The sequence below is a fragment of the Falco peregrinus genome, chromosome 6 (assembly GCF_023634155.1).
Source record: "Falco peregrinus isolate bFalPer1 chromosome 6, bFalPer1.pri, whole genome shotgun sequence".
NCBI classification, from domain to species: domain Eukaryota; kingdom Metazoa; phylum Chordata; class Aves; order Falconiformes; family Falconidae; genus Falco; species Falco peregrinus.
The window spans coordinates 78,679,700-78,809,738 of record NC_073726.1 but is presented as its reverse complement, the minus strand read 5'-3'; the positions used below and the strand labels follow the sequence as shown (position 1 = coordinate 78,809,738).

Genomic DNA, 130,039 nt, shown 5'->3' with positions numbered 1-130,039 from the left:
TCTTTTTCAGTCTCTTTGAAAATCTCAACTTAAAGTCTGATCTTATGTGCATAGCTTTGAGTTCACAGTGTGTTCCTACTCCAAGGCTTTCACATGCCTTACTTCCACTTGATATTCTGTCCCTTTTTGCATTTCTGATATCTGGCTGCACAAAGTTTATCAAAGGGAGTGCAATTTGATGTTCCTGCTATGCTTTCCTTGAAAGGTCATGGACTAAACACCGCAGTCCTTGTTTGTTACAAGCCCTTTTCTCTAGTTCACAAGGTTAAAGAAATCCCATCACATCGCTCAAGCTATTAATTAATCCAGCATACAGCAAGGTCTTGTAATTAGAAGTATTTTTCTAAGTGCTTTCTAGAAAAACCCTGTAGCAAATTCCCTTGGAAGTACAAAGTAAAGTGGCTTTTGTGGGACCACAGGATTCCACACAGCCTAATGCCAGTCCATCGTATGACCAGATCATTTAACCACAAAAATACAGTCTGGGTCAAGCATCGATCACATTTCTATCAGGTTCACCAACACACATGATGCAGAGACTTATGCTAGGTGTAAAAAGATGAACAACCCCGGCTTCACCTTGCTATTGCTTATTGGTTTATAATTACTTTAAAAACAAATGTGACCAGTAGAGGAATTTTATGTTAGTTCAGCAATTTGCATCCTGTGGCTGTGGCAGTTTTCATCTGGCCCTACAGACCTCACAACTGGACATGCTGCACTGTTGAACTACAGAGGGCTGAAAACAGGTAAAGCAAGTCTGATAAATCCTGCTATGATTATTTTAGGAAGTTGTTAAAACAGTGGTCTGTTTTCCCCCTCTTCCACCTCGTTCTCCCCATGCCCGTGTCTTTTAGCAGGGAATGTATTCACAGCTCAGTTGCTTGAGCCTATTTAATTTAGAACAAGCTCTGGACTGACTACAACAAGAGCGTATGTTCCTTCATATTACTGACTACAGGCCTGAGAAGAAGAACAGGAGACCCGTATTGCCTTTGCTGAATATCTTGGAGGGTTCTGAGATCAGCAGAGAGGTAAGGAGGAGAGCAGGATGGGGCAATGCCTTAAACTGCCATACGGTGACAATGCTAGGGCATGGGGATCCTAACAGAAAAATTTCCAGTATATGTGTGTGTGCAAACATGGGAGAAATGCAATAAAAAATAAAAAAAAAAAATCATGCAGAACGAGAAGACTGTAAGTTACTGGGCAACAAGAAATGGCCATTACCTTGGAAAAGACTTTATAACCTTTTCATATACCATTATTTTTGCTGACATGGGAGGCTGCCCCATGCCTGTCTCCTTGACTTTGTTACTAACTGAGAAAATCCCAACTCAGCTGTGACTGTGCAGGCACAGTGAACTCCCTCTTCTGCTGGATTCCTCCTGGCTGATTTGGTTGCAGCACTGGGCTCGAGAGAAGAGAGATACAAGAATGAGAAACGCCTGTGGAGAGTTATAATGTTTTCATGGGGGGGTAGGGGTGGGGGCGGGGTGGACATGGACACGACACATGCTGATGCCAACGATGACACCAAACTATCCCCCAGATAAAAGCCAGCCTTGTTCTAGTAACTTTGTCTTCATAGCACCTCTACCCAAGAACTGGGTGCATTTCCCAGACCACAGTCTGAAGGCACACAAAACAAACCAGGGATTTGGTTCTCCAGAAGAAACAAATGGAAGTTCAACTAAAACAGAGCCATGTCTTTTGAAAGTGTAGGAGATGCACCATGGTTCACTTTCTTTTTAAGTGTAGATGGTGGGAAATTCCAACCAAATGGACTGTCCATGGGCCTCTTTGACAACGCTTCTTTCAGGGATGGTCCTCCTCAAGGGCCCATCCACAACAGAGGGTAGACATGGTGTTCAAGAGCTAAGGAACCTGCTTCTGAGAGGAACCTTTGAGGCAAAGAGAAACCTATTGACCAGAGACTCCCATTTATGCCTAAGAAGTGCCCAAGAGCTCTTTCTTACAACCACAACCCCCAAACTGATGACATGCTGAAGAATCAACCAGTTCTTATGTCCTGGCTTGTTCCTGCACCCATGCAGGAACCCTCTGCTGCTTTTTTAGCTTGGTGTATTGGCAAAGACCTCTCTTCCTCCCAGGACATTGTCACTGTTGCCACCCTTCTTTGGCCAGCACTGCCTTTGTGCCCATACTGAGCAGGGCTCTCTGGGTAGCCTGGCACAGGAGACTGATGATCACTGGAGCTTTGAAAGGAGCTGGGCAGAAGATAATCTGGAGCCTTGGCTGGACTGTCTTCTCTGTAGCTTGGTTAGGCCTCTGAAGGAAGCAGCAGGCAGGGACCAAGTGGAAGCTGTGGTCTGTATGCTTAGCAAGGGCTGATTCCCTTTTATGCAGCTTGAGTGCACCCACACAAGAAAGTTCTGGATCAACCAGAGACATTTGGGTCAAGCTGAACTAGACGTGACTGAGTGGTCCTTCAAAGAACCAAGGGTAGAGGCCCTTGCATGACCTCCAAGGCCACTCTGCAGAGGGCTGCTAGGCTGCACTGAGCCAAGAGCCCCAGCTGGGTGGCAGACATGGGGTGAACTGGCCTGCTTTTGCTCTTTCAAGGAAAAGCAACCCCTGTAAAGCTCTTCTGTCAGCAGTGGTCCTTGCCATGGGCCTTGGCCAACAGCCAGAGTTTGGGAGGCATTTTGTCACAGGGCTCAAGATCCTGCTCCTCATATTCTTCTCCCAGACACCCAGGATTCCAAAGCGTTGGCTTTGCTTACCTCTTCACCAAGCGTCTTTCCAAGTGGTGATATCACTGCATCTCCTTGGGACTGGGCTCCATCCTTTTCAAAAAGGGCTGTGTTCAGTCTCCCAGACAAGCAAAAACCTGCAGTCCTGTGCCCTGACTCCAATGCTTCTTCTCCAGGAGGACTCAGAGCCACCTCTGTATCCTCCAAAGAGAGAAAACCTTGCCCTGAGATGCCATGGGGCATTGTCACTTATGGTTGCAAGAGGTCAGTCTGTCCTCCTGGCAGAGGAAGGCCTTCATTGGGAAGAACTGTGATGTCCCCTCCTGAAATGAGAACTGTGTTGAGCTCTGTCACTCCACCTGGTGAAAGCGATTTGTGAAAGCTTCTTATTGTGCTCTTCCTACTTGTCCTTGTGTGGCACAGAGCAGAAAAGAGCCTGAAAAGGCTGTATGCCAAGTGAATGTGCCACTTAAAGATTGGACCATTTTGCTTGGTACCGAGGGCAGAAACTGTGCAAGCAATGCTCAGCGTGGGCTCTGTCAGCCTGCCAGCCAAGGTGCCTGGGCACCACAAACCTGTGGAGCTCTCAGAAGCATCTTCTGGTACTGCCTGATGCAGCTGCCTTGTGCTACTTTGATGTGAGCCTTCAGCACAGCTAGAAAAATGAAGTTCTTCCAAAGGAGTAGAGGATCAGTCTATGGTTTTCTAGGAATTAGGCTTTCTCCACTGATGGGAGCTCCTTGCAGTACCCTTACAAGAGCCCTCAGGTTTTCACCGCAGGGTCTCATTCATGTCCCCCAGCTCCCCGCTTCGTGCCTGAGCCTGGAGGACTGTGTGTTCGCTGGACTATGAAACAATCTGTTCAATCATCAATTTAGATAGGTTCTTTTTATGGCCTTGGACAAGCCCTTGATCTTCTGGGTCATTTTTGCTGGTTACTTAAGAGGAATAACAGAAAATCCCAAAGGACACTGTTAATATGACAGTGTGCCTAGGTTGCAAGAATGCTGTCCCAGGTTATCTCTAAATACTGTAAAATGGAAGCAGAGAGCTACACCTGCCCTTGCCTTTACCTATACCTTCCTTCTCCTCATACCTAAAGATTTTAAAAAAACTGAGCACAATATTCACCTTCCTGGTATAAAAAATACGTTGATCCAACAACATCAGCCAGTTAACTGTAGCTTTGGTTTTAAGCTAAGTGTGCAAAACAAAGCAGCTACTATGCACTTTAATATGTTACTACACTAATGGCATATAAATAAAACCACAAAACCCGTTATCTCATCCTGTAAGATATATATTAAATTCAGTCATTCATCAGACAAATATTGTAGACATTTTTTTTGTATCATAGTCAGGAATAGCAGCATAGAGCTTTTATCAAAACCAAACTGTTAAGCCTTCTTGCAAGCCCAATTGAATCATCCAAAGCATCCCTGAAAATGACCGAGTAGTTATATCAAATAGTCTCAAACAATCACAAATATTTGGCAACATTCAAAGCTAGGGTACTTCCTCCCTACACTGAGGATTTGTTTTGAAGATATAGATTCTTTTTGAACTCACCATTTCCTAAGGGCACCTTAAATTACAACTCAACAATGACCGCAAAGCTTAACTTTCACATTTGCACAATATATCTGGTTTTCAGCAAAATAAATGCACATTACTTCTTAAAATGCTGGAGTATATTGTACAGATAACCCTTCTTGGATTCTCTGTACATACTAGTATCCTGCTAACTTTCATTAGAGTTCTTTTTTAATTTATTTGAGATCTTGGGGCACAGTGATGAAGCAATTAATATGTCTTGCTAGACATGAGTTAAGCACCTCAGTCTGAATTTGTTTTGAAGTCTGCCTTGCCTTAAGACCAGCTATACACGAGCTAAACAACCAGATGCAATGATAGTCACTCCCCTTCTTGCATGCTCTGGGAATGGGTGTCCCTTAGCTGTGTTGGCCCACTGCACCACCCGAGGCAAACCAAAGCTCTTCTGTTTTCAGTGCCACCTCTTCTGCTCCCACAGCTGTACTGATTGTGTGCAAGCAGCCTTATATCTTTCTCACTTCTCAGAAAAGTCAGCAAGGTGGTTCATCAATCACAGATCATAGAATTGTTTAAGTTAGAAAAGACCATTAAGATCGTTGAGTCCAACCGTTAACCCAGCATTGCCAATTCCACCACTAAACCGTGTCCCTAAACATCACATTTGCACCTCTTTTAACTACCTCCAGCAATGGTGACTCAACCATTTCCCCGGGCAGCCTGTTCCAATGCTTGACAACCCTTTCGGTGAAGAATTTTTTCCTATAGTGCTAAGGTTTTCCTCAGCATTAAAGTTTTGGTCAGCATAACAGAGTCTTTGATGGTGATCTCATTGTCAAAAAGGTTCACAGAGTTAATACCACAGGTTTAGATACAAGCAATCAAGTTAATACTCATGAGAGGAGCAGTGTCACCAGAGGAAACGGATAATATTCTGTGTTGAGCTGTGAGGTGAAAGCGGGCACAGGTGAGATGGGAAGATACAAAAAGTCCAGCCCAGACATCCAGAAGCACAGAGGGCACAGCTGTGGCACAGGCAACAGAAAGGAACAGGACTAAGCACTTGGCTGAAATGCTTCTCCAGGCAGAAAGCACAATAAAGCCCAGGGGTCTCACATACACAATTAGTAGATAAAGAACTACGTGTTTCACGTAAAGATGCATGAAATGGAGAAGTCGACTATCTCATCGCTGAAAGCCAAACCTACCTTTTTGCTTTACCACTTTAGAGGAAAAGTGTGCCATTTGAACCCAGGGAGATCAGGGGAGGCTGCCTCTCAGATGAAAGGTGCCCGGGAGCTTATTAACAGTATTTTGCATCCTGAAAACCTCTCACATGGGAAGGAACAAGGGACTGCCTTGCTGGGGAGACCCTGGCCCTCAGCCCTCAACCCCCTGCCAGCCCCTCTGTGCCTCTCTGTAACCTGCCCATTGGCTCTGCTGGGGACCTGTGCAGGAGCCTGCAGGGCCTTCCCTGGTCACCTGGCACATGCTGGAGAAATGCCTAAACCCTGGCTTTGAGGTGATGGGCAGCACATGCAACAACTATAGCTGCCAGTCACAACAGAGTCATGGTCCACTAGAGACTTATGACAACTGAATACCAAGCCAAGACTAAAGAGGGTCTAACTGGATGACCAGAAACCCCCAACACAAGCACAAGCTGTGGCAGGTCAGGTTTGGGGAAGGGGGAAGCCCCTCAATGGGAGACCCACTGGTGGACCTAAACATCAACGATAGAGGTCCCAGCCTTGCAGAGTGCCTGAGGCAGAGGAGCTACACATGAAGGCCCTGGTCCAAATCTGTAGAGGGTCATCTGATCTCTCTGTAGAAATGGATGTTTTAGTTACGGAGCCTCAGCAGCCCTGTGGCGGTGCCTGTGTCTCAGACTGCTGGCTCCGGGGCTGTGGTATGGGGAAGGCATTGGCAACTCCAGGCATGCCTGGGGTTAGAGAGGTGACATGCAGGGTGGAAGCAAGACGGATATTGCAAGAACTGTTTTATGCAGTTCATCAAAAGGGCCTTCCACATCCCAGCTCTCCGTGTCTCTGGGGATGGCCCTGCTGTGACGGCTGTGTTGGGCAGCCTGGACTCTACCTTTCTGTCCTGACCCCTGCTGTTCCTTCCTCTCATCAGGGTCTTTCAAAAGAGCAGTTAGTTCTCCAAGTTGATCAGTCTTCTCACCTTCATCACAAGATGTGTTCCTCTAAATCACCGTGCAGCAGCTCTTGCCCAGTGCTTCGCCAGCCTGTGCATGGCCAAGTACGCCGCGGGAGCCAGGGCCCGAGGTGATCAAAGGGTGCTGAGGCTGTTGTGTTTCCCAGCCTTTGCTGTGTCAGCCTGCAAATGAAGACACAAGTTTGATCTGAGGCTGATTTTCTTGTAGCAAGCTCGTAATTTGCTGCTCGTCTCTCAGAGGGACTTTGGAAAGTGAGAACAGAAAAGGCGTTTTATATACAGAGCTGGCTCCTCTGCTCTCAGATGCTGCATTGCTTTCAGATTTATTTGGAGCAATGGTGCAATCCAGTGGCCAGTTTGGATAGTAACACAGTAATACTGTACAAATTCTGATCTACTGCAAAACCAGGAAGCACCTAAAGGGAGCTGCGATACCTCTGAGCCTGCAGAGAAGCGGTGATGCCTATTGATAAGTGATCTTAAGAGTTGCACAGAAGATCCATGTTTCTTGATAAGCGAGGCTCAGGACTGAGCTGATGGAATCAATAACGGGGGCAGCTCTTCTTTAGGGGCAGTAGGACCCATCCTCACAAAACTGTACAACCCCCCCTAACATTTTTGTGAGTATTTTCCCCCTGTGGTGCTAAGCACAGGTGCTGGCATCAAACCCAGCACCACACCACTCTGCAGCGGAAAAGACATCCCAGAAGAGGACCTGCACCCCGGACCAGGGAGCACACAACTTCCACCACAAACCTCCAGCAAGGAAGGGGCCCACTGCCTAGAAGGCATTAGCACTGCCGCTGTCAGTAATAAATTAACATTTTGAATATGTTCATTTTCTGAGGGCCAGCATCTGGAGGCAGGAATGCGGATTTATTTGATCTGTATGCTATAAACTAGGCATTTTGGCCTGGAGAGCACATGGAGAGAGGCAAAGAAGTGGACCTGCAGGACCCTTTCATCCCAATAGGAAATGGTGTAAGCTTGATATCACTGCTCACCCGAGGAATCACAGACGTGAGGCCATAGAAACCCTGCAGAAATAGACTGTAGGAAACCTTAGTCTGAAGACTGACTGCTACCCAGCCAGTTGTGAGGCAGGATCTCCCATCTGGGAACTGCCTTTGGACTCCTGCACCGGGAAAACATTGGCTTGTGGCAGTGACTTGAGCAAACCTTGCACTGCAGGGCCCTCCTGAAAAGCCTCTGCTGGAAGGGGAAGCATTTATGCTGAGTAGACTCCTTACTCCGTGTAGTTTTACACATGCTGTAGTCTGGAGAAGAGGATGTGGTGTTGCTGAAGGAAGTTCTTCACCACTTTTGACCATATGAGATGTGAAATTGTCTTCTGCAAGCCAGGCTGCAACAGAAGTACCTCCAAGGAGATGCTCAGCTCTGGGTGCATCTCCTTGCCATCTTCATCTCCCTCATCCACAGGCTTCTTGCCCATGCAAAAAGGAGCCCAAGAAACAGATCCTGATCCCCAACCACGTTATTGTGGTGTCTTTGTAGCTTGTAGCATCAACAGGATTGGTCAGAACGGCAACAGCAGCTAGATTAATGACGGAAAAAAGGAATTCCAGCGGAAAGAGCAAGCAGCATAGGCATTGTGAGTCAGGCCTGTTTACAGTTATGTCTCCCTTCTTAAACAAGCAGCCCAGCCACAGGCACACTGCTGAGGGAGCAGCTCCTCACATGGAACCAGTCATCAGCTTTTGTCACAGTGTCCCAATGAGCTAGCTGGCATGGTTACTGTGCAACAAAGGAAATAAGAACAGTATAGTCATCTGCATTAGAAAAGACGGAGGGATAACCCTAGCGTGTACCAAGAGCAGAAAGGCAGGGCTTTGGGTTTGATTTAAAGCGTCCTCTGGGTAAAAACAAACAAGTAAAAAAATCCACCCACCACACACATAAATCCATGAACTCTACTTAACCAGTAAGAGGAAAATATACGACAGTTTCAGGAGTAAGGAAAAAGAAAACTCCTATCTTTGTATACATGAGACTGTTTAGCATATTTGAATACTACTACAACCTGAACCAAGATGGATACATCCGCTGTGAAGCATTTCAACCACAGCATTACCAGCCAAGAACCCCCGCCTACACATAGCATTTAAGGAACAACTTTTGGAAGATGCAAAAGGTAGAATACCAAATTATGTCTTCGGTGTGAGCAAATCATTAAGTGATTCATGCTGACGGGAAGTTGGATTCACTTGAATCTGCACAGTAACCACGTGCATGGTCCTTTGAGCCTGCACATGCAAACAGGAGGGACCAATGTGCAGTCTCTTTCCCTGCAAAGTGTAGCATCAGTTTTACTGTTTCTTTATCATTTGCTAATTCCAGACTGACAGGGCCAGATTCTGTGCTGGATGCTTGCAGTCTCTGATTACAGAAGGCTCCCTGATGCTCCGTGGACAACCTCAGTGGAAGTATCTGGATGCATCCATGCACTGTGGATGCACCTACAGTACCTTCCAGGGCTTGACCCATGCAAGACCAATTTAAAAATATTAGAGCTGTTTGTAAATAATCAGCAATTACTCATTTATAGGAAGTCAAAGAAAAAGAGGAGGCAGGGGGACTAGCACTGCCACAGATATGTTTGGCTGTGTCTGGATCTGACAGAGAAAAACTTCAAATGCTGTGTTGGGTCTTGGCACCCAAGTGCCACTTTGTGCCCGGAGTCCTTAGTGTTTGACCCAAGGAAGAAAGAAGTGAATCCAGAAAATCACTAACGTACCAACCTTGTTTTTCTCGACAGTGTTCATCATATCCTGGAGAGTGCAGCTGATCACCTTCCCCCTCGTGGTGCACAGCAGCAGCTGGGGACTTGCAGGAATGTTTGTGCAACACAGTCCTTTCTTCCTCCTCTCAGTCAAGTGCCGTGGAAATTCGGAGTTTTCTTCAGAAAGCTTTTATCCACTTGAGTACTGGTTTGCTAGCAGTACAATGTACTTGACTGTCACCACTCTTCACTCCAGTGGGTGACACAAAAAGCAGGTAAAAATAATTTTAAAAGCCCATTTTGCCAAAAATTGGGAACATTTGTATGACAAATCAGTATTTCAATTGAACCAGTGAAACTGAAAATATTTTCCACCCTTACTCTGACAAATTCATCCCCTCACAAGCCTTACATAATTCTCTATTCAGAGCTGTGTACCATTTTTTCTTCTAAACAATTTCTGTTCACCCTCCTCCCCCAGGTAGGCTTGAACAAGGTTTAAGAACAGGGTCATTCCTAAGCAGATGTGGGGCAAGATCCTGGCTGCATTTGAAGTCAGTTCAGTTTTGCCTTTAAATTTTTTTGCACCTTTTGTCCGCTTTAGCACCCACTTGACACTCTGCTTCCAATTTTTAGGTGCAGCATTTCCATTTCTACTTTTACTGCTCTTACTGTGTAAAGAGGTTGCCTGTGTATACCCCAAGAGGTTGCCAGCTTCGCCAGCTTCCTGCAGCGTGTTACCATCCCAGATGACTGCATACCCATGGGGTTTAAGAATGAAGTAGCTTAGTAATTGACAGCAAACTGAGTATTTATGAAAGACAGACACTGTTGTAGAGAACTGGAGAGCACAAGTACCACACCTGTATTTTAACGTAAGCCTGAGGGTATGATCCAAACGCTTACAAACTCGCAACCTTTACATCTGTATCTGGGAAAAAACAGTTTGAGTGATCATGAACAGAACATTATGATCTCAATTTTCCACAAAACTACTGCAAGTGGGAAGATAAATCTTCCTCTCTGAAAATCAAGCCTAATGCTTTCCAGTTTTTTGATTGGAAAAGATGGATGAAGCATGAAGCAGATATTTGCTCCTGAGGTTTACTGAGTATATTCAGGACAAAACACGAGGAATTTCAGAGGGACCTAAACTATTTAGAGTAATGAGCAACAGGAAGCTTGACATTGATAAGAACAAAGTAACATGGACTGAAGGAAAAAAACCCTTGAAGTGCTTAAAGCACACAGAGTATAAAAGAGGTAACGTCAGCTAAAGAAACAGAGCCTGGTGTCATTGAAAACGTATCTGTGAAGATTGTTGTTGAGGAAGAAAGCCAAACAAGGCATGAGGATAGATAGGGAATGGAACATAAACAAGAATTAATTAGCATGTATAGGCCTAAATCAGTGATGCAGCTACATTAAAAAAATATGATGGCAACAAAGTTACATACACAAAAATTATGGTTGCATTGCTAATTTACATTCAGTCGTTCTCCGGTACACTGTCCTCTCCTCTTGTTGTGCATGCTTTACCATGAAACCTTCACACGACAGACAATCCACTCCACAATTTAAAATGTGAGAAAGACAGGTAAGAACATTATCCCCATGTTCTGAAGAGGTGTGGAGCTATTAAGTGATGTAAACCTATGCAAAATGCCTGTGGGGGACATGGAATTAAGCCATTCCCGTCTCTTAGTTCCAGCCCAGCAATCTGTTCCCAAGACTTCACTGTAAAGACAACAGTGCCCTAAGAATTCCCTTCAAATCCTGATTTTCAAATGCAGGGTTCAGAGGGCTAGGATTTATAAAGGGAATGTATTTTGAAATCTAGCTAAAACTCTGCCTAAGACTATTTGCTTTTGCAAGGGAAAAAAATATTTCATCCTAAAATAATTAGAAAATAAATACATTCTGGAAGAGTTAGCAATCTTAAGGTGAAAATGCTGATGCAGACCCTTAGTAATAGAAATGCAAGCTTAGCCTCTGACACCTCATTTTACAAAGGCAACTAACAATAAACTTCTGGCAGGGTTATTAGCCCAGCAGTTCCACGGGTCTTCACACACCCAGTTTTCCCTTCCCTCTCTCCCCGGGCTTTGGCAGAGCATCCTGGCAGCTCCTCAGGTAGGCAATCCTGCTATAGGCAGGGCAGCAGCCAATTTGCTAATCCAATTATGCAACACAAGACCTGAGGGGTGCACCATTTGTGAAAGAATAGGCCATTTTCATTATTTAATTACTAGTCAAGTTACCTGCCTGAAGAATATTAAAATGCCAGCGTAATTGTGGCATTGAGATACTAGGTCAAAGCTAGTTCCTTTCTGCTGATCACCCCAAAACGCAACTTCTGAGGGCGACACAGAGGAGTAAGCAGCAACTGCAAGCCAGGTAGAGCATTTCAGGGATAAAACACATCAGCCTGATTCTAAGTCTGATGAAACCAGTCACATCTAACCATTGGTTTTGATGAAGCAGTTAGGCCAACACATAGCATGCGGGGAACTTGGTGTCTGCTTGTTTGCAGTATCCTGGGACCACACAAAATATTCTGACTACTTCTCTCGATAGCTTGGGAGGTTCGATTATTTGGTGTAATCTCCATCCCTCAGAAATCCCTAATCTGTTGCTAATGTCAGAAAACAGGCAGAAGCCTGAGGTCCTTCAGGGTGTACAGAGGGAGCTGGAGTCACCTTGGATGCCCCAGCAGCTATTCCCTGGCAGTTCGCCTCTGCATCACCCTCCTGGGAAGGGTGGGCTGGCAACTGAGCCACGGCAGCCCAAAACCCATCAGGTGGTCTGAAGCCTGCTGCCAGTTAAGACACTCTGCCTTGAGCAGCTCTAACCTGAGTTGGATTTTAGGGGCACAATGGCCCAGCTCCTTTCTTGGCACCTTTCACTCTACACCCAGCTTGAGATGCTGTCCTGCTTTTCCAGCCCCAGGCACCGTCTCCTCTCTTTGCACAGGAAGGAGTTTAGGAACTTGCAAACCACTGAGCACAGCAATCTGCTGCTGTTACTACCACACCATGTGAAAAGAAAGTGATGTGAGAAGGCTCTTCAAGGCAAATATATATTTATTCCCCTTAGAAGAGTATTTCTTCCTTTGTGGAAAGGTACGAACGAGACTTCAATTGTAAACCAAGCATTTTATTCTCCCGGAGAGCATGGTGGCAAGGATTTATGTATTATTAAAATGGCTGCATATGTTATTTGCAGCACTGCGAGCTCCATTGATATTTGGGTTTCTGCTCCCTGCCTCCAAATTTTGATACTTTGAGAAAAGCTCTGGAACGACAGTCACACCGCTGCAGACCAGAGCTCAAAAATCACACTAAGAGCTTCCTGACATCTTTATTTCCAAGATGTTCTTACAGCATATTATCCTAGTAAAGGGGCAATCCATACACCTCTAACCAGAACTTCAGAGAGAGCGCAGGCATTTTCATATACTCTCATGTCTGTGTGGTGGCCTTAGAAGAAGGTGGCCCATAGCTCTTCTATCACCACAGCTTAGTGGTTCAGATGATATCAGCAAGCATGTTTATTTTAGTCAAAAGCACTATCAAAACAAGCTTGCCAGGAGCTAATTGAATAATGGAAAGTAATTTTCCCCACTTCTATGAAAAAAAACCCTCTATTTGGGCAGCATTATTTGCAGCCAATTATTCCGTTGTTTCCAGTTGTGCTCCAGGGAGCTGTATTTCTTCTCCACAGAGCTCAGCAGCTGTTCATTAGGTTAGTCTCCCAGTTCCTTTTGCTTGCATAACGTTCACCCTGCAGTGCCAGATGATAGGAGATTTAAGTGTTATCTGTTGCTCTGTATTATCCCTCATAGGGTTTTGGAACCCGTCCCAACCAGGGAAAGAGCAGAGAGCTTTTGATTTTTGGATGAGGATACACTCTAATGCCACAGTTTATCATAACAAAGGAAGGGTGGAGTGGAATAACTGGCGTACTGAGAATGTCCCCTTAAGGACAAAGCTTTAGTAACACTGGTGCACTGGGACACTACCATATAGCAGCACTTGAAAGCAGAAAGCCATCGCTTCCTAAATGTATTTTGGCAAGGACTTGCACTAGTCTTTTTGATATAAAATTTTCGTTTGTAATGACTCTGTGATTTGTCTCTAAGACCACTGCATCCCTGACTTGTCTGCATTGGGATTACTAGGAGAAGGGTCACAAATTAGGGTAGTCTCACATCTGTGCAGCATTTAAAGTCACCGGACACTTGGCTTCGATTGCCTGCACACACCTGGCTCAGCATCACTCACATGATCTGTCCTCCCAGGGCCACCTCTTACTATGCCCCTCTGCACCTTGCACACTCACACACGTGACAGTGCGGCTACAAACCAGACCTGCCCAGAAGCTCAAAGCTAGAGCCCAGCTCCACCTGCATCTTCCCGCAGAGAACGTAGTGCCCCCAGCCATGCCACTTCTTGGGGAATGAGTTGGTGAGAAACTTCATCTCTGAGGACAAAGGACATGCTGGGTTTCACAGGAATCAGGGAAAACACTACACACGGTTTTTCAATTTACAGTCTTATCTGCCTGTGTACTTTAATACAAACTTCGAGGGGGAGACAAGATGCTACCCTATCACCATTGCAGTAGGGAACTTAAATGTGACTTCAGGGTTTCAGGCTCTTCATAGCCAGCCTGCTGAGTTTATAAAGTTTTCTTTAATTAAAAAATAGCCCTGAAACTGCAGCTTGAAGCCTTACAGTCAGAATGCATTTGCTCCTCCTTCAGTCCTTACCCCAGTAGCAGAGCTTTAGCATAGCAGACAGAACACTTTTGTGAATACCACATTTGCTAGCAGAGGCAAGTTTAGTTCAGCAAGCCCTAAACCACAGCAAGAGCAGAGATCAGTTTGTCCCCCTGCAGCATCACCTTTAAATAATAAATTTATTTTTATCATCTAAAAAAAACTTACTTTAACTGAAGCCAGTTGAGAGCCTCTTCATCCTACAGAGAGTAAGTAGAAGCCTTTTACTTCAGCTCAGCAGCACTCACAGAACATCCAATACCTAACAAGTCGCAATGAATCCCAACAGGTCTGAACCCAATTTTCTTAACAACTCATTCAACCCTATCACAGCTGGTAATCACAGTTTTGGTGATAGGGCTGGGCTGGGCTTTGCTTTTCTGCCTTTTTCCAAAGCGGTCCTGGTGAATGTGCCTTGGTCTGTATCTTCTGAAGAGTCTGCGCTGCTGAGAAAAGCCTACAGAAGATCTTTCTGCTGCTAGAGCTCTGACCCCAAAGAGCCCACTTGAAGAATTAGGTATGTAAAGGCTAGATCAGGAGTGCTGGGCTGCAGTGCTACAATGCTCCAGGGTAGCTGCTTTCCCCCGCAGTGCATGTGAGAAGGCAAAGCATCCAAGAACCAGCCATTACACCAGGCTGCCTGCCTTGGGCAAGAGGAAGCACTAAAGACAAGACTATTTCCTAAACCCTGCTCCTCTTTGAGGTTATCTGAGGTGCCTGTTAGGAGTACTCCTCTTCAGCAGTCAGAGTCTTGAACCCAGTCCTCAAATAACCTTCTAAACCAGCTACAGGAGGATTTTCATTCACTAGCTCTATCCGTGCCAGGTGGGAGAGGTTAGTTCATTGCCAGCATACCAGGGGATCCAAGGTCTCCTAATATAGGAGAGGGCACTGACCGTGCAAAAGCTCAGGTGGGGAGGGTCCTAGCAGTGCCTTTCTACTCTCACTTGAAAGTGTGCTTGAATATTCCCCAGTAATTAAGTAAGCTTATGACGCTTATAATATTCCCTAAGGGAAGAAAGTGTGCTGAGGCCTTGATCCACTGTATTTTTTAAATTTTCTTGTAGGGGTTTCGATCTATCTCCCTCTTCCCTGCACTGTGTCCTTAGAACAAAACTGCAGATATTCTTTTTCTCCAACCTAAGTAATAATTGGGCAAACAGTGGCAGTCAGAAGGAACAAGGTCGGAGACTGAGGGTGCCAGCAATGGGGGCTTGTACGACTTTAGGACACTTTTGGAAATCACCGATCCTGTCATATATCAGAGCCTGTTTCAGTGAGACCTCCTCCCTCTCCTGTGCTTTGCACAGGGCCAAATGTGGCACCAAACCTGCCTTGAGACTACAGGTTCATCATGTCCCCAGCTAGGAGAGGGTGGGCAAACACCCACTGGTAGCACCAACCAGTTGGTAGGAACCTGCTGCACCTCAGACGTGAGCAGGCTGCCAACCCACTCAGCTCCACCAGGAGTGAAGCACTCCTGAGCGCGCCTCAGTGCGATCCTGCAGGATGGTACAGGCAGTGCCACGGCCAGGGAGCGGCCAAACGGGTGGCCTGATAATCTGCAACTCTTAGCTGCACATCCAGAGGGCTAGTTAGGTACCTGCATCCTAAGCAGTTCCATTCATTGGACCTCAAAGATCCCATTCCCTCCCCCAGGCACCGGAGTTTCTCTCACTGAGGGTATGTTTTGCTGCACCTGCGTTTCTGCCAACTGGTGTGAAGTCGCTCCGTGCTGACTGTGCCCTGCATCAGATGGTCCCATCCAGGTGCACTCCCTGGCTGTTAGGTTTGAGACTGGTGGCACATAGAAGCAATTATGTATCTCTCTGTAAAAGAAACTTTTAAGTATGACCTAACGTAAGTGCTCACCTGTAGGGAAGGCTGCACAGCTGAACATGCCAAATACAAAGAAGCAAAACAGACACCAAACACCTGCTTCACTTATGGGTCTCCTTCTTCAGCTTGCTTCTGAGGTTCTCAAACCTCTGTGTTATGGGGAGCCTGCACATCCATCCAGAAGCTGAAATACCTAGCAGTGAAGTAAGGCAGTAGCAAAAGATAGAGCTAACACTTTCCAAAAGATCAAGTAGTGAGGCCAAAAGAAATAACGCATCAGAAGTGGGGCTTTGAGCCTAGAAATGTAATCAAAGCCTGGGGAAGTTCGGCAAATGTTTGGGTCAGCAGTGCCAGCGCAGAGCAAAGCTACAAACTCCTTGAGCATCTGAGCTAAGTGCCAGGCACTGCCAAACTGAACTGACAACCTGTCTGCTGAGCGGCTCAGGAGTTACCAACTCATTCCTCCAGAGGAGACGCTTAGAATGGAGTGACCTGAAGTAGCTCTTTCTTCACCGTAAAACCATCTGGTCAAAAATCTAGCATGCATCAAGATTTCTACTTCACCTTAATATCTATGTGCATCAATCCTCTATAAAATCACTGAGACAGCTCTTACACCACCATGTTACTGAGAGAGAATCAAAGAGCTGGGAGCGCTCAGGATGAGAAGAGCTGCAAGGTTCACACTCCCTAAGTATCAGTACATAAATGACAGTATATGCATTATTGTATTTCTTTAATAACATAAATATACAATGAAGATTTCCACCAAGAAGCCATATTTTTATTTATTTAGGAAACAAGTAAGTTGAATTCTGCTGGAGTTTCTCCATACAATGGATACTCCAGGAGTCAATAGTGCACAGATTTCTTGGAATTGCCACTTTCAGAGCAAATGAACTTGGCCTCAAAAGCCAGTTTCAAGACAACTCTCTCACAGACGCAAGGTATTGGCTGTGAAACAGAACATGAGACATGAGGCATCGCGTGACATCAGGTAGCACATTTCTGTTTATTTGCCTTTCTTCAAGAACCCTAACTCACCATTAGGCAAAGGAGTGCATACAAGATGTACAAGAAAAAGATTAGAAGAGACTTCTTTACCACTGTATTCTGTGGCATGAAGGCCCACAGTCTCTGGGTTTTTTTCATTTTTTAAAAGGATATGATTTTACTCTGGCTGCGGTGTTACAGTTCAGAGAACAACCTGCTGTCAACAGGAAACCTCTTGAGAAAATTAAAAGTGAACACGGCTATTTGCTAGGCTGTTTTCCTGAACAAACACTGCCAGCTGCACTAACAGCATTTTACCAGACACTTGTCAGCTTGTGAACGCCTAAGTTTATAAAGACAATAGCAAATCTGACTGCAGAGTGACAGGGAAAGGGAGAAGTGGTCGGAGTTTCTTCCCACTTGCAGCAGATTCCCAGCTGCTATAAACTTGCGTTTGTGTACTTCAGTACAGCTGTGATGACCTACAACAGAGGTTCTGCCCTAGACATACATAGCTTGCCCACAGTCTCAGTGCGTTAGTAACTTTCATATATAATGTTAAAACTCAAGGTTTGTCTCCCAACGTCCTTCACATGATGCTCTGTCTGTTCACATCCACATTGTATGTTGATGAATTGGAACAGCCTCGGCCAAAATCAATAAAAATACCTTCAGAATCAGAGTCGATCGACTCCAAAATCTGATCCACTATGTTCTCAGGGCTGGAAGAGGGAACTGGAATCAAGGAAGGGTCCCTGTCCAGCTCAAAAGACCTATGTGGGTCATCCATTGCGTGGAAGAGTCCTTTCTGTTGCTCAACTGTACTGAGTTTGCTAGAGCATTGCACTGACCCAGTGCTGGGCCTCTCCTGGTCTCCTGACAGTGAGCTTTTTGTGGCTGTCATGGAGCTCTTGGAACCGTTGTCCATGATGGTGGTGAGGTTGGAGTACCCCTGGAGCTCCAGGCAGGAGGTCATTTCTGAAACAGAGTGCCTTCGGATGCCTGTTCCATTGGCAGCCATGCCCTCGGTTTCATACTCGGCCACTGGCGTCAGCAGTGGATTGTTGTAGCTTTTTGATCGCACCACGGGGTTCTTGGCAAGGATGTCACCTGATTTTGAACGCCTGAAGAATCGCTTCTCTGTAAATAGAGAAAAATCCAGAGTAATATCTACAAACTCACCTATTTTCATACAACTAATAATTACGAGCGTTTAAAAGAAAAGTCAAGGCCTGAATATTCATGAGCTTCTCTTGAATAACAGAAACTTCTATAAAAGAACACATTTTACTGGTTTTGTAGATCCGTAGGCCTCAGACTTCCTAGATTTCTTTAGCATACTGAAACCCCCAAACCTATCTTTACAAGTAATAGCTGAGATTCCCTTATATTCAAACAACTTCAGCAGCTGGAGTAAAACAGTAAATATTTTGGAAGACCTGACACAATTGCAAATACTCTCTTTAGACAGGAATGGAAAGTGCAGTTCTGTTCTTGATCAGGCTATAAAGGTCATCACTAATTTCTAGTAGTTCAAATTTAAATTTTCCACCCACCCTGGGAAAATCGGGTCTCTTCAGATTTGGGGCACAAGGATTAAGACAGGCAGTCTTACTAATAATTTGGGGAAAACTCAGATGCAAAGCATCGTTCAGAGACCACACAAGGAGAAAACCCCAAGAGTGTTTGGAAACATGAACTGGAAGGTAGTGCCCACAGCAACCTTTTTGGGGAACAAACCTGCGCTCAGTCCGGCCGGGATTGCTGGCCGTTAGCCAAGCGGGCTCCTTCCAAGGAACGAGCAGCAGGTGGCAGCAAGTCAGCACGGAGACCCGCCACCAGCGGCCTGGGGCTGGCGCGCTCGCCCGCAGCTACAGCAAAGTCATCATCATGCAAACTTTCTGCAGACCTCAGTGCTTCAGACGCATTTGTGCTTGAAAAATAAGTGGTGTGATTAATAGGTCTCACTTCTGAAGCTTTCTCCCTCCTACGTTCACTTTGCCATCCCCATGAAAGGGGCACGGCTGGAGAAGGGAATCAAATTATGCTCTGGAAGTCAACCGTAGCCACTGCATATAAATTCTCTGCTTTAAATCAGGATGCTGGTATATGTTTGTTCCTCTGCAAATCACGCAATATCCTTTACAAATGCCTGTCTCTTCTAAAATTATACTTAGGTATAATTATGTGCTTACCTGAACACAAATTCCAATCATATATACCAAGAAAGCCAGTTTCTGTACTTAAGATTGTATTTTGCACTTATGTCTGCCTCAGTAATTAAATCAACTGAGCCAAGTCCACTTTCAGCCTTTTTCTTTGTTAGGGAGTTTGACCCGGCAAACAGAGAAGGTTCCTTGGGCTGTCCTGCCGCAGGAACTCTGGCTTTTTGGTCACACCAAGGCTTGGCCAGAAAGGAAGGCTGGGTGTGCTAGCCTGACTGGGAAGAAAAGTCAGTGGCCACACCAGTCCCAAGGACCGTATGTCACAGCTTCAAATCACGCTACCAAAATAGCTGGACAGAACTAGTTGCAGTAGCTTAAAAGCAGCAGAGACTTATGCACTCAGCTCCTTTGGATACAGGTTCACTGACTACAGTAAGACCTATTCAGGGGTACTGCTACAGATCTACACCCCAGCGCCCAGTCCGCCATAACCTTCCTATCTTCTGCAGTCCTATAATACAACAAGACTGCAATTTATTTTCTAACAATATTTGGGTGCATTTTCTCTGTCCTGACATACAAAAGCTTGTATTCAGAAAATGACAATTTGGGGCTCCATTTAAATGCTTGTGGCCTTTTAATGGCAAGCAATGAATACAAAGTAGTAATCCTGAACCATTTTCCATAAACAGCTGGCCTCTATTTATTTATGTAAAACTGATTTGTTTCTTAAACACTTACTGCAATACAACCATTTTTCCATTCAGCTTCAAGGGGAAATCAACTACCTTATTGACCATTTCTGACAAGCAAACAAATTAAATTGCATAGAAAACATACAATTTAATGTATTTCCCTGTTTTCTCTGTTCAAACAGGCCATCACAGTATTTACATTAAAATACTCACATACTATCACATTTCCTTTTTAACTTATGCTGGTAGCATCCCCCTTGCATTTTCAACAGACTGAATTACTGTGTGGGATATTCAAAAGACCTTCATCTTGGCCAAATCTTACCTTCACAGAAGTCACTGAATGCTTCAGAGCTCAAAGAATCATAGAAAATAAGATGGAAAGGACTCAAGCAGGTCGGTCACTCAGCTCTGTTACCAGGCAGGACCATGTTTACCCACCTTGCTCCTTCTGATGCTTATCTACATAACATGTATATAGGATCTCTAGCAGTAAAGATTGAACAGCCTCCAGGGGTGGTTCATGTGACATTAGAGATTTTTCCTTCTGTGCAATCTGAATTTCCCCTGCTACGTGTGGTCCACTCTATTCTTCTTATCTCCAGAGGGAAGGAGAACAGCTTTTTACCTTCCACTACGTGTGGTCCACTCTATTCTTCTTATCTCCAGAGGGAAGGAGAACAGCTTTTTACCTTCCACTCTACAGAAAGCTTTTACATGTTTGAAGGCTTACCCATTTGCCTTCTCTAAGACAAATTCCTACTCACTTCCCTGCTTTGAACAGCCTTGTATGATCTTTGTGTGCTAATGAACAGACACTATACAGCACTCTAGAAATGGCTTCCGTCCATAAAACATCCTGTGTTAAAGCTCTCTCATTAAAAGGTAGAACGGAAATGCTAAACACACTCTAGATTCACAGACTTTTTTTATTAATGAGCACTGTTATGACGATCTGTTTTCGTCTTCCACCACTGGCAAGTTGCACTACGATTTTGCAGACTCAAAGAGCATGGCCTTAGAAAAGGAGCCTGGCCACACTGCATTAGTACTGGTAGTCTCCTCTCGTGTGGGCCCTGGCCTGTGTGGACCACGGTTTTGGTGAAGCCCTCTGTGCTGTGTCAAACTGAGCCTCTGTTATTCTTACCCAAGATACAGGAAGAGTGTGTGAAGGGTCCGTCACTGGAATACAGGCCATATGTGCCCAAGTAAGGAGAAACGACTTTCTGGATCAGGGATTCCAGTTTCAAATAATCTTCAGTCACACCTTTTGACTCGTGAACCCCCTGAAAGAGAGAAAATACCCAAGATGAGCACTTTCCCCTCCAACCAGAAGCTTTCCTTGCTCGCTGGGGCAAGCAGAGAGGCAGCAAGCATTTTCACTAAATTATATAGCAAAGGTACACTGTCATGCAATTCTGGTTTGTAACGAGAGCTGATTCCTCTCACTGTAAAGCCAAGAGATGGGAGTTGAACCAGAGAGAGTCACCATGCAGGCACTGCACAAACGCTCAGAAAGAGGCAGTAGCTACTTCCAGGACGTTTAAATCCGGAAAGGTGCACCCTGCTTAGTGCAAAGGCACTCAGGGAGGATGGAAAATGTGCTCTGTGAAGATGAATTAGAAACATCCCTGGACTTTTTGTTAGTGCAATCTTATACTGACTGCCTAAACTACTGCCGAGTGATGCACCAGCGGCTGGTACCACAGGGTGTCACTGCCATCTAAGCAATACCAACAGGGTTAAGAAAACGGTGAAACGACTCGGATATCTTTCTTCCAGGATACTTTCAACAAGAAATATGTATAGTGAGGAGGTTTGTATCTCTTTCCTCACTCCCTCCCCAGCACCTGCTACTATCCAGGCAATAGTCACATTATAACTAGCACAGCAAGATTCACCTATAGGCAAAATCTTTTGCCCTTAGCTGTTATCTCTGCACTTCCACCCACAAATGGGTTTATAAGGCTGCAGGGGTGGCAGCAAACCCTGTGAGGCTGTAGTCTCCCTTCCACTTGCAGCTGCAGTGTGCATGCTCCTGCATTGTCTGAGCAGAGCCCTGTATACTCGTGTAAGATTCCTCTTGCAACCCGAAGTAAATTCACATTTTAGTGTGTTGCTACGTGGCCATATGTTTGACATAGCTTGTTGCAGAATTAAGATCCTAAATTTCATACTCAGCAAGAAGTTTGCTTGAATTTAGCCGAATTCCAGATTTCATAATATGTCCCTGAATTACTGTAAAAAGAAACATGTTGGGATGAAAGCCTCCGGAGAGCAATATGCAGATCAAGTGAGTAAAACTGCAACACTTCCTTCAGTATGTGAAAGGATGCTGATGTTCAGGATGTATTCGCTGCTCAGTATGATTCACCAGCCAGTGTCTATGGGCGGCTATAAGCCTGCAGTTTGTTTGTGAATGGCTTACTTCACCTCTTGGCTGCTGCGCTGCCTGAATGCCGCCTGCTGTTACTTGATAAAAGTTTATGAATGGAAAATAAATAATGGCCAACAGAGAACAGATAGAATTTGGATTCCAGTTCAGTGCATTTTAAATAATGAATAACAATCTTTGCAGATGTGCAATGCCCTGTAAAACTCTGGGAGAGTCACAAATACAAACATGAACATAAGGGCATATGCAGTGAATCTGAAAGCCTGCAAACATGGAAGTAACAGCAGAATGACCCCATAGCTAATCAACCAATGTTAGCCAGAAAAAAATAACATTGGAGTAATTCTGAAGACTTAGTGAAGGTGCAGGCATTATTTCCAAGTCACTGTTAGAATATCAGATACCTCTGCATCAGAGAAAACATTTCAAGTAACCGGAGTAAGGGTCTCAATTTTTGTTATGTTGAGATCTGCTCCAGGGTTTCCCCTCCTATCTTGCTGGGATTTAGCCAAGATTTTTTCAGTCCTCAGAAGGGCAATACGCCTGCTACCTTACTACATATTCATGATGGCATCAAGTTCATAATCCACTGATGAAGGCCAGACCATTAGGCCATCCACTACAGGCTCCCACACCAATTACCTCCAGAACTGGTGTCCTAAACATGATACATAATCCTAGTGGCAAAAATCAGTGATATTTAGCATTGCTCATGCCCAGACTTTGCAGTAAGGCTTTATTTACTTTTTTGCCATTTGAAGTATTTTTGATACTTGTGAAAGAGGGTAGCTAACTATCAGCTGCAGAGAACGAAACCCAGTAATTCACTAGTACATGCTGCCCACAAAACAGCAGAACTGCGACACTGAGTGATAGAAGTGTCCTTGCTCACTGGCATCTTAACACTGATTTCCTATTGGCTTTACATGCCTAAAAAGTTATTTTGACTTCCCTCCTAGTAGTAAATTATCTGTTCTGCTATACACTCCTTCTTCCTTGATGAACACCTCAAAAGCCCGAGCTGTATTCTGCATTGATGGCTGCTCTGGCAGGGCCACCAAGAGGCTTCCAGCAGCTCTGTTGGGTTGCGGTAGGCTCCTGGGATTAGCTGAGGGGATGAAGACTCGACTCACAAGCTCCAGATGCTTCGGCACCCCTCTATCACAGGGCTGGGGAGCAGCTGTGCTGGGACACAGATGCACCTTGTCCCCACCGCTGCTGCCCTGCAGCTCCTGTGCCTGGAGAGGTCATCAGCTCACTGCTGCTAAGAAACACCCTCTTCTCTCAAAATCACAACTCCTTAACCACTTGCATCAGCTTCCTCTTCAGACTTGCCCTCAACCTTCACTCCTGCTCTCCCAAGAGCAGGGCTAATCTCCATCCCCGTTCAGCCTCTTTTGGTTCTCACCTCTGAAGAGGCCACAAAGTACCACCTTTACAATGTAAACCCACCCAGTATTAACACAGCCTGCCATCAGTCTTATTCTTCAGCTCTGCAATCATCTACAGGATACTTTTCAAAACATACTGAAAAGTCAGAAAACATCTGGCGCCTGCTGGAGCCATGGTGACTTCTCTTCTGCTCTGCACCTTGGCACAAATGTGCTGTATCCACCTGCGACATCCTTCCTGCACTGGCCATTGTTCCAGGCCTTCCTGCAGGTGCCTGACGGGATAGTTCCCTTAAACCGTTTTCTCGGTGTGGGGCTTCTGTGAGAAGGAGCATAACAGCCTGCGGACTTGTAAAAGAATGTTTTTCCTGCATTTCTTTCCACTGGAGCAGGGAGGGGGGAGTGACTGAGCAGCCGCATGGTACTTGGTTGCTGCGTGGGGTTAAACCACAATAGTTATTCAGTGACAAACATCCTCCGGGCCTCTGTTTAACCACATACAAGTACATCCCAATATTCAGCAAGGACCATCTCAGCTCTCCAAACCTAAACTTCCCATATGACCTAAACAACACCATCACTTATTTAGAAATTATCCCAGCCCAAGTGGCCCCGAGGAGTGTCTGCAGGCTCAGAGCAAGCTGGGGCCACCTTCCACCTGGCCCTGCAGTTACTGTGTGCTGCTCATGAAGCCAATGGCTGTGACCCAGAGCCAGCTGGTCCTTGCTGCTGATGTGCAGCCCCTGCTCCTCTTCATGAGCTTTTAAGATCATGGCCCATAAAGAAGGTAAGCGCAGGTTCATATGTCAGCCCACAACAGGTTAGCTGAGATATACCAAAGGTAGTGACGGGGCAGGGCTGCCCCACATCCCTACCGAGAAAGTAGTGCTTCCCAGTTCTGCAATTCATCCAATATCAGTTCTTTAGTGAACCCCAGGCGTGGCTGGTGCTGCCCTTGGGGCAGATGAAGGGCAGCCAGAGGGGGGCTGAGGGGGGCTTGCTGTGGCACCGGCGCCTCTGAGCCAGCTGGTACCAGGGAACGGCAAGCCCACAGCAACAGGGGCAGCAGCACCTAGCAGATCCCATGGCTGGGGGGGGGGGGGGGGGGGGGGGGGGGAGGGGCTGCAGAATCCCAGCTCTTACTGCCTCACTGGTACTAGTATCCAGCACAGCTGGGTTAGGGAAGGGTCTGAAACAGTGACTGACCTACCAATTCTTATCACCACAGTGTGCAAACCTCACTTCAGAGGGCACTGTAATTCGGCACTGTAAGGGGCTGAGGGAGGCAAGGAGCCTCAAGGGGAAGGACGGACACCTCCTAAAGCAGATCAACTTTAGGAGGCCAGGGGAAGCTTCTGTTTTCCTTTAGCTACCAGCCCCAAGGGTGCATTTAAACTCTTCCCTCCACCAGAGGTTTCCACCTCATCCACTGTGCGACATGCGAAATCACTTGTTTGTGTGACACCAAATTCAGTGGGAAGCCGCTTCTGGTGGAAGTTTAGGATGGAGCAAAGTATGGTTATAAATGCTTCACATATCTATACACAAATATACACAGAGATAGATATACATGTACAGACATCTATACACCTATCTACATGGATATCTATATATACTCAAAGATATATGAAGTCCTTTTTAGATCCTTTCCCAAATTTCTAAGTGATTGTGCATATAAAGGAAAAATAGTTTTACAGTAAAGCCAACTTCGGATTCTTACCTATGTCACAATAGTTTCTGAAAAACTGTTGGCGGGACTTAAAATTCACCAATGAAATAATAAAAAGAAGTATTTTGCTGTTATTTTGGCAGCTCGTGGTTCTTCTAGTACTCACTGCTTGGGGCCTCGCTAGTTTGGTAAGTCATTGTATAGCAATAAAGAAAAAAGTGCTATCTAGCAGGCTGGTTGCTTAGCTTGCAGGAAGCTATATCGTAATTTGGAAGAAAAAAGAAAGCATGGAGCATTATCAGTAAAACAGCGATTCTACCCTTATCTTTAATGCAATATTTGCTCTGCAGACATGCAAAAACTTACTTAAAAAGATAACTGTGACCTTTCATGAACCCAATTTCATTTTAACAGGAGAGTTTCATGCTTCTCTGCAAGTGTGAGATGTGTCTATTAAAATTCTTTTCAAAGGCCTTGCCTGATCTGTTTCTCAGTTGAGGGCCAAACTGGCTCAGTATCAAATAGCTGCCAGTACCTTAGTACTTCTGGAAGAGTGTGGCTGATGGATCAAAACCTCATCTTGGTCACACTGTTTTGAAATGCAACGAGAGTCACCTCATTATCTTTGGAAGGATTATAATGTGATATTATGACAAGAGTCTGCCCTACTCTCAAGGCATGGATAATGGGGATTTGAGCCCTGGATATGTGAATACTATTGCAAATGGAAAAGTTCTGTACTCAGCACCAAGAACAGAGACGTATTTCTGCATGTTACACACTATCCAAGTCCCTTACTTCACTAACCTGTAATTAAATCACTTGGAAACAGAGAATTGTATATTATAGTTCAAAAGCATTAAAAGGACCCTATACACTACTGGTTTTGATATGTAAATCTGTAAGCACTCACAGAAGGGCCATATACCCTAAAGACCACAGGTAATTAAGGTAGCTACTTTATTAAGTTAGTGCCCCATCTGCTGAACCATGGCACCAGCTGTGCGCACGCCCTCCGTTGCTGCATTCAAGTATGTTGCTGGAACAAAACACTCCTTGTGTTTGGGAACAAAACCCCGTGAGTCCAAACCATAAGTCATTCCAGCAAGAACAGATACACCAAATTGCTCAGGTTTCCAACCCTATTAATTCTGTAAGTTAACCACAAATGCCTACTGAGTTTCTAAAGGGCGCAAGGGCTTCTTAAGAAAGCACAGATGAAAGAATTAATTAATCATTTGGCACTGCAAATAAACAGGTACATTCAGAAGAAAAAAGCTGGGGGTTTTATAACTCCATGTAAGGCCACAGCCTCCTCTTCCAGTATATAGGGCTTCTCTAAGCCTTAAAGTGGTCCTAAAGCGGAGGTCACTCTAGGCAGGCATTTACAGACTTGAAGAATCCTCCTCAGTCATGACCTTAAAACCTGCCCGAGGCCAAGATTTAACCTTTTGCATGCTGTACAACCAAGATGGATTGCTTTGAAGTTTTTAATGAATGAATGTTTTAACAAAAAATAATATTAAGCCATTATCAACATTGTACCTAAGCAGGGGCTATATTTCTTGCAATGCTGCCAGAAACGTAAACTCTTATGTAGCAAACATTTGTCATAATTTTCCTTTAAAAAAACCAAAAAGTATCAAATGCCCTTCCTTTATTTTACCACGGCAATGAAATAACCACAATCACAACTATCCTGTTATATTAATTTTTAACACTCTGCTCTTCTCTTCATAGGCAGTCAACAATGATAGTGGCACACAGATGAGCAGACCTGCCATCAGTCCAACTCAGTGCAAGATGCCAGCCTGCCTGCAGCCTCTGTCTCTGTGCAACTAGGTGGTCATTGCTGCAGACCCCTTGAGGCTTCAGCTCTGCCTTTCTATTCATCACCATAACTGAAATCCTTTCGGTTTTGGTAAAAAAGCACACCTAAAATATAACTGGAGAGTATCAGCCCTTCCAAATGAATGCTCTGAAATGACCACAAACCGGGCTGCAAGCCCAGCGCACCAGGGAGGCGTTCAGGCTGTGAGTTGCAAAGGAGCCCAGAAATTAATCATCCACCTTCCACGACTTTTCACCTGGTATTGGCTACTTCACTTCCTCAGGCTCTGGTAAAAAACACAGACATGAAGCAATTCCCAAAGGCAGTCACAGCCATGAAAATCTGTTTTGGCTGCTGATGGTCTGGTATGTCTCATTAGATAGCCCAGCTAAATTAGGACACAGTTTTAGGCTTCCCATGCTCCTGTGAGCAGATGTAGGACATCCTACGGAAAAGACTTGGCTCGTGAAACCCTGGTGTGTGGCAGAAAGGCAGCTGGTTTTGTGCATGCTGGCTTTGTTTGCTTCTTGCGCCTCTCACTTCTCACTCCAAAACTGGATGCGAAGCTGCACATCTTTTTACCTGTATTGGTGAGTAAAGAGGTGGCCAAAGCTCACTTCTCAGTGGCAAAAACCGGTGGCAAATCCCCACCGTTAATAACCTGCCCAGGGAGACCCATAATGAAATCCAGCCCTAGAAGCAGCCTGCTCCTGGGCCACAGAGCAGGCTGCACCAGCTTCTGCCTCTTCGCTCTGTGAATTACAGCTTGCTAGCACAGCACTAGATAGAACAAAGATGAAATTTTCTTCTCAAGTACTCCTGGTGGGCAGAGCAGCCACCAGCAGAAGAAAAGTATATTCACCACTTCATCCAACTGACTTGAAATCTTGGGAATTGGTGGGTTACATTGACTGAAAAATGATTTATCCTAAAAATCCTGCAATGCATCGCCTTCTTAATGGCAGGCAAGGCACCAGACTGGAGAACTGAGCACATAAATCACAACAGTTGGAGACACAAGAGCTACAGCTAAAGCTGTCACGTCCTCTGGCTATCAGGTACACCTCAGGGGGATGTCTCATGCATGCCAAGAGGCTAGAAATAAACCTAGCTGCTGGGTGTTGTTTGATACCTGGCTGCTTTTTGTTGATGCTTGGCTCATGTTATTCCACTTTGGTGTCTTAGCTGGATCTCCACGTGGCCATCACTCTCATGCCTGACTCATTTTAACCCTTTGCTTCATCCCCTGGACATCTGCTGTTTTGTAATACCCCACATCCATCTTGAGTTCCTCTCTCAGGTCCCAGGCAAGCCCCCTGCCATCTGCTGAGCTCCTCTGCTGTATGAGTCTCCCTGTATTCATCTTTACCGCAGGCTGCTTTAGTTATGGCTAGACAACTGTAAGTTGCCCCAGGTAACTCCTTACTCATCTGTGTCTGAAAATAATCATAAACCACTATTAAATCACGAACTGCTTTTTAACTGACCAGCAGTAACTTAGTGTTTTGCTGAATACTTATGAAAGGGGATAGGTCCTCTACAATTTCCATTTCTAACTAATAGCACTCACCACTAATAACTTCTAGAAATGGTGGTATCACTCTGTTGCTTTTCACTTCTTTCTTTAGCACAGAGTATTTACAGGACCATTTACTTAATAAACTGTACATTAAAAGGCATCTCCACTGTGATGTACTGTTAGTGTACCCTAACAACTGGATGTAACAGTGAGAACTACTTCATGCCCACCTGCAACTGCAGATGTGCTGAAGTACACGTTGGTCATTGATTACATGATGTAGGACTCAACTTTAGCTTTAATGCTTCAGATGATCAGCATGTTTACATAATTACTGGTGCAGAACACTGCCTTCTATTTCAACGGACAAACTGTTGGATAGCTTTTAAACAAAAAATGAAATCGGATAGAATAAAATAAAATCATATTAAAATAAAACATAAATAAAATCTGTCTTCCCCCAAGTCAGGGTGGGCAAAGCAAGCAGGCCTTCTGGACCCAAGCCCAGCACCCTGCCAGGTCCCAAGGGAGGTCCAGCAAGTCTTGCTGCTTGATGTGGGAGCAGCTCTACCACAGGGGCCACCAAGCAGTAACAGCTGCGAGCTAGATCTTGGTTTACCAGCTTCTGGACTCAGGAAAGGAAGGAGTAAAAGCCAGACTTCTGCATCATTTAATGAAGTAATTTCAGCAGTTATTACTCTTGGTGACTTGATGACCCAGAAGAGCAAAGTCCTCTGCCCATGTGTCTTCTGGGACATCCTTGATGGCTGGCCTCCACCCTGGTCCACCAACAGAAAGCTGTGACCTACCACCTGCTGAAAGAGTCCTGACCTGGTGTGATGTGAAAGGAAACAAACACTGCTGGAAGCATTTACAGGGTCAGGCCCAAATGCAAAGTGAGGTCTTGGCCTCATGTACTGCCCTGTCTTAACCACACAGGAGAACAGCTAAGAAAAAGAAATGTGACTATCTTCTGCTTAAAAGCAGCAAATTCCTTGGAGGAAAGAAGAACCATTAACAACCACACTTCTTTCTTTAACTGGCAACAGGTCAGACCAGTATGACTGAAACACACGCACACAGTGGTGATAATCTCACAAATACTGGATATAATAGTTGCTCAAATACTCCCAGCGAAAACTGAAACTAAAAGTCACAAGACATACCACAAGGCAGACACAGAATAGTATCTATAGTGAAAACATAGATTACTCAGCCAGCACTGCTGGTGGAGAATTGGTAAGGGTGTGTGTGTATACTGCAGTCCACACCCTAACGACCACAGAAATGGCAAGATCTGCTTCTTATTTTAGTCAAAGAGATAGCACCAGCCTTGCTTGTAAGAGACTTGGAAACCCGTGCCCTTACAGGCCATGACTACTTGTTACCCCACTTCGGTGCCATGTAACCCCTTTCACTCACCCTATCTAGCCTTCTAAAACTTGAGCAACACAGAGCAATCCTGTTTCAGGGCATGCATGAAATCACTGGGAGGAGGAACTGGGGACAAATGGGCCACCAGTCCTTGCCGTGTGCACCACCAGTGGCACAGCACATGCACTCCCAGTTATGCTACGGGTCTGGAATAAGGTCTCCATCCCTCAATCCTCCTTTGAACAGACACATGCACATACTTAATATCATCTAATAGCTAATAATCTTATTTTTACTGATCTTGCAAATGCTCACACACAAACCTATGGCAGAGAAGTTATATGTTATGGTTTACTTGGTTGAGAAGAGGCTTTAGGAGTGGTCCCTAGGTGTGCAGAAGTTTCGTTTTCTTTACAGCACTGTGACACTTCCATTGAGCAAGCCCACACAGCCTCACGCTTTGGAGGAGACCACAGTGGCTCTTGGAGCAGCAACTGTTGCCCAAACAGTTGAAGCTGTCCTGTACACAGCTGTTCAGAGCTTCTGCTCTTACTGCACTGTGGAGCATCATCACCGTGGAGCCTCCCACTTCACATTTACTCCATCTTCAACTGACAAGCACAACACTACTGAAAACCTCAAAGATCTCCCTCTTCAATTCCCTTCAGAAACTCTCTGGGCTCCAATACAAAATCAGGAAGCCCAAACAGGTGGAGATACTGGGCTCCCTCATCCCCAGCTGCCCACCTTGTTCCTTGGGAGTCAGCCCTGCAGAATGAGACCCCCAGTATTATACAAATGGAACTACATTTGTGGAGCAGCATCTGGCCTCCATTTACACATGGAGTAAATGCAAACTTATGAGTCAACTCAAGGAGGTATATCTGATGTGACAATGGATTCTTCTCAGCCTTTGCAATCTTGACACCAAGGGTAACAGTGAAGAGAATTACCTGCTCAGTGTCAGACCAAAAGTTAACTGAATTCAACATTTTCTTGATAACAGTGATAGCAGGAGAAGTGTATAGGCAAAAAAAGGAAATAGGGCATGCTCTGTGCAGGCTTTCTTGGAGAGTATGTTGGTTCTTCTGGCAAATAGTGATGCAAAAGCTTGCTGCATGGGACTCTGCAGCAGCCCTTAAGTATAAACAATCTGTGCTAGAAATTATTTAACCAACAAGATGAAGATGGCCAATAATTGCTAGAATAACTAGTTTCCAGAATTAAAGAATCAAGCTAACTACCGAGTCCTCTGGACAGGGAAAAGGACAGATTTCTTTGGTACTTTCACAAAGTGCTTTTCTTGTGTAGTTGCAGCTTTTCTATTTAGGAGGTGAGCAAGTGCAATGCTGAACCCTTCTGCTGTCCAACAGAGAAGCACTGGACTCTTGACAACAATCATTCAGCCTAACCCTGAATGTTAATTGCAGTTAAGTGGAACCACGCTGACTGACATCAGCTGGTGGTCCGGCCCAAGCCAGCAAGGGTGGAAACAGAGTGAAAATAGGTCAAGACATGGAGAGAATGATGAATTTTTCCACTTATATTCCTAAATATTAGGACAAAATCTTAATGTTCACAGAATCACAGAGTGGCTAAGATTGGAAGGGACCTCTGGAGTCATCTGGTCCAACACCGCTGCTTAAGCAGAGCCAACTAGAGCAAGTTGCCCAGAACTATGTCCAGATGGCTTTTGAAGGTCTCCAAGGAGGGAGACTGCCACCTCTCTGGGCAACTTGTGCCAGTGCTCAGTCATCCTCACAGCAAGTCAGTGAGTGTTTCCTTACGTTCAGACAGACTCTCCTGTATTTCATTTTGTGCCCCTTACTTCTGGTTCTGTCACTGAGCACCACTGAGAAGAGCTTGGCTTCATCTTCTTTACATTTCCCCTTCAGGTATTTTTAACAATTTGTAAGATTCCCCCCGAGCCTTCTCTTCTCCAGGCTCTCTCAGTTCCAGCTCTCTCAGCCTTTCCTCACATGAGAGATGCTCCTGTTCCTTTATTATCTTCATGGCCTTTTGTTGGACTCTCTCCAGTACATTCATGTCTTTCCCTTTTTTCATCTTCTTTGCAGCAAGGGCACATTGCTGGCCCATGTTCTTCTATTAGCTTCAATGCGGCTCAGCATTTCTAGAAGACTCTCCGTCTGAGAGCTTCAAGTTCCATGAAAACATCGAGTAAACTCTGGAAGCTCACCAAGAGGGACTGCGAGATCAATTGATCCATTTTGAAGAGACATCTGGGTAAAAAGAAATGCTCTGCATCAAGCTAACTGGGAGCAGAAGGGGGTCAAGGACTGGGAGTTCAGTCTTCCTGCTCCTACTTTTAGCCCACATGTCTGTGTTTGCCAGGACAGAAAATTTCAGGTACTTCCTCCTAGGTTTCCCTGGTGATTCATGCCACTTTCATCCTAAGCAGGTAACAAACATTTTTTAGCCTTTAGGAAACAGACTTAAAAGAGGATCAAAACTGCTTCAAGCAGGGCCTAAATTTTGCTTTGTCCAAGCCTGTGTTGACTAAACTGAACCTGATCTGCTTAAACTATGTGTGCCCTCTTCCCTGTGGGGATTTCTCTGCAGCAGTCCAAAGGCAGAATAAGAAAATGTGCCTGAGCTAAGAGGAAATGGAGGCCACACCTTTGCAGACTGGAACAAGCTGGGAGAAAGCAGTTTTCCCTCTCAGAGGGCTATCTCAGCCTGGTGGAGGGGACTAAGAATTCATAAGGGACTCATTTTCACTACATCTCTAAGACTATGCTACGTGTGTTCACAAACAGGTGTATCTCATGGCAGGAGGAAATGTGAAAAGTAGGACTCGTACATCAAATTCTCAATTGCTTTAAGTCAGAATAACCCCTGCCAGGTTAATAATTTTATACTGGTTTACAACCACAGGAGGCCATGCCCTGCGCATTACATGTCCATTCCTAGGCACCGGAATCCTTTTTGCTGTTGGACAGATGCAGCTGCACAATTCATGGTTGTATCATTATGAGCCCTTGACAGTGCTGCCTCACGTTATTTTTTCCTCTCTTCATTTTATCCTAAGCCACTGACATTTTGGTAAAGCCTAGAATATTTGAAGGGTTAAATCATGTCTTGTCTCATCTCTGCCTCTTGCTTTTCTCATAGCAACAGTGTTCACAGGAGGGAGAGGCAGAGAAGCTTGCCATTGCCGTATTGACAGAAGTCAGCACTTCAGATCCCTGTGACTGCCTCAGAAATAAAGATCTTGTCATATTCACTTTCATCTCCAGCAAGTGCCAAGTTATGTCAATGTCAGTGTGAGAAGCTGCTCTGTCTCTCTCTTCCTTTCATTGGTGCCACTGAGACACAGACAAAAGATAAAGATGACAAAACACCCAGACACGGTTTGTGTTCAGCTGGTAAGAGTTTTGCAAATCAGAAAGCTAGCAATGGGATTTTTCTTTCCAGAAAGGATCAGACACTAAGAACAGGCTAGTCTTCCACTGACCCACAGAAATCCAATCTATCATTTTTCTTTAAACTGCAATTAATTAAACATTTTATATAAGACTGCAAAAGACAAAGCAGTTGATGAAGACTGAAGATAAGTGAAAGATACGAAATGATTAGAGGTAGGAAGTTGCTTTCAGGCTTTAAATACAGTGCTTAGGAACCTGCAGAAGCTGCACAGCCAGTTTGCTAACAAAGATCCAACAAAAATAATGGTTTGCATTTCTGCCTTTCATAGTTTTAGGGCTAAAGGTTGTCTGATTCCTGGTTAGGTGACTCCCTTGGGCATAGATGAGAGCTGCAATCATCTCAGTCAAATAAGCTAATGTGACTTTGAAAGAACCCACCAAAGGCATCTATGCAGAGGTGAATGTCTCTGAAGAGCTGTTTATGGAATAAATTTGAGCTGGAGTTCATTTATCTGCATTTACAAATGCTTTAGCACTGCCACATTACACTCATGGGCAAACACACATGTGCACTGAAGTTACCAAATAATTAGATGTGATTTTTAGTGTCCAAGAGAATGAAGCTTCTCATTTCTTTTTAGGCTCCCTCCTGAAGTTCTTGCTGATCTCTACACATTAAGCTCATCTAACCTTGCTGGGGAATTCATTACTTTTAAGTCAGAGCATTCAAGTCTTTTACCTAGTCTTGGCTCTCAGTGTTTTCTCATTTAACATTTATTACAAGAAAATCCATCTTGCACTTACTTTCAGGTGGTACTTAAACAGAAAAAAAGATGGCAGAGCCCTCCCACAGTGCATCCAGGGTCTTTTGAAGACATATCCAAGAAATGCTTTTGAAGAGCTGCAAAGATTAACTTGACTGCTGTTACCTACTTGTGAGAATTTCTGTTACTGCCTCTCACAGCCACACTCCCCTTTTAAATCATTAATGAACATTCATTCCTCAGCATCCTCCATGCTACTTCATCCTTTGCAGGTGACTGAATCTACTCAACAAATTTTTGACTTTTCTGAAATACACTTTAATAGACTGTGCAGACATGTCAGCTGTGCCTTCTGGATTTTTTTTAACTTTTGCTATTTATGGTAGCGACACCATTTTCATCACCAATAACTCATCCCTGTGAGCCAGAAAGCAGCAGATCATCTCCAGATCACCTATCCTGGCATAAGATGGTGTGTGGTTCAGACACCACCTACATGTAGCTGTTTGCTTGGGTAATCAGGCACTCAGGACAGCTGCTTGCCCTCAGCCTGCTGCTTGGGGGGCCAGAGAGCAACCCACTGGGATTACTGGGAACTGAGCAGTGCACTCTTGAGTGAGCACTTCATGGTTACTCTCTTGCACAAGGAGGTCAACCTTCCATCAATCCCAGAACACAGAAGTTTTGGAGCCCAGGTGCCTGGCAGCCTGGGCCTGAAGGAGCTCTCCTGGCATACAGCAAAAGCTTTGCTGAAAGCAGCACATTTCTACAGAACAAAGTATTTGCCAATCCAAAATACTTAGAAAGTAACTGACTGGATCTAGAGCAGAAACCCTCTTTCAGCAACCCAATGTGTAGAGGATAAAAGGAAACAGAAATAAGCATACAAAATCTGAGTTTAGAGCCAGAAAGCACTGAGCAGCACACTCCCCAAATGCAAACAGTACAGGGATTGGGGATGTGATCACAGAAGTGGCTCTAAAGGGCTGACCTTCCCTCCTTCATCCCCATTAACTGCCAGGGATATGCACACTGGCAACTCCACGCTCCCACAAAGTATTTATTTTTTTTTCTTCCCCCTCCCCTTAATGCTGGCTGGTACTTTAAATTAATTCACATAATATCACACAACCACCTCCATGAAGCAAGCTTTCTCCTTGCTTCTGTTTTAAATGTTAACACATCTACATATATTACCATACTCCAGAACTGTTTAGGCAAAACTACTGCCCAATTCCTCCTCTACTATACACGGGCTTTAGCAGAGCTGCATTAGCTTCTGCCTAAACATCTGTGTGCATGTGGTTCAGACATTTTGAGAAACAATCTTCTCTGAGAAACTGCTTCTTCCAAGGTTTTGCTTTCTTCAACTAAGCAAGGAAACCAAAAGAACAGCTCATGGGTGATACAGGAAGAACGAGGGATGTTTGTTTGGTTTTTTTTCTTGGAGCCCAATAAGCAACCTACAAGAGGAAAGAAGGACCACATTGCTTTTAGGTCTCTAGAGGACATCTAGACCACTAAGGCTAATGTTCTATTATTTGTTATAAAATCACTTCTAGTATATTTGTCTCCTTGTTTCCTTCTGTTCCCCATTTGTCTGTCCAGATACATCTACCGTCTCTTGCATCAAGGCTGCATGATCTTTAGTGCAGAGACCGTATTTTCATTGTGTTCATACAGTGGTCAGCGCATGAAGGCTCTTGTCCACCCATGCTAGCAAGAAAGAAGGCTTGGAGATAGATGGCGGCTGGTAACAGAAGCAGCTGACAGCTCTTAACTGCTCAAGAAGAAATTTAATTGGTTTTATGCAAGAGCCACTCTGAGTACAACAGCTGTATTTTGTAAAATACCTTTCCGACAGATTTTCACAGGCTAAATGATGACTTCTCCTCTTGCCACCATCTGCTTAATTGCAGCATGCTTGCTTTTTGCTTTGCATTTGGATCAGAGAGCACTAAAGCACAATCCCCTGCCTAATGACTTCAAACCAGACGCCTCTGGATCTGTTTTGAAGAGCACATGAGTCAGGCACTCCCTGCGCCCCTCGCTTGCCCCACTGCAGCTCCCACCCTGTTCCTGATGGATGGTCCCTTCTCAGCAAAACTGTGCCACTGTGGCCAGCCAGTTCGCTCACAGCAAAGCCATAACCTACTTGGGACACTTGGCACAACTGCCCACATGCCTGACCCACAGGTACGACCTGTCACATCATTGTCACCTTGTGCTGCAGAAATTTTGCTGCAACCACCCAGCAGCTCACTGGAAACAGGAGAAGGCTCCCAACAGATAACTGCTTAAATCAAATAATGTAATCTGAAACCTGCTCTGTCACATGATTAACTGTTTACCTTTTAATTGCTTGTAATAATTGGGTGGTGGCAAGTTAATGAATTTCACAGTACATGTCGCATATCACCATGCCACGTAGCTGTTTCTTCTGCAGCCACAGCAGAGCTAAGGGTAAGACTGTGAAATTACTGACAGAAGACAATTAACCCTGTCCACTCACCATGGGAGAAAGGATGCCTCTGAGAGACCCATTCAATCATTCCCCTATCTTTTGCAGAATTCAACACACAGCCTCTTTATTTTTGGAAGAAATCCACTACAAAGCCGTTTTACCCTCTGCACAAGCCCTTGTGCCACCAGCCTGGTACACGCTATCCCTGTGGGCTGCTGGTTCTGGCACTAGCAACCACAGGCCACGAGAGGAAAGGCTTGGGGACAGGGCTTAGGTGGCACTGCAGAGCAGGAGCTTTTGTACCTTTCACAACTCTTTCCTTTCCCAGTGCACGTTCTGGGGAAAAGGCAGAGGCTAGGACTTTTTATATAATGTATTTTAACCACCCTGTTGGATTAAATGGAAACACATCTTCCCATAATAATAGTTACAGCATAGACTGAGAAACAGGCAAACACCAAAACCCCAGGAGAAATCACTCCTGACGGAAAGCAAACAGCTGCCAGAGTTGCTTCCAAACAACAATTAATGCAGTAAACTTGTTCGTTTCGTGGCTCTCTAATTATAGGGGAACCTTCCACAAAGTTGCCATTCACATGGATGTGGGCAAACCACTCTGTGCCTACAGTCGGGGGACACCTCCTTTCCAGAGCAGGGAGTGCTGGCCCTTGTCTGTCCCCAAACCAGACTGGCAGCTGGCTGCCTGCCAGAGAGCGCAGCCAGCTCCAGCTCCCGCTGCCTACATGCCAAACAAAGCTTCACAGCATCTGCATTTCTGTCAGCTGCTGTCCAGTCCCTGTAACTTGCTCAGGTCACCAACCAAATCCAGGAGGACTCAGCAGCTTGGGCATCGCTGATGCCTGTCAGTCACGATCGTCTAACAGGCCCACAGCGCAGGGAGTTCCCCCCGTTGTGTCCTGGCACTCTGCAACTAGCTGCTACTGGGTCTTGACCCGGTTTATGGGCATAATCGAAGACAGAAGGGGGAAACTCATATCAGAGAAAGAGCTGGCTGCAAGGATGAGCTTCTAGCTGTCCTCCATGTGACTAACGCTGCCAGCTACTTCCCTCTCTTCCTTCCTTCCTTCTGCCCTGTGGGAAAATACGATGTGGTTGGGGGAGGAAAACAGTCAGAAGGCAACATATCTGAAGGTAAAAGCTGATGAAGCAGCCAGCAAGATAATGGGAGAAGAAGCTGTGCTACCAGCAAGCACCAGTGTTCAAAATCCAGCGAGCACTGTGCAGCCCTGTGTCTGCCGCAGCACAGGCTCAAGAAGGAGAATGAGCACATGTGCTGCCTCTGAAATCTCCTGGCAGGAAGCATCTCTGCTAGCCCCGTGCTCCGCTGGAAAGTTTTGGCAGTGAGAAGGCAGGACCATGGTGGTTACCAGCACAGGGGACTATCCAAGCCATTCCACACACAGCTGCAGCTCTGTACAGATCTGACTGGAAACCAATGTTGATTCGTCTCCAAAAACCATGGGGAAGCCCATGTATGCAACACTATGGAACAACCCTGCACAGCCTTTCTGTTGGAAATTACTTTCGCTGTTCTTCTCCTGAGTAGGGCCAAGCACACCCCAGCAGGACAGAAGGAGGTGCTGTACCAGCGACCCTGACCACAGCATCAGCGGACCTCACTACCTGCATGGACACAATGCAGTCATGGAGAGCAAACGGTCCTTTTGTGCTGGGTGCCACCACTGCTGCAGCTGGTAGATACCACCCACGGTATCTACCCACATGGGATGGCTTCCAGGTCTGTGCCTGTCCATAACAGCCAAGAAGTGACTGCCACTTCTTAGGGAACCCCCTGGGCAATTCAACAGCCACAATACCTTCGTGACTTTACCCGCCGGGGGACACTCAGGAAAACTAAATTATATTCACTAAATTAAGAACAGAAAGCTGTTTAGATAAATTGTGCCTAGGCCTCTGAAATAGAATTGAAGTGTCATCAATTTAACTCACCTCCCTTCTCACCCCTTTAATTCTCAGAATGAGCGTACATACAGAGTTTTAATGAGGTTTAATTAATCTTCTTTAAAAGGTAGCTTAGATTAACTTTCTTATGTTCCCCCTGTAGACAACTCATGAATTATGGTATTCAAGCACCCTGCCTCTAAGGATTCTTGCACTGTGGGAACATTTCCTGCTCAGAGTTCTTCAATAGTCAAAATCTCTATGCTATCTTTTATGCCTCTTTCAGTTTACTGGCCCAAGTGGGTCCGCAAGAGACATTTGTACAAACTACTGCAATTAGTTAAAACCTTCTCCCTCTTACTTGATAAAATTATAGGGTCCGCAGGGACATTCTAATTTAGGAATGATTTTACTGATTTAGGTCTATTTTGTTAAGGATTGAGGATTTGCCTACCAATGAACTTGTACTGTTTTTAACAGGCCCGTATCGTTAATGGAGGCAAACTCCAGGAGACAAGGCATATATTTTAGCAAGGACAACCTGGTTTAGTTGAGGTTCAACAGATGTCTAACTGACTTGAGCTGAAACAACTCACACTTATGTTGCACAAGTGAGTTATTGTGGGCTAAGGTAGCCTCAGGTGCTGTAGGCAGCAGCTACACTCCATGCAGCAACTCCATGCACGCCCACTCTAGCCCCAAGGCAAGTGTTGAGTAATTTGAAGGAGGACAAGTAAGAACTTCTCACCTACCACAGTGCAAGACAGCAGATGGGCAGTAACTGCAGAGGACCTGATGGACAGCAACAGCATAACTCTGGGTAGTCTAGACAACTGTTGCAGCATTTTACCAACTCTGCCTGAAGCTGTACCTTTGGTTAGCTGTTATCCTTCACAGATGCAACATTTTACTTAACGTGAGGTACTCTTAAAATGCACTATGAGTGTATGTCCAAAGGGAGCCTGCACAATGCAAATTACCTCCTAAAACAACTGTGTTTAATGGGTATGGACAAGGTTATGTTCATGTTCTCTTGAACACTGATCTTTGCATTAAAAGGAGGGCCAAGATGCACATTTGAATTGCTGTGCCATGGTGTTCATGAGACAGGTTCGCATATAACAAAGCAAAACAACTACAACATCTTATGCTGCTTTCCTGTTCTTCCACTGCTTAAGGTTATGCAAGTGGAAACACATAGTGTTGTCAAATATGTTGAGAACGAGATCTGGAGAGTACTCGATTTCAAAATGAAGTTTTCATATGTCAGTGGGCTTCCATTGGTCTTAAGTTACAAAAAGGGTCCACACAAGTGCAGATCTTTCAAGGTCCGTGGTGCAGAAACACTGGATGCACTGGAATTACTATTGAAAAGGCCTCCCATCAGGCAGGCTTACAGAGTGGTTAAGAGCAACCACACTCCCTCCCCCTACCTTCACCCCTACAGAAAACATACTCATGGTAAGTCATGAAATAACTGCCAGGTAGAAACAGAGCTAAAAACATTATTATAGAGGGGAAAAAACCTCTGAAGTGGCTTCTCTCCTTAACTATAAGCCTACAGCTTGTACACGGAAAATGGATAGCCACTGACCGTCACTGACTCACGTCCTTACCACTTTCACCAAGGTCCCAGCTATGGCAGGGCAATTGCTCTTGACTGACATGCAAGCAAGCAAAGGTTGGTTAGTACAAATAACTCCTGCCTGGCACTATCAGCCAACCAAAAAGTCAGCACCACTGTAATGTACGTTTAGACCTTTCTGGTTCCCCTGTGCTGCACTCAGGCTACTGCTGCTGTCACTTTTTTAACTCCCCGGTCCCTTCACAGCTTCTGGTCTCGTACTCATTAACACAGCATATCCCAACCTGCTGGAGGCAGCTCCCCCAGATGTAGATTAAATACTTCTAGCATTTTACTGCTTCCTCACAGAAATGATTCCCAGACCAGAAAACTAGCACAACAATAAAATCCACATGAAGAAATTAAAAATGAAGTGCGACAAGCAATCCTCGCTAGCAAAAAGGTCAAGATTTTATTTTAAAAAGAACTTTTTTCCTACAACAAATGAATGCTATGCCTTGTTAAAAATCATGACAATACAAATTAATTCCAGGATAACAAACCTGTATCAATTTAATTACTGCAAACTTCCCTTGCTGACAGAGAGAATAAATATGACACAGTAAGACAGAGGACATGGCTTAGAAGTAAATGTTGTTTCTACAAACTACTCTAAGGTGTAAATCTTGAGGGCCAGATTCTCAGTTTCACATAGGTCAAAACAAAGCAATGGAGGACTCTTCCCTTGGTGTCAGGCAGTGTCCCAGCTGTAAGATTTCTTACCTGATACCTTACATGCCTATGGGGCTGATGCAAACCACATAGACAAGCCACCCTTTCACCAGGAAGGAAGAAAACACATTTATGCACAACCCAGGGGAAGCAGAGGGTTTTGATAAGGGTCTACAATACCTTTGTTTAATGGGTTTTACTTTTTGTGTCTTATAAACCAGGAATTCACAAAAAGGTAAAGAGAAATGAAGAGCATGTTGAAACCTCCCGCCCACGCCACTTTGTTCAACCTGTGCTTCAGGTCTAAGAGACTAAGACCACCTCTCAAAAGCAGCCACTAAATTTGAAAGCCTAGGGCCATAAAGAATTGACCCCAGCTGACACACACTGTAGTGTTACAGCAAATCTGTTGTTCTAGAGGCAGGTTTTCTGATAGCACAGGGTATTTTGTTTTTAACCACTACACTGTCTGGTTTGCTTTGTGGCTGCTGAGATGGAAAAAAAGCACTCTGCATTTTGCTTTCAGCTCTTGCAATGTGCTTTTCCACTCCTTTAAAGTGCAAGGAGCTGAATCTACATTTAGGAACTTTCCGGAGATAACAAATAGGTCCCACTGGGCAGTTTTATGTATTTATTTTGTCTTCGTTCACAGAGAAAGGCAACAGGCAAGGGAGTTCAAATGAAGCTCAGAGAAGCCAAAAAGGAAACCACAGGGTTTATTTTCCTCTTCAGAGCTTATGTTTAGTGAGGCTTCATCCTTCAGTACGAGAGAGGTTGTGCTGTGTGCTTCTAGAGGTTTTTAATACCATGGGTCACCCAGACAGATTCTGTGAACTCAAATAATCCTGATGTTGACAGAAAGATGCAGATAAACGCTCTTTAATTCTTCTCTTCCAACTGTCTCAGACCTCTGGAGACATACTTGGAGAGATGTTCCAGTTTCAGTGGCAAAGGTCTTCTCTGACAACACACTTTGGGAACGAAGTCGGATTGTTTATCCTCTGGTGGTAGTTCTGCTCTTTTAGGTTCACAGAGTATAAAAGGAGAAAACTCTTTTCTAATCTCTGCTTCTGTTTATCCCTCTAACTCCAGCTTCCTAATTTCACCAAAAGAGAAAGGTCATCAAGTTGAGACTGACAACTCAGTGTAGTTACGTGAACTCCTGTGCATTGCTCCATGCTCAAAAGCAGTTTTAGTTCTTTTACTTCTCTCAGTCATGACTCTACTCTTGAAGGCCCTGCAACTTAACAGGAGCATCCTGGAGGCGCTTCAGCTTACATTGCCTATAAGCAACCATGAAGCATTAACATTTCAGTTTGTGCTTTGTAACTGGGTCACTCTATGCTGGCAACCAAAAGTTTGAGTGGTATAAGGCCCTTCTTCCAAGCCATGACAAAACTGCCACTGACTTCAACAGCACAGGAGTACCAGTCCTTCCCCCCAGTTCTGGGGGTCTGCTTCTTTCCTCAGAGATTGCTGGTTTGTAATTAGTCCAGGTTATAGCACTGGTGAGAAATGGCTCTACTGGATTAGAGAACCCAAGTCTAATAATTAATCCAAGGACTAATTTCTGATCCTTTAAATGGAGGCTATCTTACAAGAAAGCTTCAGATATGCAGTCTGCTATTACGGTACTTTTAACAGCTTTATCCTAGACATGGAGGTTCTTTCCTTCAAAAAGGGACTGCATAGAGAAGACTGAAGATTTTCCTTCCTCTCCAGCATTTTTTTTTCCTTTGATGTCTTAAACACAAAGAAATTGAGGTATTTGTGTCTCTGGGCAAACTGTGAGGTGGTGAGGCTGGTGACCCCTTCTGTCCCAACATATATACTCTATTATGTCACTGTATGCCAGAGGACTGGTGTGGGTGCTGTATCACATGCTAGGGTATTAAATGCATAGCTAGTAGGCATACGTCCAGCAAATAGTTTACTGGGAACAGATTTGATGCAAATAAGAAAAACAATCACCCAAACAATGAAGTAAGGGGTGCAACGTCATTTCAGGTCCTTTTATTCAGGAGGTCTTTGGCAGGGACTGTTTTATTCTTCTTGCCAAAGTGTGGCCAGCTGAGCAAGCAAGCAATGCGTGCAACTTGCAATAGGTCAGTAACTTCACAGAGGTCAATGAAATTGCTCACATGCTGAAGCCAATGAAGCCAACCCAAGTTCAGGTAAAATGTGTGCTTATTGAGCTCTGCCAAAATCAGCGCCTACCTCCTGAATAAAGTCCAAAGATTGCTGCAGCTTCCATTACCTCTTTAAAAAGTTTCCCTTCCACTCTGTAAGGAAAATGTCTTCTCCCGACAAACTGACAGAGCTTTTCCTCTACACTGTGAGAAGCTAAAACATAAGCAATACCAGATGCACCCTGTGTTAGTTACCAAATCTCTGCCACTTTAATCCAATTTAACAGGACAAACTGGTGCATGTTAGCATGGACCTTTGTCAGCCTGTGACCTTCAGCTGATGTTACAGCTGCTGTCCTGAAGAACATGACTTACTCCTTAATCACGTAACACAGCTGCACAAGGCTGTCAAGGACAGAAATGGGGAAACTTAGCACCACGTTCAACATTTGGTCCAGGAGCAACACACTAGGCTCATATTCTAGCCATGGCAGTCTCCTCTAGTGTCACCAAGTTTGTCATGGAAGAGATATCTACAGTAGACAGAAATAGGGATTAGACAATGTCCACACCAAGACATAGTCTCAGTCTTGGAAACTGATGCACACAAGTCCACGATGTGCTCTTTGGACAGCTGAATTTTTATCTCTCTTCCAGCCCTATTCACATGTTGAGTTAATCAGAGTCAAGAAAATTCCATTATTATGTCATAAATGTATAACATTTGCTTTTGTTTAATGTGACATTTGAGTTCGGGAAAAAGCCTTTGCTCTGAACAAATTATTGACTAACATTGTATATATCTCATTCCCTGATCTTCTCTGACCTTTTCCTGTAATTTCCACAAGATTTTAAGCCACAAGTTTGGCAGACCTATTGCCGAGAAAGGACTTTCACCACCCCCACTACACAACCGTGGGTAATGCATGCAGAAATAAACAGCTGGGGCAAACTCCCTCTCACTTCGTTACTGATTTCCATCAACAGCTTTGCAATAAGAATGGATTTGGCCTTTTACCCTGAACAGGCATCCACCTTGTTAACACTTCTGGTTGTTGAAGAAAGCAGATCTGCAAAGAAACTGTTTCTTGTAGCCCTGATCCTGGCAAATCACTCCACATCACCTCCTATGAACTTTCTAAATCAGGATGTTATTTAGTTCCCAGCTCACCACTGAATTAATTTAAAGCCGGATACTGCCCATAGCCAACACAGACTCTCTAAAGAAGAAAACACAAAAAAGCTAGCAGATCTGTTAGCAATGACGCTGCTGAAGCCTGGTTTAGAACGGACAGTTTACCTCACATCTAAGCAGGGATGAGGCCTGATAGACAACCTTCCTGTGATTAAGGTTTTCCCATGGTACTCTTCACGTGGAGTCTCCGGTGTGTGTTAACACAGCTGGGTTCACAGTTCAATTATGTGAATTCTTTGATGTCTCATTATGCAGTTAAGCCCATGCTCCAGTTTTTCCCTGAGGCTCCTCTCCTCTCTCCAGACACTAATTTCCATGAAGCTCCTAGGAATCTTAAAATCTCTGATACTGCTGTCACTGCCACAATCAGCCAGCAGTTTCAAGAAGCATTTGGCAAGACAGAGGCTAGGGGGAAGGCAGACAAGGAACAAGCAGGCAGTCCTATCACATATCTTTTTCTGAGAAAACGAGGTTAAACACACCATTATACACTCCAACATGTATCAAGCAACAGCAGGGGTGAAATACCATTTCTTGACCCAGCAGAGAGAATCTTACTCCATGCTCCATTTTCATGACTGGCCTTTAGATTATCCTGCTCTTTAAAACAGTTTTAGATACAGAACTATTTCATATGGTGATGAAGAGGAAATAGATGTTTTAAGTGTGAGAAACTATTTCCTATCACTTGCTGTAAGTCTATTTGTTTATTAAAAAAATTACCACCCAGGAAAATCTCCTTCCTCTTCCCCCTAAAAATCCACTCCTGTCACTCTCTCCCTTGTGGCTTATCCCTCTTATCCCTCCACACAAGCTCATGCTTTTCTTTAATTAAGCAAAAGAAAGTCTTAAATTCTCCTTTTGCCTGGAATTCCCTACTTTGCTCTCCTCATTGCTACTAAAAAAAAATAAAAATAAAAATCTAACACTGAAGGCAAATACCAGTATCTGGTCCTAATGGTTTTGTATCAACAGCTTTGATAGAATTTGTTTCCAGTGACCAAATATGACCACGATTCAACCATAATTGCATATTCACTTTGTTGCCTATGCCAGATGTGAAGCTTCACATCCAAAACCGCTACTGCAGCAACACACAATATTTAATGGAAGTCACGTTATTACCACATACTGGTCTGCTTGCAAAACTGTATTTCAAGGTCTAGAGTTTCAAAACAAGTCTTTACTCTCAAACCCTCTGGATCTTAAGGCATGAAATCTGAGCCTCTGCAGTCTCTACTTTTAGATAGTAGGACCATATTTAACTGCACAGAAGCTCTGGCATTCTGGGTAAGAAATTTTCAATGAATGAGCAAAATTGGAGACTGCTTAAGAAGACTTCAGCAACACAGTACAGAAAGACAAATAAAGAAAGCCTGAGAAAAGTAATGAATTTACCTGCAGTATTAACAGCATCTGAATAATAGAAGGTGGAACTCTGGCTCTGGAACGTGATAATGCATCTTCCAATTTAATGTTGAGGGTAATTATATTCCTAAAGTGCAGAAGAGCCAGCTGCCGAACCGAGGGCTCCTTCCCCTTAGAAACAGAAACAAAGCAAGATGGATTATAAGCAGTGTGAAAATGAGTTTCAAATTCCTCTGTCAAAATTCCTTCCTCCGCTTCTGAGGGATTACAAGAATGGTAAACCTAAATGAAAAGCAAAAGAAACATAACAAAGGACACAGAGCAGCCTACAAGTCTGCACAGTGAATTTGATTTGGCAGTAATGAACACTGAAGACAATGACTGAGTCTGATTGTGTGTGAAGATGATGAAGGGTTGGGGTGGGGAATCATACCTGAGTGCAGGATATATACGAGCATTTTGTATTTTAACAGTAACAAAATGTATCAAATGTTTGGAAAAAAAAAAGGCAGGGTTGAAAAAGGGCTGAATTTCCATTATTTCTCAAGATTTTGAGTATTGGCTGGGTACTGTCTTCAAATTATGCTGGGAATCCTGACTCAGCCCATCTGTGTATCCTCCTTTTCTCTACAGTTAGGGAGGCTTCCCTATAAGGCAGGAGCAGAGATGAAGTTTCATATTGCATTTTAAAAGACATCTTTTTGCAGTTCAAGAATACTTTCTCATTGATGAAAACCTCAACTGAAGAATACAATGCTAGCTCTGCCTGCAGAGATGAACGCCGCTTGCCTTATGAGGGGCTGTAAAACTGTTCCTGTTTCTAGCATCAGGGTTTCTTCCTTGGGTATATATGGCTGCACATACATATTCTTGCCTGCAGTTATGAGTGCTGCCAGACAAACATTAACAATTCTGGAAAGTCTGTTATTCAGCTGGTACTGACTTATCTTAGTTTGGAATAAAGAAGCCTGACCCAACCCCACATCACCCATGCCTTTTCACTTTTTTAATTATTTATACTGAAACAAAGAAAGCCCCAAACTGCTTCAATTGTTAATGAATAAAATTTACAAGAGCACATAAGCACCAGCTGTGCTTTTGGAAGCAACCTCAGAACGTCAGGCGCCTAGATCTATTTGAAATTACATAGGACTTAGGGCTCTTAACCGCTCTATGTTCCTTTGAAAAGTCAAGCAATTATTTCCATCTGAAAGGTGAGGAGACTTGTGTTGCTAAATTATTTTCAGAGGCCTCAGGAACATAACAGTGAAAAGGGGTATTTGGTGCAATTTTCAGAAACATCTGAGTGAGTTCTAATTTAGTCAAGTGCTTTGGAAAACCAGGCTGAGAGCCTACCTGTATCTGTAAGTGCCAAAATGCCTTGTATTTAAATTATGTGGCACTTAGAAAAATCTCTCATCATGTTCTAACAGGTTTTTAACACCAACTTATTTCTATCATTTTAAAGTTTCTACAGTAACACACAAGTTAATGGGTGAAGTAGCCTGTATGCTTTTAGAGCTCTTTCAAAACTAAATTATGCGTAAAGTTGCACCTTTTCCACTGAGTTGAATCATGCCTGTAATTATCTGCAGATGCAACATTTGGACAACCATTCTAGGCATAAAATCCATTTGGAAAAATGGGAGAAGTTTTCTGAAGTTTCTCCAAATATGTTCAGGCACCAAGTTCCCACTAAAATCTGCAGGCATCTAGGAGAAACTCCAGATGGTCGCTTCTACCTATCCGGTAGAGATTTCCTTAGGAGTTAAGTGATAAACAACATTCGGTGGCCATCACTAATTACAAGATTGAGCCTTCATCCAAATCAGATCAACTACCTATAGTGGACTTTGAATTACTAGAGTCAAGTTCTGTGCTCATGTAAACTGGTCTAACTCCACTGACTATTGCTGTCCATTTACAGTAGCATAGAATTTGACCTCGGAAATAAAATTCCTTTTCAAAAGTGGAGATACTTCAGAGACAAAGTCACACTGCAGAGAAGGAAATGCATATATTTAAGTCAACACAGCTCCACTTATTTTACTGTATGTGTATTTCAGCTTACCATTCATAATCTTTTTTGACTTTTAGTGCAAGTTGGCAGAAGGGCTAACCATCCCCCTTGCACTTCACTTCTGTTTTCAAAGTTCCCCTTCATCTTTTTCACCCAAGCACTTCAAACTTCTCTGTGTAAGTAACTTATTTCCATGACATGACTATACAGAACAGCTGCACTGGGAGGTTGGCCCAGGGAGAGTTACGGACTGCATCAATCTGTTGATGAACCAGTAAAGTTGCTTTTTCCAGTTTTTCAAGATTCTATAATAAGAATAAGTTTTCACCTGCACAGGATAGAAAATAGCCTGAAGCATGGGCAGGACATCACTGAAGAAAAAATCCCAGGTTTCAGCTAACGTATCCAGTAGTTTCTGCCCTGCAAAAATGCAAAACAAACTAGTGAACCATTTAGGCTGTAATCAGCTAATTGCAAAGACTAAAACATAAAGGAAACAACGTGAATCTGCTATTATACACAAAGGTGAATCATGTACCAGCTACTATTAGCAGTACGGAATTAGTATTCCTTTTAGTGTATCAGATCATTCACTATTTGTATCTTTTCAGGTGACACATCTAATGTTCTTAGTAAACTCACAGACTTTGAGGTTAAAGCTTACTTAGAAAAAAACCATGAAGAGCAAAGAGTAATAGCCCAGGTTACCCCCTCCTCTTCTTGCAGTAATACCTACCTACCGGACAAAGCAATGGAGGACAGCAGTAGGAGGAGGACAGAGCAGGTTAAATGTGGAAGCATTCCTGCAGAGAAATCTCCCCCACCGTGCTTCCCTCTGCCCTGCAAGCTGCAAGGCAGCAAAGCAAACTGCGCTCTGTGGAGATGCTCCACAAAGCGACCCCTCAAACTGATCCCCTCCCTGCATCTCCACTTAGATAGAAAATCTCACTCAAGATTACGGAAAAAGACAATAGTGTTGCGGCTCTATTTTTTACTGTAATTTTCAAAGGATGCAGTCAAAACCTGCTATGATGTGAGTTCCCCATGGTCCTCACAGCAAGGCCAACTCCTCATCCATTCCTTCCCCAGCTGCAGCCACCCAGAAGCCTCCCCAGTGGAGACTGGAGAAACTCTGGCCAGGTCATACAACAAAGCTGGATGTCAAGATCCTCACAGAACATTTTGTAAAACACAGAGGCACATGCAGGAGCCGAGGTCTATGGGAAAGGAAGGCTGACTCGACAGCTGGATGCTGGCTTCAAATCCCTGCTCCTCAAAATTGCCTGTGTGACCTTGGGCAACCTGTTTAGCATCCCTGCGCCCCTAACCCGACTGTGAAAGGAGAGCAATGCTGCTGCAACTCCACCAACAGGTATTATGGAGATGAATACATGAATGATTATGAGGTGTTCAGACAAGACAGTATGACTTATCAGGAAGCAATTTCAATAGTAATCAATCAATATTACTACTGGTGTCAGAATCAGGCATTCTTCTTTATTTTTGTATTACAGTGTTATTTAGGGTCTTAGCCAGGGCACATTTTGCCCAGAATTACACACATATCACAAAGAAACACTGCACGAAAGCACCTACACTCAAAGTTAGCCAAGTGCCAAACTTTATTATGGGTTACTTGATCTCCCTGCATTTTTAAGCACGTGACTAATAGCACAGCTCTGGCCCATCTGCAACTCCTGAATTATTACTGGATTGATGACTTTAAATGCTTTCAGTGGCAAATGTGGATCACCATGCTATACTGCAGCTGCTGGATTGTGAACCATACCAAGGTCTTAGTTTCTGCACCACCAGGCAGGAGTTCTCTCTGTCCTACACACTAGTGCACAAGACTAAAAAGGGTGTTCTACATTTCAATTTTTTACAAGTGTCTTGCGTTAGTTCTAGTCAAACACTGCAAGGAACCAGGTCCAAAATTTCCTAGCAGCTGTAGCTGTAATAGTAATAACAAATACCTGTGCTGGTTTTGGCTGGGGTAGAGTTAATTTTCTTCATAGTAGCTAGCAGGGGGTTTATGTTTTGGATTTGTGCTGAAAACATGGTTGGTAATTCAGGGATGTTTTTCTTACTGCTGAGCAGGGTTTACACAGCATCAAGGTCTTTTCTGCCTCTCACCTCACCCCACCAGCAAGCAGGCTGGAGATGCAAAAGAAGCTGGGAGAGGACACAGCCGAGACAGCTGACCTGAACTAGCCAAAGGGATATTCCACCATATGAGTTCACAATCAGCATATAAAGCTGAGGGAAGAAGAAGGAAGGGGCGGGGGGTGGGGTGGGGAGCGGCATTCAGAGTGATGGCATTTGTCTTCCCAAGTCACCGTTACGCGTGATGGAGCCTGACTTTCCTGGAGATGGCTGAACACCTGCCTGCCAGTGGGAAGTGGTGAATGAATTCCTCATTTTGCTTTGCTGGCATGTGCAGCTTTTGCTTTATCCATTAAACTGTTTTTATCTCATCCCACGAGCTTTCCCACTTTTACTGTCTTGATTCCCTCCCCCACCCTACTGTGGGGGGAGTGAGCAAGCAGCTGTGTAGGGCTCAGTTGCTGACTGGGGTTAAACCACGACAGTCCTTTTTGGCACCCAATGTGTTTGAGAAAATGTGTTTGGAATGTGCTAGATCAAATTTATAGCTGTTATTACTGTTTAGCTATTAATTGGCAGGCTTCTGTGCTTGCCACGGGGCTTGCTTGCCTTACTGTAGAGCCCAGCACTCGTTAGTGGCTGCTTTTTGCTTTCACTGCTTGCTCTACTGGGGGTTAAACCACAACAATACTGTTGCATTATAACTTCCATATACTAGTGTCTGAAACACTCAAGTGTTTCAAAGATATAAATCTGATCATGAAGAAAAAGCTCAACCACTCTATGCCCTGAGGGCAGAGTATTAAGTTAAGTATGTTAGTTGCCCACAAGTTGAGGTTAAGTGGAAACTAAGCCTTTACAAATCTGGCTCCAGATGAGAGTGCTTAGCATTGGTCCTTTCAGAAACTTGCTGCTAATATTGTATGAAGTCAAATTACCCTGTTGAGATAAACATGCCTTTCCCGTCACACACTCTTTTCATGTTGTGAGCAGCTTGTTTTGTGAAGTGATGGATTTCTCTACAGCAGCTCAGAAAAGCTACAGAGTTAACTGCTTTTGCCAGGCAGGCCTTTTGCTGGGGGCTGTGAGAGAATTCGTATGGTTTATTGATGATGAGCATCTTTCACACGGACGAACATGACTTGCATGTCCTTTCAAGAATATGCCTGGATTACTGTCAGGAAAGTTCCCTACATTTACCATAAGCATTTGCTGGATTCCAGAATACTGGGTTATTCAAATGCTCATTTTAATGAAGCAAAATATAGTCAATTTTTTATGGCATAAAAATGCATATAGTACTTTCCACAGTGTTTCTAAAAGTTAATTGAAACTCCTGAAAGAAATACAAGAACAAAAAATCATTGTTTCAAAAGAAAAGTTAGAATTTTCAAAAACACCTGCAGGACAAAACCCCTCCAAAGTGTGCCCAGAAGTGATCTTTTTTCTCTTTTGAAAACTTCAACACCAACTGGATAGAGAAACTCAAACAACGAAACTCAGGGACAACCTGAGATTTGAGGGGCAGACTGCTGCTGCTGCAGACCCAGGAAGGGAGCCCTGCTCAGAATGGGAGCTCCCAAGATTCCTGTGCTCCCAACTTTGCCCCAGGTGTTTTGGGAGCCATGGGGTCACTGGCTATGGGATGGACTACGGGGTGCTGCTGCCTCTGCTGCCAAGAAACCCAAATCCCAGATTTGGAAACTCACATCCATCAGTAGCCCTCCAGGCAAGCTAACAGAAAGCTGTCTGTTAGAAAGACCTTTGCCTCTGAATGAGATTCCTAAATTAATGGTACCCTCCCTCCTGCAACTTGCCAGTTTTAGTAAGATGACATTTTGAGGACTGACATGGAAAAAACATGGCCTTACTAGCATTTCTGATCATATTTTAAGGGGCAATCACAAAATTATATACCAAATTCAAGACCAAAATAAACTTAACAGCTTGCTGAAATTTTGTATTTGCTAAACATGCTCCTACAGCTGAAATCCATTTAGTGGTCTCACATTTAAATTTTTTACCCCAGCTTTGATCTCAAGCATCAGAGAGAGTATTTCTGATTTTCAAGCTAGTAAAACCAGAAGAAAAAAAGAGGTTGGACTTTTGTTAGGTCTGTGTAACTAATTTGCTGATTTGATACTTAGAAACCACCTTCCTCTGTGATTTACAAATCAGCCATGAAGGCCTCAAGATCCTTACAGCTCGCCTTGTGCTCTCCAAGCTGTTATTTTATATAACTGAGGAATTCTGTGTTCAGCTTAAAGAGTTTGGGTACTTTGTGGGGGGGTATTTTTTTAATGTGAAATTTGTTCTCTTTTTGTGCTGTACAGGACTATTTTCATCAGAAAAGCTGGGTCCCATAGCACCGTCTTAATCTGATCAGCTGTACTGTCAGTAATGAAAGGTCACACTTAGGATTTATAGATAGCAGAAACTAATGGAAACAATTGTCTCCAGGCTACTGCTTGAACAGTATATTTAGACCAAATGGCGTTATGACTGCAGCTTTGGAAAAGGAAAGACACATTTCTTTAAAATTGCTTTAAGACTCCCATAAGATCTTCAGACTGTTTACACAGACAATAATTCCTGAAGATATTCTGAAACCATTTCACCCTCTGATGATGTACATACAGAATCATAGAATCATTTAGGTTGGAGAAGACCTTTAAGATCAGAATCCAACTGCAAACCTAGCACTACCAAGTCCACTAATAAAACATGTCCGTAAGTTCTACATCTGCATGTCTTTTAACTGTCTCCAGGGATGGTGACTCAACCACTTCCCTGGGCAGCCTGTTCCAATGCCTGACAACCCTTTCGGTGAAGAAATTTTTCCCAATATCCAATTTAAACCTCCCCTGGTGCAACCTGTATGCCTACATCTAAGACAAAACAGAATATTTAGCAGCACATCTAAATGCTGTACAATAGCATAGGACAAGAAATGAGGGTGACCGTAAAACAACACATTGGGTGGAGGTTATTCTTGATGTTTACTTCCATAAGCTGACACCTCCAGAAGGTGGAGACAGACAAACAGAGCCTTGACTGTAAAAAAAGAGACAGTGTCTGACCTCATAGTAAGCATGAATCCAGAATAACTCTAAAAACAACCTACAGCATTACTTTGGACTTAGCCAGACACTTCAGCTAACTGGGATCTTAGTACTTAGTTTATTAAGATATCTCAGTCTGGTTTTCCACTTTTCCTTAATATTGAACAGTCATAATTGAAGGAGAAGGAAGTGATCATGCTGGAGGTAATCCTTCCTTTACTCCCTTGCTGCTGCTCTAGGCAATCACCTCTCCTTGATGAAAGCCAATGGGAACACCAAGGCAGGACACAACAGGCTGCAGCAATGAACTGATACAAGCTAATCCACAGTCCTGGGAAGACAGTGGAAAGCATCGCACAACCTCCAGAATGCATTTGCTAGAACTCCTGTAACAGACATAGATAACCATACTAAAATCCAACTTACCTTCATAAAAACGGATCTTGTCCCTTAGAATCACCATGCCTTTTGTAAGCAGCTGATTCTGTAAATAAAATACAGACTACCTTTACTCAATTCTGAACTTCCCTACAGCCATCATATTTCACATTTTGTTCATTCTTAACTTTTGACAATGAAGGAGGTTTTTATTTTAAGGATCACTCATCAAAGGACTCCTCCTGTGTCCATCTTGCTTCAATCACTTAGGACACTTGTCAAATGATGATATAATTACCCACTGCTTTCCGGATACAGCACATACTCTGGGAGGTACAAAGTGCTTGTCAAACTTCAAATGGCTGACAAAGCATTGCACTCTGTCTTAAGAGAAGCAGAAAGAATCCTGCTTCAACAGACAGTGTGTACTTACTGCAAAATGTCTTTCCTATTAACTGTACTACAATGAACTACTTTACTCAGGAACTTAAAATTTTAAGTTAAAAGGGAATGTCTGGAGTCTGCTGAAAGACAGCAATGATATACAGGAACACAGTGACCGCACAAATCTATTCCATGGCTTGGGCTTCCACTAACTATGTATGTGTGTGTATATATATATATAAAACTCCAAATCTCATTTCATTAGTCCATAAATGACAGAACACAGAGAAGTCAGTGGACACCTCCGAATGGTTTCAAGGGTCTCCTGATCAGATTTTAGAGTGGGTCAAATGACTTTGCTCAATAGCATATAATGAAATCTGATTTAAATGAAGAAAACACATGCCTACCTGTAGATATTCAGTGAAAAAGGATCCCAGTTCTGTTTTCAGTAATTGCCTGTATTAAAAAGAATAAGAAAAGGATCTGTGTTATCAGCAAATTGTATTAGCTCTGCGTTGCATGGAAAAGGGGAAGTCACTAATAGCAAAATATTTTCATATGAGCACAGAGGCTGTCAATAATGCCTAACTACAAATAGAGCAGGCAAGGTCAACAATACCAACAGTCCCAAGCAGCACTTCTCTGTTTTGAAAAAAATCTGCTGTGCTTTTAGATGGCCCAGTTGCACAAATACATATGAAAGGAAATTAAGATTTGATTAAAAGAGGATGCTTTCCATCCTACATCTAATCCTTTTAAAAAAGCTTGAATATGTTCTCCTGCTGTGCCCGGGCTTCACTGGCACCTGGTGTTGCAGACATGGGAGAACTCCTGGTGCTCTTTGTCCATCTGTGCGCCTGAGAGAAAAACCTAAGCACATGGCTGATGTGTTAAGAGACAAATCATCCCTGTCCTGCATAAGTCTGAAAAAAAGAGCTGTGACAAAATGTTTAGAAAGAAATCTGAAGCACAATGATATTCTGTGTGTTTTGCTGCAGGTGTGAAACTTGGCCAGTTTCCATTGAAAGGGTCACGATCTTCCACTCAGGTGACTCATGACAGCTGAAGTTTCATATAGTTTCAGTGAAAAAGCAGGTAGGAATTTAACAGTTTAGGTCTGCCTTTCATGATTCCTCTACATTAAAACCTTCAAAGCAATCTCAGAGAGCAAACCAAACTCACATGCAAAAAATTCCCACAAACAACCCTCAAATTCAGAAGCTGAATTCAACCCAATCCGCAAGCCAAATGTTTGTATCCAGGTAAAACTCACTACATTGCTAAAAATCTTCTTGTCATTTATGTCTCACGCTGGATGCTAGATACACTTCTCTGTACTCAGGTCACTGTTTAGATGCACAAATGAGAGCTTGGAACATAGAAATGTTGCCTCAGCTGGGTTTTCTGAACATATGCAAATCTGGCATGGAGCCCTTTTGAAAACCTGTCTCTGTCTGCTCACCTCAGGTCCCATGATGAAATGAGGTCAAATTCCACTTAAAATCTAAATGCCCACTTCAATTAGGGTAGTTATGTAAATTATATATTCAGCAGCATGTTATCATCTATCCCTTTGGGTTATGTCTTTAACTAACAAATAACTAATTAATCAAATTATTTAATTAGTAAAAAATACACTTCTGATTTGGAAAGTCCAGCGTATCCCTATGCATCATGAAAAAGTCTGCAGCAGTTGGAACTGATGTTTTTAACACCACATGCTTCAGCACAGCCCCTTGAGATCTAAAAGTCCAGGGAAGGGAGGAGCAGGTCAATCTTTAGGAGGCTGAAATACAATATCTTATTTATTTGTCCTTAAGCACATGTCCACACTGACCTCACAGCACCCCGTGGAAACACTAGGCATAAATGAAATAGAAAATAAACAAAAGGAAAGTGGTTTTCAGATACTCCTACGCATCAAAATCCTTTTCAGCTAAACGAGATTAATTCAGACAAACTATAGACAAAAAAATTCAAAGCCAGATCAGGATTTAGCCATAGGTCTCTCATTGCCATGAATGGCCATTGTATGGCTAGCCACCTTGGCATGCTGTTGTAACACACAGGAGAGGACAACCCTTGCAGTGCCCTGACACCCCATCCTCAATGGTACCCACTGACAAGCCCTTGGCAGGGGTTCAAACCCACCTCCCCCAGAGACTGTTGAAGTCTTAAAGCCTTAGGAGTATGTCAATGAGTACAAGGATGCTATAGCCAAATTGTGGCATGCTCACTCAAAGTGGAAATACACTGTCCAAGTGGTGTGATTTTTTTCTGGATGACAAGCAATAGCACTAAAGGTTTTTCTTACTTTGAGCATGGATAGATAAACCATTTTTAGGTTAAAATAACAAGAAAGTAGCAGTTTTGAATTCTCCTATGATAAAGACAATTTATTCCCAGATATCTCTTTGTGCCACTGTTTCAAAAAAATACTGATATTTTATGCTGACAGGTTTTGCTTAATCTTCTATCTTCTCCTCAAGCTAGCAGCTCTTTGAAGTCTAGTCTTGGATTCCTCATAGTCTTGAACAGGTGATTTGCAAATATGTTCTCTTTTCATATTTTAGGTTCTACTGATAATTCTTGGCATTTAGAGCAGGAAATAAGAATTATGTTCCACTTATCCAACAATTATCCCTCTGATAAAACAAAACCCCACCACATTTCCATTTTTCAGCTGTGAATGAACTAAACAACCAGCCTGTAGTTAATTATATGCACTGGAGTGCATCACACCAAGCGGCACTATGGCTACATTAGCATCTCTGTTTACAGGGTAGAAGAACTGACAGCAAAATTAATGCCTTCTTTTTGAATCCCTAATAATAAAGATACTTCACACTACTTAATTAATTTCTAGTGAAACAGTGAGGCCCTGAGGCCACATCAGAACACTGCTGTTTGATGTTCTCTGTACCCATATTCATTTAAAACAGATCCACAACAAAACTGAATCTAAGACACTGCCTGCAATTTTTTTCATCCTTGCTTAACTTCCTTTAACAAAAATCAGTTAGGTTGTCACCTGTCAGATACCGGATAATTCAGATTACTGAATAACCTTATCTCAGTATGTGGACATCATGGTGGAATCCAGCAAAAATCTGATTAAACCTAGAAGAGATCCCTGATCAGACAGCACACCTTGTTTCAAGCACATCTGACTTTAAAGCCAGTCATTTTGTATTCCTATGAAGCTTATATACCATCGGTATCAGATCTTCATTGCATGTTTAATGACTTCATAAATTAAGATGATAATATAAATTCACATAAAATATTCTAAAATAGCTCCTGACTTTTTTGTATCTTCCTGGTGCTGCTGCGTTAGTTGACTTTGAAATGAACTCTTGCAACATTACTCAGAATGGAAAGTCTAACACTGTATAGTATCTGTTAAATGAAGCAAATGGAAACAAGTGATTTTACTGGGTTTGAACTCTTGCTGCGAAAGAGGAAATGCCACTAAAATGTGCTTTGTTTGCATGAAATCAGTATCCTGAAACTCAGAAAAGAGGCAGCTATAAATATGTATTAGCTTTAATACAGGACATCCTGCTTCCACTGTGTTTCCCTTTCCTTCTTTTTCTTCCTTGATTTACAAGTTGTGTAAATAAACACTTTGAAACGACATATGGTACATGAAATGCAGAAAGGAAAAAACACTATATGATTACTAATATCACACATACACCAAGAGAAATACTAAACAGTAAGCATATGCATATGGATTTTTATTACCTGAATTTTGAATCAATCCCCTATTAATTCACCTAGCAAGGGCTCAGAAGTAGTAATGTACAGGTCACACACTGGTGATACTCGCAGTCACTGGAGTATCTTCTCACAACTGTACTGTACCTCATTAGCTTTAGCAGAGTTATTCAGGAATTACAGCGATGTGAAACAGACTCAAATCACACACTTGCTTTATTGGTAATAGGGCTTCTGTGTGGTATGTAACTCCACATCTAAGGCCACTTTCTAATGCCACAGGAATGCCAGAATGGTGTCAAAAGGCATGGGTGTAAATGAGTGGCAGCTTTTATGAGCCAAACCTGGAAGAAAAGTAAATGGTACTGTACAGATTTGTATCCACTGATATTTTCTTAAATAATCAGAGCACACATAATCAGGGTTCAAAGCCTCAAGATGTGTGTTCAGAAAAGGAAGTTACACGTATGTTTGCACATATGTGACATACAGTAGTTGAATATACGTGACATTCCTGAGTCAAAATGATGCAGATATTGCAGGCATAACCTAACTTAAATATTTACACTTGGTCTGTGAGTCAACATGGATATTCAAGGTTTAATTCTGAAAGGTATCCCAGAAGCTGCTCTAATTAAAGTGATAAAATAAAATAACTTCTTTTACTATCCTGTAACTGTTGAAAAAATTTACTAATTCTAGCCATTTACCTGAATGCTTCCACATTCAAATTCTGCCCAGTGGGAATAACAGCTATTTGTTTCTTTTTATTTATGTACTTGTGGGGAAAATGCATCTAAAACAATCGTAAGGCAAATACACGCTTGTTCAACTTCTGAGGTCATGTTTATGAATCAGACATTTTTGCATTCAATAATATTAACCCAAAGAAAGTTATTTTGAATTAAATAACAATAGCAGTAATCCAGATATTTTTGGTATGTGCCAAGTAAGTAATTTCTTAGTTAGGTTTCAAGCTGAATTTAAGGGAGGCAAAAGGGCTTTGGTTGCAAATAATCAGGAGGCTCCAAAATGTTACTGAATGTGGTTGGCAGTAAAATGAAGCAAACAGCAGGAGTGCAGTAGCTTCTGCAAAGAGCCAGTGGCTGCACGTGTGTAGAGGCATGTTTCAAAAATACCACTACCATGCTCTCCTCTACAGACAGATCTTTTGGCTGCTGTGTCCTCTTCGCCCACTCACAGTTTTCTCATTTTTTTTTCTGTAAGCGAAGCAAGCAGGACACACATAAGAAGCTTTACAAAACCAAACTCGGTTGTCACCAAGAGGGTGGAAAGCTTTTAGCAATAAATTAGAAAAGGCTGTTCAAGCCAAGTTGGAGGCAAGAGGGAACAACCTCAAAGCAGCAGTAGACAAGAACCAGTCTTGAAAGCTGTGCTGCATCTCGCCAAACACTCATCCCAGGAGAGTTACGCTGCTCATTTACAACAGCAGCTTTCTAGCCTGGTCTAGATTTCACAATATTTTGTCCATCAGCTCAGGTATGAGTCGCCAGGCATTCTCCCCGAAGTGAGTGATCAGCTGAGCTAATAACAAAGCAGCACTATCCTTACCCTAACAAAAAGAAATGGGTCTATCATACAGCAGCAAAGCCTATCATAAAAAGGCAAAAAAAATCAGTCTATTTGCAGTCACTTGCCTGTTCAGTTGCCTGTGATGTTGCAATAAACTCAACACACCTATATCACTGTCTTGGTTTCAGCTGGGATAGAGTTAATTTTCTTCTTAGTACCTGGTGCAGTGCTGTGTTTTGGATTTGGTGTGAGAATAATGTTGATGGCACACTGATGGGTTTGGTCATTGCTAGGGAATGTTTACACTAAGTCAAGGTCTTTTCAGTTTTTCTCAGGCCCTGCCAGTGAGAGGGCCGGAGGGGCATGGGAAATTGGCAGGAGACACAGCCAGGACAGCTGACCTGAACGAGCCAAAGGGATATGCCGTACCATATGATGCCATGCTGAGTATATCAGCTGGGGGAAGAAGGAGGAAGGAGGGGACACATTCAGAGTGATGGCATTTGTCTTCCCAAGTCACTGTTACATGTGATGGAGCCTGGCTTTCCTGGGGATGGATGAACACCTGCCTGCCAGTGGGAAGTAGTGAATGAATTTCTTGTTTTGATTTGCTTGTGTGTGCGGCTTTTGCTTTATCCATTAATCTGTCTTTATCTCATCCCATGAGTTTTCTCACTTTACTCTTCTGATACTCTCCCTCATCCCACTGTGGGGGGAGTGAGCGAGTAGCTGCATGGTGCTCAGTCACCATCCAGGGTTAAACCACAATGATTACCAAGCATCATCATGTTGCAGCATTTATACCCAGGTAAATGAAAGCAAAATCTAGGCACAATTCACCAAATAATGTCTATCTGTCTATCTTCTGTTTGTTGGTTCATATAAGATTATATTTGTCTCTGTCACATCAGCAGGTAATTTTTCCTCTCCTGTCCCTCACCACCAGATAAGCATCCTGAGGCAAATGCTTTGGGCCAGGAAATCTCAGCCCAGAACTACCATTTTTTGTCATTCAGATAAAGATGTAGAATCCTAACTGCACTTACAGCAATAATGATCAACCATTATTCCAATAACTAGCTCAAAATGATTGATGGATCATGGTAACTGACAGCCACCCTAGAAAAGCTATTCTTTGTATGTCATTTTCTCCCCAGAGAAGTACGATATAACTGGAGAATAAGATTATTTTCATTTCAAAATGACAGAGAGGGGAAAAGAGAGATCACAGGCCAAATGCCATTTGCCGGGGCTTCTTTGAAGATATTCCCACTATTAAAGGAACCAGACTGGGCCAGCTATCCCAGACCAGGAACTACACACGGACCGATAACCAGAGAGTATCTGGATATCCTATGGATTTTGTCAGACTCTGGTGCCTAGATAGAGTGGGAATATGCAGTAACGGAAAGCGAATCACTGAGACTCTTATCAGAAGACAGCCAGGAAATGTAATAAGCTGTCTGTCTTTCTAAAGTGTAGTTTCTTTTCTATCATTTATTCTTCAAAGTGCTGGGACAAATTTCTAAAAGGAAATCTGCTACCTTGCCATTGTCAGTGAAAGAGGGTTTATTAAATAGTAATATATGCTATAAAAAGTAGCAAAAGGTGAAGTGCTGTGTAAATTCAGATACCAGCTTACCTCTTGGTAAACTTTTCTTTGACACTGTAACTTAAATAATTCAAATGGTAGGATTTTCACATGTTTTTTTCCAGGAAAGAAAGAGTTCCCATTATACATCTCACTGGTCTATATTTAGTCTGTTACACACAGTATCACGAAAGTATGAGAAAGAAAGAGGAACCTTAAGGTGCCTTACTCAGGTCAGCGTGCTGACAAGACAGCTTTGTAATGTCTACAGCATATTCAGCCTATGTCAGGCAGGACAAGTTCCCTTGCACTGTCGCACTGAGCACTTGGAGGCTTTACATCCTCCATGGATGCAAGGGAAGCACCTCAGAGCTAGGCTGGCACTTAGGGAAAGGGCATCGTTGCAGTGAAATAGGGCTGCATTACTAGAAGGATCCAGGTTTTTCTCCTTAGTTTTCAATGCAGTACATCTAGACAGACTGAAATAATCCATCCTCCCCACAGCTGAGTATCTCCCCTGCAGAAGGAGGAGCTCAGCTCTCACTACGCAGCGAGATGTTGACACACATCAGCAACAGCTATTCACTGAGGCCAAACTGACTGTACTGGCTGAAACTACCACTGGGAAAAATCTCCACGTAATACTGCTGTAGAAGCTTTCGAGTGTGAGTGCTAGCAAACAGTGCTATGCACGCTGCCTAATGACACCTTGTGTAGAGTCAAGTCTCTTACCTGACTCCTTCATTGAGGTTGTAAAGTTCATGGTCCGGGAGACCCTTACGCTGGAACACTGCTATTACTCCATTGTGGATACTGAAAGAGGACATTAGAAGTCATTAGCACCCGATCACATTTTAGAAGGGTATCACTTCCACATTAAGCCTAACATCTCCGCCTAGACACTGCAGGACCTTTTTAAAAGTCATAGGTGACTTATGGTACCCCATCCCAGATGCCTTAAAGGGAATTATTACCTAGAAAATAGATTACATCTTCAAAAATCAGTTCCTTTTGATTTTTTCCAACTTGGTAACTTCAACAGCTGCACAACTGAAATAAGTAATTTCAGAAAACTCTGGCTTATATATTTTAGGTGTTTTAAGTATATTAAGTATAACTTTTCATATATTCATAGATTAAATATATTTGAAGTATTTAAAAGTATATTTTTGTCTCTATGGCTCATCGCAGAGACAACTAACAGTTTCACTGTAAGATTGGTGATGTTATTCCCAGCATTGTTGGCATATATTTGTCTGAGCTACGGTTACTTGATTTCTTTATCAACAAATCAGCATTTATCCAGGCTGGACACTACATCTGATGTTTCACTCACAAACACAGCATCCTTTTACTAGAATGTAATCTCAAGAATTGTTAGTTCTTAAAAAAGCAGAAGAAACACTGGACAATTATGAATTTTAAGTCAATTTAACTAATCATTCATTTTCAAAAATGAAAGAACAGAAAAGGGGCAATTGGTTACAAAGACTGTTTCCTATTACCGCTTTCTCATTTCTCAAAGTTTTACACTCTTGCTTCAGCTAAAGGAAAATGAAGGCTGTACTGAAAGAACAACAGGTCTAGAGTTTCTAAGACAGACAGTGAGACAAGCAGCTATGTGCTCAGCAGAGACCAACCACCGTCCTACAAAAACGCTCCTTTCTCATTTTCAATGCAATTTGTAACTTCTGCAAGCAGATCTTGCTTAGAGGTGGTGACTTTCCGCTGCAATCAGACACAACCGAAGACAGGATGGAGACGACAAAATTCTCTAGCCAAACAGGAAGTCATATACCCAACACTGTCTGTCCCTGACGTGTATGGCCACCAGTACCGTGTATTCCAGGACGCTGAATGGCAAAAACCTGCCAGGTACTGCAGGTACCTAGCAATCCACATGCTTAGCAGGGATGCTTACTGGTCCCACGAACTTAGCAAGACTGCACCTCAAAGGGTTACTGAAATAAGTATGTGCTTCAAGATGAAGCTCTGAAACACTCCTGAAATACACCTGACACAATTAGTCTGATGACACATCAGCCTAAATCACTGAGCTTAGGTCTGAGGACAAAGGTAAAGAAATGCCAGCGAAAGGTGAGACCAAACCTGTTCCAGCATTAGTGGAAGGGAGTAGAAGTCTCCTTCCCCAACCTGGTGCCACCTTTTATAGCCTCACAGTTTGACATGCACACAGGTGCTTCAGCTTCCCAACACTAACACACAAGAAAGTAGCCTTTATCCACTCCACTGCTTGTACTGCTGCTACTCAATTTCCAATATGACTTTTACTGAAATGACCATTCCCACTGCTGGCAGTGACTACAAGTTATTTCATTTCTGTCTGACTCAGTTACACCATGTGTGAAATAAAGATGATGACACTGACGACTAAAGGGTATTTTAAGATATATTTATGAAAATGGTAACAAAAGCAATGAGTGTGATTATTAACAGCAGGGTTACATGCTATCATTTTAGCTGTTTTTTCCTTCTTCCCTCTCAACCCTACTAACTGCAAAGAGAAAACACAGATTTTGGCTTGTGGCTCTTCCTATTCAAAGTTGCACCCGAGAAAGGGAGATGACATCTTAAAGCATATTACAAAAAACATAGGGCAGAAGTCTTCCTGCTCTGCACTGTCTCTTTGGGTGTCTTGTTCTACATTCCACCTCCCAGTCTGTACTCAGCCAGAGGAAGGAACAGCAACAGCTAGCCTCAAGGATGCTCAGGAGGTGTATTTAGGAGCCTCCAAATTGAATCTCACCCCTACATCTACTGAAAAGATCTTCCAAGAATGAGAAGCTACAGATGCACATTCCTCCTGGGGATATGGTTTTACCAATGACTCTGCAATATCATTTTTCAGAGCTTTGCAGCTGACCTCCCCCTGCTCACACTGCACTGGAGTCTGGTGCAATGAAGCAGCAACCAGCTTTGGAACCAATCTGAAGGTACAAGGATTTGGGGTTGCCCTGTCTTGTGAAGGAAAGCTAAAAGCAGTATCTGTTTGTAAGGTCTCCCAGAGGGAGGAAGCCTGATTCCTACTAGCAGCCGAGCTTGGTCAGCTCTGGCCTAGTGTCTGGAGCCAGATCCAGCCACACGTGGCTGCTCCCACTGCAAGGGGATGTCATTGCAGGCACCATGCCAGGCGACAGTGGAGTGTGCCTGGGGACCTCAGGCACTCACGTTAAATCTTCCCAGGTCCACTGTAAGACAATCCCTTTCAATGCTTGCTGGGAGCTGAGGACTGGGCTGGAAGATAAACCTGATGCTATTCACTGAGAGATTCGAAATGCCAGGCACACAACGCTGAACTGCAAAGAGATGCACTGTTAGAAAAGCTCAGCCATGTTCATCTGTGGAAAAAGGAAATTAAAAATGGCAGGTGAAGGATATGACCCACTCTGGAGAAATACACAAGCAGATAAAAATAGGAACCATAATCCTCTTCTCTCTTTTGCTCCTTTGACGATGTTTCCAAAGTGTTAAGCACCCCCCTCACCATGGTGGTCCCTCTTCCCTCCCTACACCCACGTGCAAAGATATATATTCATGATCTAATCAGGCTTATTTTGGCTGGCTCAAACAGACACACTCAATTTACGATTATTTGAAAATTGGCAGCTAAATGTCTCTGGTATACAGTAAAGCGACTTGGGTATTTTAATATTATGAGTAATATGTGAAGTACGATTAATGTAGTGAATAAAACAAGCAGTCTTTACATGCTCTTCTGATTCGGAAATGAACTTTGCAATGTTCCCTGCCAGCCTTCTGCAGAGAATGACTAAATATCTCTCCTAAAAGCCAACGTGCTCGCTCCCTTTTTCTCTGGCACTTCTTTCTAAACGAGGGGGAGGTTTTCTCTTTCCAGCTTAACAGGTCCATTATTATTCCTCAAAGAAATAAGAGAGAGCAAGCTTTTTTAACAAGAACTAAAGGGGACAGGTTGTAGCATTTAAGTTATTGCCTGTGTAGTAAAACTGCACCTACATAAAATATCCTAGCGGTGATCATTTAATCTGCCTGGGATCTCACTTGTTGTGAGGGACAACTCACTAGGAAACAAGTCTTGGCCCTGCCACATTGGCTTTATCTTTCCATCACAGACAGCAGCGCTTGCATGCAGGGTTGCAGGCATATAGTCCCAGGCTGCATGCAGGTGACATGTGAATGCCACTGTGATCTGGCCCTCCACACTTGCTCAAGGCAACAAAGAGGAGCTGGAATATCTGGGATGCTATTGGTGCCATAGGTTGGTGTCAGGATAACAAAAATCTTAGATCTTCTTAGTTACCTTAAGCTAATGAAAAAAAAACCAACAACCCAACCCCTGCTTAAATTAAAGTAATGCTATGGTTTCTATGAGTGATTGTTTAAATGGGTTTAGTCAGAATGGTACAACCTTTTGGTGTAAAGAAAATCTGAGCTGCTGCTTCCACACAGAAGTCCTGCAAGATGCTTCAGGTGGGTGGATCACCTTTACTTGTGGCTACAACCGGCCTCCACTGAGGCTTAAGTCAATAATTTATGTAATTAAACTTTATTTAAATAGTTAACTTGGACTAAAAATGTCTTGTAAACTCCCTTCTGCAACTCTTCTACAACATGAAAGTTAATAATGGGTACACTCATGCACTGATATTACTCTGAACACCTCCCCTGTAGTTGCTGTGTATGTAAATGTGTGCACAAAAACAGCACTGCAGAGGAGACAAAAAAGAGCCCCCCAGAAGGTCAGTTCCTGAACTGGTCATGCTCTATGCTGAACAAGGTGGCAGTCTCCAATCAAGACCAGACCTCACACGTCCAAGGTCACAAATGCTTCTGGTTTGCTGTATTGTATCAACAGATGCATTTTCCACAGAAGCTTAGATATAACCTCTTACTGCAGCGCTGCACTTTCTCCTGCTTAAGAAAATGAGCAATGCTCCTCCACCCCACCAGTATCTCCTGCTGGAACAAGGCAGACCTGGAAGCTCTGTGCACCTGAGCAGTGCATCTTTGAGACAAGCTACAGACACCCTCACACAATGAGAAAAGGCAAATCTCTGAGTTATGGGATTATGGCATTTCTTTAAAGCACACCACCAATTCATTAGCCAGCTCCTCAGCTGGTTTGAATCAGGGTAAATACTGCTGTGGCAGTATTATTTAACCTGAGTCCAAGTACTAAGATACACTGTGCAGGCAACTTTCCATAAAAACATGTGCCATGCATAACTCATGGTCAGAAGACTGTAGCTAGAAGACATTTTGAGAGACCAGCAGCAGCGCAGAAAGAAGCCTGGGATGAGGCTTCCCACTGGTCAATGGGTGGGCAGGGAAGGCAGAAGCATGGCTACAGCAGGCTGGCTGTAGGAGGGGAAATCAGGATCAGAAAACTGCAGAGACCAGGGTTGTTTGTTTGGTTTTTTTTTTTGGTGGGGTTGCCTTCAGAATGAAGACAAAGTGTCAAATGGCTCCTGCAATGTATTGTACTCACCTATCCCACAGTGTCCAGACTGCCAAAAGAAAACTACCCACAACCAAGAAGGCACTCACAGCAACAAAAGTCAATGCAGCAGCTTAAGAAACTTCACCTCTTTGGAGAGACTACTCATTCTAAATTTGCCCAATCCTCCAAAGGAGGCAGTGGCTCCAGGACTCACTAGTCAGCTGCCTGAAATGTGGGGAATGGCACCTCCAGCACACACAGCACAGACCTTCCCCACCATTTGCTTCAGCATGAAGGTGTAAATCCCAAGAGCACAAAGTCTGATGCTTGCTGATGGCACTCCCATTCAGCCTAACAGCGTGAGTGCCAGGATGGGGAGGGTGGGGTTTATTATTCTGATTTTTGCATAATAGAAAGCCACTGCCTGTGTACTTCACTATGATCAAAACATACATTTCCCTTGAGTTGCTAGTTGTCCACCCAGACACCACTGCCTTCAGTGGGTGGGAAGCTGGCTCCCTCCAGCACTTACATACTCTCCACACCTGTTCTTTCATTGACATTTTTAAGAAGCCAAGAAGGAAAAACTACTGGGATTAAAACACTGTTTTCTGCCTGGCCAGAATCAGTTTGTCCACAAAGTTGAGGAACAATTGCAAAGTTGGGCTTGCAAGTCTCTGTCTGAATCATGACCCGTTTGCTTCAACCATGGCCATGGACCTCCCAGCTTGGCGTTTCCTGGCAAAGCAGGTGGAGTGGCCCACGTCTTCATTCATGCATAGCACACAGGCAACTCTGGTTCTCTAAAGCAGTCATGACCTTTGTATGCAAACAGCATAGGTGAAAATATCACAGCATTTTTTATTTAGTGTTTGCAAATTCTCTCCTTTCCAGAGCTCCAGCTGAAGTCCATGAATAAAACCAATGCTGGGTGAATAATCACACCCTGCAAGTTTCGGGTAGGTAAAGGCAACATTTTCATTTTCAGAAGGAACTAAGTGACTTAGAGCTCATATCCTCTGGACAGTTATGGGAATAGCTAATTAAAAATAATTAACCTGATATAACTGCATCAAAATTTCCTTGAAGACACCCTCGCTCCAGAATAAACCCTCATTTTTCTGAATTAGCTTAATCCAATCTGGAAGAGTCCATTTTCAGCACAGCTTTAGTCCAGCTGCAACTCCACAGGCTGTCCATGAGGCCCTGACCCTTTCAAAGTCAGCTTGCAGCTGCCAGTTTACTAAGGTTTCTGAAATTTTTACCCAAGGTAAAGCAGTTTACAAAGAGGAACAGGCTGCAATTATGCAGTGGATCATACACGTGAAAATAAGATGGTCTGCAAAACTCCATCCCCAAAAACTTTGAGAAGCATTAGTTCACTAACCTCACCAACTATAAACACTACTCTTACATACGAAGTTGAGACTTCCCTGAGGTGCTACTGAAGAGTTATATCTCTGCAGAGTATAGGACTAAGGAGATTTTGGCTTCCAATTGTACCTGCATTCAATCAAGTACAGATATGTTTGGAGGGCTATGGGGGGCAGCTATTCACCATCACCACTTTCTATTACTGTAGTCAAGGCTGGCATATCCTCCATGATGCAGTGGTGGCTTGACCAGCTGGGAAGTCCCCTTCATACTTCTGTCCCTCCTCCCCATCCCACAGCTCAACTCCCCCCATGCATGCACACAGCTAAATACTTCAAAGAGTTCTTCAAATAAAGGGTCAGGAAAAAGAAGGTGATCCTCAGAAATGCAGAAATATTTCAGAGTATTTCTAAATAGACACTAAATACTGGAAGAAAGAAAATTTCCAAGTCACAGATAAGTATGCTGGTCTGGAATGTTTTCTCCACTGAAAAGCCTCCCTGTGATCTGAAAAAAAACATTCATTTTTAATTAGAAGATGAAATATGGTTCTCATGACTGTAAAAATTACAGAAAGTTATTGTGCTTATTACAACCCTGTAAAAATTAGCCCAAACCATAAAACTCTTTCTGATTCCGTATGTCTCCTTGGATTTACTGCTGATCTCACTAATGACACAGGCATCCCATCTATGTTTTCTTCACCTTTTCTTTACTATCTGCTACTCCTTCACATTTCCATGAATTTTCCCCATTTTCTTACACCAAAGAGGATCTAAATGCCTTTGACTAGAGGCTTTCCCACAGCACAACTCAGACAGTATCAGCTCCTGATTAGGCAGTCTGTGCTAGCTCAGTCAGAATGAAAACCTCCCAATGGATTTTATTTGCCCTGAGAGGGCCCCCCCTGGCTTGCAAGCTCAAGATTAAAACCCCTGTGTTTCTCAGTCCAATTGGTTCAGTCAGCATTCAGCCCTCATTTTTTGCCTGAAGCAGAAAAGGGGGGGAGAAAAGGAATTGAAGACAATGCTAGTGAAAAAATCTAAGCTATTTTAATCCAATGCAAATTCTTTGAGCTGTAATGAAATTGTATTGTTCCACTATGTTGCTGTTGGTTGCTAGTTAACGTGCACTGCCGGTGTGTGGCTGTACAGATCTTTTGGGGTTCATGGGAAAGCAAGCTCAGAAAAAGCCATGACATAAAAGTCTAATTTGCATAGTAGCAGACAGCAGCTCAGCACCGATTGCCCTCTGACCTAATAGTGTCAAGAGGTTTTACAGCATTTTAGTTTGGAGGTAAAGGAAAGTTACCAGGGAGGAAGAGACCTCCCTTGCTAGCACTGAGTGCTATGTGCCCCCTGCACACTGAACCCTGCAATTAGGCTCCTGCAGTTTGCCCTCCCCTGGTGTCAGAAAACAGCAGGCATCCTCTGGCATAAACAGTCTGAGGGCTGAGACTGGTCTGCACGGCAGAGGTGGAGGAGGGGATGTCACTGGGCAGCCAAACGGCAGCCACATACCAGTAAACTGCAGAAAAAGCCCACAGTAACAGAGCTACTACCTTGCAGAAGACCCCACCAACAAAACTGCGGCTTGGCAGTGTTTCAGTGCGGTCCCCAGCAGGGCCCAGGCAGTATCCTCACTCCACCTCAAAGGGCTGTCTTTCAGCACAGGATTGGCAGTCTTGTGTGGGGCAACACTTGCCGTGGGGTTGTGCTTTAACTCTCCCCACATCAGTTTTGACGGATTTGGTTCAAAGCCTCTTTCAAAAGCAGTTACACACACACCACACCCAGGCACAGCTGCTAACATTAGGCAAGAAACCAGCAGACATTTAAATATAGAACAGCCAGGCTTGGTGAGAGGGAAGAGCTCTGCTGGTGCATCTTGACTTCCTTGATCAGCAAGCTCTTACGCTCAATATTGCACAGAATGAAACAGCACAGGCAATCTTTTCCTTGGAAGAATATTCCCATAAACCAAAGTATGGTATGCTAGTCCTGTCAGAGTGTTTTAGTTTTGCAGGCGAAAAATAAAAAAACTTCCACAGCCCAGGATTTTCAAAACCCACCCAAGATTTCTGGTGAGTGGAAGTTCAGATGCTCAGTTTGTGACACTAATGTTACGGTCTCTCCAGGAAAGCTGAATACCAACTCCCTCCAGACCAGCCCTGTTACACCTGCCAAGATGGGCACACACTGGTGACAGGCAGAAGCTACATTGCATACATTCTTAATACAACTGATCCAACATCATTTAAGCCCTGGCTTTCCTGAGGATAAACTCCAGTTTTACAGCCTGCAGAATATCTGTGTTTCCTAAAACCAAGACAGGATACAAATCTTGACCCTCACTCTCACCTCCAATCAGGAGAAAGCCTTGCACTATTGATGAAGAAATGAAAGACCTTCCCTTTGCCCATGCAGTGCAACTGGCTCATAATCTGCAGTACTAGCCATAGCTTTAGGCAGCTGATAGCGCAGACACGCGATGCCCACTTGACTTGCCACCGCAGGTAGCAGCAGCCCTGCCAGAGCCTCCAAGGCGATCTGGAGGCCACCATGTGCCACCAAACACAAGGGACAGCTCAGCAATTCCTGCACAGGGAAAAGGCAGCCCACAACAGGAAAGCACGGTTAGGCCTGAGTTCATGCAAAGGTGTGACAGGATGCCTCACAGGCACCTGCCCCAGGAACAGGCAAAGGGACAGTTGTCTGCTTGTTTGGATGAGACGTGCAGACATCTAGCTCGCTGATCAGCAATCAATTCTGGCCAGAGCTACACCTGTCCTGTATGAATTAAAAATAAACTCTTGCTCCAGCTCACTTAGAAAAATCCTCTGGCTTTAACATCAGCAGCCTGTAAGCCTGGAGCTCTCCTCTTCCCAGCGTGGCCGGTGCCTGACCTGCCCTCCATGCACACCCAGCTCCACAGCTCCCTCCTCGCAAGTGAGACCTGGAAATGCTAATCCTGCCAGCAAATGCTGTCAGCACACCACCACTAAAAGGCTTCGGGGACCATATTCTGTCACCTTTGCTCATGCCAAGGAGTACCTTACTCCCTGCTGCTTCCCATGGGGCTACTGGTCAACTGAAGTCCCAAATGGCATAAGCCAAGATGGTCCAATCTAGCCTTTAATTATCACCACCAACCAGACCTTGGGTGCAACTCAGGGTCATATAAATAGCCTGGTATTTGAGCAGAAACTCAGTCTCTTTTGTGACTGCTACACTTTCACTGTTTTGTGTGCTGCTGGCATTCAACAACTAATTCATAATGCAGACATGAAACCACAAACCGAGTGGTGAGAGGGACAGAAGATGTGATACTTTGTAAGTCTTTTTTTTCCTCAAAATTGAAATACCTTTAACAAATGTGTCTACAGTTCATTGGTATTATTCTTCCTAAAGCTGTACCACCATACAATTAAAAAACATTACAAATGATGCTTTCCAAGCTGTGACACAGGAAATGACATTTACTTTTCAAAAAGGACATAAGAATATAATTCCTAATGACTTATCTTTAAAAGTGTCACCAAAACAGTCATTAAGATGCTTTCTCAGTATCTGTGCTAAGTGATACATTCATAACAAAATGTTTGCATGGGATTTCTGTCAAACAGTAATAGAATTCAAATGTATAAACACAATAAAGGAAACAATCAGGACTTACTTTTCCCTGTCCAAAGTGCATGTGCTTGCTTGCGCACATACACGCATGCACAGACGTATATGTATTAATGTGAGTAAACTGAACAGACTTTGTCATATCTGTATCAACAACCAGCAATATATATACTCACGCAGATAAAATTTTATTTTAACAGTTGCGTATGCCTAATTTTTTTTAAACTAAAATAAACTTAATCAACCACAAATGAGAATATCCAGATAGACACAAAGAGGTATCTGTAGCTGGACCCTGTGAAATAAGTCCTTGTCCATCACAAGGGAGAGCAGGCTGAGGCTTCTGCAGGAAAGGCTCTTTGCTATCAGCCTTCAGAGAAAGGTTAACAGCAACGGGAAAAAAGCCACTCCCGTCTTTTACTTGAACGCAAACTCCAGTACGCCTAACAGGCTAACGCAGAAGCCTGGTGTACTGCAATCTTGCCGAGCTGCGAGCAAGGCAGCCTAGCCTGCAAGCTAACAGAGCGGCTACCCACACGTTACATTGCAGCCGCGGGAGGGTGGAGAGGCTGCAGGGGAGTCAGCACATTGTGCGAGACCTTACCTGTTCCAGGTAGCGTTGGAGCAGGCCCGTCGCTGCTGGGTCCCCCGCTCATCCAAGGCTGCCTGCTCTCTCTTGCCCAGATCACTGAGGCTGGGCGAACTCATGAACTTCAACCTGCGAAGAGTCCTCATGGTCAAATGTGTGTTTGCGCGTGGCAGCTACAGATACACCATCCTGTTTACACACACACACACGCAGCTGGAGCAGCAGCAGCGGCAGCAGCAGCAGCAGCAATGCGAGCAGTTCCCTCCGTTTGCTGTTCAAAAAAGAAACTTAAAAAAAAAAGAAGAGAGAACCAGTCTCTACAGAGCACACCTCTGCCAGCAAGAAAACAAACCTTTAATCAGATCAACTCTGACGTCATCAACTGTGGTTAATAATTTCTCCAGTCCTTTCAAAAAATAAAAGTCGAATTTCTGGCTGCTGCTGCAGCACTTTCAAGGGGCCCCTTACAAGCGCAGCTGCCCCGAGTGCGAGGGCTTCCCCTCCCCCTGTCCCCAGGCACCATGGCCCGGGAATGTTGCTCAGTGCCGCGGCGGCGTGCTCCACCTGTCGTGGGAACTGCTCGGCTCCTCCAGTGGCTTGGGGGGGTCTGCTAGCATTTCTCAACCTCTCCCTCTCTCTTCGCTCACAAATGGAAATGAAACTGGAGGGCAACGGACAGGAAAAAAAAAAAAAAAAAAACCACCACCACCCAAGCAACCAATACTGACGCACTGAGACTTTATTGGAAAGTTTCATAACTGCCTGTGCCCTGCCATGTTACGACACTGCACACACGCGCTCTCGCTCCCTCACTCATACATATACATATGCACACTCCGGCGCTCCCTCTCTCCCGTACGCACACAGCACAGCCTCATGGCTCGCCTGGGAGGCTGCTTCGCCTGAAAGTGTCACATAAGCCACAAGATGGAAAGTATTTGCAAGCAACACAACTGCAGAATGAAAAGTGCTGATTTGGGTTTTAGCATTTTGAGGAATCTTTGGTGGTGCATAGAAAAGCCGGGTGCTTTGTCTTTCTCTGCCTTTTTTTTTTCTTTTTTTTTTTTTTTTAATTGAGATAACAGCTGCACAACTCGAGGCATACTTAGTTTCTACAAAAGCCCCAGGTGTCTTAGCTTCAAAGGAAAAATCTTTCTCTCTCCGACTGCAGCACTGGAGCTGAAGGTATATGCTGCCACAAGACTCCAGCCCATGCTTAGCTCGCTGTCACTCACTTGTGGTTCTGTTCTAAATTCAGGAGTGCCTGGCTCATCTGCTGGGAAGTAATGTAACAAAACAGCTATTAGCTTTCTCAGAAAATAAATTGTTTGCAATAGACTGAGCCAGAGCGTAAGAACTGCTTTTCTGTTGCTACAGCACTGCTCTGCAAATAGTCTGGTAAAAGCTACGACGGCTCCTTGCAGAGTAACCTTCCACTCACGGGAAAGGGGCTGCAATATAGAACAACTTAGCCTTCCTTTTATCTCCCACTTTCTACTTACTTTTTTCATCAGTGATAGCCTATTGTCTAGATTCAGGCTATAACTGGTTTTCTTTGTGTCCAAATAATATGGCGAAGCTTACATTACAGAAGAACTGAATTTCTCACAGATGAGATCTGCCCTATGTGCATCGTTTACCAACATATTTCAGTAAAAACTGATTCCTCTCACTACACCCCCGAACTCAGCTAAGCTTATTGCATACAAATATTTACTTCCATAATTTATATTTGGTATTACCTCTAGTTGCAGAACTACCTAGGGAAATATATCCATTTTTGCCTTGTGCTAGTTTTAGCAGTAGTAGTTTTACCCAGCTGCTTGGATTAGCATTACTTTGATTGTCCTTCCCACACCAAAAGCCTCAAGTACACAAATAAGCATCGCAGTAGATGGCACATAACATTTCACTTCGGAAGGAACCTGCAGCTCCACATCTAACCTATGTACAAAGGCATTGCCATCCCCGGTCTCTTTCAGATGTTTAAATCCTTCAAACAAATGAACAACAATCCACTATGTACACAGCAGCAAAAGGAAAACAAACACAACAATATATGGCTGTATTCTAAGGAATGAGATGGCTTCTACAGCATACAAATCAGTGACCAAAAATAGATACAGCAGAACACTGCTTTGTTCAAATCAGATGAAGGGCACTGAATTTCTGTGGATAATACAGCCTGGGAGAGCAGGAGAGCAGGACTCAGTCTGAGCTTCTGCTGAGAACTCAGATAAACATGCATCTACCCTGTTAAGTCAAACAACTAGTTAGATAAACCTGTAGCAATATAATTCCATCTAATTTCATCTTCCACCTAGTTCACTTGCCTTTCTGCTTCTCACTTGCTGTGAATTTGATAGGCCTTGCAAAATGTTATTATACTGGATTAAACCCTTGGAATTTTTAACTCTTTGATCCCTCAGCAGCATTGGAGACTTTACAAACTGTACCCTAATGTTGCCAGTATGTCAGCAGCTAAATAATAATGTTTCATCTGCTTTTTTCCTAAAATCCTCAACTAGCTGACTGAACCCAAGGAGCTGCTTTGTCAACCCTGGATATGCCAGACAATGCTGCAAAAAGCAGTACTAGGCTTCCTTATAAAACGCCAAATCCCAAGAGGAAAAAGAAAAAAAATAAAAAAAGAAAAAAGGACCTCTTTTCATCTGTATATTGAAATATTACACCTATAGAAGTCAGACTGGTTTTATGCCACCCCATCAATCTCAGTAACCAGTAGTAGATTCAGAGGCGACACATGCACATAACACATGGGAGAGGCAGCATTCCAGTTTCCTGAAAAAATCTGGATTGAGGTAACAGAGCACAGGCTTTCTATATTCTTCTTCCTTCCTACAATTCCACCTGATGAAATGTGGATTTATGATAAAACAAATAATTTTCAAGAAGGGTTACCTCCACCCATAATTAGAGAGTAATACTTCACATTTACATTGTGCTGCGCGTCCATGGACATCCTTGACTTCACGGCATTCATTAACTCAGCCTGAGCAGCTCTTGGGTATGAAGGTAAAGGATACAATCCACACTTCAGCATTAAGAGTGAAGAAGAGAAAGGTGGTGTGACTTGCCCAGGCCACCCCATGAGCAGGTAGCAGAGATGTCAAGAGATCCCAGGACTTCTACCTCCTGTTCCAGCACGCTATCAAGGGGATGCTGCAGGCACTGGGTAGCTGGGGACTCCTTGGGCCCAGGCAGCCAGAGGGCAATGCAGAAGACAGAGCTCCTCGCCAGGGCTTGAGATGCGGCTGTTCCTCTGTAGCCACTTGTGAAGAGAGTTGTCGCAATACAGCACTGCTTCAAGATCAAGAAGCTAAGTGGCAAAGACCGCTCGCTATTGGTCATGGAGAGGGATAAGAGCACTGACCGGACTAATTGGGAAGGAGGGGAGGACAGGGGATTGGTGGGAGCCCTCCTGTAGGCTCAGTAAGGAGCACTACAAGCTTCTTAAATAGAACTGCACTCAGCACATTTACAGAGCTGAGACTGTGAAGTACTGTTACGTTAATTCATTTAATCCCAGCATGCCATACACAGTGCTAATTCCACTATTTCACTCACACGAAACCTGCATCTCAAAGGTTAAGTGATTTAATCAAAGCCACATAACCACCTCAGTGTGGAAGGCACATCCAGCCCTAGCTCCTGCTCCCTCCCTTCCCCTCCAACATCTCCTCTCATAAAAACAGGCCTGTCTCTACTGGAAGCCATTCTTTCATCCGTGGGGCCCACATCCTGCAGGTGACTACACAGCAAGTCCTGGAGCTGCCACAGTGCCGGAGACATAGGGGAATTCTGCTCACCTGGACTTACTTGCTATCTTGAGGCCTCAAACAATGTATGGTACATGAATATAGGCTGACAGCCCAGGAGGATTTATGCTGTTATTACAAGACAACGTTGGCATACAGCTCCAGGACCTCGTAGCAAGCACAGCTTTTCAAATAATGACCAAGCGTAACTATGTAGTTACCTCCTGGTATGCCTGTAACACCTACAACATTCCCAACTGGAATCTGTGGTTTAAAGACTGTCTCTAGCAAATGTGAAAAAAATATCCAGGCAGACCTCCCCAAGCATACACTTAGTTTCAAAAGAATAAGATTTGCTAAAAAAAAAAAAAAGGAAAAAAGGACATCCTACATTTTATTTATGCAATGCTATATGAATTTTCACAGTACAATTGTATTGTCTTCTTACAAGTTTCTTTTTGACCGTGATGAGAGGGGAAAGGCAGCAAAAAGCAACGTTCATGAACAGGAACTTTAAGAAATTCACAGTATATGAAATTTATAATAAAGCTGCCAATGCTGTGACTGCTAGGGTCAGTGTGTCTTCGGCGACACTGTTCTGCTACTGCAATGACAGGTTAACACTGCAGCGATATTGGTGCCAGTGGGAGGCTATAATCAGCAAGAGAATTTGCTATCTCAGCTTTATTCACCAGAGCTCTGCCATGTAAAAACCAATTCAATAAATAGAAATTTTAATTGGGGGGTGGGGGGGAGGGAAAAAAAAAAGCCTGATACTTTATCTCCCCTCCTCTTTTGGAGAAGAAAGCAGAAATCCCTATGGAAGTGCTGAATGGTGTAAGCTCTGTAAGTGAAGAACAAAGAGGTAAAGTGTATCTATGGCTGAAAGGAGTTAAAAACCTCCCTAGACAAATGCACTTTAGTTTTTCACCACACCACAAAACTTACGGCATGCCTCAACACATGCCAAAGCTCAGGAATTAGTCTTCTGAAAAACCACACTTCTTAAAGGCGCAGCACGTCCTGCTGCGCCAGCAGAGGAGGGGCAAGACGGAAAGGAAGGAGAGGTGACTATCAGGAAAAAAATAAAAAGAGTGGAGGGGGAAATGAAGTTGCAATCCTTATGACTCATCAATTCCTTTGCTACAATATGCACATAAAGCTCCTTTATCATCAGAAAACAAAGAATAAAGAGAATAAAGTATGAAACCAAACAGGCCCTGTTTACACCCTTCTCCCTCCATCTCACTGACTCTGCAACCTCTGGAGATAAAGGCACTCTCAAGGACAGTTTCTGCCTGTTGTTTATTGAGGCTGGTCACAGGACAGACTTGGGTTTGTTAGTCCTTTGCTTAATTTCTCTCCTCACCACAGCCAAGCACTGATTATTAAGAGGGGATCAGGGCTTACTGGGCCATTTATCAAACCTCCGAAACACCTCCGTGTACTCCTATACTTCTGCATTCTCAGACCAGTCATGCCCACATGACCGCAGTTGCCCCCCTTTAGACAGAGATGGGTTTTCTGCTCCTTCAGCTGCACGTAGGACTCACACATGGCATTTCATCTTTTATGCTGTGAAAAAGAAGAAATGTCCAACACAGTATCTCCTTCCTAAGCAAGCAGAAGGTGACACCTAAGAAGAGTCCTTTGACTACTTCTAGAAAGGGATGCTCTGCCCCCCTCACCATTTCTGCTTTAACACCTACAAGCACAGTCCATCCTACAAAGCTTCAGACCCCACGCACAAACAGCCACGGATGCTGCAGTCCCACTGCCTGCCTTGGAGATACACTGGCTTGCACCAAACATGGACACCTGCAATCACTGCAGCCTGCGGAGGATCAGAGCCAATTTCCTGGACCTTCCCTTCCCAGTGTTGTTCAATGTGAGGCACAGCAACATGAATGTGCTTAGGAGACTTTCTCAGTAGAGACACCTGCACCTGAGCAAAGGAACATCTACACTGCAGCAACCACCCCTGTCTAGTTTCTTTTCACAGTTTTCTGCTGGATGACATTTCTTATCTGTTCACTGACTGTTTGAGCTTCTCAGTCTCCCCACCTTGCTCCCTTCCTGCCTCTCTGTCACTCTTTGCTCTTGTGCTCCCTCTTCATTTTTTGTCTTTCTTGGTTAGCCAATTCTTCCTCAGGCAAAGTTTTTAAATATAAAGAAAAAGGCAAGGAAAAAGAAAAAGGAGACTAAAACACTGGTACTTACAAGGTGTTTGCAAACCACTCTTCAGCTGGCTCTAAGGGAATCAAATCTTTGTCCTGCCTGTTTGGACTGTGAGCTCTTCTTTATCTCTTCTTTACCCTTTTCACTTGGTGTTTCTACTCCAGCTAGCAAAACAGTGCCCTGAGCTCAGAATAAGTCCCTAGTCACCAGCCTAATCTAACAGAGGTCATGAATCTAGCAATACCTGTAAGGAAACCTCTGCTCAAAGCATCCGTGAAATCCCATCCCCTTTGCCAGCAGCAGTTTTTGGTTTACAGAGCAGAACAATGTAAGCAGTTCTTAAAATACAGTAGATAGCTAAATTGTTTATCCTTGTTCTTCAGGAGATAGGAATTAGGGGAGAATTAGGATAGGAATAGGCCTGTGATGCCTCCACCCAAAATATCAGGCTTTCCATCAAACTGCAATTCCCCTAGCTTGCAGTATCGTTCCTCATTATCTCTTTATAGGTTCTGGGAATTAAAGATAGTGCAGTGATCTGAATAAGCATGATCGTTATGTTGGAGGAGGTGAGGAGCAATGCTCTGGATTATAGGACCTGCAGCATTACCACTTTCCATTCACATCACCTCCAGGGAAGGAGGTGGGTTTCTTAGCATCAGACATGCCTGTTCCAGGTTTCACTGTTGCTCACTCACCAAATTCACAACTCATTGCAACCAGTGCATACTTCAAGGCAAGCCCACAACTTTGCTGTTACATGGAAGTCAAACCTGTAACTGTGAATTAGAAAGTAAGGTCTCAAGAGTTCTGATCAATAAGGAAATCAAATGTTTAAAATACTTTGTGCTCTTATTACAAGATCATGAGATAGTGGAAAATTAATCTTGTGAAGTAACTTGAGTGCATAATGCATACAATTTTTTTCCTTCCTGAGCTCTATGTGAATTCCTTTCTAAATTGCCTATCTTGCATAATTTTAATTGGATCCCAGAACACCATGACCTTGATGCAGCAGCTACAGTATTTCAGTGCTGTCTTCTGCAGTTACATATGGTACAGTGCCTTCCAAATCTGTGAACCCTGGGAGATCGGAATTGTGTGCTGCGCAGTGCTATTTTTCTTACATCCAAACATTTCTGATTCAAGGTCTTCCAAGAAGGCTCTGATTGCCTTGGAAGGTCACCAAGACAAAGAACCCACTTCAGTAACTAGCTGAGTTTCTAATAAACTGCACTGGTGGCCAGCTGTTAGTTACGAGTGATATCCTGGCTTTACTCTCAAAGCCAGGATATCGTTTGTGTGATATTCTCTCCAAGAATGTGAGCACGGCTGGAAACATGAACCATGCCTTGAGATTACTGCCACCTCTTGTGCATAAGTCAGGGAGGTCACCAGTACTGAGCAATGCAAGAAACAGCTCTGCAAATTTGAGGGATCTTCTGACTCTGGTGGTGCTATGCTGCTGTTACCCAAATGCTCTCTGGAATACATCTTGTAGTCCTGTAAAAGTCACAAAAGCTTGGCCTTCAATACAAATAGAGGCTTTCAGAAAATTTATTGTTCTCCCTTTGCATCACAAGGATACTCTTCTGAATGGAAAAATCACCAGAGAGATTTTAAAGGTAATCCAAAATTCCAACATCTAGCTGTGTAGTTGGACTCTGTAGCATTCAGCATGGTGGAACTTTCATTAGGAACTTAAAAATGGGGACCTTTTCTCATCTTTTCATACACACATGCTGAGACAGTCCCTGCAGACTGAGGTACTAGGCAGTGGAAACAGGAAGGGTAAAAAAGGCCTTCATCACATAAATTATTGTACACTTGTATTATGAAGATTTTAAGTTTTCATTTCACCAGTTCAGCTGGTCCAGCACTATGACCTCCCAGTATGCATCGTATCAGTGTTTTCTCAGGATGCTCTTGGAAATAACACATCTCAAAGGGCTGACTGCTGGAGTTTTTAGACTCCGCAGCAAGGTTTGGAAAAAATCCTTTCACTCTCACGCAAGCTCATCAGCCAGTCTCAATCTTCAATCAGACATCAACATGACATCACCATTTGAGTTATCACCTGGAAGGAATGCCTCATTATCAAGGAGGTAAGGCACATTCCATTACATTTCCTTCCAGAAAACATTTTTTTTTTCACCACAAGGTAGCAACAACTAGATAACCAGTAGATACTCCTCCCTCTCTGAAGTCAGCATAAACACCAGCCTCCTCAAGCTACTGAGGCATGCAATGGAAGAACAGTGGTGTCATTCCAAAGGTTTGTGCATCTTCAGCAGCTTTGTGGTACTTTTCCTGTTGCTCTTTCCTGATGAGTCCTGCTGCTCCAGCTTTCTTGTTCACCAAGCTTCCCTTAGTCATTTCAAATGATCTGTTCTCCAAACTTAGGCTATATTAACTTTTCATTGCAAAGCAATTCAAGCTCTCTAAACAAGTGGAAAACTAAAATTCCTTTCTCATCTCCCCTCAGAAAACTGCTGGGACCATAAAAGTTTTAAGCTTCATGGTATCAGGGGCTGTTAGCCCTCCAAGATCTTTCAGGCTTGCTGCTCTAGGGCCAGCAGTTTGAAAGCCCATGCAGATTAAGTTCCCCCACTCCAAAGCAGACAGGTAAGGACTTATCTTGAGCAAGGCTCCCAGATGCTCCCCTGGACCACTGGGATCCTGCTACCAAAAGCCCTGGGCCATTATTTCTAGAACGCATGGCTCCTTCATAGAGAAAGCCATAGGCCAAGTAGCACCAGGCCTGCAGCCAGCACTTGCTTGAATTGCTTCCTGCAGAGCATACTCCATTTGGGGAACGTCACTGATAAAAATAAATAAATTTAAAACCTCTCATGAGTGTGGAAAACTGGAATGTGGTGAACTCCACGCTCAAATCTCTGTCTCAAGACCTTTTAATATACTTTGGTCTTCATAAATAGGGTAGTACTAAACTTCACGAACTTAACATTTGCATGGTGAAACAGGGTAATCGCTGAGAGGAGCATCACAGGATGACAAAGCTCGGCCTCATGGAGAAACTGCTGCCTTTGCTCACCCTGACTCAAAATCTGGCAAACTTTGTGTCAGCCTACTTTTTTTTTTTTTTTTTTTTTTTTTTTAATTTCAAGCCCATCTGAGCCCCATGGCAGGTATCAGCCTTATGACACCTGAAGAGGTGAGGTGATGAGGATGCCTGCGAGGGCAGCCAGGCCATGCTGGGCCTGTGTCCTCCTCAGCAGCATGGGGGCTGCTGCAGCTGTGCTGAATACCCACACCCACCGGCTGCGTGTGGAGAAAGCCCTGAAAACAGCCACGTAACACACAAAAAAAACAGTGAAAAATGCACCGTAACATCTGTGAAGGCATGCTCCCGGGCACGTTGCTTTTAACTAGAGTTTAACTTTTTGACAGAGCCCCTCACAACCTGTTACAGCCTCCTCTGGGTGGGATGCACATTAGCATGGCCACGCTGAGGAGAGGCTGCCAAGGAAGTGGTGTCACTGCTGCTTGCCAGCGGCAACAGATCCCTCCTCGTGGGCCGCACTGCGCCCCAAGTCCTGACAGCGGCAACGGGGCAGGGCTGGGGCTGCCGGCCGCCACTGCGACCCCTGCCAGCCGGGTGGCCCCACCGGCCTTGGTGGAGGCGACACAAAATGGCAGCCAGGGCGGCCCGCCGAGACCCTGAACGCCTGACAGCTTGGCCAGAGGCCCCATGCCTGAAACAGCTTAACTCCTGCAAACATTTATAAATTGACCACTGTTCTATCTTGTGTGGGTTTTTTTATATGACACGTCAATCTTCTGGTTTTCCAGATAGCATGAAAGGGGCAGCAACAGCAGGGCACACACAGCAGGCCCAGTTACCTCAGGCAGCGTGCAGGGGCAGCGGTGTGTGTCACCCCCTGTCCAGAGGGTGACAAAAATCTGAGGCCAGTTCCCCTCCCTGGTGGGAGATGCTTCCCGTGGCACACCCTCCATCCTGGGCAAGCCAACAGAACCTCCTCCCCTCCCACTTTTGCTCTGTTCTCCACAGCCCAGCATCGAGTAGGGGGCAAACCACCACTGCATGTTTAAGTGCTGCTTTTCTTGTTTCCCCCCTTTCGAGCCGTGGCCACCACAAGCAGTGGTGATGAGGTGGGTCGGAGCGGCAAGGCGCACCGGCAGCTTCCAACCAGCCAGGGCATCTGGGCATCTCCAGGCGGCTGCAGGGGGTCCCCCACCACGCTCTGGCACACACCCAAAAAGCAGCCGTGGTACCTTAAGTCTTCTAGTTTTGCTGTTCATCTGCTTTTCACCAGGACACACATCCATAAAGCTTTAGTCCCTGCTCTGATATTTTGGTGCCTACAAATTTGTAAGGCACTGATGAAAAGATAGACACACACTTTTTTTTTTTCTTCCCATTCCCCCACCCACCCCCCAGACTCAGAAAGGTCAGATTCAGAATTAATTTTGTCCTGTGTAATGTTTTGGCTTGGTTCATATTTATTCCAAGTGAGTTCACCCATTTCTGCTGCAGAAGTAAAAGGTCATGAAACCAGTGAATTCTCCCTCTCCTAAAAGGGGCGAATCCCTTCTAGGGAGTGAATCACCAGTGAAGTGTACAAAAAAAAAGAAAATGCAGAAATATATTCTGTGGGACTGTTATCACAGCTGGGTGCAGTTATAAAATGCACAAGGGCACTCTGGCTGCCATTTGCTTGCATCAATTTTTAAGCCGTTTGTTTAATTTGATTGATAAACACAGGGGAAAAAAGTAAAACAAAACTTTTACCTTTCTGCTAAGGGAAAAAAAAAAAAAAAAAAAGCAGCCATCTTGCTTTCTGCATTATTTGGCTATGCAGCAGTAGAAGCCAACTATGCACAAAGATTTGGCCAGACTGGGAAAAGGGAGGAGGACAGGGAAGGGAGCCTTGAATCACTTTATACGTTAAATAAATTGAAAACAATCCTGGCTCTCAGCTAATACTCAGCATGTTAAAAAGGAGGTATGTGCATGTGTATATATGTGCGTGTCATTATGTTAGTTTTGTCATCTGTTTTAGAGATTGACTCCAACAGAGAGTTTTGGATCCAGATTTGAATACTCTGAGCAAGGAGAGTATCCAGAACTGAACTTTTGATTCAGACTGGCATAAAGATAAATGGCTTTTTGTATCCGTGTTTATGGTTCATTGACTCCATTTGGGTTTCCTTGGTTTGTTTAGTATAAGAATTGCATGTGTCATATGAAACGTAAACACATCTAAACTTACTCTGCTGAAATAAAATAGAAAATTTCAATGATTGCTTACTGTAGTGTATTGCTTCCTACCTAATGCTTTCAACAGAAAATATTCTCGGTTCAAATATTCTGAACCATTTTGTTTTAAAGGCAAAAGGCTTTTCAACTCTATTGTTGGCATGCAGTAGTGTTAAAAAAAAAAACCAAAAACAGGAGCCTTAATTTCTAGAGGCTGAATCCTTAATATCGTATAACTGTCCCTATGAAGGGACTAAACTTTTATAGCCAAAACCAAAGGCATCCAAAATTATTAGATACTTTGTTAAATCCTAGTTAAGAGGCTTAATTAAAACATGACCAGGACCCACTTGCATTTCACATGTTTTCTTACAGCTTTATCAAGAAGTTCTATCTAGTCATCAATATTAGGTGCTGGAACAGTTAAAAGTCCCATTTAAGTTCAAATGCGGAACACAAGTTCTAAAGAAATAATAAAATTTTTAAAAAAATCCATTTTCAAGCCCACATCATGATTTTTTGTGCTAGGCATATGACTTTTAAAGGCCTTATTTTGTTAATCCTTATTATTTAACTTTTGGAAGATTATTCAGACCTCAGTGAGGTGACCTGTCCTCCTTTTCTCAGCTCTGTGAAAGTTGTTTGGGTTGCAGTTGTGTGGAGTTGGGGGGTAAAAAAAAAAAAGAGAGGAATGAAAGACACTATTTTCTCCTTCCTTTACTTAAAACAAATTTAAATGTAATAAATGTAAGACTTAAGTTGTCAAATAGTTGAGTTATTTTACATACAGTTAGATAGGTAGATCTATACATAGAATACTTATGTTTTTTATCTACACTTTACTATTGTCTGCATTCTACTGAGATGGTAAATAAGTAACAGGAAGAAGACTGGAAATAACATCTGAAATAATTCCTTCCTTTTGATTAAATTCTCTGTAACAGCTTGAAAAGGGACAAGACACTCTTGATCACAGTGACAGTAACATAGTGACCTTGGAGGTCAGAGCTGGAAGGTGCAATTAAGACACTCTTGTGATAAAGTTCAGTCACTCTACCTTGGCCTTCCGTTTTTTGAGCTCATTCAGCACTACTAGGAAATGAGGTAAGAAACATCAGGAGTGGGATATGTATGTCTCACAAGTGGAGATGTACAGGAAAATCCAGACCTCATTCTGTAGTTGCTGGAGAAAACTGGGCATATATATCCAGGGTGCACCTCATCACATCCTATAAAAGGTATTTAAAGATGGTCAGGAAAGTCGTGCTGGGGATGTGCCTGTTCTCTCCACCAACTATAAAGAGAGCATAATGTGAGTAGTTCAGATGTGGATACGGTATTCCAAGCTTTAAGTACCTAAAATTACACGAGATGAATGTCATCCCCAGTCTGTTATTGCCTGATTGATCATGATACAAGTGTAAATAATCTGGCATCCTACTAATGAATGTTTAATTTCCTCAAGTACATGCTCTGACCCTAAATGAAGAGACCTTTGGGAGCTATCTTTGGTTCATAAACTCAGCTGGTATTTCAGATAGGGAGATATTTAATTAGGAATATTTCTAGGAAAGTCTGCTGCTGACCAAACTGAGAGAAAAGGACAAAGTTCGCACTCTTTGTGGGACAGCTTCAACAGAGAGGCAAATGGGATTTCCTAGTTAAGAGCATCTCCTGACTAGGGAATCCACTGAAATTTTAGGAAAGTGTTTTGCTGAGAGTAACACCCACTCCAGCAGTGGACAAAGAGAATTAATAAATAAAAATACTGTCAGGTTCTCCTCTTTGTATTGGAGAAGGAAAAAAAAAAAAGGGAGGAAACAGTTAAAACTTTGCCAGGAACTTCTCATAATACTAATTATGAGAAGACTGAGTGCTTATCAGCTGTGACAGTAAACACTGCTAACCTCCATTATTATCTCAACACTCTGCTACTGACTTCTGTCTCCTTGTGAGCTCAGCAAACATACTACCTGGCTGCTCTGATGAGGCTCCTGCCATCCCAAGGCTTCTGCATATACTGGGTTTGAAACCTGTGACATTTCCATGGCATAATATGGGACACCCAGATGGTAAAAACTATGTGCAGCCATTTAAAAAGACCATGGCCTGCAGATGTAAACTAGTGGGGGCCTGAAACCTTCAATATATGTTTTCTACAGACCTTGTTACAGTAGGACCAGACTCCTAAGACCTTTAAATTATATCATACCACAATGAATAGCAAATAATAAATGTAACTGTGAAAATATGCACACTGTTGGAATATAAAGCTTGAACACAATAAAACTGTAAGCATCACTTAAAGTCTATTATAGTACCAGCAAGTTACGGCTTTTGCAATGAAAAAAACCCCAAGTGGTTATAAAATGCTGGGTTTGCAGCAGGCAGGCAGCGTTTTTTTCATAAGGCATTGGTATTCCCAGTCAGCAAACACTGTCAGGGTGGTGGCAAGTTGCTCCAGGCATAATGTTTAATAATGCCTTCTTGTGTGGTGGGAACTCTGATCTGACTGTCCATCATAGTAAGGTTACAGATTACATAGTAACCTATAAACAGTTTACAATGGGATGGTTTGGAAATGCTCTGCTAAAAACAGAAGGCATGCACATGTGTGTCTGTTTACTCTGAGGGGCAGTTATTTAGCATACCAACAATAAAAAGTTTAACAATGAACAAAACAAAGATGGAATATTCACAGTGAACTTTTCAAAATATTTCAGGGAAGCATTAGAGCAGCTTTTAGTTCTGCTGACAATGGCTGAATCCTCCTAGCAGCTGTATTTGGAGTTGGTGCTGACAGAACTCATGTTTGGTAATAGGTTAGTTGGGAGACAGCTAACTTAGTTAACAGCAGACATGGGTATTTGTTTTAGAGAAGGTTGCAAAGTTCAGGAGCAGAGATTTCTAGGGTAGGCTTGAAGACGTGGGCAGAGGTAGCAGGGATTTCCTGAGTTATACCCTAATTCTTCCCTCCAGTTTTCCAGAGGAATCACTTATAAGGAGAAAAGCGATGCCCATACCCAAACGCCTCATGACCTGCAACAACCAAGTTCCCATGGTGCGATACCGCCCCCCCCCCCCCCCCGCTGCTGATACTGCTCGCTTCTTAGGGAATCCAGAGAGGCAGTAGCTAACACCACCCTGGAAATCCTTAGGGAAAAAAGTACAGCACAAGTAAAAATTAGTTCTCTCACTTTTAAACATCTGTGCCCAGCCTACAGACCAAGCTAAATTCTGCTGCAGGTCACAGCCTTGCACTGGATTATGGTGCAAGGCGCTGGTGGGAGCTGCAGATTAGAGGGGACCATTTACCCCTGCAGCCTGAGATCAAACCATGTAACCACTGTAGCAAAATCCAGCTCCACTGCAATGAAGTAGCATGGACTAGGCATTCCCATCATTTACTGCTTGATACAAACTGGAAAGAAAGCATGCATTACTACCAAGTAAATCACAATGTACGTTTTCAAGAGTAAACTCTTCAGAAAACACCTCTTTGCTTAAAACCACAGGAAAAAAAAAAAGTTGAAGCCATGGCAGAAGTTCGATTCTGCAGCTTAGCAACAAAGTAAATAAATCTTTAAGAGAAAATAAGTCTCTTAATACATTCAGAAATAAAATTATTTTGGAGGAGGAAACTGACAACTGTTTTCTGAGAAAATTTCTAAGTTGCTTTGAATAAATAAGAACTACTACATGTGATGATGTTTAAAAAAAAAACAGAACACTGAAGACAGGTTAAGGACATTTACTTTCCTTTCACATAAATGCAGACACACACCCCCATACACACACTCCTTTAATGACTAGCATGTACAGAAAGTGATTTCAAGAAATGTGTAAAAATGTCCTCCTGCCTAAAACCCTTGACTCTCAAACACAGATCCAATTATAGCAATGAATTTTAAGGAACTCTAGAGGTTGTGCCAAGCACCTCTGCAGAAACAGCTGCAGCTGTCTAAGATACTACTACCGTTCAGCTGTTCAGGGCTGCTGCTTGCCACACCCACATATACATCAATCAGACATAAAACGTTAGAGAATTCCTTGTATGCTTCAATGCACAGTCAGCTTGGGCAGCTTAATCTGTTTCTGCAACCCTCCTCTGTTTCTGCAACCGTCCTCTGACTGTGATCTTGGTGAACAGTATCTGAACCCTTTCATTCAGCTCGAGGTCGCTGTGATGGGTAACACCCGAGCTTTGGCATCACCCACTCTGGCTCTCTACTTCAGGGCTTTTTTCCCCCCCAAGGACATGAAGTTATTTAGAGGCTCCTCTCAGAGTGCAGAAAATTCAAGCAATTTTCTGTATTGCTTGCTCACAACCCTGATTCAGCTGTAAATAGATTCACAGCTGAAAGTTCATGCATACCATTTTTTAAGCTGCACTAAAGCTAGAGGGGTATAGACTGACATGAACTGATGTTAAGAATCTCAAAGTACTACAGCATTATTCAGATATTTTTCTATGGTAGGAAATACAGTGGGTTCCGTGGGAAATTTTGGAAGATGTTAAACCTAGTGAGTCCAACAAAACTAACTCTCTGGGTATCTGAAATTGGAAACATTTTCCAGTTGCAAATAGTGTTGCAGAAACAGGTGCTTACCTGCTAAAGGGAGATGAAAACAGGACTGAATAGCAAACAGGGAACACTCTGCAACAGGTTTCCGAGTCACATGAAAATTCTTGACAGATGATACAAGTTGGTTGAAAAAAGCCCCTTGCAAAAAAGGCAGCTCTGCAACAAAAGATGGACAAGTAGTAATATTGCAAATACTGCTCTTCTAGGAATTGTTTCTCAAGAGTGCACCAATAAGCCTACACATGAAATGCAGAAGTAAGTGCAATAATCAGTGCCATTCCACCTCATCACTGACAGAACGGAATGTTTCTTCTTGCACTTTTATTATCTTTGAGGGGACAGACTTATTGACACCAACACTAAGAGCTACACTCACACTAAGGAGGGTAAGAGTCTCCATGAGCACACACTGTGCAAGTGGTTCTGTGTTCCAGCACTTAAGAGGTGACAGAAAAAGGTTTGAAATATGCTGCATGATCTGCGGTCATCACCTTTGGAGAGCAGCTGTCCTATAAGGCCCAGAAAAGCCCTAAATGCATCATTCAGAAATACTCGACATTCCTTTTTAGGCCTTCAAATTATGGCTGTAATTATCATTGCCTGTTCCAAGCTGGTCTTGAAGTGCCTCCCTGAGATGACTATTAACACAATAAACCACCCCAGAGTGGGTATCTCGGTGCAGCACAGAATTTACCATTGTGTGACTTCTAACTCCAATACAAACATCTTCATAATTTAAAGATAATTCTTTTTTAATCACTGGTCAATAAGTATAAAACACTAAAAAACTTATTATAAAAAAATATAAATACACATACATACACACACATATCTGCATCCATATTCTGAGTACAGTTCTTCATGCCTTGCACTTTGCATAGTCATTAGTACCAGCTCTAACACATTGCTAATTTTCACTAGGAATATATAGACGTCCTTTTTGGCTCAGTTTATCCCGGGTACAAACTGCTTTTGCTTTTGTTTTGTGGCATTTCATAGCCATTTTGCAAGCACGTAAATAACTGCATGTGATTAAAAATACTTCCTTTAAGGTTAATCTTGCCTGCATTCGAGAACTAAACAGTCCCCTTATACTCCCACCTTTTGTCTGCTCTATGGGTGCCGGCTTCATTCTGGTACCACTTACTTTAGTCAAAACAAGAGGTGTTAGTTTAAGTAACAGTGTTCTGCAAAGACAGTGCATTTTGACTGCAATGCGTTAAGAAGCACACACATAAGCAGCTCAGCAGACAGCCTGCAGAATGGCAGAAATTACCCGCAGTTTGTAGGCTACAGAGCCATGAACTGTTATGTTGAGTACCTGGGTGCAAGGCAGGGGAAGGAACCTTCTCAGTGACGTGTGTGCATCTGTGAGATGACACAAGTAAATTTGCAGTGAGGGATGTATAGCAAAACCGCAAGATATGAGCATAGTACACTGGATACAAACATGCTATACCAACAAAAACTCCTGTGGACACAGCTAGGCATTGGACTAGTATATGAAAAACTGCTCTAAGCAAAGCAAGTTATATCAGACTAGCGCTTCTTTGATACAGCTGGGTTTCTATTAGGAGTGTCTGCCAAAACCGCTGGAGTAGTCAGGACACTGAGGTCTTCCAAAAGCTACGACCAACTGATCTCAGCTGGAGTGGATACTACCAAATCATGTATCCAAAATAATAGGTCTTGTCATGAATGTTGGCTTTGTTTCCCTCCCTGCTTAAAAGGCAAACTGAAGAAGATTCTTAATCTTCTAATTTAAAGTATATGAGAAATCCCACTGCGTTTAGACAGATCTGATGGACCGGAAGTGTAATAATAGCCATTTGGTTCTCAAAAGCTTAGATGCTTATGGGTACGAAAAGAGTATTTTGCATGGAGATCCTGCTTTGACATTTCTATGCTAGCAGATAAAAAAAATAATCCTCCATTTTGCCTGTAATCTGTGATAATTTGATTATCTGAGATAATAAACCAACATCATAGCACTATTCTTCAGGATCTGATGGGGTTATTTCAGAATAAAACTCCACTGCCTTTTTTATTTAAATCGACCTAACTTTGATGATCAAAGCTCAGCTATTCCATCAATGCATGCATGAAGTATAGATTATTATTTTTTTAAAACTTGTGAATTACATTTATCTTGCTTTCATCTAATATCTTGTATATCTTAAACTATTTATAGGTTCAGGGGAAAGAGAAAAAAGAGAATGCCTGGGAAAAAAACAACCCATGATGCTGTTGTACAGAAGTTCCAGGAGACTGTAATTAAGCATATTCCTCACACCAGCTGAGCAATCAGTATGTTATTTTGGCAGGTAAAGCAAATCAAAAATTCATACAGCCTTTTGTTATCAAGTATTGATGCCATGCCTTAAACCAGACATTTCCCAGAGGCAGAATTTCAGAACTGCTTTACAGTTTTCTCAGGCTCATACTACTTACCCAATCCCTCCACCTTGCTATAGGGAAAGCAGCGATACAAGTCTCTGAGGAGAATCACTATGAACAACCCAAAATACTTTTTCAGGGATAACTGTCATGTTGTAGCTTTAGAGACCTCCTGATCAGCATGGAGAGAAACACGACTGCAGAGATTTTTGGACCCCAAAGCTGCCACAAATCCAGATTTGGCTCAAACTGCTCTGAGCCGCAGGGCAGGGTAATTTCCACGTATATTGTGTGGGGGGCAGAAGAGAAAAAGGTGGAGCATGGCTGGTGATGCTGCTTAAGAAAACAGCTAGTTTGAAATTTGTTCAAAACCAAAATGCTCTTTCTGTCAGAAAGGCTAGTTGTGCAAATGCTAGAGAGTATTCAAAAATATAGGGTAAAGCAAAGGATCATGCATCACAGGTGCATTACAAAGAATACATTAATATAACTGCCCTCCTTTTTTAAGTGACTAACTTACTTGTGAGTGTGGGTGAAATTCATTTCTCATATAGCATGAACTTGCTCAGGAAGGGAATGTGAGCTGCTCCTCAGGACTGGCAAGAGCTGCTGTAAATCGGTATTTCAAGGGAATGTGAGCTGCTCCTCAGGACTGGCAAGAGCTGCTGTAAATCGGTATTTCAGTGGAGCTGACACAGCTGCCCCACTTACACCTACTGCTCAGCCAGCTACAGCCAGATGAGTCAGTCACATGGCTGTCATTTTAGGTATTACTGCACACGTCTTTCAATTCAGCTATGAGTGGCCAGCAAATAAGCTCTATCATTTCAGTGACTGCAGCTACACAGGTACAAGCCAAGAATCAACGCACTGGCTGGAAATGGTGATTGTAATCAAACCACAATCAGCCTGGCAGGGTGACATGACCAAAGTCTGTTGTGCAAAAACCCAGAGCAGCACCGTTATGGACCCTTTTCTACTGGAAGATTTTAACTTGGGGCTGCAATGACCGGGAAGCATATCAATGGCTGGAAATTGCAACGGCTTGGTCACTACTTTCAGAATTTTGCAAGCTCAGCTCAATCAACCAGAAGCGTGGAAAAAAAGCACATTGGAAGAATGAAGTGAAAAGACATCAATACAAACCATAACATCTGTACTCTTGGCTTTATTCCCCGAGCTCCATACATGTAGATTTTCCTTAGGCTAGCTAAGCTTTATTTCAGTCTATGAAGTGGCTTTTTGTGGTCTTAGCCTTCCCCTCCCCAGCCACTTAAGAAGCCAGTCTACAACTGGTTCCAACAACGCAAACCGTGGAGTTCAGACTATGCTATACCTGGCTTCCCAAGCACCTTGGATCACTCTTCTCTCAGATCTGTGAACGATTTGCAGGTATAATTTTTTTTTTCTTTTTTTTGCCAGAAATAAAAAGATGGCAATATGTCTTCTGGGCTTTAATTCCCAGATCTTTCTCCTTTAGAGAAGTATTTCACTTTAATGGAATTAAAGCTCATACCACAAATTCAAATTACAACTGAAGGATGAATTCTGGCTACAGAAATGGATAGGGAAACCCCTGTTGACTTTCCCTGGGGCAACATTATACCTCAGACAAACAAGAAGATTGTTTTTAAAGCTGACTTCTCATAGATGGGTTTTGGTTTTTTGTTTTTTTTTTGCTGACAGACTCTTTCTGTTGCATGTATTGCTGAGTTTCTTTTCTGCAGCAATAGTGACACTTAATCTGCTTTTATATCTCTGAGGACATAAACTTATGGAGACAGGAACCTAAAGGCAGTAATTTCTCCTGACAATCCTTGGTGTTACTCTTAAAAGAAGTCAGATGAAGAAGTTATAGAAAGCTCTGCATTAAAAGAAGTGTCTAATTTCACTCCATGGAGACAAAATTCAAATATACCAAAACAAAAAAAAACCCAAAACCTTTAAGGGGCTAATTACAGGATTACCCTTGTCTAAAAGCACCAGAAGATCTCCTCTGTTATCTCACATTATGACTTTCTCCACACTCAAAGCTGCTACTTAAAATCTCTCTCCACACTCAAAACTCCATCAACTCCTATTTTAAACGTCTCTCATTCTACATTTCCTATAGACCAAAACTTAAATGTAAGGACTAATTGATTGCACGGACAAGTGGCACACAGATAACTGCAAGCATGCTTGCACAAATGTAGGTGGTGATGCTCCATTTTGCAGACAGCACCTTGTGAACTGGATTTCACAGCACCCCAAGTTTAATTTGGATTTAAGTGAAAATATCTCACAAGCAAAGCTTGCAAATGCAACTACATCACTGCCAGCATTTCCATGCTGCAAGCAGGCTGTGAATTTAATTGTAGAGGTAAAACAGCAACACATTTTTCAAGGGCTAACTACGACTTAACAAAACAGACACACATAAAATCCTGACGGCAGTGCTCCTCAAATTCATAAAAGTCTTTATTGACTAACATTTTTAAATCTTTCTGCACTGACCTGGCTTTGATTTAATGAAAATTATAAAAAAATATTCAACAATTTTAGCAGGAAAATCCTATTCATAATGTGCATCATTTTAAGCTAAATCCATATTTGATTTTAAGTGCCTTAGTTTACAGGCTGCCCATTTAAAGGTCTCACATGTAAGTCAACATCCCACAGCAATCTCAATAAGACATTAAAGCTTCACTTAACTCAGGGAAAAGGGTTCTTGGAGGGTGAATGCAGCATAACCAAACATTAAAAGTTCCCTTTGAATTTTCCACAGGCCCTTTCAGGACAAAACAGAAAGGTCTCTCCTTTGCTTCCATTAAAGCACTCAAATTCATGAATTTTTGAAGCAGCGTTTGAAGGGTTTTACTGGGAAAGGATGCAGTGAGTGTAAATGAGGGCATTTTGGAAGAATTTCACCTGAGCACCTGCCGACACCCCTTTGGTGGCTCAGTCACTTTAGGCAATCTCACAGACGGGGTCTGTCAATTGCTTTACCCCTGTATTTGAGAACTGAGCAAATTCAGCCAGGATTTTTTACACAGCATCTGGCACTATCTCTGTAGCAACATTTGTCCAAAAATAACAACAACCAAAAAAAAAAACCCAAAACAAAGAAACACAAGAGTCGTTCCCCTTCAGCTACCTTTGTTTTTAACTGAAATGCCAACATTTCTTACTGGCCTCCTTCCTCATTCCCAAGACTGTGGGAGGTGGAAAAACAAAAAGGGAACATTTCAATTTGTCTTCTCATTTATAATCAATTCTTGCACTGCGAGGAGGTCCTGCCCACCGCCACCCTCACCCCAGTCCCTCTCCCAGCCCACTGCTCAGCCTCTGTCTGCAGAGGTGTGAGACCACATTTGAGGAAGCTGCTTCTGAAGGCTACATGAAAAACACCCGCTGTGAACAGTAGCTTCCTATTAAGAACAGCAGCAACCCTCTAGGGAGAGATTAAGAGACTGATGGATCCTGGGCAACTGAGACTCATAGCCAGCTTAGAGAAACAAATCACACCCTCCTCATCTGATCCATCGCTCCTGGCAGAGCCAGCCATAAACAGGCTTTGGAAGAAGCAACAGGAGAGGCAGAGACAGACAACTGAGAGCAGAGCAGAGCCAAAACTGACTTCCAACGCAGCAAGAATTTCAAGTCCACACAGCAAAAAGGAATGACAAGGTCATGACCCGCAAACTCCCTTGACAACTTTGTCTCTTTTCACAAATCTGTAGACTTTGCTGAACATGCTCTAAGGCCCACCAACATTAACATGGACATCTCCACTCAAATCACCAGGTGCTGAGCCAGAAACTTTTCAGGCATACACCACAGCAAAAGCCACTCACATTTCTCTGTTTTTAGAGAAGAGCTGGGGTTACTTATGGTCACAGTAGGGCTAACCAAACCTAAGGACGCCAGCATCGGAACCAGATTAGAGACACACAGGACCTGTAGCAGAGTTTGACAAGATGCTCAAAAGGTCCTGGCTGCAAAAGAAAATTTTGGTTGGGTGGCATGGATTTGGCAAACGGAGTGTGAAACGTGGTAATTCTCACCTTCCAGGATGACTGAATAATAAAGAGGAGAAAAAAAAAAAAAAAAAAGAAAGAAAAAACCCAAAACCAGTCCTTACATGGGTAGTACTCCAGAGTCACACATCCTGAAAGCAGAAGTGATTGCCACTTGCATTTCATGATGGAAGGGGGGGGGGGAGGAAATAACAATAAGAACAGTAAGTAGGCAGTTCATCCTAAGCACATTACAGATGGTTTCCAAGTTTGCAGAGAAATTTAAGAAATTATTACACTACTACCCCTTCTGCCCCTTCCCCCGCTCTAGCGAAGCAAAGCTGGCAGAGGGGATGTGTTACACAGTTTCTCTGCAAAATCCAATGGTGTCAGCTCTGCTGCCAGGAAAGGTGAGGTTCCAGTGAAGCTGCCAGATGCAATATTGAGATACTTTTTGCTTTACCAGCCTTGCAGATTTTGAAGAAAGGTAGTAAATAGCTGGAGGTAGCAACTCCTTATATTTCCTCTGACATTTCTACTACACTCTCAGACTCTGCTTCTGACTACACACGAGATGGCAGCTGCTCAGTCAAAACCTTCCTGAGGAAACCCAGTGACATGAGAATACAGCTCACAGCCTACATCGGCTGCCATTCTCAAAGCAGGTACAGCTGCCTGAACCCCTTGAGAATAACAGGGGAAAAGGATACAGTGAGGATGATATGTCTGGATAGCAGAGGATAAACTACTGCTGGGAGAAGACAGACCAAGTCTCTCATCTCTCGGCTGCCAAAGTTTGGGGAGATGGGCATGTTGGGCTTGGACTTATACAGAAGCCAGCAAGTTCATGGCTTCATCAATCCTCCATCACTGCAACCAGCCAGAGGCCACATAAACTGTGCAACCATGTCAGGACTTGGTATGCTGGAGGCAGTACATAGGGAAGGGTTTTGTGGGAAATAAGAGAGTAAGATAGTAAGTTTAAAAAAGAAGAGGTTAATAGACGCAGCAGCAATTACAGGACTATCATAAAAAGCACCTGGATTCAATTTGGCTGTCTTTCTGTGCTGCTGCCATCCATAATCTAAAGTCCTACAGTGATGTACTGTAGACTAGAAAAATACCAGGGATGTAGAAACAGCCACCCCATCATCACCTCCCTGAACAGCTACAAGAGCCACCCTGAGCCTCTAAACAATATTCAGTTTTGCAGTAATGACTCAAGTGCAGAGCTATTGTTGAGGATTAACAACTGCTGGAATGGTCCTTTGGGCTCAGGAATGGAAAACTTGCCAGTGACTAATCTCTGGAAAATCTCTATGATCATTAGGAATACCAGGAGAGGAAAACCAAAAAAAGTCATGTGCTGAATTTTTTTTATACTGGGTACACAAGGTGTTTTTCTACTGATGTCAACAGATACTGGATCAGTACCCAGGTTGTTACAAGACCACCCTGAAGAGCCTGTGGCTCCAGGAGAGGAGACATGGACTTCACACACACTTTATGCTGGGGGAACCCCTCAGACACCTCTTGAGTGCCCAGCTGAACTTTCAAGAAAGGTGCCTAAAGCCATTCACAAAAGCACACTACACCCTTGCTATTTTTGTTTAGTTTTGAATATTCGTTACTTTGAAGTCTGCATTTGCCTGTTTTCCATGTTTCCACCTGCCCCTGGAGCTGGGACTGTCAGAAGCGGTACAGCCCCAAGTAGCAGATGGAAGCCCTGAGCTAACGAAGCATTTAAGCACATCCTTAACTAATTTTAAGCACAGTAGTCCCACTATAGCTCCAACTGGCTATTCCCCTTTGCTTCTAGATAACCTTTTCATGTTCCAAAACTGAACATGCTGCATTCAAAGGTATGGGCTTTGATCCAAAAAAAAGCATGTGCACTGAAATTATGTTTGTCTCCCAAATTGTGGGAAAATCTTCAGTGGAGAGCAGGGAGAAAGGAGAGGATACCTAATCGTTTTCAAGCAGCTAGAGGCTCTGCCTCCAGGTACAGTTTATTCTGACCAGGCTATTTACTAGTATTAATCTTCAGTGATTTGTGTTCACGATGCAAGTCATTTGGCCATCTGCGCTGGGTGGAGAGACAGCAACCTGTCAATGGCCGAGCAGCTGCACCCGTCCAAGTGGACAGATGGCAAGGACACAGCTCGATTCTTTCCTCACTGTATTTCCCTCCTATAATTTTCTTTCCTTCCCCCCGCCCCGATTCTTTTAGCAGGGGGAGGGAGAGCTACTTGGACCTCAACGTGCTTGACGAGCAAATTAAATTCACCTTCTAATTATTTCCTGAGTCTCTGTACTAGCAATCTGTCCTCACCCCAGACAGATGGCAACTGCTGCTGCACAGCTGGTCTGGCACTGGCAAAGCTGCCAGATGAATGGCAGGCAGGTGTAATGCTGGTTTGGCTCACCAGCTGCAAAGAAATCAAGGAAGAAAACACTGCCTATCAGCTGAAGAGAGCATGATTTGGAAGCTGTTCCTGCTGGACTGCTGGCAGTTTAATCAGAGAAAAATCTAATATAAACTTGTCCATTAAGACTTAGATCAGGCCAGTTGACACCAGGTATTTATCAGAGGACTGAAGGAGGCTGCAGCATCCTCACTGGCACTGACTCTAGGTATCTTCTCACTCCAAAGAATTCTTACCAGACCTCTTATTTTTTAACAACTGAGAATGTCTATGCATATATATGTGTGTGTATATATATGCATTTTAAGTATCTATTTCCATGTATTTGTGTAAAGTCTAATACAATGGTTATGCTAGTAAGTTGCTTAAGTACAATCATGATCAAATAACAGCAACAGTAGCAGTATCACAAAGTCTCCTTTTGGTCATTCTACAGCCAGAAAATGATGTGACTTTGTCAATCGTCATGGCATTGTCCCAATCTGCCACTACTGTGAGCATACAAACACAAAAGCCTCAAGACCATCTAGACAGCTAAACTGGTATCAGCTGAACTGAAAAGAAACATCTTTACCATAAAAAGAACAAAAAAGGAACCCTGATTCACCAATAAAGAGAAAAACCTAAAATATTTCTATTCTCCTCCACTTGGTAAAAGCAATGAGTTATCCTGGACTACCCAACTGGTTCCCAACTTGGCTAAAGGTCTACACAGCTTTAAACTTTTTAAAATTACACCCTTTTCAGTCTGGGTGGTGATGTCTTTTTCTTCCCCATCTGAATTTGCCAGGTTGTCCTAAGAGACTTTCATTGTCATGTCTTTATTTCTACTGAAATTTCCGTGACTGTTGAGATTGTCACACATGAATGGATGGATGAGTTTGTTTCCAGCAAAGGAAGAGTTACTGCCTGCTGAGAGGCCACAGGCAGCCTGCTCCCAGCACAGTGCTCTGTGAGATTTGGGGGCATGTACCAAGACCTGTGGACAGAAAAAACCACTCATAACGGAAAGCCCCAAGCATTAGCCTCTCACCAGGCAGAGGAGAAAAAAAAAGCTGCTAGAAAAACAATACCGGGCAATTTAAAGATGAACGTTTTGCAAACTAACACGTTATCCAGGTTCACAGGAAAACTCAAGTTCTGCCAGAACATGCACAACATGATAGCTGCACTAGTGTTAAATGGATTTATTTAAACCACTATAAGTTTCTGCTCAGATACCATCACACTGTGCAAACAGATCCCTTTGCAGATGTAAGTGGGAGGGTTAAAGTAGTCACTGGTTTAGAGATCACTCCTGCCTGGGGCTGAGGAGGAGCAGCCACACCAGCACCAAGACAGCCACCCTCATTTAAGCATCTCCCATTCACAGTTTAACCAGAGCCTTCCGATTTTCCCTGAAATATGTTAGGGATTGCTCACACTGTCTATTTTGCTAAGCAGACATGTGCAAGACTAACTGCTGGCAGAGGGGCAGGGGCAGTATCAAACAGCTGGGGCAAAGGGGGCCTCTCCATATTTTACCGGGAAACAGCAGCTTGCTGAGTGGATGGCAGCGCAGCATCTTTGCTGTGCTTTATCCAAGTCATCCAGCAAAAGCCTCAATGCAATTTTCTGCTGGTGCAAGGAGAACGTAAACATACAACTTTTTTAACACTATTTCTACAACCCTTTTTTAAGCAGGTGAAAACCCTGTGCAAGGAGGAGCAGCCATTTAAAACCCGAACAAAACTGCTTCTTCAACAAAAGATTATATAGTTGGAGAATTTTCAAGCTTCCATGAAAACAGAGGAAACACTGGAGATCCTGTTATCACAAGTGGTTGAAAGGCAACGTGATTTAGATTTCAGATCCAGCAGCACAACCCAACCAGAAGACCTTGCTACATGTGAAACCAAACTCTGGGAAATCTTATGAAATTACAATAGCCAAAAGTTAAGTGGTAACCAAAGAGAAGGAAAAATCTGGGTATCAAGGCATACTGCGAAGCTTGTTGAATTTGTGCTGGTGGACAATTCTGGCCAGTAAGTGCTCTGACCATGAAATTCCCTGGAGTCTTGTTTGTCACTGTTCTGCATTATGCAGAGACACAATCACCTGTACAGCTTCTATAACGAAGGGAGAGAGGCAGGCTTTTGCCAGGACCACAGTATTCGCACTAAAGCATCAGTTATTCCACTTATGCATTAAAAAAAAAAAAAAAATTAAAAAAGTTAATCAGAAGAGAGATCCTGAAGACCAATGGCCAGCTTTGGTAACACCTTCCCCAAGAAAGAAAGAAAAAGGCACGTACAACTTGGAGGAACCACAAGCTGAGGCACATGACCGGGTAGGTGACTCTGAACCTACCCTCAGCCAACATCTCTAACCTTTACCAAACCCTATCGCTCAATCTCTGCTGAATTAGCATCGAGACAGCATAGCTCCTCCACTCCTTCTCAGCAGGTCTGAGAACAATGCTGGAAAGCTGCCAAGGGTTCAGACGCAAAGAAAATTAAGAGGGGGGAAACCCCCAAGAACCAAACCCAAAACAGGAAAACTGCTTGAGAGACTGCACAAGCCTAAGCATCGTTTCTCAGAATGTTTATTCGGAGAAAACTCTCTGAGATTCAAAGGCAATCGCACCTAAAATAAAAATTAACTGCAAGTCAAGAAAATTTTTCCTCCAAGCTTTATCGAGCAGGCTCCTAAGCATCTACAACTACAGAAGTAGTTGTATTTAAGGATTTTGAATTATTACTTGTTGGGGTTTTTTGCATTATTCTCAAACTGTGGAGCCTCAGTCACAGACCAAAATCTGACTGAGGCAGGTGCTGTGGGAAGGCAGCATAAAAAAGATAATTAAGCATAAGCAAAACCAGAAGCATATGTTCTCTTGGGATATGTTCTAGGCACAATCATTCATGAGTAACTAAAGAGCAGTGAAAGCATTTCCACATAATCTCATAGCAGCAAGCCAGACAACTCAAAAACCAACCCCAAAATTACTGCCTATTTCCCTTCATTTTCAAACCATGCAAGAGAAAAAGGCTTTACCAGACACCACAAAAGGCCAGCAGACTCCATGTGTTTCACACTGAGTCTGTATCCAGCTCAATACTGAAGACCCCACTGAGACCACTATAAGGCAGTGGTCCCCAAGTAAAGACGGTCCGGGTTACTGGTGCTCCATTCCCCATGCACAGTCAATGCAGCTTTTTTTACTCCTCAGCACTCTATTTAAAGGTAATTAAAAAACTACTTCCCTGCCTCAAAATTAATTCTGAAGCCTCAGAAGTTCAAAGCCTACTATTAATACTATATGACTGCTATAAAATCCTGGTATTTTCCTTCTGTTTATCTTACATATACACCACAACTGTCTTGGTTTTGCCAAAATATTCTTGGGATGATATTTGATAGCTCTCATCCACTAATTAAAGGACAGGAGAAGAAAGATAAGTCTTTCTAAAACATTTTCTGACATGATCATGATGCTCAAAGAAGTGAAAACAACCACAACAACAGAAAAAAACAAAAATCGCCCTCAAAAGCGAGAAACAAAACAAAAAAAACAAGAGAATGTTCCTCCTCCCTAGCTTCCCCAAGTACATTTTCTTCATTGATGGAGCAGTCCACAGGCAGACCTTCAAGAGCTGAAATAACATGCTGCCTTTCATAGGCGGCAGGATTTGACCAGAAGTCTGCAGGTTTTGCTGAAGGAAGAAATGCAAGAGCCCCTCTTGCCTTGCCTGACTTACCGTGGTCACAGAGACTCACAGCCTGGGCTGGATCTGACTTTCTATTAAAAAAAAACAAAAAAACAAACAAAAAAAACCAAACCCAGAAATAAAGAAGGGCATAAGCCCACTTGGTTTCCTTTCACAGTAATTTTCAAGTCTTGAAAACTTGGGTCAATCCCCATTATACATATTTGTTACTCCATTTTACCAAATTTGACTTCCACCTTGGGAGAAGCAGAGAAAAAGGAGGCAGCCAGAGGCTGGAAGAAAACACTGAATTGCCTGGAAAACGAGAGATTAACACAGATGCCTTTGTGCTCATGGAAAACATACAATGAAATGTGACAGCAGAGAGCACTGCCAGGGAGCCACAAAAGCACAGCAAATAAGACTCTGCAGCAGTCAGCCGGCGAACACACCGGAGATGGGGATTTTCGACTCAGTAAAAAGCTCTGCTTGTTTCTATTTGAATATAAATGTCCTCTGTGGAGCCTGGACTCTTCAGGCTTGGTATCCCCCATAAGAGGAAGGCTCTTGCCCCAAGAAAGTGTTAGCCAAACTGGCTTTTTAAAATAAACAGCTGGAATTCACCCTAAGGGTCAAATACTAAGGGGTTTTGGTGGCTGAACCAGAATTAACTGAAATGAAGACCAGATTTCTGCTCGCCAGCAAGGGCGGTGGGTTGACTTAATGAGTTTTTAAACTGTTTTAGCTTCAGGGTGACTTGACAAGGCCCAGATTTTTCTGGGAGGGAGGAGGGGTAACTGGAAGGTCATTTCCCTTCTGTCCTTGTTCCCTGTTGACACTGTCCCCCACTGCACAGCCTTGCTGGGACAAAGCACAAGGTCACAGCTGTATCAAGCTTGTGCTGTGCCAAACATCCATCTTCCACTTAGGTACCACTTCGGTACCAGGGAGCTGCACTGCGTTTCACATAGGTGTACAGAGGTACAGCAGGGCTGGTGAATCTGCATACTCCCCTGAAGTTATTCCATGCATAGAGGCTGCAGTAAGTATTTCCCTTATATTTCTTCAAGCTACTAAGTGGAAGAGTAAATACTGCAAGAAACTGGAAGTCCCCAACATGACCTAGCATCCTAATTCACATGGTCTTAGCTTTTAGGCTGTTGCGCAGCTCCATTCAGTTAAATCAGCATCAGATAAACATAACCCTAGAGAGTAATAGGTTTACAGTAGTAATTTGCAGTTCTTAAATAGAAGAAACTGAAAAGTCATCAGAGGGGGTGGAGAAGAAGGAGGGATGGGAAATAGAACAGCACACAGGACTTGGCTGTCAGTGATGCAAGCACGAGACAGCACTGTTCGCATGGAAAAGCTCCAAGGAAGAGGGCACACAGTGCTGCTTATAGACAGGATTTGTACCTAAAAACTCAATGCAAAATTAATCAATACCTTTAGCTACTCTAAATGCATGGGCATTACTCAACTTCTCCACACTTGTTCACATAAACCCTGCACTTAGATTTCTTACCCAGGCACTCTCCCAGAATTCACCCAACTCTTGTTACACAACAGTGTAAGCCCTGGCCCATCACACCCTGCTCAGCAGCTTCAGAGCCACAAGCACCAGGTTCTGTTTGCAGCAGTGCCAGACTCGCCTCTCCCAGATACCTTCTGCCACCATCCAAAGCCACACAACCCACTTCACACTTCCTCTCAGTAAGCAAAAAACATAATAAATTAAGAACTAAACTGATGCAGGGGGACCTGCATCACTAGTGCGCTTTAGCAATGGTTTGTACTTTGCTTCCAAGGTAGGAAGATAGGGGCTTTGCTGTAGAGTCAGCAAAAAATGGTGTTTTTAAAACACAAGCAAAGTGAGTCTCTCTTCAATGACTCCAAACATCCCCTATAACTTTGGACATCCCTATCAAGGGCGCCATCCTTCAGCTTTATTCCAGCACACCATGCTGTGCTCCTCTGAGGTCAGAATTGTCTTCAAATTCCACTAAATCCACTGTTATTTCCTATTTTTAATCTATCAGCTTAATAAATTAGCTTCATTACTGTCTCATTTGTAGATGCTGGCAGGAGACTGTGCAACACAGCAGATGCAGGAGTTAAAAAAAAAAAAAAAAGGCAGTGGGAGGGGACCTAAGCAAATAGCTTTTATTTGCTTGGATCTGGAATCTGAATGCATGCACAGAGCTGCTGGGGCCAGCCAAAAGAGTAGCAATGGTTGCCTAAGCTCCCCACGCCCCTCCAGAAGTCCTCCTAATCACTGTGAGCATCCCAAACCACAACATGCCTCTAAACTTTATATGGAATCGTACAGTGGTAAAGAGTTGGGCCATACCCAAAGATCAAACCACAGGAGATCCTGCCCCAACTTATGTAAATATTGCTCAACAGGATTTGTGGATAAAAAGCCATTCTGAGCTCTTCAGGGCTCTACCAGATGTATCTTGCCAGGCTTTGGAAAGCTCGGGTTGAAAGAGTAGGAATCCCAATACATGTGTCAGCCTTTTGTTGGTCTTCACAACACGTAGCATTCCCCACATGCTCCCTAAGAGCACGAAGCAAGTAGCATTCAAGGGTGGGTCCTAGCAGCAGAAAGCCACATCCATCCTTCCTAGCACCTGCTGGTGAGGGCATCAACGCACAGAAGCCATCCAGGGTCTGTCTGGACATGCCTCCTCCTGGATCAAAATAATGGCAAGCCCCATACACTTTTTTCCACCAGCTGTGCCAGTACAAGAAAGGCGTCATCTAGATATCCGACGTATCTTTCCAGGAGTCATATTCCATTTAATTCCCCAAACAAGGCTACACAGGGCGCTAGGGAGGACACGCAAAACGTGCTGAGTGGTGGCTGCTGTTTCAAGCACAGTGGGTCAGCCTCCATGCTTGGTCCGTTAAACATCATGCATCTGCATGGGTATCTATATATGTCTGTGCACGTATAAGCAGCTGTAAGGAAAACCAAAGAAAAAACAAGGAATGCCTAGAAAAGCCTAGTTAACTGCCCTCTGACATTCCCAAGCTCTTCCTCTGACCCCCTGCTGCCTACAAAACCACACTCCTGGCTGTTGTCTTCAAAGGGTACAGAGCGTTCCACGTATTTGTGCTCAGCAATGCAATGATCTGTAATTTCAGTGTGCTTTTATCATTCTTCTTGCATTCATAGAAAGGTTCCTTGCTGGCCCTAAAATCTAGTTTGACCATTTGTGGGAGAAGCAGAACATGGTTCTTCACAGGATTATGTGGTAACAGAATATCTTAATTTTTAGTACTGGCTTTCTTTTCCTGTTTAACACTGAATAGAGAAACTATTGAAAGGCGGCAAGCAAAGATGACAGAGAATAGAAGGGGCACATTTCATCTAAAGCATTCATCAGCCGACTTGTTTGAATGAGGAAAAGCAAGGCAAAGACGAAAGAGCATCATATTTTTGCCTAAGCACACAGATAACAGGTAGGCTTTATAAACTTAAATTTTCACAGCTTCCAACAAGCACTAGGATTGTTTTTGCAACAGCGGTGCTGAGTTTGTTTTCCCTAAAATGAAGATTTACTTTCTAGGGTATCTAAATGCTGCTCAAGTTGCAACTGAGAATCTGGAGGGGTCCCAGTACAGATCAGTTAGGAGGAACCTCACTCCTTTAGTCATAAAAAGAAAGTTTTAATGTGCAGGGCAGGGACTGCACCTTGTTTTGTGTTTGTACTCTGCTTAGCACAGTGTGGTCTTAGCACCTCACCCCGGGGCTTAAAGGCAGGGGGGGGGAAAATCAAATCACCAACAAACAACAGATATTAAGGCAGATAAATGAGGGACTGGAACTATTTGTTAAATAAGCATGACAAACTCTACCAGAATCAGCATCTACAGGACTTTCCATATCCTACAAAACAATTATGAGGACGGGGATTAAAATGTGAATGATCAAGAAACGTTCACAGGAATTCAAGAAAGACCTGGATGTATCCAGGGGGAGGTAACAGCCCTGAAATTCAGTTGCATCTCTCATTAAACATTGTTAAAAACTCCATGAAAAGGAAATGAAGTTAATGGGATTTAAATCAGCTAATAAATATTCTTTTGGATACTCTTTTCCCAGCAAAAGAGTAAAAAGGGATGAGGCCAATAGTGTGTTATCAATGTTAAAAACTTGAGCCTAAAAATGGCAAAAGAAAGAGGAATTTACTATATATGAGTATGCTAAGCTTAAACCTTGCATCTTGTACCTGGCCGGGACCATTCTTCAAATTAAATCTTCTGGTAAACTCTGAGAAATCCTTGATGACTGTAACAAGGTATACACAGTGCTGTAGATGGGCAAAATTCATCTTCTAGCCTGCATTAATATTTTCTGTCCTGTCTGTATAACCGCAGACAATTCTGGTAGTCATACAAACACATACTTAAGCCTGAGTATCTCCAGGAAATTGTTTAATAATGATAGATGAACAAAAGTCATGCAGAATAAAATGGAAAATCGACTCATGCTGGAATTACACATCACAGAATTAATTTGGGAAGCATGCTGTAATGCCAAATTTGATCCACGCAGGCAAATCTCACAAGGTTGGGCCGACATCTGGCTTCTTATCTGAACTTTCCAAGCTGCTTCTCAGTTACACAAAACTGGCTTGGTTATTTTATGAGAACAAGCTCTCTCAAATTTTCCAATACTTTCTATCTTCAGGGATGCCAGAATTACCACAAGAATGTCTTTTTCCTGGCATTTTGAATTGGACTGATCCAGACCTCACCGATAGGACACATTACAGGACAATTTATATCAGGAACTACGCTTTATTTAGGAGTGGAGGTTTTGTTATGCCAAACCAACCCAATCATCTTTTAAGTCTGATAACCTCCTGACAGCAACCTTTGCCTAGTCCTCCAGATAAGAAATTAAAATGAATTTTTAAGAAACCCCAAACAACAACAACAACAAAAACTACACCACAAAAAACAGCAAAACAAGCAAAACCATGACCACAAAGTCATGGCAACCACCAACGGAGCAGTCAGGAGTGAATCAAGACTGTCCGTATGCAAACCTTAGCACCCATACTTTAGAAAGTAATTGATACTATAAACCCAAGTCATACCGATGAACTAATGAAGACAACAGTGGGTGTTCCTCTTACAGGGACAATTGGATGTTAAATTAATTTAGTCATTGGAATCAATGAAAATTGTAAAATTCAACCAGTTCACTGGGATTTCTCTATATCAGAATATAAGTAGTTAATCAAAGGAAAAGAAGCGGCTTTCCATCCCTCCTGGAGAAAACCTTAACAGAATATTTTACAGAAAGAAATATTAATATAGTGGTGAAAAGAAAACCAGCAGTACTGGCTTACAAGAGAGGCTGGATGAACACATCCAAGCTGGGTTAACATACTTTCTGGAAGACTGCTGCTCTCAGCTTTCTGATTTCCTTTGCAATCAAGACAACATTTCATAGCTTCCTTTCTTCTGACCTTCCACTTCAAATGGACAACACAGGAAGTAAAAACCTGGTACCAAGTGACCAGATGGGGAAATCTGGGGACTCAAGTTACATGCAATTGAAGGAGAGTCATCCTCAAGCCAGTGTTGTAAATGTTTGTCAATGTTTTCCTTGTGTGCCCTCCAATAAACCACTCATGCTGAAGACAGTCAAACTGCCTCCAATTTTTAAAGCAGCCACTATGAATCAGAATAAAAATATTCCTCCCTGTCTAGCAACAACATACCATCTTGGAGCACTTATAACTCCACCTGTTCTGCAGTACCAGCCTGTCTAATTTATATAAACTCTGGTTTATTCTGGGATACAACAAGTCCAGTGGAGGAAAGGTAACATGCCAGGACATCAAACCACCTGGGAGAGGTACATTATCATACTACCATACATCACACTACTCTGCGGTCTCTTAATTTAATCAGATTTTTCATTAACTCATATCTGAAAAGGGAAACAGAACAGTATCACTAGAAATTGCAACTTTATTATATTCTTGGAACCACGTACTAACAAATACTTTAATCCCAAAGAAACTGATTAAATCCAAACACAAACAAGTATGAGATCTCAGACTGAAGAGCTGCTGGAGCTGATCCAAAGTGGCAGTCTCTCCCGTGACTGCAGTGCATTCTGGATCACAGCCCTTGGCCCTTCTACCCTGTCTGTGCATTGCCTATGCCTGCAGCAGAGCTGTGCGCACCTTTAAAGTTGCTCTTCACATTTCAGCAAGTACACCATGTCATGTCTATTGCAGGACTCGGCAAAGGCGTAAGTAACTACTGTCCAAGAATATCCATTATTTTTTTGCTGATAATGGCTGGAATACAAAGCAGGAAAACACCCCAAGCCTGCTGCTTTCCAGCTTCTCCTCAAGAGGAGAATTTAGCATGGGTCGAAGAACACAAACTAACAAGAGTCAATGTAAACCAAGTAGTATCTGTAGCCTGGCCTGCTGTGCTCACCACAGGGAAGTGTCTACCAACACTTCCCTCCACCCATCCCCCCTCGCCACACAATCAGAAAGGCATACAAGATGCTACAGTGTTTGTTTTACAGCATAATGGCATGTATGTTAGCGGCCAGCCAGATAAGTATTCACGGATTTCCTGGATCACAGGCTAAAGATGGAGTAAGATCTATTAATTCATCTAGTGCATCTCCCTCCCTATAGGCATCTAATTCAAGCTAGCAGAGAATGACCATCCCTTCCAGCAGACCACACGAGGAGTTGAGAAATTGACTCTCACCAGAGGAGGTGGCCTGCTTACTGAAAAGCCGTGTTTCTAAAACCTCCACCCTAATCCCCAGGCACAGCTCAGGCAGGGTAGATGTGACCCCGAGCTGCCAGCCCTGCACATTTTCCAGGGCTGTCTACGAGCTGTACAAAACAACAAAAAACGTTACCAGTGCTTTTCATGGAAGATGATTTAGCTTCAGTGCGTTAAGCAGCTTTTCTTGATGTTCAAGTTACCTTCTCTTTTGCAGCCCACTGAGTCTAGTTGCACCCTCTTGCAAGGCTAAGTGATTCTCTCTTGAGTACCCACACCTGAAATTGTTGGGATCTTTGCTTCTTAGATAACCCATCTATATTAAGCAGTTCTAGTCATTCCTCAGAAACCAGTCACTTTGCTCTCCTAATCAGCTCTTTCCTTTCTCTCTCAAACATTCAAAGGACAGGTGGCCTATATTTAACCCAGGGAGCCAGATGCATCCACAATGCATATGTAAAGCCTGTTACTCTTCCATTTATAACTGGGCTATCACGGACAACTGAGCTGCCTTGTATTACTGCTTCACCGCAGCAGCCGCGCCTGACCACAGGCCCTGGATTTGTTCCAGCCCTGTGACTCTGCACGTGCTCTTTCACACCTAATACACCGTTAACCTATCACTCATTTTATTTTCCCATTTCCATCACTCAGCCTCCTCAGATTGTTCTGCACGGTCAGTCTGTCTGCAGAGGGACAATTCATTGCTAATAACTGCAGACACCCAAATTTTACACATGAAAAGGTAAAACCCACCGAGCTCTTCTGATGCCTTTCAGGTTCCTTCCTCAGTTGTCATCATCCTGGCTTCTACATCAAACCACCACTGAGCACAAACACGTTTTCTTGTTGTATAGATGCATCACCAAGTTCCCCAAAAGAGCTGCTGCTTTGTCTGCTCACACAAGCGGCATAAAGGGTACCTCAGCGGTGATACCCAATATCTTTCAGATCACAACTGCGCCCCGAACCACTTGCCAGCCTCCCAAGCAGATTGAATTTCAGCCTGAGCAACACAAAGGAGTATACTGTGGCTAGCTGATGGGCAGGAAGGGATTTGGGGTTTACAGTTCCTGTGAGTCTTCCAGCAGTCACAGGGCAATGTGACAGAAAGTGAAAATAGCTCAGACTAAAATATGCCCCGTATTTTTTTTTTTGCACCTGTCTTTGTTTCAGATCCATAATCATTACAAGAAATAATCTTCAACTCAATTGTCCGAGCAAGGGAATGCCTGGCATCGTTATGTGGTATTTTCTGAGTTAGCTGTCAGGTTTCATTTAGCATTCTGCACCGGTCCTACAGTTTGGCTCGCCTGGGAATTTTAAATGCAAATGTATTTGCAGGGTGGCATGAGGGAACAATATCAGAATTTTACCTCACACCACAGCTCCTCGCTCAGCTCCATTTGACTCTTTTCCTCCCTCCCATGCACAGATTTTGCAGCTACTAAAAAAAAAAAAAAAAAGAAGAAAAAAAAAAAAAGACTTAAGCAAGAAAATCTTTACCTATTATTTCTCCCTACTGAAAGACCTTCCCTGGCCCTTCTGCTTAAACAGACCTTAACTGCGGTTTAAATAATGCCTTAAAATCGCCTACGACTCCAACTTGAGATGTAGAGCAGGCAAGCAATTTCTTTAATAGCAGGGAGTAACAGCACTTAAATCACCCCCATACAGTATTTTCTGCCTTTCATGGGCTAGATACACGCTAGCTAATTAATCACTGTTTTCTCCACACCCCAAACTTGCCAGTCTTATCCTAAGAAACCAAGCAGAAAGCAAATGCCACAAAAAGGGCGTGCTTCTGGACAAGCATTTGTCATTTTCTTCTATTCTTTGTGCTCAGTGTCAATGAATTCCTGGCCACAGATGTAGGCAGATACCCAGCTCTCATTATTCAACGGTTCCTTGAGAGGTTGTGGACAGCATTATCAGAGAGGCAAAATTTTTATTGGCCTTAATATGAAGGCATTTATCTAGCCATAATGCTGAAACACTTCAAACACTCTTCACACGATCAGAACCAGACCTAATAGTTTTATTTCTGGTGCAAGGATGCTCTTGCTCATGCGTGGGACCAACAACTTGTGTAAATGTTGGCACCACCTGAACACAGCTCACCAGTTTGCACTGAGCTACATGAGATCAGAATACGTTCTAGAAATTATAGTGCCACTACTGTGCAGCAAAAAAGCTCCAATTTTCCCTTTAAAGAGCAGGTTTTTAGTTTGCATTTGTGGTTTATTATCAAAAAGACATGCATGAGTGATACTTCAAAGGAAAATAAAGAAGTAGGCCAGAAGGTCAGCAGGTGCGAATGGTCAGAGCCTCCAGCTCTGGACCAATCTGCAGTTAATATCCATTACAATATTTAACTCTATTGTTAAAACAGGAAATCCTATTTTTAGCCATTACCTATTATTTTTGTTCAAAGATTAAGTCCCACTTACAGTTCTATTACCAATCTTGCATTTTATCATCTGTATTTAGAGAGCTGTTCATTAATCTCACTGGCTTCTACATTTAAAAAAAAAAACCACAAAAAAACCCCAACAAAACCTTCAAGTAATTTTACTGACTTGCTTTATTGTGGCTACATTTTACAATTATAATTCTATCTGTCATAAAAATTAAATGTGTCTAGAATGGAAATGTGGGGAAGTATGACTGTAACCCAAGGATCAGATTTTTCTGAAATGCTCAGGGCTTGATTTTCTTCAGTGCTGAAGACTCAGAACTCGGCTTACACAGACACATTTCCCTCAAGGTCCCGTAAAGAACTCTGGATACACAAGTTTGAGAACTGAAAAGAAAGACCAAAAAATTTTAGCATTTTACTCTGGAGCCTAAACACAAGCCTAGAAGTGTTCAAAATCTGGCTCTCTCTTGGGTGATGAGTACTTCTGGAAGTTCCTCTTACACTGTCTGCTTTGCAGTGGCTTTTTTACTGTGTATCCACTGGGAACGTGTCTTAATGCCATATTCCTTCCAGAGTCTTCCCCTAATTAGATGATTAATGAGAAAAAGAAAGATGAAGGATTAAGTCAGTCAATGGTGTATATTACAAATATGAAATCCCTGTCAATACATGTTTCACAGTAAGTCTGTATTAATCGTCTACCATAGAGAAACTACAGTTATATGCAGTACTCATCGGACTCCCAGAACTAAGTTTTAGATACGCTATGCCTTGGCTAGGGGGGAAGTTAGGAACGAAGAACAGTTTTGCTCGACAGCACCACAGCTCTACATCCAACTCCGTGCCAGATGCCAAGTGTGTCCATTATTCTATATCTGGCATATATTGAACTATTTATTTTATTTGAATCATAATAAAGCTGCCTAATCATCACCTAACAGTTGTATTTTTTGTAAAAGCTAATAAGCATGTGAGACAGAAGCAGCAAAAAGCATTTATTTTATATGAAGCTTTAAAATGTAGTCTAAGACCTATCTTTCCATGACTAATTTCCACTATTAATCAGCACGCCCGTAAACACAAAACCTGATTGTCTTCTGCAACTTAAAACAAAATGCTTAAAAGTACACTGGCTGGAAACGATGAACATTAGAAAAGCTAAATCATTTCCTCGATCCTTTTTCTAAGGCTGTCTCTCTTGTTGCTTCTACAATATTAAAACCCTGGCATGCATCCAACTTCATGTATTCTTGAAGAAAACGAAGACACCGGACCTTCACCAACGATTACTTACGAGCTGCCAAAATTAACAGCGACTGCACACGCACGCACACACACAAATTGAAACGGACAAGCCCATCTTCTGCAAAAGCTATCAGAGGTTATGCACTTCAGGGTGGAAACATGCAAAATCATTCTGAAACGAAAAAATAATCTTACTCATGCATAAAGATCTTACTTGCGTGAATAAGGCTTACAGCAGTCAACCCACGGGAATCACATTTAGAGTCAACTCCAGTTACCTGAGAAAGCTATTGCAGACTGTAGAAAAAGGAGGTGAGTGTCTGCACGGCCGCTCGTTTAATATTCACGCAGTGTGCACGCCCTGCGCGCCCGGGCTGCGGGACGAGCAGCGACCGCCGACACGGCCGCGAGGGCAGCGCCTCACCGCCCTTCGCAGCCATAAACAAAGCCGGGCGCCCCCCTCCCGCTGCGCAGACCCCCCCGCAGCATCGCCCCTCACCTCCCACCCGCACGGCCCTCGGGTGCCAGGAGGGGGCCCCGCAGCCGCCCCCCGAGGCCCCAGCCCCGCACTCCCCCGCGGACGCCGCGCCCGCCGCCGGGAGGGGGGACGGGGACAGACCCGCTCCCCTCGCTCGGCCGGGGCGAGCCCCTGGCTGGGCACCCACCCGGCGGCGGCAGCGCCCGGCTCCCCCCGGCCCGCACTCACCGTGCACGACCCCGGCCCGCGCCGGCGCGGGAGGGAGCCGGAGGCCCGGTGCCGGGGGGGTCCGGCGGCCCCCGCAGCCGAGAGGGGCCGGAGCTGGCACCGCCGGGCGGGCAGCGGCGCGGAGCACAATGCGCGGCCGCGGGAGCCGCGCCGGCGGGGCGGGGCGGGGCGGGGCGGGGCGAGCCGGGGGGCGGGGGGGCGCCTCGCCGCCGGGAGGGGCAGCGGCGGGGGCAGCCGGGGGGGAAAACGACCTCAAACCCCTCGCCCGCCCTGCGCCGCGTCCGTCGGCAGCGCCTTCCCCCGGCGGGCAGGGTCCCTCCCGGTGCCCGCGCCCGGCAGGTGAGCGGCGGCCGCTTTGGGATGGCTCGGCGCTGCGCTCGGCCGTGCAGCCTGCGGCTCGTTTAGCGGAGCGCCGGCGGAGCTGCGGGCCGGCCCCCGGGGCCCCTCTCCGCTCCAGCGAGCGGCCGGACTGCGGCTGCCGGCGGGGAGAAAGGCGAAGCGCAGGCAGCGCACCGGCGGCTCGTCCCTGTAGATTGAGGCGGCGGCGCCAACGGGCCCCTCACGGGCGGCGAGCGGAGGGGCCGTTTCCCGAGCAGAGCTGGTGCCGCTCCGGGCGCCCCGGTGCCGGCGGAGCTGGGATCCCGCCGGGCAGCGTCCCGCCGTGTGCCGTGGGCGCACGGAGCCGCCGGTGCGGAGGGGCCGGACGAGGGTGTCGCTGGAGCGCGGAACCCCGTGCGGGGCCAGCGCAAGGCTGGCTGACCTGCACATCGACCAAAACTTGTGGGTTTGCTCGGTCTGTAGTTGGTAGTTTTGATCAGGGTTGGGGGATTTCAAGTACACCCTGCGGGGACTTAAAGCAAAGGAAGTTTTATCCAAATCAATCCCACCGCGAGTTTCAGCCCCATCAATCGTAGCTGGGTCGGGGTATCTGGCGAGCGCGCTGCTTCGGCTGCCTACCTGCTGCAGCAGTCCTGCCTGTGGGAATGACGGTGCCAAGGAGCTGACTCAAATGGTGGCGGTGTTTGGGTGTTAATGCCACAACACCACGGCACAGTAGGCTTCAAAGTACGTGGCCTTCTGATACCCAAAGGGGCTGCTCATGCTTCGCTTTCTTCCCATTTCAGTGGAAGCTGGGCATCTGTGACTTGCTGTATTGATCTGACCCAGTTTGCCTTCAGGCTGTAATGGCTTTGCACGGTAACAACGGTAACGCTACAGGAAGGAATCTAATAGAGGAGAAGGAAGGATCCTACAAAGAAGTCCTCCTGTGCAGTGGTCAGGGCAAACTGTTACACTTTACAAGGAATTAACAAAGCACACCGTTGCTTAGTTTCTGACTGCAAAGGCAACAGCAGCAGTGCATGAGTTGCCATTGGGTATTTATACCTTCTGGAGTTCATGGTGTCTTTTGAGATTAAATGGTAAAACGACCAGGTTCATGACTAAGTAGTCCAATAACCCATAGAGCTATGCTCTTGCACAGAACGCAGCCGTGACTTCTCATCAGCTTAACTGACCCAGAAATCTGGAGGAGGACAACTTTGTCCTTCTAAACCTGTGGTGGAGGCATGAAAGGAATGTCCCTGATAGCCCTTGTCCCTGCATGTAAAGAAGAGTTAATCTGAGCGTTGGGGAGCAGTTTCTTCTCCAGACCTGGCATTTTTTCAAAGGGCGGGTTTCTACGACAAACTAAAGCCCTTGAAAGAGACATTTTTATTACTGTCTGTTTTCTTTTAAGTTGTCTCCATTTTAGAAAATCTAAACTGAATTACTAAAACAACTAATTAACGTGCAAAGGAATCTGAGTTGGGTCTTTGATCAGTGTTACAGAATCACTATAAAATGATGGGGTTTTGTTAGGAACTGGTATCTAAATTTGTCATCAGAAACCTCGAATACATTAATTTCTTTATTTAACACAGCAAAACCATACAGGTTACATTCTCTCTGGAAGTTTTCTGAAAGCTTTACTTTAAAAACTACATGCTCCCTAGCAAGATAAAAATGGGAGAATTGGTACTTACAATTGATTTTTAATGATGACTACCAGAATCACAGCTACAACCGAACGAGCAACCCCTCCGCACCCCACCACAGCCCGTCTGACTTCTATCAAAACTAGCACAGGCACAAACTTCCTTCTATTAGGAACCTCTTATGGGAGCAGAGCCTCATTTTACAGTATTTGTGATTACTCTGGGCAGGTGAAATACCACCCCCCAATATGGCATCTTGGTGTGAGAAATATTTAATTATGCTTGGTTTTCACAACAGGAAAAAAATATTAAAGGATTCAAATTAATCTCAGTGCCAGATGAAGTAACATCCATCAAAATGCACTCAGCTCCTTTGCTAACAGCCAAATGCATCCAGTTGCTTCAGAAAAAGACCCCACATCACTAGCAACTTCTTCCTACTAAGGTCTAATCGGTATACTTACACTTTTTACTAGTTTAAGTGCAAGAGATGATGGGCAGAGTATAGTACAGCATAGTTACACTGGTAACAGTTCTAACATGGAGACAGCAACAGTTCAGAGAGAGTGTCAGCTGATTTTATTGCTCCCCATCAGTTCAATACAGATATAACCACATCAAGAAGCAATTAGGAAAGTTGTAACTGTAGTCAGCCCAGGCAGCAAAACAGTCTGGTGTACAGTTATCTTTACATAGGAACCAATTGTTAATTTTTTTTCCCCTGTCCTAAAGGACACAGCCAGAGAGAAAGCAAACCTTCTTCAGCAGAAATGATCAACCAAAGCATGCCCAGGAAAGCAGCAGAAGCCAAACCAAAAAGCAGCTCAGCCCCATTCTCTGTGTTTCAGTTCCTCCCTTCCCAGAGCCAGTTTTAGATTCCTGTCCGAAAATGCTTCCAGCAAAACAGGAGGCACATGGAGCCAGCTGGCCGGGGTGGTGGTGCAGGATGATCCTCTCACTGCTCTTCACCTCCTCACAAAGATGGCTTTGCTAGCAAACTGCAAGAGGGAGCTGGCAGGGCACACTCCCACAGTAAAAGCCAAACTGGTGCCTTGCACATGCAAACGCACTGTCTCGGTTGGCTGCTGCGGGAGGCAGAAGATTGTATGGCCGGAGTAGGAGGTGAGGTTCCTCTGTCTGAGGGAGCTTGTCTAGCAGAGGGTCTGTGCTAAGCTTCTCAGGAGGAGCCAGGTCTTGGGGGCTGTTCTACTGACAGGACCTCGCCTAACTTCCCATCTCATCTTCATCTTTGTTTTCCTGTAGTAGGTGACCAAAGGGAGCAGCAGCATCACACACACATATCCTGAGATGTGGATAGACACAGCAGCAGCTCTTATGTTAGATCACCAGGTTTATGAGCTCCTTTTCTCTCCCATAGGTGATGTCACTGAGGAGACTGGCTTGGATGGCAAAAATCAACTGGAATATCAGCGAGGAGCAGGGCCACCACCGCCAGCAGTGTTAATCACCGGGGCAACTTGAATGGCAGCAGTAAAGACTGAGGTGAGCAGCGAGAGCATCTATATAAGCGGCGCTAAGCCAGGCTACCAAGCTCTGAGAAAAGCTCTGCAAGAAACATAGTCATGCATGTGGTGTTGGAGAGTGCTGCTCATATTCTCAGGCTGCCAAAGAGACAGGAGATCGGTAAAGTTAATTTTTAGCAAACATTTCCTAGTGCCGAGTGCGCTGAAGTGGCACGTTTTTTAGATGTCTCAGCTATGGCAGCAGAAAGAATATGTAGGGCTTTGGGAAATGCAGGGCATTAGCTGTTAGCACTTTTTTTTTTTTTTTGGTGCCCTCAGCAGTTCACAATTATCAAAACAAGGGCAAACCTCTTGCCTCCTGAAGTAAAAGCTGCACAACAAAGTTGTGGATGGAAGGAAATTTGCACAGGAAACCAGAGAGCTGCAGAAAGGATGAGTTAATGGAAAAAGGTTAATGTCCTGATACTGGGTAAAGGCTGTGGAAAACTACCAGCTCACTCTGTCAAAGAGTGTGACTGCCAGCGAGTGTCCTCAGTTAAGCTGTAGCATGCCCACTCCAGGCAACTTCATTCCACAGATATTACTGGAGGCAGAAATTTCCCTCCATCTAGAAGAACAGTTCCTTGCCAACCAGTCCTTTTTCTAACAATGAAGTAAGAGCACAGAGAAAGCTCAGTTTTCACCAGCTGGTTAAAATTAATACGAGGCTGGATTTACTTTATTGCACACAGTTACGGGTTTTGTGTGCACGCTTGTTTTACATGTCCCTGCTGTTGCACCTCCTCAGATTACACAAGGAATTGCTGTCAGAGGAATTGAGGATGGGAAGCTCGGGGAAGCGAGGATGAACCATAATTGCAACATTTTAAATTGGGCTTGTAGTACAGAGGTACAGTCACAGACAGCAGAAAAGGAAAACCCACCTAGGCAACCAAGGCGCAAGTAGATGATTAAAACACTTTCTCAGCTATGGGACAGCTGGGATAAAGACCTCTAACTTCTGATTCTTAATGAAGCCATAGGACTTTAGCTTCCTTCACAACTGAAGTGGCTCAGAAGTAGGATGCTTGTCTCAACCTCTTCCCACACCCCTTCCCTAGCCGCAGAGTAATTATCACCTATTTAATTTAGCATGGGAAGTCTTTTCTTTGTTGTTTCTTGGCTAGTGAAATTGTTCGCTGTAGATGTCTCTTTCATCTGAAAAGTAAAGATCTTCTCTGGTTAAGGATGTCCTCAGGCAACTGTATCTTACTTTTTTTTTAAAATGAGTTTGTTGGTTTTTGCTATCAGCCTTAGATAAAGCAAGTATTTAGGGACTGAGTGGAATCTGATTTACAATGTAAGGGATGAAAATTTTTCTGTAGCATCTTTTATCCAAGAATACCAAATGCTTCCCTACCATTAATTAATGTTAAGTTCTCTCAAACCATCTGCTTGAGACACTGACACCTATTTTGCAAAATAGCTGCAATAGGTAAAACACCAAAATACATGTAAGCGTACTTAACACCAAAATAGATGTTCAAGAAGGTATGAGCTGCTGAAGGGCATGTAGCGAATCAGCAGGGTAGCCCTGATATGTGTCTTAGATGTCCTGTATCCCATCTCGTATTGCTTCTCCATGGCCCAGGAACTTTCCAACCTTAAGATATCTCAAAGTGTTCTCATAAGTTAAATTTAAGTACAGCCGTAGATGACTGACACCAAGGATTCAGCATAAACAAACAGGTTTGAACATTAGAATGATTTTTGATTTCGGAGTTGTTTTGGCCAGCATTGGAGGATATATGAAATAAACCAGAGGTTTCAATTTGACAGCAGAAAAGGAAAAGGAACTGCAGTTCAGCTGACATTTCAAACCCCAGAATCTTTGATGATGCAGTTCAGTGCAGTCAGCCCTGAGCACAATGACTGGTAGCAGTACTGCAGTACTCTGCAGAGATACCAGCTGGGGTCTCTGCTCTTTTTGCACTTGTAATTGGAGAAACACACACTTCGGTGAAGTCTGGCAGGAGCCCACAGTCCCAAACCCACCATCCTAGATATGAGATGGCTATGAACCACAGAAGGGAAAGAGGGACTATCTTTCCTCCTGTTTTTACCTTGTCTTGTAAACTAACCAGGTTTGGGTAATTTTGGAGTGAAGCTTTGATTGGGAAGAGAGTCTCAAATCCAGACTGAAACTTTTGATCCAAATCAGTGAGTCTGCCCTGAGAATACATAATGCACCTAAGGACTGAAAACGCTTGTTCAGGATGTCAGGGACCCACGTTCCTGCTTTGATTTCAACTGTTGAATGTGCAGGCGAGTCTCCTGCAGCTTCTGTACAAGCAAAACTACAACTGTGACTTTGGCTGCTTGAGAGAGGACCCGTCTCTGTCTTGTCTCTGGAACTATTTGGTGTGAGTTTTCCACTATGAGCTAGGCAAAGAAACTGGGCTCTTACTCAGTGACCTTCCTGCTAGACATCAGGGAACTGCACAGTGATAACAGGAATCATGGGAATACCTCCATCCCTAGCCCATGAGATCCACCAGCAACAGGAATTTACCAAAGAAGCTATTGCTGTCCTCTCACCCTATTCACCCCTGTTGGCAAGGGCTGTAGAGAGGCTTACTCTCCCTTACCATGTAACAGGGCTGCAGACACCACCATTCCCTCCATCCCTTCATTTCTCAAACCTCCCTCCTGCTCCACATAGGTCTGGACTGCCCCTGCCCGCAGGTACTGGGGGCTTTTACAGCCGTGCAGAGTATCTGCTGAATTCCTCAAAGCAGAACAGTTCCAACAACAACAACTATTTCAAATCTTGGGAAGTGTTGCGGGAAGTAAAAACTGTTTCTGCACCACTCTGCTGTAGGTGCTGTCAGGAATGATGCTGGTAGTTTCTTGCTGCCGTACTCTTGCCCTTCTGGATCAATAACTCACTCTGGTCCAGGGAACTAGGTTATAGGACTACTCTGGCCATGCCTTCTCATATTTTAGATGAATAAATTGGAACCACTGTGTAGCATGTTTGCCCTGCTACTAAGTGGTTGCCACAATCCACGCCAGTGCTCGCTGTATTTTCCTGACTGCAAAAGTGATTCTTACACCTCATAATATCATTCAAAGTTTGTTAAGTGCTAATGGTCTTTGTCAAAGAAGAAATGGTACATGATTATCATGATTAAAATTTCCCAGAACAGTGAGACACTCAGAAGCAAGTGTGAAATGACACAGAGACTTTAAGGAGAAATATTTTGCTAAAGAACCCACATGTATCATTCACAGTGATTTCAAGTTTTGGCAACAATATTTTCATTTTGGTATTTTTCACTTTGTAATTTCTGATACGTTTTTTAAACAATTTGTTTATCACCCTGCTAAGGCTCTTCTGTAAGAGAGTGTTTTCTTTTTTAAGTACTGTTTTTAACACCCTGAAGATCAAACTCACAGTAGTCCTGTGTAACAGATTTTAAATATTAATAGCAGCACACTAGTAATGCTGTGGGGAATAGTATCATCTTCTTTAAAATCCATACACCAAAATGACTTTAATAAATAATATTACAAATCTGATGCTGGAGTAAAAGTAGTAAGGTTATAATTCATACATATTTGCTCCTTTATACCCAGTGTTGTAACGGTTCTTTCAAAAAGATAACCATAAAAAGACACGAAATTTTTGTAAGACTCCACCAGCACATCCTATTTGTCCTTGCACAGCCACTGCTGTTTCCAAATGAAAACCTCCACATTTGTACTCTCTTAATGCATCCGGATATATTGTTTGCATAACGACTGGCTGCCCAGGACTGTTTAGATCTGCTCCATCTCATTTATACTTTGGCTAACGCTTGTTTGCAGCAGCACCTGTAGCTGACCTTTCTCCAATAACAAATACAAATTAATTCAAATCTTATATATTTGTGGGTCAGGAGTTTCAGCTGCTGGCCCCTGCTGGCTACATAAGGCAGCGAGGCATCGTTACAGACACCTTTATACAGCTCACTTTGGGGGGGAGGAGCAATAAAGGTAGATGGAGAAAATTCCAGCTGTTCATGACCACTATCTCTTTTGGAGAATGGCTGAAGACTTTGGGAGTTGCATAACATGGAATATCAGTAGTTAGTTTGCTACTCAATCAAAAGTCAAAGTTTGCAACTTTTATGTTTTTCAAAATAGATATTGAATGATGAATGATGTACTACTTATCTATAGGATGATGTACTTACATTTATCTAAAAGTTGGGAAACATCCAAGGACCCTTATTGCTAACATGACGGATGTACTAATTGCTAAGTCCTTGGATTTGTCATCTTTAAAAAGGCTATCTGGTCCTAAGTTCCTGTTGTTTATACAACGTGGCAAAGACAAGGACTTAAATCATGGTCACTAGTTTAGTGAGATATGTAAATGAGTTCCTGAAATTGTAATGAATACGTAAACGATTTCCTGGAAAGTTAATGAATAGGTATGAGTTGCTTGTATAAAGAGGGGACTGAAAAATTCCCTCGGAGAGCATGACTTTGTTGGAGCGATCCCCCATGCACCCAGCGCTGCCAAATAAAGATAACCTCCGCTCACTTGAATATTGGTGACTGATTCTTTAAATCAATATCAAGTGGCATATCCATGTGGATAGGTAGGTACATAGCATTCCTGCTTAAAGGACAGCTTTTCTATCATGGGCAACTCTACTCCCTGGTCAAAACATGACACTTCCAAAAAATTTCCAAAGAACAGCTCTGTGAAAGAGAAATATCTTTGATCATGGAGCAATGTACAGTCATTAAGGAGTGTTTCTTGTTGATACTTTGAAGAGAGACAGCCCAAGAAAATTTAAAAGAGAAAAACATTTATCAATACAGAAAAATGAACCACCTGTACAAATAACTGGAAGAAAGGCATGCATGCCACCAGAATGGTAAACATTGCCTATGTAATTAAATTCCTTTGAAGAAGGCCTTTGCTCCAATACCAAAGCCATTACCAGGCAGCCAAAACATACACAGGTACAAGTTTAATAATCCTTTCTGTTTTCATCTAAACCAGGGTTTTCAATCTCCTTTTCGCTGTGCAATTGTAAAGCCTTCCAAGTAACTGTAAAGCCTCCTACGTGCCAAATGTAAGCCCACTTGCCAGGAGGATGGCTTTTTAGTTTGTGCCTTTGGGTGGAGCCCTTAAAATCAGAGACGCTCAGGAGCCTACAAAAAGTCAACAGTGAAAGGTACCAGTGTCAAAGGCTGCCCCTCAGGAGCAGCAGGGAGCCTGCTGCATGGAAAGGCAGAAAAACAAGGTAGGAAAGCATACCAAGAGCAACAGTCACAGATGAATGAGGTGGGTGGAAGCAGCAGCAGGGCATTTACTGGCTCCTAACTGCTCCAACAGTGGAAATCCTCTGTGTACTCAGGCATAGGTTGTCCCTGCCAGTGAAGGAACATTACTTGCCATTCACACAAAAGCAAGGTGTGTTCTAAAGAACGGTTAGCTTTTTTTCCCTGCACTAGAGATGTTATCTATGCTTCGTGCTGCAGTTTCTGCCCTAATAAATACCTTTGTTTAATGAATAATACGTAGGACAAGATTCCGTGACGTAGAAGACTGGTTAGACCAGCTACAAACCCACTGAAAAGATTCAGAATGATATTGTATAACATTTTTCAAGTTCAGCTGCGTACCGATGATGCTTTTTTCCCTGTGGGAGGTACCTATTTTCCTTTTGCTGTGTTCCTTTCTGACATGGACAATATGGACTTAATATACACCAGCATATTTGTGAATACTGGGCAGAAAAGAGCTTCTTTCTCCCCAAGAATTTTTCCTCTGCCTTTGCCAAAGCTTAAGGCTGGTGATAAGTCTAAACCCAGAGAGCAGGACGGAGGGGCTGGAGCCCAGAGGCAAATCTTTTAGGAGTCAGCAGAGCTACAGAAGTAGGGGAAGATGTGCTTCTGCCCTGGTCAGGGCAGGTAAGCATAACCTACCCCAGAACGCTACACGACTTGAAGACGCATTTTGGGGAGGCAGTTTCTCGGTGTGAGAGATGTACAATACCCTGATGTGGAGAACTGAAGTGTCCACTGCTCTGCAAAGATGAAGTCCCTCCACTCAGGCAGAGGCAGCCCAACCTTGCACTTCAGATCAGAGTCCAGGCATAGAGGATCGAAAAGCACCTTACCTTCATGGTTAGCTGATGATTCAGTCTCAGGATTTTCTGTTAAGTCTGGTAACATGAGGACAACGTGTCATTTACTACTATGGTGATTCAATTCAGATCAGGTCAGATTGCTAACCCATTTTATGAAAACCACCAGATGGTGTGATGGGATCCCAAACTAGCCCAAGCTTTGTTGCAAACCTGTCAAGACCTTTTCTTTCACAGGAGCTCCTCAAAGACAACCTAAAAGGCATTCAAATTTAGAAAAAGCCAACCTTTATTAGTTCAAAACCCCGACTTGTTGATGACATTTTAGAACAGAAGCAGCCAAGGGACTAGGTAAGACAGAAGAACAGTTTTAAGAGGCTTGTAAACAAATCTGCCCTGCACACTGTATCCTTTCAGGCTATATTCTGGAGGTTTTTTGATGGGTTGCAACTACCTGCAGAGTCCCCTCAGCTCTCCAAAAAGTCCTCTCTTACATCAGCACAGAGCTCGAAGTGTGCTCACTGCTTCTCTCAGCGGTCTTCCGCTGTGCTGCAAATGGCTGCGTGGCTAAATCCGTGCTGCTGCTTCCTCTGATCCACCCCGTAATCTGGATGTCTCTCTCCCTCAGACAGATTCAGTTGTTCCCTAAGAAAAGGAGCATCCCTTCTCCTTCCAGAGGCCTCTTTACCCAGGTGCTCTCTTCTTACAGGGAGATAATCTACCAAACAAGAACAAGCAAAACAGTCTGTCACAGGTAGCCGTCACTTTCAGTCAGCAGGTGGCAATTAAATGATTAATACTAACATTAATTAAAAAACTATCTGCACTGTGCTGGGTGATCTGGTGACATGACTTGACTCTCTGGCCTTTGCTTGTGGTAGTGATGCAGGTGCCGATGCACAAGATCCTGCTCACAGGACGGGCACAGCCAGCCTCGCTTTCCAGCCTCATCAGTACACACAGGCAGGCTGGAGGGGTGCGTGCACTGAGGGATCAGCCATCAAGTCTGCAGGATAGGAAAAACTAATATGCTGCAGATGAAGATAAAAAGAAAAGACGTCATCAGATCCTCCCACCAGCTAGACTTCGTAAATCTGAAGAGGAACTTTCATCATGCAAAACTTGGAAAGAGGACATTTCTAAAGAAAGCTGCTTGCTCTGACAGTATTTTGGGGGTGGTGGGTGTGAGATTCACAGTGTTGAGACACTGAATTTGTCAAAAGATTGGGAAGATGCTTTAGCCAAGAAACCCCAACAAATATATGTTGGGAACAGACACCTTGTCAGATCTGATTGAAGCTATCAAAGGAGTCAACTTTAAAATGGTATTGCCATATCTGCTGCCAGTAAGTGTCCTGGGAGAGTGATATAAAACTAAAATACATGTATTTCAAAGTAAAGGAACACAAGACTTACTCTATTACTCTTACTTTCTGTTACATTGGGCATCAGAAATGCCTGCAGAACCAAACACCAGCATAATGCTATTTTTTTTCAAGCAGTTGCATAAATGTACAGTCAATCACTGTGTGTTATGCATGCCAAAATAATTATCAATAAGAGCCTGATGACTGAAGGAGTAAAGAGAACAAGCTCTTCTTTGTTCTGCCAACAGTTCAAGATTTTACTCCTGCAGAGCCCATTTTTTTCAAAATGCACTTTATTTGTTTTAACCTATGCTGCACTTGCACATGAGGAAGTAACTTCCACCCAGGCAGCCACATCTTTCCCAACTTTTAAATACAGTGTGAAGATCTCTGGAGCACCACCACAATAAATGCAAAGTAGATGGAAGCTGTTCCACATACACGTATGTGCAATGTTGTCTCATCTTGAAACTAAGACTGAACCAGAGTGGTCAGGAATTCTCCAGTCTGTTGTCCCCAGAAAAGCACCCCTGTCTGTCAGTGAATCCTGTTCATAGGCAGTTCTTGTTAGCCAAGGCAAGAGGTTCTTGCTCAGCCCCAGCAGTGAGACTTCTGCAAGGTGCCCTTGAAAGAGCAAGACAAAAAAAACCCTGTTAGCACACATGCACGGACTGCCCCCCTAACGCAGGCTCCTTCTGCAGTCCATGGGAAGAGAGCATTATAGCCATGCTTGTAAGCCAGACAAGGTCAGCAAAATCTGGAAAGAACCACCTGAAGCAGCCAGGCTAAAGGTGCCCAGTCCCCTAGGACAGCATTTGGTGACAAACGGCCACTGCAAGATAAAGACTGGGATTCTTGCAGGAAAAACTACCATAGTACCACCCCCACGTACAACTGGCTCTCAAAATTTATTTCTCCTGCACCAGCATGCTATTAATGCAGGCAATAAAGTCCCAATCCTGCCAAAACACTGTGAACTTGCTCCTGCCTCTGTGCCCATTTCATCCATTTTGCAGCTTTCCAATGGGAGAGCTTGTGGTAGTACTTTTTAAGGATGCATGCAACTGTCTGCAAGCCCAGAGCAAAAAAACCCCCTGATGACTACAAGAAAACCATCCATGCCAGGAACAGGGCACACCCAAAACTCAGGGAGGCTGAAACCAGGGGCTTTTGTGAGTTCCACCCATCTTGCTCCTCCAGCATTTTCACCCAACACCACTGAATGAGTTGAGAAAGCTTCAGAAAAACACTCCGCAGTGCACAACCTCACTGCAGAAAATTATTCCTCACTCAGCAAAAAAGATAAGTGAGTAAAACAATGGAAACAATTTATATCATTCCACTTAAACAGCTTTTCAAAGGGTGGTGTGTGGGCATGCCACAATTATTCATTTTTAAGCTGTATCTCGCTACTGTTATGATGTGGATTCTGTGAACTCGCTGGCCCCCGACATCCTCCCCAGCGCTGCCTTGCAGAGAGCCTCTGAGCTTCAGCTCTGAGCATCTCATTGTATCATGGGTGTCATTTCCACAACAAAAGTAATCACTCTCTTAACAGTAGCAGTTACAGCTGAAACAGGGAGCTATGGGCGTTTTGTGTGCAGAAGTGCCGGCCTCAGCTCTCACAACATCCAAATTCAGCTTTTTACTTCAGGTGGCCATAAGACATGGGTGTGGATAACAAGGCGAAGCTTGTACTTTAGAGCTTCCTCAGCCTGCCATACACCTATGGTGGGGACAACACTGTGGAAGAACAAAAGACCATGGCCTTGAAGAGATCTTTTTCTTAATCTTGCCATATATTTGATAAACCACACAAGTATGATTAAGCACACACATGTGCAAGTGCCTGGACCCAGAGGGCAGTTCTTAGTGAAACCAGCAGTGGAGAATTACACACACCCTTTTGAGCACCTTTTCCACTTCTGGAACAGTGTTTAATAGCCCCAGTGTAAACAAAAGTTTTCTCTTTTCCTGAACTGCTTGGGCAGGAGGTCACAGTATGCATTATGTGAAGGTGGTGAATATTTAATTTTCCTACATACAATCTGATATCACTCATGGGTGCGTCCACTCCATAACCTGGATTCCTGCAAGCACCCTGTACGAGCCCCTCTGCTAAGGCAGTGCAGTTTTCAAGCGTACATGAAAGAACCGATCAGAATCTTATATTTTTGCTTGAGCTTTAACTGATGTTTTGCTTAATTAGGCCATTCTTTCATTTTTGATTTTTTTTTCCTCCAAATGTCAAAGCTCGTTGCTTCAAAGGATCATTTCAATCACCCCTGCAGGAAGAGAGAAAATTGCTCAGAAAGATTAAAGGGAGCGCGAGAGAGGGAGGTGCAGACAGATAGACAGAGTGCGGAGCAAAATATCTAACGAAAGCCTGATCCTACTCCCACTACAGTGAATCTGCAGAGAAAGTAGAGACATCAAATATAATTTTTGCATTTAAAACACATTCATGACAATACACCAGAATAGTAAATGCAACTTTTGTGACATTCATGAAAGATACTTTGGATGAAGCTCATCTCCTTCAACAAGGAAGATCATAGCAATTTGTGCTCCAGGTATCACGTTGCTGATACACATTCCAGCTCGGAAAAGCTCCAGAAAATCCAATTTTAATCCTGCATTCTCAATTCCTTTCTTCTTTTCCCCAGTAATTTGACTTAAGTGGGATAGGCCTTAAATCACAATATCTTTTTTTTCCCCCCAAATACACACCACAATGTGTTAAAGTTTTATGATAGAAATGTATTTTCCAACATATTTCTGAAATATTTTCATGCTCTGCAGTCACTTCAGTGGTTTCTGTTGTAGGTCGTATCGACAAACAGAGAAATGTGTAAACGTAGAAGAATTCAGAAGACTGGAGTCTAGCTGCATCGTTGTGCACATATAAAAGATACCAGCCTTGCTTCAGCCTAAGCTGCAGTGAAGTATATGTATTTTAACAACCGAAGCTGAGGACCTGATACTTCCAAAGAGTCTGTAAATACAGAACCACTGACTTTAGTGGGACTCCACAAGGACATAAGAGTAACTTGACAGAGCACTGCACCCTGTATATGTATTCAGATGGGAAAATTCACACCAGTTTCTTGAGGCATTTAACTTAAGCTTCTTTTGCATTGGGAGTAATGCTGATGCTGCTTACGTAGCTAGTGAATAACAGAGGCTATGTTTCCTGGTGGGGGGAAGGGATGGTTCAGACCACTGAGGTTTAATGCCAAAAGCAGCTGATTTGATTAGTGTTTCCCAAAAACATTCAACTCAAATTCTGTGAAGGATCAGGATCTTTTAAGGCATTAAATAGACATGTCCTGGATCTTGGTGGAAGAGCCTACCCACTTTTTAAAATGTTCTTAGGAAAATATATCTGCATTTTATCAAGAAACACAAGTAAATCCAAGAGCCATGCATATATCTAGCCTAAGTCTAGTATTACCCAAATATCTAGACTCCTGTGTGAAAGGAAAAGACATTCAATGGCAAAAAATGAAGATGTTCAAAGATCATCTACTGTCTCTGGACTTTTTTCTTTCCCAATTACGAGGCAGCAGATTATCTGCTGTTGTCCATATTTAAAAAAAAAAAAAAACAAAACACAAAAAGAAGGTATAAGGGTAAGATGGATGACCTCAGGACTAGAAAGCCTGCCTTCGTTCCATTACCCAAGATAAACACTTGAGGAGACCTGATAATGATCTCTTAACAAGCTCCATACAGAAAAGACTTGTGATACTAAATGGATAATTAAACTAACAGCAAATAGTACTACAAGGTGCATTGATTGGAAGATAAAAAAAGTTCAGAGCTAGACAAACAACTTTTTTTTTTTTTTTTGAGGTATCACACCAATTAGGGAACTACTACACTGATGTCACCTCCCAGGTCCTGGCTCTGTAGTGATCTAAACACACAATTGAGATGCAATTCGTTTGGCTTACAATTAACTTTTGGATGTGTTACAGGTGTAAACATATGCATGCAGTCACATAGGCACATACACAGAAATGTCATGTGAATCTCACAAGACTACTGCATTTCTTGACTCTAGCCAAGGAATACAAGAAATACACAATCTAGGCAAAGTAAAAAGCCCAGTAAACATCCTCGCCTCAACGTCTTTGCTCTCTCATGTGTTCTTTAGTTTGGGCCCAGGGCCCTGGAGAGCCAGGGCCTCCTACTCAAAGCTTTTCTTGTGAACTTTTGATTGTTCTTCCTTTTCAGCTGAGTATTCCTGGTCCTTCAGCAAGGTCACAGGCAGCAGTCTCAACTCAGGGAAATTTTTATTTCATTCAATTTATTGCCTCTTAACACAAACTTTTTATTGTTAATTCACGTAATTAATTTGAGGGGGAAAAAGGAGCGCAAACATTTAAGGCCTTTTCTTCTTTGTAGTGGTGGACATTGTAGCAATCTGAACATAAACCTATTACACACACCACCCCTTGCTCCCATCAGCTAGATCATTGGATTAACATCGTAATACCTACTGCAGACTTTGCTTCTTGCCCCTGTGAAACACACAAGCAAGAACATCATACTAGTTTAAATTACTCGCTATACCTTAGCATAAAAAGTATAAACATAGTTCAAAGATTTATGTTGCTACTAGAGATTCTAGCAAGTTCTTCAGTCCCACCAGGCTTTGTCCAAGCCCCAGATGGGTGGTGAAAACTGCTCACTTGATAAACGTCAGCCTTTCCCCTTTTGGAGAGTAAAATGGTGCACTGAGGGGTGCAGCTCTCCTGGAGCTTGCTCCATGTCCTGCAGCATTAACTGAGCTCTCACCTTGCTCCAGCACTTGCACTCCCTTAACGCTCACCTCAAACTCTGAAGGGCTTTTTCCTATCTTCATCTTACCCTCCCTGCTCCCTTCAGGAGCCTACAGGAGTCCCTACACATTAAAAAAACCCAACACAATAAAAATACAAAATTTGCAAACTATTTGCTTGCATTTACGACTCCAGGCAAATGGGAGATTGAAGAGAGAGTAGCTATGGTGTTCTATTTTATTTCTCATTAGCCACTATGAAGCCAAACATGCTGGAACCACACTTGCTTCACATGGCCTAGGCTCGGTCTCATTTGACACGATTTCAGGAAGACACGTGTATCTGGTTAACATTTGAGTTAAACCAAATGAGATGTTGCAGACAAAGCTCTGCAGAAACTACCCAGGCAGTGCAATTAGATTTAATTAGGTTTACAGCAGAAGAAAGCTACATAGGCGCCACACAAACACACATGCAAAAAATAGAACAGTAACAGAGAGGGGAAAAAAGAGAAAACACAGAAAGAATGTCAGTAAAATGAATGGGAAGAACTGGGAGGGAAGGGGGTGACCAGGGCAGGCATGGACCCTTGCCTGGTTAACAGTACAGGGAGGGTCAGGCTCATTCAGAAATATCGTTTGGGCAAACAAGAGCCTAACGTCACCAAGAAGCAACATCTTTAGCTCTCCAGGGAATTTTGGGCACAAGATGAAGACAGATTTCTGGCTGGGATTCATAACACGTGTCTAATCTTTACATCTTTTTGGCCTCAAAGTATTGCAATGAATGCACAGGATAGGTTTGCAAGGTTTTTTCCTTCTGCTAGTCTGAGGATAGCATGCTTTTCACAAACTGAAAAAAAATACTTTGGAGAAACTATAGATTAGTAGCTGTGAACTTGCAAAAAAGGGAGGCCTTTTGATCCATTCTCTTGCTCCAAAAACTTGGGCTATTTTGCTTGGCCACAAGACCTGAAACCACCAGAGTGAAAATTCTAATGATATTCCAGTAAAATAATCACTGTTTGCTCCATAGTTGCCTGCATTTGTTTCTGCTAAGGAAGGAAACAATCTGTGGGGGCAATGGGCTTCATAAATAATTTTCTAAAAAAATTTTTTACATGATTGAAAACACAAATGCACCAGAAGAGAGGCCAATAAAGGTATTTGTCCTAAAAAAAACCCCCATAGCTAACAAGGCAGAAACACTTTGCTGCATTTCTTTACTTGGCATGCACATATGGCAAGTGACATTCCTAAATCTTTGCTACACTTACTAGTTCTTTACATGGGCCAGCTTTTTGCTTTTTCCTGTATTGACAGGAATTCTCTCCGAGGCAGCCCTCTTTACAACAGGCTTCTTTGCAGATGAAAGGAACATGATACATTTTTAGATGACCAGCATCACATCACTTCATGCAGGGCTCCTCCAAACTCTTTTAAGTCAATTCATTCTTCATCTGAGCTGTTTGCCATTTGATTAGGAAAAAACCCGCAAACAAAAACAAACCAAGGAAAGCAAAGAAGAAATATAATCATGAATGGGAATGCTGACTTTGATCTGCTTGCAAGGTTGACTTGTTCATCCCTCAAGAATACTCAGATGACCTGAGGTTATACCTACTTATCTGAAGAGAGGCAAGTTTAGGATATGAACTATCCTAGATATGAGTCTGGATCAAGTCTAGATTATAACAGCAACAAAAACACTGTTGATACAAAACCTTCAAGAATTGCAAAGGACAGGATTGTTTTCTACAAAATGAAGAAAGTCTTCTGTTCCCTGTTTGGGGTGATGTTCTGTATAAAACATATCTTTCAAACAATGAGCACTCCAAAAATTAAAGGCAAACGCTTATAGAACCTTTCCTTTTTTGTCTATTTGTAGCTTGGACTTTAGAATGCATTCTGGAAACCACCATTACAAGTAAGTAAATAATGAATTACATTTGTCACTTCTTATTAACTCTTTTTCCACTTCTTAGTCTCCTATTGAATGATTTAGGAGTAACTCAGAGCAATTGCCTTTAAATCTAGAAATAATGTGAATAATATTTAACTATACCACTAAATCCCACTTACATTATTCCTAACCTTTTTTAACCGCAGGTGCTGGTCTCTCCTCTCCTGGCTGTACCCTCCCTCTATTTTCATTGCATCAAATACACATTTTTCAGACGTGGGTTGAATCAGATCAGTTTGCAGAACCAGGAAAATAAACTTGTCTTTGAGATGAGTGAGGTGATCTCCTGCCAGTAAGACTGTTAACCACCATATTCAATGCAGAGAGGCTGATGAAGACAAGGCTGCCCGTTCATCAGCACATCATAAATCAGAGGGTGTGCATGAAGTCACACCCTCAGATATCTGGGATATGAGGGGAGAATGGAAATTATGTGGCCCAGGTACCATATCACTTCCATTCCCTGGAAGCAGCAACATAAATCCCAGGTACAAATCTTAGGATCAACAACCAACAAAGACCAAGCTGGCAATGTAAGCTACAGAATTTGCTTGGTGAGTAGTTATGAACCACAGAGCCAGCGCTCTAAATTGAAATTAGTTTGTGAAACATTTGGAAGTCAGCAGAAAAAACAAACCTAGGAAGGATTGCTTTGGAATGCAAAGCATTAACTCTGGTCATCAATCTGTTTTCAATTATAAACTCTTTAAGATAGCTAATATGTCTTGTCTATTTACAACAGAGCAATGATCATGTTATTAGCTTTCAACAAAACCTAAACGATGAGCATGGAATTAAAGCAATAAGTAAACTAGACTGGAATAACAATTGTAATCATAAAGAAATACAAAAAAAGAAATAATTGCAGGTAAATTGTTGAGGCCATAACTCAGAGACAGGTGTGGATCTGCAATGTAAAATGCCAACCTTTTAAAAGAGAGGAGCCAAAATGCACTATGAAATTGATGAAAAAGATGAAATAAATTCCCTATTATATTGCACAATAAAACTTAACTGCCGAGGAATAGCATCAATCATGCAGTATGCCAAAGACACAAAAGTTGTATGAACTGGAGACCTTGATTTGGCAGGGCCCATGGTGAACAGGGGTACCCTTATGCATATACTTACCGATACACATACTCTGAAGGATTTTTTTTTTGTTAAACTGTAGTCTGCAATCTGCTACTCTGGGCTGCAGAACACCTAGGAAATACATCAGTAAAGACCATGAATTAAAATAAAAAAAAATATTAAATACCCTGTTTTGGGTCACAGAAATAACAGTTATAAGAAATCCCTATTATTGACAATAAATTCCTTTATTTTTCGTCTATAAACTGAAATATAGAATTACGTGTCTAGTGCATTTCAGAAGAGATACAATAAAAGTGAATCTCTACATCTGTTTCCTGAGTGACTTGCATGCAATATATGCAGTTAAATATTTTTCCTTTTTTAAAAAAAACCTTTCTAGAAATGCCCTTTTTTTTTTTTTTTTTAGACTGATTTTTTCTAACAGTTCATTATTGCCACATCAGAACAGTCTGGAAATTCCTATATAAGCACAAAGGCAGCTAACAATAGACACCCATATGCATCTGATAATCGCATAGAATATATCTAGTCTGTGACTTGCATTAATTCACTTTGCACGAATCATTGTTGATTTGCTCTGGAAGATTTCCAGTTGCCCAGA

At 43.4% G+C, this 130,039-nt stretch overlaps 1 protein-coding gene across 10 annotated transcripts; it reads right to left on the bottom strand.

Annotated features, from left to right (window-relative positions):
* Nucleotides 1–16,524: 16,524 nt before the first annotated feature.
* PRR5 (proline rich 5) lies at nt 16,525–110,810 on the bottom strand. Of its 10 annotated transcripts, XM_055807563.1 has the most exons (10): nt 110,637–110,810; nt 87,001–87,132; nt 71,207–71,320; nt 60,892–60,972; nt 53,723–53,771; nt 52,977–53,034; nt 47,711–47,802; nt 45,393–45,533; nt 20,806–20,944; nt 16,525–17,938 (listed from the first exon to the last, which is right to left on the bottom strand). In XM_055807563.1, the coding sequence occupies exons 3-10, from the start codon at nt 71,308–71,310 to the stop codon at nt 17,388–17,390; spliced, it is 1,215 nt and encodes a 404-aa protein (XP_055663538.1). In that variant the 5' UTR covers nt 71,311–71,320; nt 87,001–87,132; nt 110,637–110,810; the 3' UTR covers nt 16,525–17,387. The 10 variants fall into 10 exon arrangements, with proteins under 10 accessions (XP_055663538.1, XP_055663541.1, XP_055663537.1 ...); XM_055807566.1 differs by lacking the exon at nt 71,207–71,320 and having other exon boundaries at nt 110,637–110,809; XM_055807562.1 differs by lacking the exon at nt 87,001–87,132 and having other exon boundaries at nt 110,637–110,765.
* Between the last annotated feature and the right edge of the window lie 19,229 nt (nt 110,811–130,039).

What these genes read in the sequence shown, in the direction of transcription:
- PRR5 (XM_027789410.2), bottom strand. Translation starts at nt 71,808, where the DNA reads ATGCTAGCAGACCCCCCCAAGCCACTGGAGGAGCCGAGCAGTTCCCAC. An exon ending in TTTTCACTGAATATCTACAG is followed by an intron (nt 53,035 to 53,722) that starts GTAGGCATGTGT and finishes TTTTATTTACAG; the next exon opens with AATCAGCTGCTTACAAAAGG. An exon ending in CAAGATCCGTTTTTATGAAG is followed by an intron (nt 47,803 to 52,976) that starts GTAAGTTGGATT and finishes GCATTTTTGCAG; the next exon opens with GGCAGAAACTACTGGATACG.